The 118,351-nt window shown below is 36.1% G+C and overlaps 2 protein-coding genes across 7 annotated transcripts; both read right to left on the bottom strand.

Annotated features, from left to right (window-relative positions):
* Window positions 1-2,990: 2,990 nt before the first annotated feature.
* Window positions 2,991-91,066, bottom strand: ANKRD12 (ankyrin repeat domain 12). Of its 6 annotated transcripts, none has more exons than XM_084887743.1 (13): window positions 90,739-91,066; window positions 70,067-70,204; window positions 61,020-61,167; window positions 52,732-52,800; window positions 47,913-48,059; window positions 43,290-43,490; window positions 40,174-40,316; window positions 36,894-37,041; window positions 15,865-20,555; window positions 12,065-12,163; window positions 9,009-9,152; window positions 6,593-6,688; window positions 2,991-5,814 (listed from the first exon to the last, which is right to left on the bottom strand). In XM_084887743.1, the coding sequence occupies exons 2-13, from the start codon at window positions 70,151-70,153 to the stop codon at window positions 5,629-5,631; spliced, it is 6,159 nt and encodes a 2,052-aa protein (XP_084743869.1). In that variant the 5' UTR covers window positions 70,154-70,204; window positions 90,739-91,066; the 3' UTR covers window positions 2,991-5,628. The 6 variants fall into 6 exon arrangements, with proteins under 6 accessions (XP_084743869.1, XP_084743870.1, XP_084743872.1 ...); XM_084887744.1 differs by lacking the exon at window positions 90,739-91,066 and adding an exon at window positions 89,858-90,281; XM_084887746.1 differs by lacking the exon at window positions 70,067-70,204.
* Window positions 91,067-92,316: 1,250 nt separating this feature from the next.
* On the bottom strand, window positions 92,317-114,753 carry NDUFV2 (NADH:ubiquinone oxidoreductase core subunit V2). Its single transcript, XM_084887770.1, has 8 exons — window positions 114,561-114,753; window positions 106,763-106,828; window positions 105,234-105,296; window positions 105,030-105,146; window positions 103,113-103,281; window positions 101,107-101,216; window positions 98,294-98,370; window positions 92,317-95,340 (listed from the first exon to the last, which is right to left on the bottom strand). The coding sequence occupies exons 1-8, from the start codon at window positions 114,612-114,614 to the stop codon at window positions 95,247-95,249; spliced, it is 750 nt and encodes a 249-aa protein (XP_084743896.1). The 5' UTR covers window positions 114,615-114,753; the 3' UTR covers window positions 92,317-95,246.
* Window positions 114,754-118,351: the final 3,598 nt, after the last annotated feature.

Raw genomic sequence — 118,351 nt, 5'->3', positions numbered from 1 at the left:
GCAGGTGTGGCTCAGGGGTTGAGGGTGGACCTATGAACCAGAAGGTCATGGTTTGATTCCCAGTCAGGGCACATGCCCAGTTGCAGGCTCGATCCCCAGTAGAGGGGGTACAGGAGGCAAGCCTATCAATGATTCTCATCATTGATGTTTCTCTCTCTCCCTTTCACTCTAAAATCATTTAAAAAATATTTTTAAAAAAGATTCCGGAAATAGCCGAAACCGGTTTGGCTCAGTGGTAGAGCGTCGGTCTGTGGACTGAAAGGTCCCGGGTTCGATTCCGGTCAAGGGCATGTACCTTGGTTGCGGGCACATCCCTGGTAGGGGGTTTGCAAGAAGCAAATGGTCGATGTTTCTCTCTCATCGACGTTTCTAGCTCTCTATCTCTCTCCCTTCCTCTCCATAAAAAATCAATAAAATATATATTAAAAAAAAAAAGATTCCGGAAATATTAAGTTGGAGCCTTTTGAGCTATGATCCACAAGGTATTTCTCCTTGGAAATACTGACCTAGTGCTAAAGTCTTAAACTAGAAACAGTCTTAAATGCCTTATATATGGAATCCTGTTAACAAAATTAATCGGCGAACAAAATAGAAAAAGAGGCATGGATACATGGGACAGACTGGCAGCTGTCAGAGGGGTGGGAGAGGAGTTACTGGATGAAGTAAGGTGAAGGGATTAGCCAAAGAACATATATGCATGACACCCAGACACAGAGAGCAGTGGTGATGGCCAGAGGGAAGGTGAGGCAGGGGCTGTGTTGAAGTGGGGAAATGGGGAGAAAATGGGGACATCTGTAATAGTATCAACAATAAAGTTTAAAAAAAGTACTTGGTAATTGTAAATTAAACAAAAGATTCTTAATATGAAGTTATCCATTCTTTTGGGTAAATGGTTAGGAGTGAGATTGATAGTATTTTTTTTTTTTTTTTTTTTTTTTGTAGTAAGTGTATTTTTTACATTGTAAACTACTAAATGGATATCCAAAATGGTGGTTCACATTTTGCGTTTTTGCCAGCAATTGAAGAGTTCTAGTTGCTCAACAGTTTCCTGGTATTTTAAGTATTAATTTTAGCCATTCTAGTTGGTATATACTAGTATAGCCTTCTGGTTTTAATTTGATTTCCCTAATGACTAATGATGTTGAGCATCTTGCTATGTGTTTTTTTCCCCTTGCCATTCATATATCTTTAGTAAAATATTAAAATTTTGTTTTCTTGAGTTGAAAATTTTTACATTTCCCGATTATTTATCAGGGCCTAACCAGTTTGGCTCAGTGGATAGTGTCAACCTGTGGACTGAAGGGTCCCAGGCTTGATTCCAGTCAAGGGCATGTACTTTGGTTGCGGGCACCTCCCCAGTGGGGGCTGTGCAGGAGGCAGCTGATAAATGTTTCTCTCTCATCGATGTTTCTAACTCTCTATTCCTCTTCCTTCCTCTCTGTAATAAATCAATTAAAATATTTTATCATATTTAAAAATATTTTTTATTGATTTCAGGGAGTGATAGAAACATCAATTATCAGAATTACTGATTGGCTGCCTCCTGCACGCCCCCTTACTGAGGACCAAGGCCGAAATCAGAGCAGGTGCCCTTGACTGGAATAGAACCTGGGACCCTTCAGTCCCCAGGAGGATACTCTATCCACTGACCCAAACCAGTTAGGGACATATATGTTTTTAATCAATTTTTTGAAAGTATAAGTGTGGCTTACATTTTCATTTTAAGTGTTTTTTTGAAGGAAAAAGTTGTAAACTTTAATGTCCTATTTATCAAATTTTTTCTTTTATGGGTTATACTTTTTCTATTCTAATTAAGGAATTGTTGCCTAACTGAATGTGAATATGTTCAAGAGGAATGTTAGTTTGTAGTTTTTCTATGTTTACTTTCTGAGATTTTTGTTTTTTTGGATAACTACTTCTGTGGAGGTTTTGTATCACCATTTTAGGTACAAAGGAAACTATGGTCCCAAGAAGCCACTAAGAAATGAATTACAAGGTATTTTAACAAATTAAACTTCACACAAACTTTTCCAAAGATTAGTATCTCTTTTTGCCATGAATGTTTGAAAGAATGTTTTTTTTTTTTTTTTTAACAGAGAGGAAGGGAGAGAGATAGAGAGCTAGAAACGTCGGAGAGAGAAACATCGACCAGCTGCCTCTTGCACACCCCTTACTGGGGATGTGCCCGCAACCAAGGTACATGCCCTTGACCAGAATTGAACCCGGGACCTTTCAGTCCGCAGACCGACGCTCCACCGCTGAGCCAAACTGGTTTCGGCTTGAAAGAATTTTCTTTAAATATGAAAATGCTTTCTTTAAAATACAAGAAGAGCCGAAACCAGTTTGGCTCAATGGATAGAGCGTAGGCTTGGGGACTGAAGGACCTGGGTTCAATTCCGGTCAAGAGCATGTACCTTTGTTGCGGGCATATCCCCAGTAGGGGGTGTGCAAGAGGCAGCTGATCGATGACTCTTTCTCATCGATGTTTCTAACTCTCTATCTCTCTCTCCCTTCCTCTCTGTACAAAATCAATAAAATATATTTTTAAAAAATAAATAAAAAATAAAATACAAGAAGATAAAACTGTATCATGAGTTTCAAATGAGTAAGTTCTCTGTATCAAGTTTTGGGGTTTTATGCCAGGATACCAGAGAATAAAAAATACTGTTCACATGTTGGATAACTAAGGAAAATATTTAGTACAGTACCCAATTTCTAGAATAAGTGTATAATTATTAAGTCCACTAAAATGAGCTTCATGGGGTCTTTGCATAAGGTTTTTGCAGTTATGAAGTTTGCACATGTGTAACATTTAAAATTCATTTTTGAAACCTCATTACTAACTAGACTTGAAAGACCAATTCTTCAGATGCTGTTTGTTTCCCCAAAGTGATTATTTCTGCCATTTTGCTAGCTGACCAAGTAAATATCAGTGTTTGGCGTACAGTCATATGGGAGTGGAAAATTAAAAAAAAAAGCACACATTTCACTTTTTTTTTCTATAAAAATATAACTCTTTATTAAATAACATGCACAAATATCAACTAGTCATTTATTAAACAGATATGATGTAGAACAAGATTTAAAGAAATACAAATCCTCAGGTACAGTTTAGTATCTTGTTCATGATATTTGAGTAGTTAAAAAAAATCACTGATTAAATGAACCATCCTTTGTTCCTCTTTCAGATCCTAAATCTTTAGGCATATACTCCATTCCAAGTTTTTTTTCTAGCATTTCAGAGCTTCAGAATATTTTTAATATCAAAAGCCCTTAGCTACTTACTTAAGTATAAATTTCCAGGAAAGGCATTCACTGTTCTTTTAAGCTATCCGGATTAGCTTTGAGTCATTTTACAAAGGAAATCTGCACAAGCAGAATCATGGCAGAGATGCTCCAGCAACTTGAGGTACCATTGTAGAGGGTGAGAACTGTGGTTAATGCTAAAAAGCTGGGATAGCTAAGACATGCCAGATTCCTGCGTGCTTGCTTTTTCTCTTCTGCAGCTTGTTCTGTTTGGCCAACATGTTCTCCCACACCCCTTCTCAGGTTGGACCATCAGCACAAAACGCTTACAAGCTTATCCCTCTCATATGGTCTATGACTCCATTGCTCAAAAATCTGTTTTTTGTGTAGGCAAAAGTATACACAAAATTTGCATTAATTTTTTCATATTAAAAAGTATTGCTTTTATAAATTAGATTTTAATGTTCCCAGCCTTAATAAACTTAACTTCAACAAAACCAGTGCTTCAAAATCTACCCTGCCTTTCTTGGCCCAATTTATCCAATAAAAAAGGCCAAAATCTCTCATCTAAGTTTCTAAACACTACTACATCCAACCTCTATATTAAAGTCCTTGCACTGTGTATTTTTTACACGTGCTTCTTTATTGCGCATGCCAAATACAATATGAATTTAAATATAAATTGATGTAAAAATTAAAAAATCCCTAAGCTTAATATGTACCTTTGCACTCAACAACTTCAATTATTCTTTTTTCTCCCATCATCCGGAATTTCCAACTTTTAAGCTGAATTTTAAACACTTTATTTCTCATATATTCTTTTAACTTTGTTCTATCAGAATAAAAAACATCCAGTATTATTTTATAATTCAACAAAGTATTGTGGAAAGTTCTATAAATTTTAATCTCATACACTTATAATCAATTTTACATATAACCTAACTTTCCCTTCAAAAATGTTTAATAATTTTAGCAGCAGGTTTCAGATCAGAAAAATTCCTGAATATTTAATCTGTATTGTGGTATAGGAGGAACTGGACTTTTTCAAAGTATATTGCTAATTATTTTATTAAAAACAGCATACCAAATGTTAATTATAAAATTCTGAAAATTAGGCTTTATATCTTGATACAAGGAAAAAAATACAGCAGATTAATGAATTTTTCATAAACATTGTAGAGATCAATTGGAATATGCCTGTTGCCTTTACTTATTATGACTATCAAATATCTCTTTTTTCATTGGAGTACTATTTTTATTTTAAAAGTGCAAAGGTTATTAAGCTTAAAACATTATGTTTTAGCAATGTAAAAAAGTTTTACAATGATTTAACATGACCGATAAAATTTATTAAACATATTTTACATATATTCACAGATTCATCATACTTGAGTATTAAAATAGATATTTACAATTTCAGAATTTTCATTCAAAGGCGTTTGGGGGTGGGAGGAGAGAAGAAGAGCTGAGGTGAAAGAAGAGCTGTTCCTTTGTATGACTATTCTAAATAATACATCCAACATAGTAAGCCATAGGTACTATGCCAGGAGATTAGTATGAAACACCTTACACTACTTTAGTCTCACTTATGGAGTTAAATTATAGGAAGAAGCATGCAATACAACTAAGTCACAACTTTACAGTTATGGTGATAAGAACAAGCTAACTCAAACACATGCATGCCTTATTTAAAAGTTTTGCTACCTGACCACCCTACTGCTACACTCCATACAAACTACAACTTTGGTCCAATAAAACATCAGACAAAACAGGTTTACAATTATTTTTTTGTACATGTTTTGACTACCAATCCCTTTGTTTACATTTTGAGCATTAATTACAAGATTTACATCTGCACAATATGTATAAAATAAGTTATTAAAAAGAAAGACAATATCAAACTTTTGAAAAGAAAACTGTACAATTTACAAATATAATAAACTGAAGAAAATTTGTGCCAAGTTTTGCTTCCACATTAGAAACTATTTGGTAGGAATTGAACCTTTTAGTTTACTGATATATTTTAATAAAACTTAAAAAAGATTTGCATACTAGTGGTTATCTTATTACTTAGAGTGCTAACAACTTCCAGCGCCATTAGCAGATTCTCAACTTTTTAAATATCTACCACAGCCTGCCAAATGTAATCATGACCTTTGACCGATATAGTTTTCAATTAGAAATTGTTTGGATTCAAGATCCAAAATATTTCTTTTCATTTTTTATAAAATGACAGTGTTTGCTACATAACCAATTATAGTTCAACTTTACCAACAATTGTAAAGGCAGAATATCAGTATTTTTGTCAAAAAACAATTTTCCACAGTACAACACTCTGGAGTCTCCATCAGTTTAAGATGACACACGAGGAAGTAACGGCTGCTATATAGGAGTCAATTCAAAATCATCATTAACCTCAACAAGGGGAACATAAAACTCCTGGATTTCATAAATGCTAATAGATTTATATGTGGCAGGATCAAGTTCCTGGAGTTTGAGCTGCCATTCTAATCTCTGAACGGCGTTTAAAGCTGCAGCTTCATGTTGCTGCCTCATTAAAAGACAGGTCTATTAAAAAGAAAAAAGTTAATGAATTATTCTATTAAATATGCTTTGTTTAATTTAGGGATATAGCAGAGGTATAAAAAGTTTTTGAGTTAAACAGGGTAGGTGTTAAACCTTGTCTGTATCCATATGCCTACTATTTCTGGGTCTTCAATTTCACACACGTTTTAATATTTAAAACTATTGTTTCAAATGAGATTTCGAATTAACAAAAGAATCAAGAAAATCTAAGGAGAAATGATTTGTACTGAAGATCTAAAACCAAATACTTTTCTTTATAGAGTTTCAAAATATATTTCTTATTATTATTTCCCATTCTTTCATATGTTAGAACTATAACTAGACTTGTATATTGGACAATAAACATAAAGATCCCCATTAGAAACTCATTTTTCTACATTGATCCTGAAGAGTAATATGGCTTTTATTTTCCAAGTGTGACCTAGTGTGAGGATTTGTGATCAGCATTTCCTTCCCTAATAATTTCTCTCTAAAATATAGCTGCAGTATTTGTTTTGAAAGGGGAAGCAGCCCTGGCCAGGTACCTCAGTTGGTTAGCATGTCGACCCAAAACATCAAGATTGTGGGTTTGATCCCTGCTCAGGGCACATACAAGAATCAACCAATAAATGCATAAATAAGTGGAACAACAAATTGATGTTTCTCTCTCTCTCTACCCCCCCTTTCTAAAAATCAATTAAAAAAAAATTTAAAATGAAAAAAAAATAAATAAAGAGAAGGGGAAAGCATCCATTTAAACTGAACTTCTCAATATACATACCTTTAATTTGTCAAATTTATCATCCACATCTTGTAACCAAGACATGAACTGTCTTGCATTAAAGCGATCCCTCACAGAAGTTTTACTGTCATCAGACTGAAAGAGAACATTAAATATAGTTGAATATAATAAAACACAATAAAATCCACTTTAAAATCTCTATGTCATTATATCTTTTCATGTTATATTCCATTTTTTAAGGAATGATGGAAATATATTTTGAAAAAGGATAAAATATTATCTGAATATAAAAATGTTCTTTCCTAAGATCGATCCAATAATTCATTTTAATAACAGTTTCTGTTACCTCTGAATGCTCTCGTTTGAATAAAATAGTTGGTGGCTTAAGAAAGTTTGAAATCTACTTATCTTGTTTAATCTTCTTTTTAGCACATGAGAAAAATTAAAAATAAAATACAACCAGAGAGAAGACAGTAACTTTCTCTATAATATACTTTATATCCCTTGTATTTCTAGCTTGCCCAACTTACAACAGCATTTCCTAGTCTTTTTTTATGATATTTTATTGTCCACGTTTACACTTTTTATTTTAATCATTATATTCTCTTATGACGGCGGTGGGGCACTGAGGGAGAAAGGGAAAGAGGAGGCAGGGAACCTCCTCCTTTCATTCTAGTTTATGAAATAAAAAAATTTTATTTCTAGTTTATTCTAGTTTATGAAATTTCATTCTAGTTTATGAAATAAAAAAATCCTGACAACTGATATGTCTAATTCAGGTAATTTATATGCAGCAGTAAACTTTGTTCAAGATACAACTACAGTTTTTCAATTGCAGTAGGCCCTTGAATAATATTTTGTTCTGTGCTGTGTTTCATTATAACGCTAATGAGGTGCTATATAAACTTAACCCTTGTTTGTATCAATGAGCCTATGGTAATACTAGTTTCATTATATGTTGTTTTGCTTAAAGTTGCAGAACCTGTTGACTATGTTAAGTGAAGACTTACTGAATATTAATTTATTAAAAAAATATCCAAGATCAAAACAAAACATGGCCCTATTGTAGCACCGTCACAACTTAGAGGTTCGGTCTGCCTGTACTATTTTCCAGCTTACAGTAGCTTTCCAGCTGCTTGAAGGCCAGACTGAATGTATAAGTATCCATTTTAGAACCAAATTATAAATTACCTATAGGGACACTATCCTAAACACATATTTGTTTTGCAATTATCTACTTTTATGATATAAAAGTTAATTATTTTATTACATTTTGCCATATGAACAACTGTAAATCCTCTTTTGTCCGCCCCAATATCTAGACCAATAAAAGGGTAATATGCTAATTAGACCGGGAGACCTTCCAGGAGACCTTCTGGACATCTTTCTGGACAAAGCCATGGTGGTGGGGCTGAGGGAGAGGGTGATCAGGCCAGGGGGGAGGGCAGTTGGGGGCAATCAGGCCAGTGGGAGGGCATTTGGGGTGAGCAGGCCAGCAAGTGGGGGCAGTTGGGGGCGATCAAGCTAGCAAGGGGGGGCAGTTGGGGGCAAGAAGGCTTGGGGGGGCAGTTGGGGGTGAGCAGGCTGGCATGCAGAATGGTTAGGGGCGATCAGGCAGGCAGGCAGGTGAGTGGTTAGGAACCAGTGGTCCTGAATTGCGCCTGCTCCCCCTGGGGACATTTTCTGAGGGCTCCCAGACTACAATAGGGTGCAGGCTAGGCTGAGGGACCCCCACCTCGCCCGCTACATTGAGAGCACGAATTTTATGCACTGGGCCTCTAGTATAGTATAATACTATAATATAAATTTTATGCACTGGGCCTCTAGTATAGTATAATACTAGAGGCCCAGTGCACGAAATTCATACACGGGTAGGGTCCCTAGGCCTGCCTGGCAATCAGAGCCGATCAGGTTCCCTGCCTCCTCTTTCCCTTTCTCCCTCAGTGCCCCACCGCCGCTGCCGCTGGTTGCCCACCATGTTTCGTGCCACCCCCTGGTGACCAGGGCACATCATAGCAAGCGATCGAATTCCTGGTCTCTTCATCGAACTCCCAAGGGGACAATTTCTATATTAGCCTTTTATTACATAGGATAAACTTTTATGCTATAAACATTATTAGACATGGTATTATATTAAGCAGTGGTTGCCAACCGGTAGTCCATGGACCACTGGTGGTCCATGAGGTCCGAAAGGTTGGTGACTGCTGTTTTAAGGAAACCTTTGGAGCAGTGGTCGCCAACCAGTGGTCTGTGAGGCCTGAAAGGTTGGTGACTGCTGTACTAGAGGACTTTAGAAAATGGAGGATCAGGTGACTTGGGAATACTTTGGTCTGGAAGACTTGTTTTTCTCATTTGAGTTTTACTAATTGTTGAATTCAAGTTTTTTCAACGGGAATTACAAAAAAAAACCCAAGTTGTATTAAGAACATTCTAACTGTATCAGCGAGCACTGTACCTGAGCATCCAGTGGCACACTGTAGACTTCTGCGTCCAGTAAAACAGTGCATGCACTAAATGGCAGTGTTTGATTTGCTAGTGTTCTTGCAGCTCTGTAATGAACTCGTAGAACTTCCTGTTCATTGGATACAATGAGTTTTTCCTAGTTGAACAAAGAATTAAAAAATATATAATTCTTTAACTACTTGTTTTTAAATAAAATATAAAACTTTTAAAATAAAATATGCTAAACTTTAATCTCAGAGTCATTTTTTCTTCATAGTAAGCTTGAGAATTTGAGAACTAGTGTTTGAAAAGTATAAGTAGACTTTCTTTTTAAAACTGGCATTTTCTTTTTAAAAATGATCTTGTACAGGGTACAATCGTGACTTTTAGTATATTCACAAGATGTTTAATCATCACCACTTATTCCAGACTATTTTCATCACTTCAAAAAGAAGCCCCATACCCATCAACAAAACTATTCCCTATTTACCCTCTTTCCTGGAAACTAACTCTATTTTTTGTTTTTATAAATTTTACCTATTCTGAACACTTTATAAAAATAATATGTAATCTTTTGTAACTGGCTTCTTTCATGTCACATGATTTCAAGGTTCATCTATGTTGTACCATGTATTAATATATTGTTCCTTTTTATGGCTGAATAATATTCCATTGTATGAATATACCACATTTTATTCATTCATTTATCAGTTGTCAATTTTCTGGGTAGTTTCCAATATTGGGCTATCCATGAATAATGCTACTATGAATATTTCATGTTTAAGTTTTTGTTTCAATGTGTGTTTTTATTTCTCTTGGGTAAATAAGAGAACTGCTAGGTCACATGGTAATTCTATGTTTAACTTGTTGAGGAACTATCACACTGTCTTAAATAGCAGTTGTACCATGTTATATTCCCACCAGCCATTTATAAAGGTTCCAATTTTTTCACATCCTTGCCAATGCTCACTGTCTGTCTTTTTAGATTACAGCCATTCTAGCCCTATGCAGTGGTTAGAACATCGGCCTGCATACCAAAGGGTTGTGGGTCCAATACCCAGTCAAGGGCACATACCTGGGTTGCAGGTTTGGTCCCTGGTTAGGATGTATGACAGAGACAACCAATTGATGTTTCTCTCTCTCCCTCTCCCCTCCACTTTCTAAAAAAATCTAAGGAAAAAATATCCCTGGGTGAGGATTAACTAAAAACAAAAACAAAACCCAAAATAAAAATCACAAATATTTTCTTTAAAAAACAATAATATATTTTATTGACTTTTTACCGAGAGGAAGAAGAGAGGGATAGAGAGTTAGAAATATCGATGAGAGAGAATCATTGACCAGCTGCCTCTTGGTTGCGGGCACAACAGGGGGTGTGACCGCAACCAAGGTACATGCCCTTGACTGGAATTGAACCCGGGACCTTTCAGTCCGCAGGCCGACACTCTATCCACTGAGCCAAACCGGTTTCGGCAAATCACAAATATTTTCAAGTCATATTATAGTTGTTGCAGATACTGCCCTCATATTTTTATACTCACTTCTTTGCAATTCTTATAGTTATTAGACCTGCTACTTCATGACACATGACAGCAGCTTTTAGTGTAAATTGTGCAACACAGCTGGCCAACTATCAAGCAATTCTGTTGCTAGTAGTTTATTCAGTCAACAAATGATAAAGCTGTTTGTCTTCATATTGGTCAGACATTTAAATTGCTTTGTAGTATTATGCAATTCTAAATTCTGTGATGGTCAATATGGAGGAGGATGAGTCATTTTTGCTATCTATTAAGGTTCTGCAAGTTTCACAGTTCAAATGACAATTCTTAACTGTCTGTAGAAAGTATGGCTTCTGTAGATGATTGATAGTTAAAACAACTATTGATATATTTGTTATATGATCTAACTTATTGCTCTATGATATGGGTCATGAATTGTAAGTTCTGTATCAGTGCTTTCTTCTTTTATTTGTTCTCACAGTAACACTATCAATTTAAAAACATTATTCGGAAAAAAATAATCCCACCAAAACATTATTCTGAGAAAAGGTCTTATATTTATCAGACTGTTATAGGGGTCCATGGCACAAAAAAGATTAATCTCTGTCATAAGAAATTAATCATGTCTGAATCAAATAAATTGTAGACAAGGTTTCGTTTGTAAATAACTATGTTACATCACATTTGCAGAATTCCCTGACCATCCCAAAAGATTAAGAAGGTGTTTTTTGATTTTAGAAAGGAAGGCTGTGAGAGAGTGAAAGAGAGAAACAGCGATGTGAAACAGACACATCAACTGACTGCACCTCTGCAACCCCAGCCCAGCACTCTCCCCCTGACGGGAAATTGAACCTGTGACCTTCCGGTACAAGGGATGATGCTCCAACCAACTGAACTACACTGACCAGGGCCTTTTATGATTTTTATAAATAATTAGATAGATTTTTCCCCCTGTCATTTCATGCCAAGACTAACCACTAGAAACTGAAATACTAAAGTAAGGATCAGTAAGCACAGCATCTGTAAGTATTTTACACTAACATAATTGGTAACAAGCAACAATTCTAAAATGTGGAAATCCAAATGTCCAACTAGAATTCACTGTTATAGTTCTGCAAATTCAATAAGAAAATTAGCCTGGCTGGTGTGGTTCAGTGATTGAGCATCACCCTATGAAACAGGAGGTCATGGTTCAATTCCCAATCTGGGCACATGCCTGGGTTGTGGGCTCAATCCCAGGTGTGGGGCTTGCAGGAGGCAGCCAATCAATGATTCTCACCATTGATGTTTCTATCTCTCTCTCCCTCTCCAAAATCAGTAAAAGTATTTTTTTTAAAAGAGAAAATCATTAGAAGTTTTTATAAATTGAAAATATACTGAACATAAATTGTAACATGGGAGCAGCTATCCTAAAACAGGCTTACAAATTCTCCATCTAAGATACGCACAAGGTAACAAATCATCTTTCAAAATGGATCTAAATAAGAAAAATTCACTAATGAAAAACTGTAGGTCACTGTAATATATTAAGTTATTTTTTAGCATAAATGTAAATGTAAACAACTCTTACCCTTTCAATGCTGTGTTGCAAACGTAGTTTCATCCTTACCACTTCCTGTTGCCGAAACAGCTCTTTGAGTGGATCTGACAGTGAAGGGGGTGGTGTAATCTAATTTTAAAAATGTAATAGTTAAAAGTATTAGGTTTTATTTATAATAATGGGCTACACTTATAAAATTAAAACCTTTTAGTAGATAACTTAAAATGAAGATATAAATTCAGATGTTCTCTGAATTAAATAATATAGTAACAATTATACAATTACTTTTTAATTTCAACTGTTTGATACCCTAAATATTCTTCCACTAACTACCTTAGAGCAGTGGTCGCCAATCTTTCGGACCTCCGGTCGGTCGGCGACTGCTGCCTTAGAGTATCTATATTTCCCCCTCTCTCATCCCAGTTTATAATTCTTTTCAGCATTATTAGAACAAAGTAAGATAGCTCAGTATATCTGGCACAGTATAGAACTTAGTTAACTCTTGATTTTTCTGAAGGTAAGATAAATAGATACAGTGTGTTTCATGATGTACAACAGGAATTATACAATACCACATATGAAAAGCTCTTGCCAAAGAATCAAACCTGGATCTAATCAAGACTCTATAATCAGTAAACGGTTTACAGGAATTATGAATGACTGAAAAACATGTTAAATATCATAAGCATTTAATTAGTCAAATCAATGTGGAAAATACAAGACATAACTTTTTGGGGCTAATCATTTTTCAATGAGCTGGCCTCTAATTGCAATGATACATTTGCTTGATTTCTGTGTCCTGTAAACTTTAAATTTACAACAAAAAGAGTTAAGTGGTGAGTTTGGTGCTATTGTTGTAGTTTTGTAATCATGCAGGCCTCTTTCAAGCAACACAGAGGAAGAGTATCTATTCCTTTGAGGCTGGAGTGTCAGAGAAAGTTTCTTTCAGAGCCTTAACCAAAAGGAAGAGTTAAGAGAAATGAGTTGTGGGAAAAAGGAAAGAGAAAGAAGAGAAGAAGGTAATTCCCAGAAGAGAGAATGGTATAATCAAATGCATGAAACAAACAGTATAGAGTTTGGAGGCAATTATAAGCAGGCTTGAATCCCTGGAACATAACAGGAGGGAAAGAATGATGGGACATGAGGACAGAGATAAGCAGTGGCAAAGTAATAAAGGTTGTGGTCTAGTTAAACCAGCTTTTCTTTTCTTTTCTTTTTTTTAATTTATATTTTATTGATTTTTTACAGAGAGGAAGAGAGAAGGATAGAGAGTTAGAAACATCGATGAGAGAGAATCATCGATCAGCTGCTTCTTGCACACCCCCTACTGGGGATGTGCCCGCAACCAAGGTACATGCCCTTGACCGGAATCGAACCTGGGACCTTTCAGTCTGCAGGCCGATGCTCTATCCACTGAGCCAAACCAGTTCCGGCAAAATATTTTTTGATAAAATATTTAAGATATGTAGAATGAAAATACAAATGAAATTGTAAAAAATAAAATATGTATGTAGATCTATGGAAGATGTCTGCTAGCACTGGTGTCATATAGCGTAGTAGAGGCCTAGTACATTAAATTCTGCACTGTACAGGTCCTTAGAGGCTGCCAGCTGCTAGCCTCTAAGGCTGCCAGCTGCTAGCCTCCCTTCTCCCCGGCCTGCCCTGGCCCCAGTCAAACTCCCTGGCAAAGTCCAGGTCGAGGGCACAGTTAAACCAGCTTTTCTTAAAATATGTTCCACTGAGCACTTTTGAGATAAGACAAGTAAGTTTGGTATTAGATATGATTTATTTTTTTAATAATTTCAAGGATATTTTTTTCATTGATATTTTTGTTTTAGAGAGAGAGGAAGAAAGGAGTGTGGGGAGAGAAAGTGAGAGAAATATCAATGTGAGAGAAACACTCCGATTGGTTGCCTTTTGCATACCCCTTGATCAGGGCTAGGGATCCATTATGCAACTCAAGTATGTACCATTGACTGGGAATCGTACCCATGACCCTTTGATGTGTGAGCTGATGCTCTAACCACTGAGAAACTCTGGACAGGGCTAGACATACTGATTTTAAGGATAGTGTGGGGCATTCAGCTGTCTAGAAGCAGCTAGAAACATGGTTATAGAAATCAGTAGTGTATTCATGGCTAAAGATAAACTTGGAACTGTTCTACAAGAGATAGTGTCCTAGCCCTTAATTAGATTACCACTGACAGAGACAGACACCTTAACTTAAACAGTTTACGACAATATTATAGGGGAAGAATAAGGAAGACACAAGCAATTCTGCCTTGACTAAATTTTGTACAGGGGTGACATCACAGCTTAGAAAAAGGCATGGAAGAGGATTAAAAAAGGTTTCCTGAAGAGAACAACATTTCAGGCAGGGAGAACTACCAAAAGTATGAACAAGAGATTTCCATAGAAGAGTTCAGTTTGGCTGATGTTCTCTGATGTAGCGGGTGAGTTTGGAAGTAGCAGTAAGAAAATAAAGCCAGATGGGTAGATTGGGGTCAGAATATGAAATGATGGTTATGCTATACTTAGATATGGATTTTAAGCTGTAGAAGATGGGAAGCCAGCTAATCACAGCTGAGATCTTTAAATAAGGAAATAGCTCTCTATTGCTTCCCTCATACTTATTATAGGTATTGTTCCTGATATGATAGCCCTTACTAATAAATCTCTTGCACACAATTCTATAGGTAGCTTCTTATATGTAAGTTAGCTTCCCATGACAGGTATTGGAAAGTCATTTAGGTAAGGATGCCTGGAGGCACCTATATTTGATTCTGGTGGTCAACAAAAAAGATATATAACTAGATAAGAATTTTTTGGGACTAAATGGCACTTGAAAAATTACTGAAAACATAGCAGTAGTTAAGACCACACGGGCAAAAATAATTGATTCCTAGAGAACTCTGATGTATAAAGGGTGGGTAGGTGAGTCATTAAAAGAGAGAAAGGATTCATCAATGAGGCAAGGGAATTAGAAAAGAGCGTCACCAGAGACCAAGGTGGGAGTGGGGAGAGGGAAAATTTGATTTAGACTAAGATGGTCACAATGTCAATAATTGAGGTCAAGTAGAAAGAAAAACAGGCCAATGAATCTGGCAGTTGCACACTCACTGGTGACCTCTGCCAATGCGTAACAGTCAGGGATGAATAGGACGTGATACAGAGGACACATGAGGCACAGACTACTCTCCAAGAGTGCAGCAATGAAGGAAAGAGAGGTGAGCTTGACAAACTGGCATAGTCAAAGGGTAACTTTTTTTCCATGGAATGAAGGAGATCCAAATATGTTTGAAATGGGGGATATAGGCCAATGTAGAAGGAAAATTTAAAAATATACTAGTGAGAAGTATTGTAATAGAGGATGGTTCCAGAGAAGACTGGACTGAGTGGGATCAAAAACACATGTAAAGGAATTACCCTTAAAAGAAATAAAAACATACCTTCTTTGAGACAGAAGGAAAAGCAGGTAATAAAAAACCAAATACTGTATAGCTCAGTGTTGTTCAATAAGGCAGCCACTAACCACATATGGCTACTGACCACTTACTAAAATGTAACTAGTTTAAATTGAGAAGTACTGTAGACACACCAGCACACCAGATTTCAAATACTTATTATAACAAAAAAGAATATAGATGGTCTCAAAGATAACTTTTCTATATTGATTATATTTTGAAATATATCTGGTTAAAATATTAAAATTAATTTACCAATTTCTTTTTATTTTTTAAAATGAGGCTACCAGAAAATTTAAAACTCCATGTGACTTGATTATTTCTATTGAACAGCATTTCGGATGTATATCAAGTAATCTTACTTACTGTGGGAATGCAAATCTTGCTTAAGGGATTTCCATCCAAGAGATATGATCCATTAAATGTCACGTATTCATCATAATACTGAGGTGCTTGAGGAATAACACTACATAACAATTTGCGCTTTTCTTCAATTTTTTTTCTTATGTGCAAATACTCAAAATATGGATTTGCTCTCTCTGAACTGTATGGCTGAATCTCATCTAGTTTCAGAGAATCTACAATGGCTGCCAGAGACTGCTGAGTTTTCTCTTTTGCTTGTAGTAAAGAGGGACTCACTTGCACAGGCTGAGGTACACGTGACACTTTCCTTTTCCGTGGGTGGTGAATTTGAGGATCATCTTCTTCAGTTAATCTTATTCTTCCTCTAGGAGATGAAGACTCACTGTCTTTTTCTGGTAATAATGTACAACTAGCAAGAATCTGTTTGCTTTGATTTGCCACTGCATTTGCTCTGTTTCTAGTCATCCTCTGAGAAATTTGGTTTTCAGTTTTATCATCTTCCACATTTTCTTCTAATTCTGCTTTAATTAATTGCCCGTATTTATGCATTTCTGGTTGAGTTGGTTGTTGTGAATGGCTTTCCAGACATGATAAAGTGCTTTGTTGTGATTCTTCCTCTTCAATGGAAAGCAAACACTTTTCACTTTCAAGACAAAGCTTTGGATTATCCTGTTCATTTAGGTTTCCTTTTGGCATTCCTGCATTCATTTCATATAAATCAGAATCACACTTATCATTCAAATGAGTTAAAACCAAACTTTCCAGATTGCTTTCTTTTTCGTGTGAAATAACCTGAATATCAGAAGTGTTATTTTCAACTTCATGGCTATTGGAAGACTTATATATATGTTTGCTAAATGCATAATGTATATTTTGCTGGGAAGAGGAATCACTTCCATTAAAATCCTTCTCTAATGGTAATACAGGCAAAGTATTAGCCTTCTCAAAATTTGGTGATGCTTCTTGAACAGAGTTTTCAGAGTACAAGGGAACAAAGGTATCTGTCCTTTGGACATCTGTTAGGGCAAAAGTCTTTTCCGTATCTTTTGTAGACTCATTATCAGTATCTAAAACAGTACTGATAACCTGAACTGCATTTTTATGTTGTAAAATATCTGTATCTTGATTGGCAACATATGATGAAGACATATGTTTATCAGTATCTGAAAGTGATTGGCTTTGGAAAGAGCCTGGTTGCTGTGAAGGTAGAAAGGATGGTGCATCCTGAGCACAAGAGTTTGCTGGCAGTTCAGTCTGGTGCAGGCATAAAAAGTCAGTATTCTGTTCTTTTAATATTTTGTTTCCGGAATTACAAAAAACCTGGACAGAAGGATCTTGATCAGATGTACTAGAATTTGGGCCAATGACATCACTGGTGCTTAATGATTCCAATCTATCTACATGTATCTCCCATGATTTATTTTGGATCACACCAACCTGATTAGATGGCTCTAAATGAACAGGACTGTCCATTAAAGTGCCCACTGAAGCAGAACTCTTGATAATGTTTATATCAGCTGAAATATATTTGCTGTTTATAGATCTAGTTGGAGAGGTGGCAAAACTGGAATGTATGTTCGATACATTTGAAAGTTCTCTTTCAGGCACATTAGAGGATACCACAGATTTGGGAGAAGGGCAAATATCTCTTGGCACAGCTAAGCCAACTTGATTGCTTTCTTCTGATGTTGTTTGGAATTGTTTTGTATGTTCACAAATGACAGATGGCATGCTACATCTTCGAACTTCTACAGCTGCTCTCCCCTCATTTATAAGTTTAACATCTTCTACAGAAGATGATCGGACATGGGATGTTGGAAGTCTGCTTGTATATGGTGGTTTAATCCGCTCTGGCAGTTCAGTTATACTATCGAAGTCCTTTTCATGAAATGCAGGAGATTTGGCAATTGGCAGAAAAGGTGACTGGGAAAAGGACATTTGGGAATCTGAACCCTCTAACAAAAAGTCAGAGTCATACTCAACTGGAGGTCTTGGGGTGGTTACTGTAGTATGACAGGAATCTTCTGAACTAGCAACAGAAATCATGGATACAGATCTGGAGCTGAGACCTGGCTTTTCATTCTCTGATCTAGGAGATCTGTTTAAGCTATTATCTGAGACAAAAGATGACTTCCCTAAATTCATTATATTTTTGTTGTCAACAGATTGTGATCTGTTACTTACAGCATCTTTAGATTGTTTCTCCTTGGTATAAGGATCAGTCAACTCTGAACTCTTTGACCTACTAAGTGCTTTATTTTTGGACTCAGCTAGTGTATGCTTTGTTTTTTCTTTATCTTTTACTTTAAGTTCTAAACAGTTACGATTTCTCAACCGTTCCTTTTCTTTTTGCTTTATTTTTTCCTTATGTTTTTTGTGCCACTGCTCTATTTCTAGGTCTTTAAGGCTTAGCATTCGTTCAAAACTTGTCTGCATTAAATCATCATTCACCAACCTCTTTTCCTTAGGTCGAGTATCTTTTGAAGCTGATGATAACTTAGGTTTGGGCTTATCGACTTCAGATTTTAGTCTGAATAAACTATTCAGTTGAATTTTATCCTTATGTTTGTCTCGTTCTTTGTATCTGTCTATGTCTTTATCTTTTTTATCTTTTTCTTTTCCATCAGTTTTCAAAGATTCATCTTTTGTTTTTTCTTTAAGGGATAGTGTTTTTTCCTGTTGTGCTTTACTGCTGTCTGCTATATTTGACCTCTTCTCTTCCTGAAAGTGTTTGGAGTTACTTGTATTTACACTTTCTTTATCTCTAGATTTTTCCTTTTTATCTATCTCCCTGTCTTTATTTTTGCTTTTTTCTGATTTAGTGTAGTCACTATTATCTGACTGTTTGATTTTTTTCTCCATCAGGTGCTTTTCTTTGCTTTCTGCTAGATGCCTCTCTTTTTCAGGTTTGTCTTTGTCATGTCTTCTGTCTGTCTTTTCTCTACTTTTCTCTCTGTCATCAGGTTTTTTAATAGTAATATTTTTTATCTTCTCACCTTCTTTATGACATTTCTCTGTATGATGTGAATATAGTTTGTCTTTTTCTTTTATTCTGTCAACACATTCACTAAGATCTAATTTGTCTTTCTCTGACTTATGCTCATGTTTTATTTTCTTCTCTTTTTCAGAATTTCTTCTTTCAGCTTTCTCAATGTCCTTTTCTTTACTTTGAAATCGTTTATCAGATTTTTCCTTACTGTCTTTTATGTGCTTTTCTTGTTTTTCAATTTCTATTTCCTTTTCCATTGAATGTAACCCTATAGATTCCTCACTGGCACTTATACCTAAAGAACTAAATTCTGTTTCTTTACTGATTGGTATATTCTCTCTTTCTTCTTTTAAATCTTTTATTTTTTCCTCCCTAAATGATTTCTCACTTTCCTTTTTAATCTTTTCTCGTTCTTCTTTAAAGTTCCTCTCTTTTGAGACATGTTTTTCCTTGGTTGATTTATCATCTTTCATGTTTTTTTCCAACTTTGATTTTTTTTCTGTTAGGGAGTCATGTTCCATACTAAAAAATATATCTTCAGTTTCATCACTTTTAAAAAAATTCTCTTTCCAAAATTCTCTATCAAATTCAACACTCCGCTGTTGCTCTTTAACCCCATCCCTATTTTTGTATTTTTCCTTTTCACTTTCAATTTCCTTTTTATGCTTTTCTTTTTCCCTATCTTTATGTTTCAATTTATGCTTTTTTAATGTTTTACCTTCTTTATCCATTTTTTTCAATGTACAATCTGAGTTTTCAAATGTTGAACTATGGTCTTCATCCTTTATTTTAGCATTTGACTTTTCACCAAATTCTAAGTGGAAATCTTTCTGATGTTTGTTTTTTTCCTTATGCTTACAAGATTTTACACTTGAACTTTCTGGCAAGAATTCTGGTTCTGTATTATCATATCGAACAAGATCAGGCTGTAATGACATTTCAGAACTTCCTGGTGATAAACATGTTTTGGTGTGTTCTTGTTTTAGTGGTGTTGATTGTTTTTCACTTAGTCCACAAGAATGTTTGGGAGATTTACCACTGGAAATATGAAATAAATGTAACGAAGTATCATCTTTAGGGCTAAAAGATTTCCTAAAATTCCCCTCCTCTCTTGTCTTTTCTGAACAATCTACTGTAGTAATTGTCAGGTTTGTTACTCTGGTATTTTCTTTCCCCTCTTTTTCTTGCTTCAGTTCTTGGTTCTCTTTATTTTTGTTCTGGTTCTTTAATTTTCTTTTAACTTTACCTTTCTGTTTGTGCTCATTTGAAACTCCATATTCCTTTTTGGTTTGTGTGTCGGAATTTGATGTTTCAGGTACAGAGCATGAAGCAGAAACCTTTTTGTTCTGAAGAATTTCTTCATCTGAACTTTCAGAACTTGAATACAAAACCCTAGATGGCTTTTGTTTTTTACTTTTAAATGATTTAGGGTAGAAAGCTTTATCCTGTTTTGCAAATAAACTATTTTTTTCTACTTCAGATTCATTCTCTTTTCTGAGCTCTTTCCTAAGAATATGCCTATCATCAATCATTTTATTTATTTCTTCATCATCATCATCTTTGAACTCATACTCATCAAGGGCAGTTGAAAGAGGTGCTTTGGGAATTATTTGTTTACTTTCACAGGTGATAGAGTCTTTCTCTGTCTCAGAGTCAATATTTTCATCAACACTGGAAGGATTTACAGACTGAACCTCTTCAGAATCTAGAATAAGAAGAAAAAAAAAATCTATTGTTGGTTGAAAGACAAATGAAAGAAAAATAAGACTGAGAAAAAACATAGCATATACAATAAATATTTCAAACAATTAAAAAAATATTTCAGAATTATATGTGAATAATGCAATAAAAACATGTAAGAACTCTGCTACAGTGTCATGGAAAAGCTTTATAGAGAATCTACTTTAGAAGAGGATTCCTTGATACATCTAAAAGTACATGATATACTGAATTTACAACACATATATCAGAAATATATAAAGGGACTGGATTTCAGGAAAAATATTGACTACTAATGTTATATAAAAATTTTACATATATTTATTGTTTTTCTGGAAAGGATATTTAACTTAATATTCTTTGATGCAAAACAAACAAACAAAAAAAGATTAAGAACCACTGATTTAAAGGGTTTAATTATATAAATATCACAGATTGTTTTATGTTTCAGAATTTTTATTAATAAAACCATAAGGTATATCAAGTGATTCCCACAGAGGACAGTAACTTAAGTAAGAGTGAATAGTTTTGACTATATAAGGAATGACTACCTAGTTTAAAAAAAATTAGAAAAATCAAAAGAACTATATCCCCTAATTATATAATCAAGAATATAACAACAAATAGGTATACCTGAAGAAGACTACTCTATTTCTTAATTGAACCTACAACCCAGGTACATGACCGATCCTTCCTTGTGTGGGCTGACACTCTAACCACTGAATCACATCAGCTGGGGAGGGCACCTTTTCTTAGTTGAAATGTATTTTGCATACATGGGCCTCTGAAAACAAAACCCAGGCTTCTAACTAAAAAAAAATAACAACTGAGGCCTCTGATCAAGAAAAGGAGATACAAAAAATCATCTCAAATATGTTATAAATTTATTTTAATATAGTAAGGTTCCTCTAAAGTGATCTAGCTCTCAAATATTCACTTCACATGAAAATTCAAATTCCAGAAGTATTTCAGAGTGTCTATAACATTACTGGGCACTACTATAGAGGATCTCTAGAGAAATTACAACCTTGTTTTTGGAGATGTGGTAATGTTCTAAGACAATAATATTATAAAATGACAATGAGTGATATAGTTATACTGACACATTATATAAAAAAAGAAGATTTTTGGGTTTATAATTGCTTGTACATATGTAAAAAAAAATTTCATTCCCAATTACCAATATTGTAATACATAATACCAAACTCTAAAACTTTATGTTGCAAAAAGGAACAACTATTTTCGGAGTATTTATTTTGGTCCTTGATTAAATGAATTAAAAAAAAAAGTACTTATACAGCAGGTGTTATTTTTTTCTGTTAACATCTTATTTATAATTTGTTCCTAAGGACTTCCCTACTTGCAGTCTTCAAGGATTTAATTCTTATGTTTATATATAACTATTCTATTTATATTCTGTTTCTCATCAACTGAATAGTTTTACTGGAAATTGAGAATAATTTTTTCCTTTTTATATCCCATAAAATATCAGTTCTACACTGAGCATAAGTCTAAATATTAATTATGCTCTGCCAGGCACACAGTGCTAGGAGATAGGGGTGAAAATATGAAAAAAGACCCACACAAAACCCAGTCCTGCCCCTTAACAGTTATATAATCTGCCAATTGCTAAAATCACAGTAGATACTAGGTCCAAAGGGTGTATTTGGGAAAGTCTGCTTGGGAGAACTGGAGAAGGAAATCAGGCTTTTCTAAAAACACAGCATTGAAACTAAGGTATAAAGGATATATAAAATTTTCAGGTAGAATTTAGGTTATAAACAAGTATCTCAAATTACAGCATGTATACCATTTCATATATTTTTCTTTTCATTTAACAGATCATAGAAATTTTCTTTTAAAGTTACATTTCTTCATTATGTACTATTTTTAAAGGCTGTGTATTACCTTGAATTAATATGTAATCATTTAAACTGATTTTTCTACTGATGGGACATTCAGCTTGCCTCAAATTATTTGATATCATAGATATTTAATAATATAGAAAAATATATAGACTCATGAGGGGCAAAACAAGATTGAACATACAGTGATAATTATTAAAACTGAGTAATATATATGGGCTTGTAATACTACTATTTCTACTTTTGCATATATTAGAAGGTTTCTATAATAAAAGTAAAAACATTTGTACAAAATAAAACAAAAACCCTTAAATACATATACTATAGTTTTAGATATAATTTTTCTGAACAAAATCAGGTAAGACGCAAAATATTTTCAGGAATACATTATATGTGAGCATGTATCATTTCATCAAAGATTTTAAATCAGTTAATGGTAAGCTCCATAGCAAAAACAAAAACAAAAAAGCCCCCACCAGCTAGTTTCTTTCATTTACAGAACCTTTTTGCCCAAGAGAAGTTGCTACACTCAAATATAATGAAGACTCTAGTCTCAGCATACATCAAAACAGGTATCATTAAGTCAAACAAACATACACTAAATTCATACTGCAGTTATATGCTGACATTAGGGTCATCTGACTCTGAATGTATACAGGTTCTGCCATTAACTCTAGGTTCAAATCTTTGCTCTGTCACTTAATAGGTCAGTAACCTGTTAGGAGGAATTAACTTATAGGGCTATTGTGAGGATTAAATGAACTTACTAATGTAATGTGCCTAGCATATCCTGACACATACCATAAATGTGATAAATATTAACTCACTGCCTAGAAAAAAAGATAAAAAGTTATCATTAAATTAAAATATTTAAATAAAATGTTTAACATCAAAATATTGCCATATTCAATAAAGTACACATTAATTTAAAAAGGCCAAAGCTGAATTCCAGAATTTTTCATATTTGCTTAAGTTTGTACCAAAAGATTAAAGACATAAATATTCAAGCTAACTCCAGGCATGTCACTTATTATAAGGTTACAATGAAAGTTGGTGGTCCTTTAGACTGAGGGTAGTGGAAAACATCAGTCTTTCAAGTAAACAAAAAGCATATATACAAATATGGACTTTTCATGGAGGGGAAGAGGGAGAGTAATGAGGGGAGAGAAGAAATAGAATGAGCTAAGAAATAATCCTATATAATAAAGAACTAATATGTAAGTGGTCATCATGCCCTCAGGCCCTCACGCCGGGGCCGGAGGACCTGAGGCCACAACCCCCCTTCCTGGCACTGGGGCTGGAAGGGGCCCAGAGGTTGGGCCAGGGGACCTGAGGCTGCATCCCCTGCCCTGGCGCTGGGGGACCTGAGGCTGAGCCGAGGAATCTGAGGCCGCGCTGCCACCCCCAGCAGGGTTTGACAGAGGACCTGAGGCTGCGTCCTCCGCCCTGCAGTCCCTCCGCCCTGCAGCGTTAGACAAGGGTCCGGCAGGCCGGGTTGGGGACTTGTCTCTGGGTCCCGCGGCACACCCCAGACTCTGACAGGAGGGAGATTTTCATATACATCTTATTTTCTTTAATCTCTGACACTTCTATTATAGAGAAAGGGCAAATAACAATATTCAAATATTTCCTCTAATTAATTCCCTTTTAATGTGCATGATTTCATGTACAGGACCACTATTTTTCTTATGTTAATGTCTGGTGGAATTTATATTTTTATAAATAAAAGCATTAGTTTTAATTGATGACCACTTGCATAAATTATTTTTTTAGTATTCCTCAAAGAAGGGAGAAGGGAAGGAGGAGGAGGATCCAAGATGGCTGCACCCAGGTGACCACCTAGCCGCAGCTGCACACAATTTCAATAAAATACAACTAAAATATAAAACGGACATTGCCCAGAACTACAGAAAGGTTGACTGACTGGAAGTTCTACAGCGAGAAGTAAGGAGAAAACCAGAAGGAGGCGTGGAGGAGCTGGAAAAGCCCAAGGTACGGAGACGCATCGCGCGCAGAGAGGACGGAGCCGGAGAGGAGGGAGGCCTGGCGGGCGTTCCCTAGCGGAAAGGAGATAAAACTCCGACTGTGCTGGGCTCCCGACTGCTCTGAACCCCAGTTCTGGGCCAGACCCCGGGGACTCAGGCTCAGCCATAGGGAGCTGGGCTGTAAGGCGGAACCCCAGGGTAGCGGAGAAAGGAGGTCCCAGAGGCGCGCACACTGCCCCCAGAGAAGGGACGGTCGGCTGTGCCGCGGGATTGCCCTGACGGGAAGGAGACTGGGGCTCCAGACTGCTGTGAACGCCACCTCCAACTCCACTTCCAACTGAACTGAACCCCAATACCGGGCTCATTGTGGGAGAGCATAGACTGTTTGGCAGCAGGCGAAAATCGAGGGCACCTTTCTCTCAGAGGCGCCGTCAGCGAGCACTGAAGGACCCGCATAGGGTGGGGCTGACGGAAGCCAAAGCTGCAGGCTTCACCCTGAAACCCTGTCCCATCTGTAACTGCGAAATGCGACAACAAAATAGATCACAAACGAAAGAAATGGAGGACAAAAAGCGTCTGGATATAGAGTTCAAATCTACGCTTATAAGGTTTTTCAAGAATTTCCTAGAAAAGATGGATAAGGCCTATGAGGATATGAAAAGAGATCAACTAGAATTAATAAGGAGTCAACAAGAAATGATAAGGGATCAACAAGAAATAAAGAATACATTGTCTGAAATAAAAAATACTTTACAGAATCCTAAAAACAGAAGGGAAGATCGCAAGAATCAAGTCAAAGATTTGGAACATAAAGAGCCAGAAGACACTTCTCCACAGAAGCTAGAAGGCAAGAGAATCCAGAAAATTGAAGATAATGTAAGAAACCTCTGGGACAACTTCAAGCGAACCAACATCAGAATTATGGGGGTCCCAGAAGATGAGAGAGAGCAAGATATCGAAAACATACTGAAAGAAATAGTGACAGAAAACTTCCCCCACCTGGTGAAAGAATTAGACTTACAAGTCCAGGAAGCGCACAGAACTCCAAACAAAAGGAATCCAAAGAGGACCACACCGAGACACATCATTATTAAAATTCCAAGAGCAAAAGATAAAGAGAGAATATTAAAAGAAGCAAGAGCAAAGAAGGTAGTAACTTATAAAGGAGCACCTATACGACTGTCAGCTGACTTCTCAACAGAAACCATGCAGGCCAGAAGGGAATGGCAAGAAATATTCAAGGTGATGAATAGCAAGAACCTACAGCCAAAAATAAGCTACCCAGCAAAGCTATCACTCAGAATCGAAGGCCAGATAAAGAGCTTCACTAATAAAAAAAGGCTAAAGGAGTTCATCACCACCAAACCAGAATTATATGAATTGCTGAAGGGGGTTCTTTCAGAAGAGAAAGTAAACAAAGATAAAAATTATGAACAACAAATACGTAATTATCAACAAGTGAATCTAAAAACCAAGGAAATTAAAAAAATCTGATGAACAATATTAACTGTTGAATATAATAGAATCAGAGGTATGGAAGGGGAGTGAACTGACGATTCTTGGGGAAAAGGGGAGAGGGGGGCGTGGGAAGAGACTGAACATAAACTGTGCACCTATGGATGAGGACAATGGGGAGAGGGGAAAGGGCAGAGGGTGGGGTGGGAACCTGGTGGAGGAGAGCAATGGTGTGTGTGTGGGGGAGGAACATTTGTAATAATATGAAAAATAAAAACTTATTAAAAAAAAAAAAGAAGGGAGAAGGAAAATGGGAGTGGAGATAGTGAAGAGGGAACACAATTACATAAACTCTACTTCATATGCTAACTGCAATATAATGCCATTATGTAATGATTTAAAGAGTTTCTACAACTTATGTGGAAGAAAATTATCCTTGGCAAAAGCTTAAAATAAACACATTTATGCAAGTCTATAAGTTGTCTTATTTGTCTTTGTATCTAACTTATAGGCCCAAAATATGACTATGTAAAAATGTTATAAAAAATTTCCCTGACCAGTTAGTATGTAGCAGAGCAAGGTCTTCAAATCCATTTTTTTTTTTTTACTCCAAAATTAGTACTCACAACCATTATACCATATTACTTCTGAGTACATAAAATACACTGAATATAGTTAAGATGAACTATACAAATACCCAGGAAAATGAAGCCATAATTCGTGATCATTCATAAGCCCTCAATAAAAAGCTTTCACTTCTATGTTTATTTCATGATTAAGAAAACAACTCTGTCACAAAATCTAGGATCTAAAATAAAGCATGGTATTAAATGAGGTTTACTGTTAGGTTACATATAAAAAAAAAAAAAAAGCAGTAACATAATGCTTTAAACATACCCACCTGAGGTTATAGTTGAAATTCAAATATAAACGTGCTATTTGTCTATTCTTTGCTTGATCTTGAAATACTCATACCTTAGGTACATAATACCTTGATTTATATATTCCATATGTACATGAAATAACATAGAATAAAAACACCTCATTCATAACTATAAAGCAGTGCAATATATAGAAAATAAAAAAGTCCAGGAAGGGGAAAATAGGTAGTGGTCAAAGGGTACAAATTTCCAGTGATGAAAAAGCTCTGAAGAGATAATGTACAGCATGATGACTATAATTAATAATATTGTATTGTCTATTTGAAAGTTGCAACAGATTTTAACTTGAAGTTACTGAGAAGGGGGGGCCTGTGCACATCCTGTGCCTCAGTTCTCAGAGCTGCTATTACGTTGCTACGTGGTTGCTAAGGCTGAGCCATGGAACAAATGTTATATGGACAAATAGGAACTTTACTTCCTTCCTTGTATTTTTAACCACCCTCAATTGCATACTTGGAACTAACCAATCCTTGTAAAACTAGCCATCAATATTTCATTTGTATGAAAGAATTACTTTTAAGTAACTCCTTTAGCAATGCTTATTCTATTTCCTCCACTAGAGATTCATTGCACGAATAGGACTTCCTTCACCTGGCTTCACTCCCGGCCACCCGGGAACCTGCAAGTCCTCACTCCCAGCCAGAGCACTGCTCCTGTAGCTCTCTCCCACTCCGCATCTGCATCTGCAAATTAACCCACCATATTTATCAAGTTAATTTACATACTCACTCCTGATTGGCTGTGGGTATAGCAGAGGTATGATCAATTTACATGTCTATTATTAGGTAAGATTGTTAAATATCCAAGTTTCCCTCATCCCAACCAGCTGACTATGCAATTGCTTATCTTTTTAAATTTCCTTTGCATATCTTAACTTTCCAACAAATGTCTTTTCATTTGCTTTTTAGTCATTTAATAAACCCTCTTCTTTTAATTGACCTGTTCATATTTATATTCATTTGTCTATCAATTGTTCGCCTATGATTGGTTGATGTTTAATAATTATTTATGTGTTCTGTATACAAATCCTTGTTATATATGTATGCATTAAAAATATTTCATGTAAAAAAAAATCCTCACCCAAGGATATGTTTATTGATTTTTAGAGAGAGAGAAAAAGGGAAACATCGATGTGAGAAACATCAGTCAGTTGCCTCCATATGTGCCCCAATGGGAGGTGGAACCTGAAACCAAAGTATGTGCCCTGGCCAGGAATTGAACCTGCAAACTTTTTGGTGTATGGGATCATACTCCAGCCAACCAAACCACTCAGCCAGGGCACTAATAGTTTTTACTTTAAATACTAGAAGCCCAGTGCACAAAATTTGGGAAAATAGGCCTAAGTCATCAGTCAGACATAACTAGTGCTGCCACAGAAGCTGGAGAGGTTCCCACCACTGCCATTGCGCCTGCCAGGTGTGACCCTGGCTTCTGGCTGAGCGGTACTCCCCCCGGGGAATGCCATTGACCAGCAGGGGGAAGCTTCTGCATTGAGCATCTGCCCCCTGGTGGTCAGTGCACATCATAGCAACTGGTCAACCCATATATGCATGTATATGTCCCTGCGCATGAATCCGTGTGCCAGTAGCTCTCTGACACCCTCCTGTAGCTCCCCCCGTCCCTACCCCCATTCATCATAGCTTGCTGCCCTGCCCCCTCCTGTAGCTTTTCACTGCCCACTTGTAGTTCGCTGCCCCACTCTCCTGTAGATGCATGATCTGGTCGTTACACTGTTGGTCATTAAGCTTCAAAGTGTAACAGATAACTAGCACATTCCTCTCTTATTATATAGGATAGACTAGAGGCCTGATGCATGAAATTCATGCAAGAGTAGGCCTTCCTTCCCCTGGATGCTGATACCAGTTTCCCTCTGGACCTGGGACCCAGGCTTCCCTCGCAGCTCTGGCTTGGTCCGGAAGGACATCCAGTCTAATCAGCATATTACACTTTTGTTATTATAGATGAAAAATCTGATGTCAATCTCTTTCCTTTGTAGGTAACATGTTTCCTTCTTATTCTGGAAGCTTGTAGGATTTAAAACACTTTTTATCCTTGAAGTTGTGATTTATCAAGATGTGATGTTTCCTATCCCTGAACCCCCCTCCTTTTTTTGACTATTCCTCTTTGATCTATAAACACAAATCTTTCTTCAGTTAAAGATTTTTATTTAATTTAAAAATATTTTCTATTTACTGATATTTGTAAGATGAATACTATATATCTTGGGTATGGTTTTATGGTTTTTAAAAATCATTTTTCTTATTATTTCCAATGTCTTTTAAAAAGTGTTTTATATTTTGCTCTTCTCTTAGACCTCTCAGATCTTCAGCAATGCCCAGTGTATACTTTAGTCCAATATAGAATATTTACTTTCAGCAGTGATAATTATTAATTCTAAGGATTTTGCTAGTGTAATTTTTCACAGTAGCCTTTTGTTATCATGGTTAGTGGATCAATTCCTACCAAGAATCTCCAGAAATACTGAGAATAACTTACCCTTCTGCCTCCTATATTATTTAGATTCTCCAGGATCAATGGTTCTATTTGTTCATCTTGGCCCTTCTTGTCTTTCATTCAGTTGGTTTTCCTAAAATATCTAGATTTCTTTTCATATTAATATAGAGAAACTAGTTTCTTCAGCATTTTGTGGAAAATCTTTACAATAGGCTTCACTCTTGAGTTAGAGGCCTGTTCTTAGTGATCTGTGGTTCTCTCTAATCTCAGCCTTTTGCTAACACCGTTCGTTCCCTGAACAGGCTGAGCCTTACTTTCAGAGAATTTCTGGGGTTTCATTGGGATGAATATTTCACAATGGTTGCAGACCTCTCATATGTCTATTTTGGGTTGTTCCTCTGCTCTGCAATAATTCACTAATACAACTAATATATTTAAGAATTATACAAATATAACTTATTTATGTTACCTAGGCAAATAAGTAACATTAGAAAAAGACTTGCATTTTCAGAAACAAAACTCCACAGGTTTCATATTCCTAAACTGATTGAGAGATATAGCTCACAGATAAGGAAATACAATATTAGGTAATTTTATACTGTCTCATCTAAATTTTCATTTCTTTACCTCAATTTTCCTAAGTAAAGATTAGGTATTTTAATTCTATTTTGTAAGACGAGAGAAGTTATACATCTAGTTGGAAATAAGTATGCCATATAAGGACGTATTTTCACTTTATTTCTACAATACTAGATATAGGTAGATCATTAAGTTAATTTAGCGGTAAGCTGGGGAGAGAAGAGAATATATAAGTTGAAAATACTAAGTCTAAAAGAAAATCTACATAAGAATTAAAATAAAGTACAATAGCACTCTGTATACTCCCTCAATTAGTTATTACACTGTCTTTCTACTAAAATACCAGTAACACAGAAACTGATTCTAAAAATATAAATTAATCAAGATATTCAATCCCCCTCTGAAAATAGTGGTATCACTACAAAAATTTTGATGTCACTAAAGGAAACTGACAAAAATCACCCAGTCTTAGCTATTCCATCATAAATATAGATATTACATGAAGGTCCTTTCAGCCATGACTAGATAAAACATTTTTTTTCTGCAGGCAAGATGATATAGCTAAGGCCGAACTCATTTAAATGTATGCATATATAATTAATATTTTTAATTCAAAGCTCTTTGTATTTAAGGGTTCTGCCCAAATGTACCCTTTATAGAGTTTTAGTTTTAAATATTCAGCAATATCTCAACTATTATAATTATGTGACAGACTCACTTTAAGTTGCTAGGCACCAGTAGAAATTCAATTTTTAAGGAAAACCATCAAGCTAACATACTTAAACAAAAAACCCATTAGTTTTGGTATCTGCAATAAACAGTTTTACAAATTTTGTGCAAATACACTTGAAATTTCTTGACTACTATATTTACATTAATTTCAAAGAGAGATATTTGGCAGACTACTATTTTATAAAACATACAAAATGTAAAGACATTTATTAATTTGCAAACATTCCAAAGAACATCTTAGATGCAACCACAATTTCCCATATATTTTTCTGGTATATAAGCAAATAAAAAAAATAGAGAGCTATGTAATTTTTATAGATAATGATAAAGGGTGAATGTTTACAATATATGGTAGTTTAGGTATTCATTAACTTCTTTCCCTTTTTCTCCACTTAGCAAAATTTCACATAGATATTTTTCTTTAAAAAACACTCTACCTAGAATTAAAAATTCTTAAGCTCTGGAACTAGGTTTCTATAATTAATACACATAATACATGTGATACAATCTGATTTAAAAGTATTGACTTTCAAAAAAGTTAAATGAAGAGGTTTTGTTAAAGATTTACATTTAAGATATTTAAAGTGCACCATATGTCACAAAGCAGAGGATAAAAAGTAGAGCATGCAAAACACTATAATGGAATTTCTTTTAATTGGTCATTAAATAAAAGAATATCTCATTGTCTATCCATGCTATATGCCACCTCTCTGCACATAATAGATACCTAACTCCTTTTTCCTTTCTTCTAAGTACTGATTCCACAAGGATATGTGAAAATAAGAGTGCTAAGTACCAAACATAGTGCTTGTTGCTACTCAACAAGTTGAGAAATAGATTTAATCAAATATGTTGTTTATAGCACTGGTTAAATCAAATAAGTTTCTTGGGTTATAAATGGATTATAATTTTTCATACTAGGCCTAATCTTTTATCTAACATAGACTCTGGAATTGATTTTAAAATGCCATTTGGAAAGTAAGAAGATAAAATATTTTTACATGTTAAATGGAGTAATCTTAATTTTAGGTATACACTAGTACTCAAACTCCTTTTTCATTAAAATGCTCTATCAAGTTTAAATTTCTAATGATCAATTATGATATAGATAATAGATATTAATGCTCTAAAAACACCCTATGCAACTTCTTCCTGTAGTTTTTATACTTCTAAGGTTAAATAGTTTGCTCTAAAACTTATTAAGGTGATGATTCTTTTTCCTCATCGTTAAATTGTTAACATCACATAATCCATTTAGTAAAAATGTATGGTATATTTTGGTTTAAATAATTGGTTTTTGGAGCTCTTGAATTATTAACTGTCATAGTTCTATATATGCATGCATCAACACTTGTATTTCATAATTCCTGAAATATAAAACTGAGGAAGTGAATTTGTAAATATGACAATATATTTAAATAGTTACAACTTACTGTTTTAATATTAAGAAAATAAGGCTTCAAAATACTGGTCATTTTGTGTATTTTTTGACACACAGATGCTCTCAGCAAGCACCAGTTTCCTAATCTATTTTATGGTAGACTCTAAAAGTAGCTTGTCTGTTTATTATGATGGAGCATTTGAGCATTTTCTAGGTTAAGTCTAAGTATGCAAGTAAGGTAAGTTTATATCAACTACTTAATAAACAAGGCCAGACTATTAGCAGTCAAAGTAAGATAAGAAAAAGGTTAATAATTATGACAATGACTGGCATTTTCAAAACTGTCCACCAAGAACTCTGTTTAAGTAATAAAATCAGTGTCTGCAAACTTGTTAACAGAATCTCTACTCTGCCAATTAATGAATGTCTGAAAGTATGGGCAAGGACACTGCGTGACACAGTTACCCTCATCTCTACTATCATAATTATGCTTTATGAGCATGATCTCTGAATAACTGAATTCTCAGCATAATAGCAAGAAGCAGTTGTTTGTAGCAAATACTATTATTACATGGAATTCCTGTATAGGAATGCAATATTAAATGAAACGAAAAAGGGCAGAAGTTAAAGGGGAAAAGACTTAAGAATTATGCAAATTTAAAAGTGTCTTACATTTGTACACAAATAAGCTATATTAACCAGGACATGTATTCTTGCAACAACAGCGTAAATGTCTGATATGCACGACATAAAACTGCTATGCAGTGTGGTTCATGAACTGAGGCCAGTCTGCAAATTGTTTACTACAAATTAATGATGAAATAAGGATCTTGTACCAGAGATGGGAATTATGTCACTAGCACACTGAGTTCAGCTGACATGTTTTTTTTTGTTTTTTTTTTTTTTAGTATTCTTTTTGATGAAAGCAGTACATTTATATTCTGGCAAAAGTTCTTTATCCTGAGAATCAGCAATAGTTTGTGGAAAAGCTACTGAGTAGCACTGTCATAAAAGCATAGCACAGTGCCTAATGGAATAAACCACACTTAAATACTACATATATAACACCCTTTTATTTACTTCAAATGTATTAACTTCTTTGAAATTTATAGTCTTGACCTTATTCTCCTAACTTTTCAACACTTAAAGTGTATCTGTCACATGGATGACATGATATATCAGATAGGTAACAATACTATCAGACTTTATATACAAACATCTGTGGGCAGTTAATTCTCTATTAAATATTCTGAATTTAGATTGGATGGTGTTTGATAAAGTTAAGTCTAACAAGGACCTCATGTAAATTAAGCAATAAATTTGGGTATTTTCATCAGTCTTTTTTAGTAACTCCAAAATCTTTGTAAGATACTTACTGATGATTTTTGCATCATTCCTTGAAGGACTTTTGATCAAGCAATAATTCAGGCACTTTCACCATGTAGAAAATAAATATTCTGAAAAATCAACATATAGCTAATGAGCACATGAAACAATCTAAATAAATGGAAAAAAAATAAAAAGGTTCTAGAAGATGGTGTTCCACTCTAATTAAATATGTAAGTTCAAATAAAACACCTTTCTTCTTCCATGGGAAAAATCTGTTGCAGACCTTCTTTTTAAAAGAAAGTTTTATAACAAGACTCCTTTCCACAGCTACTGCTTTTTAAAGAGACCAGAGTTAGAGTTTGTAGCCACAAAACATGTAAAAATTAACATACCACATAAAATTTCTATTTTTTAAATCTTATTTTCTTGCTTTTTTATGGAAGCCAATGTAATTTCAGCTATCATAATCCTTATTTTACACAACACAAAGATGTTCAAATGACCTTCAGATTGTCACTGCTAGATGGATTTATAAATTATTTCAAAGTAGGAATGACAGTAGATTATGTTATTATCTACATTTTCTTAATAGGCTGTATCCTCAGTGCATAAACAATTCCCAACACAATGGGTGCTCAAAAATAGTTGCTAATAGAGCTGAACGAAAAGGAGAAAGAGGAGTATAGGATGACTATGAAGTATCCTATATAATAAAAAGGTAATATGCAAATTGACTGAACTGTGGAATGACTGGTCGCTGTGACATGCACTGACCACCAGGGGGCAGATGCTCAGAAGCCGGGCTCATTGCTGGCAAGTGCAGTGGCAGTGGCCAGACGCACATGTGTCAAACACAAGGCCCGCGGGCCAAATCCAGCCAGCCAGGCCTTGCAATGTGGCCCGCACCGCGCTGTCATCACTGCACTCCGCTGTCAGTTTATGACATTGTCAGTTTATGACTGTTCAGTAAACCATTCGGCCCGCGATTTAGGCTGGATTTTAGATTTTGGCCCCTTCTCTGATTGAGTTCGACACCCCTAGGCCAGAGCCTCTCCTGCCTCCAAGGCAGAGCTAAGGATGTCTGACTGCCGGGAAGCGGGCCTAAGCCATCAGTCAGACATTTCCCAAGGGCTCCTGACTGCAAGAGCGTGCAGGCTGGGTTTAGGGAACCCCCTGAGTTCACTAATCTCATACACCAGGCCTTTAGTATAACATAAGTATAGCTGATTTATGTTACCACTGAGAGAAAAAACAACAACAACAACAACAAAAAACAACACACACACACACACACACACACAGAGAGAGAGAGAGAGAGAGAGAGAGAGAGAGGAGTGTAAATAGAGAATCAAGTTCCATTCAGGTACTCTTATTTCTGTGGAAATCTTAAATGGTAATAGCCAGAGGGGCAGCTAAATATATAGGTTTGAAAGCTTAAGAAAAATGTATGGAATAAAGAGATATCTGGAAGGCTTCACCATATAGATGGCAGTTATAAGTGTGGGTGGTAAGAGAAGAGGGTCCAGAAAGTAAAATTTTTAGAAAAATCAACACAGGGGAGTATGTGAAGGGAGTAAGGGGAAAAATGAAGATGAGATTCTAGAAGGAAACTAAGAAGAAACAGTCTGGAAAGCTACACGAAAGCCAGAGAATTATGCCTCAGAAACCAAGACAGAAGAATTTTAGGAAGAATATGGTCAACACTGTCAAATTCTATAGAGACTGAGAAGACAGTTAAGGGATCTGGCAGTTAGAACATCTATACTAATAAAAGGGTAATATGCTAATTAGACCGAATAGACCAGATGTCTTCTGGACATCCTTTCAGACAAAGCTGCAGCGGCTACAAGGGCCGAGGGGGGCCTGCAGCTCCAGCGGCCGGCAGTGGCAGCAGCAGCAGCGGGGTGATGGGGCGGCGCCTTCCCCTGATCAGCCCTGTTGCCTCCTGCAGAGGAGGAATGGACCCAAGCTGTTAGTAGGACAGCCCCTGAGGGCTCCTGGACTGTGTAAGGAGGCAGGCTAGACTGAGCAACCCCCCCAACCCCTGCAGTGCACGAATTTTTCATGCACTGAGCCTCTAATGTTAATAATAATGATGTTAGTAAACACAGATTCAATAGAGTGTAATACAATGCACTTTAAGAAGGTTCACTGTAAAGGGAAGGGCATAAGGTGCTAAATAAACAGGGATGCAGGGTAAGGGAAGATTCTGAGTTGTATATTTATGTATACAAAAATATTATCACATGATTGTGTTCAGCTCCCTTCCTTCCACCCAAATCACCCCCTTTCTCTGCCAGCCACCACCCCCACACCTAACACATGCCTTATTAGTAGCCTGACATACATTCTTTTGGATTTTCTCCATGCTTATAAAATTTTGTACAAATATATGAACTCAAATGAACATACATATTGCTTTTTAAAACATTGTTCATATTACAAAATTAGGTATTATAATTCTTTATCTTAATTTTTAAGTCAATATCTTATGAAAATCCTTCCAAGTAATTGGTATAGCATTAAGATATATTTTTTCATAGTTATACAATAGCCTATCATGTGGCTTTATTCATCAATTTATATAACCAATGCTCTATCTGACTATCTATTTATGCTTTTTCTAGTCAAAACAGTGCTATAATAAACACTGGATATTCCCAGAAGTGACTGATAGATCAAGGTGCATAAGTATCTTTAAAAATGTTTTTATAATAAACTTTGAACTTAACATAGTAGACAGAATATTATATTATATTGAACCCCCATGTACCCATTACTCAGCTCCAATAGCCATCAATCTTTGGCCAATCTATATCCTCTATTCATCCTGCTACTATATCATTGTGAAGCATATCCCCATTCAAGTTATTTTATCTAGAAATATTTCAATATGTATCTTTAAAAGATAAAAGCTCTTGTATTTCACCAGCTGTTGTCAGACTGTTTTTCAAGACTGTAACAATTCACACATACCTCCCTTTACCCTTTCTCCTATTAGTTAACTAAGTTTATAAGTTGTTGGTTTATTCTTCCATTATTTTTTAAAATTTTTTAATTAAAAAATTACAATTTACATTCAATATCCTATATAATGAAGAGGTAATATGCAAATTAACCCTCACAAGATGGCTGCCTACAACCAAGCTAGCAGAGGGGTTAGTGAGGGAGAACCAAACGACTGAACAAGCAGGCTGCGTGGGGTGACCAGGCCAGCAGGGGAGGCAATTGGGGGCGACCAGGCTGGCAGGGGGGGATATTAGGGATGACTAGGCTGGTGGTGGTTGGGGGAAGGACAGTTAGGGGCAACCAGGCTGGCAGGGGGTGCGGTGGGGTGGGTGGATTAGGGGCGACCCACCCTTTAGTGGGCATGAATATCAGCAATTTATGGGGGGTAAATCATGAAAATAGGGCAATGGCATCGTGACTCCATTTACAAAGAGGACATGTAGCAAATAATAGGTTATTAATTCACCAGTCTTACTAACTAGCTAGCATTATTCTAAGGTATTTAAGCATTTTAAGTACTATAAAGTAGAAGTAAAATGTTCTACTAAACATTATGTCAAACAAACAGTTGAATATAGATTATCTAAAACAAACCTGTGTAACTTTCATCATCATCAGATAAAGGCACCTCTCTTTTTAGTAGCAGTTCCAACTCCTCTGTTTCTGCGACATCCACTGGACGTTCTCCATGTTTATTAGCTTGAAATGGATTTGCACCATGACGAAGTAACAGTTTCACTATCTGAATTAAATAGTAGGAAGATTTAGTTACTTCATACTTGTGTCATTTCAACCATTCCTTGATAACATTCATAACATCATTCTGCTTCCATTCCTTACAGTGTGTCTCTTCTAAATCATGATTACTCTCTTCAAGTTCCATTTTCATTGCCTTCCCCCATCTGATGATCTTACTTATAAAAAGAAATTTCTTCCTTAAAATTTAAACTGGGCAATTTTAGCAGTGAATCTCATCAGTTTCTTCCCTTTTCATCATATATTCAGCAAATTATTTATTAAGAACCTATTAATAAGCACTGCTCCAAGTTCTGAAGATAAATCTATAAACAAGAATGACAAGTTCCCTGGCTTCATGTAATACGTACAGTTGACCACTGAACAGTCCAGGGATTAGGGATGCCAACCCCCTACACAGCTGACAATCCACGTATAACTTTTGAACCCCGCAAATCCTGACTACTAATAGTGTACTGCTGATCAGAAGCCTTACCAATAATGATCAATTAACACATATTTTATATATTACATACTGTATTCTTATCATAGAATAAGCCAGAAAAAAAGAAAAATTTATTAAGAAAATCTTAAGAATTGGTCAAGATTGGCAGCAAAGGAAAATATGGTACTCATATCCTCCCACAACATTATCAAAATTACTACTAAATTACTCAATAAGCAAGAACTACAAGTGTTCCCCTTTCAATCGGGAATAAGACAGGGATGGGTGTCTGCTTTCATCACTCTTAACATAGCACTAGAAGTCCTAATTACAATAAACAGATAAGGAGAAACAAAGACATCCAAACTGGAAAGGAAGAAGTAAAACTGTCATTATTTGCAGATGACATGATACTATAAATAGAGAACTATAAAGATTCCACCAAAAAAGTACTAGAACTGACATATAGATCAACATAACAGAACAGAGAGCCCAGATATAAACCAACGCCTTTATATTCAATTAATATTTCACAAAGGAGGCAAAAACATACAATGGGCTAAAGATTTCAATAAATGGTGCTGCGAAAATGGGACAGATATGTGCAAAAAAAAAAATAAAACTAGATCACTTTCTTACAACACACACAAGAATAAACTCAAAATGGATTAAAACTTAAATGTTTGACCTGAAACCATAAAAATCCAACAAAACATAGGCAGGCAGTAAAATTTCAGATATTTCTTGGACAATATTTTTTTTTCCTGACATATCTCCTCTGGCAAGAGAAACAAAAGAAAAAAAATAAACAGAAGTAAATCAAACAAAAAGTTTTTGCATAAAAAAAGAAAGCCATCAACAAAATGAAAATACAGCCCACTAAATGGGAGCACATTACTTGCCAATACAACTGATAAGGGCTTAATATCCAAAATATAAAGAACTTATACAACTCAACATCAAAAAAAAAAAAAAAAAAAAAAAAAAAAAAAAAAAAAAAAAAAAGAAAGAAAGAAAGAAAGAAAGAAAGAAAGAAAACACTCCAAAAACAATCCAATTAAAAAATGGGCAGAGGACCTCAATACACACTTCTTCAAAGAGGAGATATGGATGACCAATAAACATATGAAAAGATGCTCAATGTTATGAAATGCAAAATAAAACCACAATGAGATATCACTTCACACCTATCAGAATAGCTATCATCAATAAATCAACAAACAACAAGTGTTGTCCAGGATGTGCAGAAAAGGGAACTCTCATGCACTGTTGGTGGGAATGTAGACTGATGCAACCACTATAGAAAGCTGTACGAAGTTACGGCAAAAAATTAAAAAAAGAACTGCTTTATGACCCAGCAAGTCCACTTCTGAGAATTCATCTAAAGAAACCCGAATCAAACTCACACTAATTTGAAAGAACATATGCACCCCTATATTCACTGCAGTTATTTACCATAGATAAGATTTGGAAGCAGTCCAAGTGTCCATCAGTAGATGATGGGATAAAACAGCTATGGTACATTTACACAATGGAATACTACTCGGCCATAAAAAATAAGAAAATTTTACCTTTTACCATAAAATTTCACTCATATGTGGGATCTAATGAACAAACTGAACTGACAAAGCAAAACAGAGACAGTCTCATAAACATAGAACTGATAGCTCTGGGGTGAGTAGGCTTGGGGAGTAAAGGGACTGAGCAAAACAGGAGAAAAAAAGGAGAAAGAACTGACCTGCCAGTGTGGCTATGTGGTTAAGTGTCAACCCATAAATCAGGAGGACAGGGTTTGATTCGTGGTCAGGCCACATACCTAGGTTGTGGCCTCAATCCTCAGTGTGGGTGTGCAGGAGGCAGCCAATCAATGATTCTCTTTTATCATTGATGTTTCTATCTCTCTCTCTTCCTTCTTTTCTAAAATCAATAAAAATATATATTTTTAAAAGAAAACCTATTTGGAAAAATAGTGATGGAAAACTTCCCTAACCTGGTGAGGAAAATAAACACAGAAATCCAAGAAGCACAAACAGTCCCAAACAAAGGTCCCAAACAAAATGAACCCAAAGTGGTCCACACCAAGAATGGTTTAGCTCTGATATTAACATGCCAAAGGTTGAAAATGCAAATAAAACTTAAAACCCAGTATGGTCCATAATATTACAGCAAAACTAATAAACATGATGTTTAGAGATACCATTAATTTGTGAGCACATATAATCATGTTTGAGTATAATACCATGTTTTTATTATTATACAAATAAACCATCTGAATATATTAAATAAGTAATGTCAGCTAAAATGTTGGCATAAATGTTATATATATAGGAATCATTAAATATTAACAACTAAAAAAAGATAGGCAGTATGACACTGTACAATTTTTATTGTAAGTAAAATCCACTTTAACCACTGTATCTAGTTGTGTGACAAATGGCCTGGAAATAAAATTTTGCCAACCTATATAATTAATTATCAAATTAAATAAATTTTATGTAAATATAATACTAAACCTGACTATGATAGGAATTAACAGGTCAAAGGCAGATAAAAAGAAAAATAAAATACAGATGAGCTGATCAGGCAATGAGTGAAATATGATAAGAGAGTGTATGAGTAAGAAGCAAACAAAATTACTCTGGGTTGAATTTATATTTTGAAAATGAGTATTATTGATTTTTCTATCATACTTACATCTCTATGCCCACTACTAGCAGAATCATGGAGTGGAGTGTCATCATCTAATCCTTGTGTGTTAACATCTGCTCCAGCTGCTATAAGTATCTTAGCAACATCATAATACCCAGCATTGCAGGCTTCATGCAGTGGTGTCCAACCTAAAGTTAGGATATTAATTTAAGCATATGGTTCACTAAAATGCAGTAATAAATGTTATATATAGAGGGATCATTAAATATTAACAAGTCTAAAAAAAGTTAGAGAGCATGTCACTACAATTTTTATTGTAAGTAACATCCACTTTAACCACTACATCTAGCTATTTTACGAATTGGCCTTATAATAAATATAATTACATATATGTATGTATATATATTTCCATGTATATAAGCATGTATTACATATTGATTCTCAATGCACATAGTACAGAAAGAAAAAGGAGTGACAAACAAGAAATAAATACCTGGGAACATCACTAATCTTACAGAAAGTTCATTCATGATATTTCCATTAAATCTAAATTATTTGACAAAATATTAAACATTTACACTTATCCAATAAATATAAACTTGCTAAAATTTATAATCATCTGACTATAGAAAAAATAGAAAAATGAGGCAAAAGTTAACCTTGTAAGGGTCTTTCATTCAGCAAACAAAAACCCCTTTGTTTTAATGGCTTTCATCTATTAAGTCAATACAATATTTTCTGAAATTAATATTTATTTAAACTGGAGTAACTTTATCATTTTCATTACTTTTATATTAGAAGAAAGTTATATGTTCATGAAAGAAAAATTAGAAAACATAGAAACTACAAAGCATAACCCTAGCTGGTTTGGTTCAGTAGATAGAGCGTCAGCCTGCAGACTGAAGGGTCTCGGGTTTGATTCTGGTCAAGAGCAACATGCCTCAGTTACAGGCTCCTTCCTGGCCCAGGCCTGTTTGGGGCTCATGCAGGAGGCAACCAATCGATGTGTTTCTCTCACATCGATGTTTCTGTCATTCCCTCTGTCTAAAAATCAATGGAAAAATATCCTAGGGTGAGGATTTAAAAGCAACAAAAATCTACAAAGCACAAAATAAGCATTACCCACAATTCCAACACCTAGATACAATAATTTAAATAATTTCACATAAATCCTACTAGCTCTATCCCTCTCATATCTATAATTTTAAAACAAAACTTGGAAGGTTGTTTAACCCGCTTCTTTTACTTACTACAATGAAAATAACCCGCATGTCACTTTTCTACAATATAGTATTATACTGATTGAACATGCCATAATTTGTTTAAACAAGCTCCTATTGCTGGACATTTAAATTATTTCTAATTTTTAAAAATTACAAACAAATATCCATATTACTAAATCTTTATGCACATTCATAATTATACAATTAAGATAAATGCTAGAAAGTGAATTGTTAGACCAAAGAAAAAATACAAATTTTTTATTTCCGATAGATGATAATATCAAGTTTAAGTTCATTCTTTAAAGTTGATATTGTATATCACCCTTCCCCTAATTCACACCCAATAGAGAAATAAATTCCAGATGTATTTAAGTAGGGATATGTGTAAAAGCAAAACACAAACAAAATTTGGAAAAAAAGAAAACATAGGGATATGGTTTTATGATTTAGGAGCAGAAAATACCAAAGAACCCAAAAATGGAAATAATAACTTATATGATTATATTAAAAACTTTAGTACAATAACACTAAATTTGTTACAAATTAGTACAATTTCACAGTAATGAAAATTCAAATGTGGTCACAGAAAGTAAAAATCTTTACATATTCAATAATTAAAATCCACATTAATATGAGGGCTCTTACATATTAATACTACCAAACATAACAAAAATGGGCAAAGAACTGGATCTCACAATTCACAGAATACAAGAAATATTCACTGTTATTACTAAGAAAGTCCAAATTAAAGATCTTTTTTTTCAATTGCTAGAGTGCTAATAATTATATCTATAATATCTACTTTTAGTGAATATGTGGGGAGGGAAAAAAGCTCTTTGTATAGTACTCTTGACGGTAGGGTAAACTGATAAAAAGATTTTTCTGGAGGGTTATGTGCCTGTATTTCAAATATTTTAGGATATATATTCCCTATGATTCAGCAGTTTTTCTTCTAACTGGAATACTGACAATCCTTCCACCATAACTATACACAAAGATATTTCTACAAGTGTTCACTAAAGTATTGTCCATATAATGCATACAGTTGTTGAAATGATTGAAGTAGAACTATTTGTATGTACTGATAAACACATTGAGTAAAAAAAGGCAGGTTGTAGAACTAAAGGCTGACACAAATATTTGAGTAATTAAAATAAAATGCCACTGCCCTAATCAGTATAGCTCAGTTGGCTGGAGCATCAACCCAATCAACGAAAGGTCTTGGGTTTGATTCCCAGGCAAGGTACATATCCAGATTGTAGGTTCGATTCCTGGTCAGGGTTCTATTGTTCGTTCGTGTTCTCTCATATTCTCTCTCTCTCTCTCTCTCTCTCTCTCTCTCTCTCTCTCCCCCCCCCCTCCCTCCCTTCCTCCTTCCCCCTCTCCAAAATATAACCCTAAAGATTAAAAAAAAAACACCACATCTCTTTACAGTCCTTTATGTTCAAGTTAATATCTTGAAAGACTTATAAATTAACTACTATGAAAACATTATATAACTCTAATTCACCAAGAATAAACCTAAATAAGATTTTAAGAAATTTTTATAATTTGTCAACTAAAAAATAAATTTAATATTAAAAAAAAATAAATTTAATTATTGACATGGAATTATAGTGAAGATCAGGGTTTTATGTACACAATCCAAAAAACAGTTCTGTAATAAAGTGTGGTTTTAGAATTCTCTGTCTTTTTTTTAATAAAATATATTTTATTGATTTTTTACAGAGAGGAATAGAGAGGGAGAGAGAGAGTTAGAAACATCGATGAGAGAGAATCATCGATCAGCTGCCTCCTGCACACTCCCCACTGGGGATGTGCCCACAACCAATGTACATGCCCCTGACCGGATTCGAACCCAGGACCCTTCAGTCCGCAGGCCGACGCTCTATTCTAAATTTTAGTTCCTGATAATTAGTATTTAATTATAGGTCTTACCTGCAAAATCTTTCACATTCACATTTGCTCCTAAACTTATTAATTCTTTGACTTGTTTCACATCTCCTCGAATAGCTGCCATGTGTAAAGGAGTTTCACCACGTTCATTTCGTTTATTAACTTTATCTTTTTGTCGAGATGAGGAACTGGGAGTTTTCTTTTGGGCTGGTGTTGTTTGTGATGGATGATTTGGTGTGGAATCTATAAGAAAGGAGAAAGTAAAAAATTCTAGGCTAAATATTTTGTACATTCATTTAAAGGCTTTTATAGAAAATGTGCTAATTTCTGGAACAGGAAGAATATCTTCTCACCCTCACAATCTAAAACTTGACTTGGATTTTACCCAAATACATGAAGTAGATTTTCCTTTAGGATTACCAAATATTGCATGAGCCAATTTAGAAAAAATATTTTATTCTATCTATTCATAAAATTGGTCTAAAATGAATAATAAAGAATCAGGCATGCATACTAAAAGTGTCTGCTCAATGAATACTTTGAAAAAACTGCTACTATTCTAAGACCCAAATGAAATGACATTAAGACTAGAGACTCAGACAAAATATTGGAGTTGTACTCTGATATTAAGTACAAACTAAGGTCTTGAATGATTTTACTATGAAAATGAAATTTAACAACTATAAGAAATAGGAAAGGTTGGGGAAAGGCCTTTAAAAAAAAAAAGTGCTTTGCTATGATTCTCATCTTCTGATTTGTTTCAGTTTCTCTATCAAAAACAAGAATGGTAAAGTAGATGATGTTCAATGTCCTCTCCTCCACATTTCATAAATACTGGGGGTAAAAGAAAACAAAAACTAGTTTCTTAATCAGTTAAGGATTTAAGACATATGTATAACATTAATAATTAATTCTAAAATTTACAACTATTTAAAAGATACAACTGCTCTAAGATAAGAGTCCATGGAAAATAATTTTCTAGTGTAGTTAGAGCACTAATGTAACATCATTCTTTCCTCAATAAGAAAAAAAGATTAAAGTTTACCTTTTGACTTTTAAGGTACATTTTGTTATTATAAATTTCCCATCTATATCTATAACATACTCTCCATAAGAGGAAGGACCTTATCTATCTTATTTATCACTACACCTTGAGGCCTTAGACTCGGCACATGGTACTCACACAATATTTGTTGAATGAATAAATGAGTTTTATTGCAATTTTTATAGTCAAGTTGTTTATTAAGAAAACTAATTGTTGAACTTCTTAAAAATAAAAGGACAGCCTTTTTAATTCACACAACTTGCAAGGAATTTATTAAAATATTGTTAGCCATGCAAAAACAGTAATCACACATACAAGTAGTACTATCCATAATGGCAAGCAGATAAAACATAACAAAAACATGGAAAATTAATTATGAAACAGATAAAACAATGAACCCCAAACTCCAAGTATATCAATATGCTGATGGCAAATAGTTTGATATTCCTAAAGCTTTCCACTCTAATTCTATATTCTCTATATATAAAAGCCAAAGCAACCATTATGATCAAATGATCAGAACGACCAATCAACCAGTCGCTATGATGCACATTGACCACCAGGAGGCAGACATTCAATGCAGGAGCTGCCCCCTGGTGGTCAGTGTGCTCCTACAGCCAACCTCCTGTGGTCCCTCCCCCCCCAGCTGACTGGCCAATCCCCCATGGCCCTTTCCCCCTACTCCTCCTACTGGCCAACCTCCTATGGCCCCTCCTCCCAGCCGGCCCCCCTGGGGTACTTCCCCCCTGGCTGGCTGGCCCCCCAATAGGTCTCAATCACTGGCCAGGCTGAGGGACCCCACCTGTGCACGAATTCATGCACCAGGCCTCTAATATATTAATAATGTTGACTAAGATATTTCCTTGAATAAAAACAACCTATAACAGACCAATATTTAAAAAATGACCTTATTTATAGTTAAAAACAATCTATAACAAAAGATAATAATATATTTACAAGCTTATGGCTAGTACATTTCTAGAAGAAATTGTTAATAGTTATTGTCTCTCAAGATAGCAGGTTATTAAGGAAGAACTTTAATTTAATGTCTTATTGTATTTGCTCTTTAATTTATTCTAAGGATAGAAGTTCATGATATAAAAAATAAGTTTTAAAAATTAAAAGTCTTTCCATCTATTATATCTGATTCAAAGTCAATATTTTACAAAAACATTTCAAGTTTTAACACTGTAAAAAATCTTTAACTTGACTACATTCTTTACCAAGGTAGGGTTTGAAAGGTGGGACAATAACCAAAACCTATTCTACTTTAAAACAGCAAAAAGCCCTAACATTTTTATTAGTGAAAGATATTAGGTATACTCATGCTTTGATACACAAACTCTAGAAATTTTAGCATGCTAAGTTTTTTTTTAAAAGAGCCAACACAGGAAAAGTTCGCTGGAAAAATTGTGTCTTTTTTAATGTACTTCAACAAGGTCTGGTGCTAACCAAAGTCTTATGCAAAGATGCCTTGAATTTAGAGCTAAAATAATTTTTTTCTATACACAAAAGTGATGTACTTTCTTGTATCACTCAATGAGAATTATACAACTCAAAACTTTTCTTTTGTGTTGTTAGCTGTCAGAATGCACAGCAAAATTCAATGCTTAAAGTAATAATTATATCAGTCCACCTATCTGAGTTCCTTTTAATAAATTAGCAGGTTGTTTGGTTTGTTCCATTTTGTTTTGGTCCTGATGGTAAGGCATTTTCAATTATTTCTGGGGGCACAGTACTTGAATAAAACAAAACAAAATACACACTTCCTTAACTGGAAGTGTGAAATGAAATAATGAGATAAATTTACATAACATACTGCAGATATTTTTTCTTTTATAATAACCTAGATCTTAAATAATAAAATAACAATAAAACATGTATTAAACTCTTATTTCTAAAAGTAATAATATGATAAGATCATTAGTTTATCACCAGGATGCTAGTGAACTGAAAAGTAAATTATAAACCTAGAAGCAACTTTATAGAAACGGGGGTAAAAAATTTTTCAGTGAGATAAAAGTACATAGTTCAGCAACAGATTTCTCAAGTTGACTAACCAATTTCTAAATTGCTCATTTTAATTGACAAGTATTTACTGAATGTCCACTAATGCAAAGATCCCTTCTCTTGGGTAGTTTCTCATCTAGTGGAGGATACAGACAATAAACAATTGTCACACAAATAAATGTATTGGGTCGGCAGCTAAGTAATTGCGGGTTTCACACATATATGGCTTCAGTTGAATTTTTGGTTTGCAGACGTAGTACAAATGTAAAACACATTTTGTAATTTGATAGTTGGACATTCAGCTGTTAATCAGTAAAAAAAGTTTTTTGATCTGTTTTGTAGTTTTCGTTTGGCGTTCGTTGAAAAATGGAAAATCAAAAGGAACATTTTCGTCATATTTTGCTTTTTTATTTCTGCAAAGGGAAAACGCATCGCAAGCTCATAAAAAGTTATGTGCTGTTTATGGTGATGAAGCCTTAAAAGAACGGCAGTGTCAAAATTGGTTTGCCAAATTTCGTTCTGGTGATTTTTCACTCAAAGATGAAAAACGCTCTGGTCGTCCAGTTGAAGTTGATGACGCCCTAATCAAAGCAATAATCAATTCAGACTGTCACAGTACAACACGTGAGATTGCAGAGAAGCTTCATGTATCACATACATGCATTGAAAATCACTTAAAACAACTTGGCTATGTTCAAAAACTCGATACATGGGTTCCTCACGAACTGAAAGAATCACAGTTAACGCAACGCATTAGCAGCTGCGATTTGCTAAAGAAACGTAATGAAAATGATCCATTTTTAAAACGACTGATAACTGGCGATGAAAAATGGGTTGTTTACAACAATATCAAGCGGAAAAGATCGTGGAGCAGGCCAGGTGAACCAACTCAAACAACATCAAAAGCTGATATTCATCAAAAGAAGGTTTTGTTATCAGTTTGGTGGGATTACAAAGGAATTGTCTACTTTGAACTCTTACCACCCAACCGAACGATCAATTCTGATGTCTACATTGAACAACTAACGAAATTAAACAATGCAGTTGAAGAAAAGCGGCCCGAATTGACAAATCGAAAAGGTGTTGTATTCCATCATGACAATGCAAGGCCACACACATCTTTGGTCACTCGGCAAAAATTAATGGAGCTTGGTTGGGATGTTTTGCCACATCCACCATATAGTCCTGACCTTGCACCATCTGATTACTTTTTGTTTCGATCTTTACAAAACTCCTTGAATGGTAAAAATTTCAATAATGATGATGATGTCAAATCGTACCTGATTCAGTTTTTTGCTAATAAAAACCAGAAGTTTTTTGAACGTGGGATTATGATGCTGCCTGAAAGATGGCAAAAGGTCATTGATCAAAATGGGCAATACATTACAGAATAAAGTTATTTAGTTCCATGAAAAAATTGTCTTTGATTTTCTTTTAAAAATCCGCAATTACTTAGTTGCCGACCCAATAGTTACAAACTTATGCTACAAGAAATTCTGACTAAATCTAGGAATAATAAAAATTTAAAGTAGCTAAAAATAACTGCTACGACAGGCTGGAGTTGGAGGACAACTAAGAGTAAACATGAACTCAGTGATGGTAAATTTCACCTGGACTGTTGTCTCTTGCTGTCATCTGCATAAGAAGTGCCATCTGCTTTCGCTCTGAGAGTGGATAACCAAAAAGAATGCTAACTGGTGCGGACTTCTTATTTCCAGCTTCCTTTTTAGTTTTCTTCTTTTCTGGACCTTCTTTCTCTGGAATTATTAATAAGTATATAAGAATTTGAAACAAATGTAAGCACTCAAAAGCAAAACTCTAGGGGGAAATTGGGGGACATCTATAATACTTTCAACAATAAAGATTAAAAGAAAAGCAAAACATAAGATGACTTTTTAAAAATAGATGTTATACATGTATATGGAAACGTGTGTATGAACCAACAATAGGGAGATGAAAGAGTACCACACTTTTATTACATTACACAATTTTCTTCCTAAATGCTTTTAAAAAAGTTATTAATTCTATTGTTTTCAGAGAACTAATAACATCTGGAAATTTACTCTAAGTAAAATTTGTATTTTAATGATTTGTTCTATTAAAAGTTAACTTCAATAACATTTCAAACATTCCTTAGTGTTACATCTTTGAAACTTGTCTTTCACTATAATTTTACACTTTTTAATTATTGGTAAGTCAACATAGCAATGCTCCTTCAAATTACTTCCCTAGTTTCACTAATGATTTATACAATCTTCTAAAAAGATAAGTATATGAGACAAGTCTCATCACACAGAGCTATTACTGATTTAAAAAACACTACTGAATCACTTTATTCCAGTCATAGGAAAGTTGAACAAGAAATGTTAAAGTTAAAAATGAACAAATTAAAGAGTCTGTGTGTGTGTGTGTGGGGGGGGGGGGGGAAGGGGGCGGTTAACAGAGATCTGGCAAAAATTCAAAAATGTCTAAAGATTTTTCAAAGCGATTTGATCTGTCTTAAGGTAGTTCTAAAGTTTGCTATTTGGGAAATTCTTTGGCAATACAAACAGTATTCCCCAATAATTAAGATATGAGAAAATTAAGATGGAACTGGATTCTACAGGTCAGAGATACAGATGTCTGTTCTTTTTTGTTGGACTTTTCTGAGAGTTAATTCAGAAGGTCCTATAAGAGCTAATGCAGCCCAGCCAGTGTGGCTCAGTGGTTGACCATTGACCTATGAATCAGGAGGTCACAGTTTGATTCCAGGTCAAAGCACATGCCTCTATTGTGGGCTTGATCCCCACTGTGGGGCATGCAGGAGGCAGCCAATCAATGATCTCTTATCAGTGATGTTTCTGCCTCTCTCTCCCACTTCCTTCCTCTCTGATTTTATATATATATATAAATTTCATTTTTTAGGAAATAATGCAGATGGTCAGCCTATTAACTACTGAGGCATCTATTTCTTGGGAAAACCTATACAAATTATCTGGGATTTATTGATCCAGATTTTAGGATCTTGAAGAGGTGCTACAAAAATAAATAAATAAAAATTAAAAACAAACTTAAAAGCAGCAAAAATGAGTGGAAGAAGAAAAGGCTTATTCATAAGTAGTGTGGCCAGCAGCTAAACTACTCTAGGAGATAGCATTTATTAATCTAGCAAGTCTCAAGAAACCAATAAAAGTTTGATACTAAACATTAAATATTACTTATAGCATAGAACTTAAAAGTAATGCTTCTTGCAGTGTGCCACTTAATTAAAATATACTGGCATCGTAATGATCTAGAAATTTGAGTTCCTAATATTTAAACTCCTCTGTCCACAAACCACTCAAAATTCAATAGCTCCTACGTTGGCTCTTTTGTTGATATTTGATTTTTTATAATAAAAATTTCAAGCCCAGCCGGTGTGGTTCAGTGGGTGAGCGCCAACCTATGAACCAGGAGGTCACAGTTTGAATCCTGGTCAGGGCCCAGGCCCAGGCCCAGGTTGTGGGCTTGAGCCCTGTTAGTGTGGGAGGCAACTGATCAATGACTATCTCTCATCACTGATATTTTTCTCGCTCTCCCTTTCCCTTCCTCTCTCTAAAATCAATAAAAAACAACATATATTTAAATTTTTTTCAAGATTTAAGTCTTTATTGAATTCTTAATATATTATCTTAATTTTCCTCATTTCATTATCATTAATGATCTAATTTAGTATAAATCCAGTTTCAGCAAGGTTTCATCTAACTTTTTACTAATAATAGTACAATAATTAATTTTAAATGTGACAGAAACTACTGGCTAAATATTAAATATTTTATAAAGCACTTAACAGGTGTTTTAGAGAAGCCTATATGTTTCTGAAAGATATACTTTCTCCTAATAATGTTCTGCTCATTTTGGTTCTCTTTTATTATTTCTCTTAATATATCTTCCCTACTTTCCTTAACATTTTCACACTGTAAAATATTTTATTTTTAAAATACTTTATTTTCACCTAAAAATAAAATATTTTGCAGTGTGAAAATTTTCTAGAAAGTAGAAAAGATATATTAAGGGTAGTAAGTAAAATCTAGTGATTGGAGGAAACAAAATAAAGAACACATAATATCTGGTCTTAAAATAATTTCTAAAAATTTTGGGGAAACTTTTTTATTTTCTCATTTGCAAAACAATTGATTATTTTTTATTTTTATTGCATTTTAATACAATGTTTTAAAAATTACATTTTGAAAAAGAATACACAAATTGAATATACTCCAAATATTCAAGCAAATCTTTGAATTAGATACTAGCATCCAATCTGAATTCTATTTTTTTCTTTGAGAGTCTTTAGTCATTTTTCTGAGTTTATGTTTAACATGAGTTAGAAGAAGAAGGTAAGTAAAGAGTAGCAGGTGTACAAAGTTAGGTTAGAGATAACTATATACCAGTCTTCAAAATTATAAAAGTGTTACATTAACATATCCCTAAGTATGTTTTTTCAAGTTTAAAGCATTGAACAAAACATTGGCTATTTTGGATCTATCTTGTGAAGAACTTGTTTCCTTTGACCTGTCTTCTCAAGTTTCAGTATCTAAAGTATGTGTTTATATGTATGAATAACCAGACGGCAATTTTAAAATTTAAACACAGGAATATTGACACGTGTACTCATTTAAGGTACAGTCTACTAGACTTGAAATTGCAGTCAGCCACCCTATATTTATATATTTTAATTCAAGTGATTTACTTATGACTAAAGAAAAACAGAGAAATAAACTTTTCAGCAATTCCAACATTCTTGATTTCAAAGTTCAGAGATGATCTTTAGAAATATGAAGATGTTTCAGTCTTATTATCTCAAAAATAATGTTTTTCAGGTCTTGTCAGAATTAACAGAAAGTTCAACACTGTCACATCCAAATTAAGTATAGAGTATATTAAGGAAAAGAGACAGAACTGTTTTCCTTGGGTCTTGCCTGGGTGGCTTAGTTAGGTGAAGTGTTGTCCATACATCAAAAAGGTTGCATGTTTGATTCTTGGTGGGAGTGCGTACAGGAGGCAACTAATTGATGTTTCTCTTTTACATCAATGTTTCTCTCTTTCTCCTCCTTCCTCTTTCTCTTAACACATATCCTATGGTGAGGATTTTTTTTTTAAGTGTTTTTCTTTGAAAATTGGTTGATAAAATTTACCAGCATCTCAAAAACTAGAGAATATGGCATTTTTCCACTAAGCAGCCACTGTGTAAGGCAACAATTCAAATACAGATGAACATAAGTACATGAGTCATGTCTGGAATGTGTATATTTAAAAGCTGAGGGAAAAAATGTTGCCATTACTCTTTGGTTCTAACCTATCTATACAAATCTCTAACAGCTGGGTGCGTATATACTAGTATTTGGATTTCCATCAAAGGTACTCAGGTCATGAATGGCTTCATCCCATACAGCTCTTTCAGATGCACCTGGTACTTAGGAGTCTCATTTTAGAAAAGTACACCTAATTCCACAGTAAGTGAAGGTCTTTTAAATGTAATGCTGATTATAAACATGACCTCACCCCCAAATTTGGATAATCAAATAAAACTGACTTATCAGCTCAATTAACAGTTTTCAGTATAATTTTAAAAATAATTAGTTGGTTCTATACCACCCCTATAAATTTATTAAATAAAGTATATCAGAAACAGAAGGTTTATTTTATATTTTATAGCTAAATGTCAAATGCTGAAAAGTAGACACTTAAAGACCTAGGGACTAAGTAACATTTTATATTAAATAACATTCAACTATTAGAATGTGAGTCCATTAAAAAGAGACAACACAGTTAACTAAGTGTGTTGTATATATTCTCTTGTAATCTTCTATCTGGAGCAATTATGAAGCATAATACCAGGTGCCATAACTGAATAGAGAAGTTCCAACACAGCTAATAATAATAACATTTTCCCAGGAAATCTGGTGTTTTAACCCATTTTTAAATTTCAACATAGGCAGCAAAGTCTATAGATTCAAGAGTTCAACTTGAAAATTCTCTAAAACATCTGTTTTTAAAAAAATACTGCTTAACTGAAGGGTCACATGACATTGTCTATAAAAAAATACTTGGTACACTTTATGAAGGGTATATAGCAAAAGAGACTAAGCATCTTGGGTATCTTCCCATAGGGGGGTTGTTACAAGAGGTTGCCTTTCACATTATTTTCTACGTGAATGGTGCCCCATGCTGTACTGCACAACAGTGGCAGTTAAACAGTAATCCTACTCATAATGTTCATACATAGCATGAGTTGGATGTGATGTACTGATACCTCAAACAAAAGGTGGGAAATCTGGTGTCATGATGTAGTTCACTTATTCAAAGATATTTATATAGTGGTTTGAAAATAAGTTATTTATAGTACAATAATTAATTTTAAATGTGATAGAAACCACTGGCTAAAGAGGAGCCCCTAAATAATCTAATTACCTGAGTATGTCCTGTAAGAAGATATAAGTCTCTCCCCCCAATTTTCACTTGTATGTCCTGGATCTGAATCTACAGAATGAGAAGAGACAGGAGAAAAGAAAAAAAGCACACGAAGGGAAATGCAGAATTCAACAAGCCAACATTTGTCAAAAGACCACTAGTTAGTCAATGATAATGCATTGCTTTTCCAAAAGTTCATTTTTAGGTAAAGCCAAAATTACACGTAAGTAACACACACATTTGGCCCATACCTAAGACTTCAGTTTCTTCAATTAGAATATTAAAGTTAGGAAAATCAACCATGCAGTTTTCAGTAGATATTACTGATGCTGTTTATTAAAACATATCATGGCCTTTAAAGTTATATACACTTTAAAATTTGTGAATAATGATAAAAGATGCAGTACTCTATCACTGTTTTTCAGTTTATAATTTGTCTTTAGAAAGCTTGAATAATGGACTTTAATCAGCATTTTTGTTTTAAAAGGGCCAGACATATTCAGAAAACAATGGAATACTTTGGACTATCATATCATTCTAGACCAGAGAACTTTCTATAAATTATACACATTCCCAATGGTTTGCAATACTACACTAAACCACTACTAAAGACCTCTTACAAAGAGTAACCTCAATCAAAGTACACTTATCAGTAAGAATATGGAATTCTGCCTAACAATTCAAGATATATATTGGGTCGGCAACTAAGTAATTGCGGGTTTCACACATATATGGCTTCAGTTGAATTTTTAGGTTTGCAGACGTAGTACAAATGTAAAACACATTTTGTTATTGATAGTTGGCTATTCAGCTGTTAATCAGTAAAAAAAGTTTTTTGATCTGTTTTGTAGTTTTCGTTTGGCGTTCATTGAAAAATGGAAAATCAAAAGGAACATTTTCATCATATTTTGCTTTTTTATTTCCGCAAAGGGAAAAACGCATCACAAGCTCATAAAAAGTTATGTGCTGTTTATGGTGACGAAGCCTTAAAAGAACGGCAGTGTCAAAATTGGTTTGCCAAATTTCGTTCTGGTGATTTTTCACTCAAAGATGAAAAACGCTCTGGTCGTCCAGTTGAAGTTGATGACGCCCTAATCAAAGCAATAATCAATTCGGACTGTCACAGTACAACACGTGAGATTGCAGAGAAGCTTCATGTATCACATACATGCATTGAAAATCACTTAAAACAACTTGGCTATGTTCAAAAACTCGATACATGGGTTCCTCACGAACTGAAAGAATCACAGTTAACGCAACGCATTAGCAGCTGCGATTTGCTAAAGAAACGTAATGAAAATGATCCATTTTTAAAACGACTGATAACTGGCGATGAAAAATGGGTTGTTTACAACAATATCAAGCGGAAAAGATCGTGGAGCAGGCCAGGTGAACCAACTCAAACAACATCAAAAGCTGATATTCATCAAAAGAAGGTTTTGTTATCAGTTTGGTGGGATTACAAAGGAATTGTCTACTTTGAACTCTTACCACCCAACCGAACGATCAATTCTGATGTCTACATTGAACAACTAATAAAATTAAACAATGCAGTTGAAGAAAAGCGGCCCGAATTGACAAATCGAAAAGGTGTTGTATTCCATCATGACAATGCAAGGCCACACACATCTTTGGTCACTCGGCAAAAATTAATGGAGCTTGGTTGGGATGTTTTGCCACATCCACCATATAGTCCTGACCTTGCACCATCTGATTACTTTTTGTTTCGATCTTTACAAAACTCCTTGAATGGTAAAAATTTCAATAATGATGATGATGTCAAATCGTACCTGATTCAGTTTTTTGCTAATAAAAACCAGAAGTTTTTTGAACGTGGGATTATGATGCTGCCTGAAAGATGGCAAAAGGTCATTGATCAAAATGGGCAATACAACTAGACAGTTGCCAAAAAAAACAAAAAAAAACAAAAAAACAAAAACAAAAACAAAATGGGCAATACATTACAGAATAAAGTTATTTAGTTCCATGAAAAAATGGTCTTTGATTTTTTTTAAATCCGCAATTACTTAGTTGCCGACCCAATACAATATGAAGAATTAACTTTTGATAATATGGCCAGAGCAGATATGCCATTTTAACTCACAATAATATTATTCTAATACTCATATTCTCAACTTATTGAGACACACTTTTCTTTCCAGTATCATTATTATGGACATTATATCATTATGAGCTCAGAGAGGCATAAGAGAACAGAAGAATTTAAAAAACCATTTAGAGACCAAGCAACTCCAAAATGCAGCATTTGAAAAATTTAAAGATAAGTCTGAAAGTTTAGTAATGAGAAGGCTCACTCAACTGAAAGTGAAATGTAATAAAATAACATCTAGACAAATTCTAAAGCAAGTGGGTAAATGGACTAAATGATAAGCCTTTCAATGGACACGTATATTTTAAAACAGAACACATAAAGTTAACAACTAGAAGAATTCCATTAAGAATATTTAAAATTTCATTTAAGGACAGGAAAAATTCAAAATGGTCTCCACAGATAATATAGCAAAGAAAAAGTGACAAACAATAAGTTGTGCCAAAAATAGAATTAAAGGGATTAGTAAAAGCAGATCATATTATTGTGATAGATTCAAGCATAGTGGATAAACTGAACTTTCAATTACATTCATTAATTTAACGTAGTAGTGTAACAGTTCATCCAGATCTTCCTTTGGAAGTAATCAACACACCCGCACTACACACACCTCTTGGATTTTATTCAAAAAGAAAAAGTATGTTCATATTTGGGGTATCTCAATGTGTATTCTATGAAGATTTAATTGAGGAATGGAAAATTATAAGCTTCCATATCCTGTTCCTTCTATGATATACTGCATCTAAACGGTAATGAGACTATTGCTACCTACTGAGGTTTTTGTAAAACTCTTTAAGTGTTAAACAGAGCTACTATCTCTCCCTTATATGTTATGCATAGCAAGGCAAGACAAGCAATACTTGTATTTTAAAAGCAATCTTTAAAGCTAATATGCTGTTTTGGGTTGTAGGAGAATAAGAAAAGATACCAAGCATGATTTAAAAGGTTTGCACTGTATGTTTGAAGATTTTATAATAAAGGGATGGGAGTAAGTCTGTAGTAAATAACCTCCATGAAAATCATCAAAAGGTGATAAGTATTGATTTTATTTGCTATTTTAACAGCAGAAAAATTGTTTTATTTTTTAAAAAACATTTTTATTATTTTTTGTTACCATATTACTTTAGAGAGAAAGGGGGAAGAGGGAGAGTGGGAGGGAGAGAAACTTCAATTTGTTGTTTCACTTATTTATGCATTCAGTGCCCTGACCAGGAATTGAACTAGCAATCTTGGTATATCAGGACAATGCTCCAACCAACTGCGCTATCTGGCTAGTGCCTTGCTTGCTTGCTTTCTCTTTCTTTCTGTCCACTTCTTTTTTTAAAAATACTCACCTGAGGATATTTTCCCACTGATTTTTAGAGAGTGAACATGAGGGAAGGAGAGAGGGAGAAACATCAGTGTGACAAACATCAAATGGCTGCCTCTCACACATGTTCAACAAGGCTTGGGATGAAACCTGCAACCCAGGAAGATGCCTGGACTGAGAATTGAATCAGTAACCCTTTGGTGCATGGTCTGATGCTCTAACAACTGAACAACACTGGCCAGGGCAGGCTTTGTTTTCTTATTTTAACCAGTTAACTGCCACAATATTTTGAATTTAATTTAAAAAGGTCTGATGCTTATGGTGTACAAATGGTTAAACAATTCCTCTTTCCAAATTTGCTTAAGTCATATTAAATAGAGTAAATTCTTTGATGGCATCTAACACTTAAGGAAAGTAAAACTTCTAAGGCTATCTGGCAGAGAAGATTTAGTGCAAAACACTTGAACATGCTTTACAACTGTCACCATGGACTTTGGGAACAGATAATACTGTGCACCTTTTGGGATTTTCTCAGACCACATTATCTATATATGCCAAAAGAAAAAAATAGTAAGCAAATAATGCCTTCTAAGATAAAACAAAAATTTAAAAGTGAAGAATAACTTTCCACTTATACAAGCATATAAAAGGATAAATTACTACTCATTTACCTCTATAGATCAAAGATCTATTAAACCTAAAGAAAAACATGTGTCCCAATGTTATTTGGGATTAATGAATATTCATATGCTGTTGGAGGCTTAGTAACTAAATATAGTAATTATTTTGGAGAAACATCATAGAAATGGTTAATCCTTTAAGCCTGTAACCCTTCTCCTAGGAATGAAAAGGAAGAAAATAGCCCTGGTTGGTGGCTCAATTGTTTGGAGCATCATCCATATACCAAAAAGGCTGTGGGTTTGATTCCTGTCAGGGCATATACTTAGGTTTTGGGTTCAATCCTTGGGGGGGGGGGGGGTATATGTGGGAGGCAGCCTACTGATGTTTCTCTCTCTCCTTTCCTCTATCTCTAAAATAAAAAATTAAAACACACACACATATCCTTGGGTGAGGATTTTTTTTTAAAAAAGAAAAGAATTCACAGTATAATAAAAATACAATGTGAAAAATGCTTTTTATGGCATTACTCATAATAAAATAATTGAAAACTTAGTTTGAAGGTCAAGAAGAGATTTTCTCATGTATAGACTCAAGATAGCTGTTCAGTACTTGATGTCAAGGGATTAAGACTTTCTCTTGGATGCCATTACACTAGGAAAAGAAAATAACTGATTTTATGACTGACTGTGTAGGAATAAAACTTGTTTAGGGAGAAACACCAGTTACTAATTACTGTGCTAAAAACTTTATACTATACAGTGGCAGTATTGTAAGGCACCTATCCAATATTCATTTTCTCCTTCTTACCAGAAATACTCCAATTTTGATTAGGGTGACAATCTGCCCAGTTAAAAATATTAGACTTTTCCAGACTCCCCAGCAACTATGGTAGCCTAACCAGTGAGATGCAGGCAGAAGTTCCTAAGAAAGTTGTTTCATTAGTAAAAAAGGCAAACTCTCACTGGTAGAAAGATACCTCTGCCCTTGGTCATTCCTTTCTATTTTCTGCCGAGGAAGAAGCAGGCAATTTTTTGTGACTATAAGGCAAAATACTAAAGATAAAGCCCATATATGAGCTAACGGTGGCAGAACAGAAAAATAAAAAGAGCCCAGTCCCTAATGGCATTACTAAACTGCTATAGCATAGGCACAGCAGTTCATACTAGGGTATCTCCAAATGAAAACTGAGAACGACTCATTCTGCTGAGGGCATTATTGCTGATTTTGGGACCACTGAACCTTCCTTGGACAATATAAATATCTGTTTAAAAAACAATAATGACTGTGTTTCATTCAAATATGTTCATTATTTTAAAAATTCAAGCCATAAAAATTATACAAAGAAAGTAACAGAATACCCCAAATCCTGGATATAAAGGAGACAGAGAGAGAGAAATTTATATAAGATTTAGAAAATATCATCTACATGTACTATTTAAAATAAAAAGATGTAAGATTAATTTATTTTAATCCAATATAAAAAGAAAAAAACTAAAGAAATTACTTCTCTATAACATATACTAAATATAAACACACTCATAAAAATTTCTAAATATGGAAAAATTTAAAATTTTAAGCAATCATTTAAAAAATATATATTTCAGTTTTAGACAGTATCAGTGAATCTTCTTTCCATATGTATGTTAATATCTGTCCTGTACGCACATATAAATACACAGAATGTGAACTTTAATGTAACCAAACAGTACATATTATTTCATAACTTATTTTTAAGTTTACATACTGTGAACATCTTTACACACTGCACATTCTTCTGCAATATTGTTTTTAAGGATAAAATAATATTTCTTTTTTGGATTTACTGTAATTTAACAAATCCTGTATTACTTAACAGTATTTTCCTGATTTTTGTTTTTGCTATTATAACAATGCTGAGATAAACGTAAAGATAATTTTCTCTCTCATAATTATTTATAGACTAACTGCCAAAGAATAAGTCAAGTATTAAAACATTTTTAGTTTTTTATATATGCTGTCATATATATCTCCAACAATGTACTACTATAATTTAAACCTATTAAATAAAGCAAGTTCCTATTTCCATACAGGGACCACTTCATATGATTTAGGCCAACATATCGATCATTATACATTTTTTTCATATATTTATTTGCCAATTGTAATTTTGTTGTTCTAAACTACTTCCTTGTCCATTTTTCCATTTTTGTGTTTTTCTTTTCACATTTAAGAGATTTTAAATATTAAATATATTAAGGGTTGTTATATATACAAAAAAAATCTTTCCCTGGCTAGTATGGCTCAGTGGGTTGGGAATAATCTAATGCACAGAAAGGTTGCCTGTTTGATTCCCAGTCAGGGCTCATGCCTAGGTTGATGGCTCAATCCCTGGTAGAGGGTGTGCACAAGATAGCTAATTAATGTGTCTCTCTGTTTCCCTCTCCCTTCCTCTCTCTCTGAAAAAATTTTTTAAAAATCTTAAAATAAAAATCTTCCTTCTGTATTTCTTCCTTTACTATTTTAGCTAATTTAAAATATAGTACACTGTTTAAAAAAGATCAATATCAAATGTGAGGTTTGATGCTATAATTATTTTTTATATGAAAAGTATCACTGAATAGTACTTTACATTCTATTTTTTAAAAATATTTTTATTGATTTTTAGAGAGAGAGAGGAAGGGAGACTGAGAGAGATAAAAAAAAAAAAAAATGATGTGAAAAAACACCACCACTGATGTGAAAATGCAACATCAATTGGCTGGCTGCCTCCTGCATACCCACAATTGGGGATCGAGCAACCTGGATAAGTATCCTGACTGGGAATCAATACAGCAACCTTTTGGTGCATGGGATGACTCTCAACCAAGTGAGCCACACCAGCCAGGGCTATTTTATTTTTTTAAATAATAAAAATAAGACAGCTGGATTGTAAAAAAGATATTTTACTTTAGACCAGGGGAAAGGGAGTGGGGGGAGGGAGGGCTGGGGAGAGAGAAGGAGGGAGGGAGATGAGAGAAATAGAGATAGAGATAGAAATAGAGATAGAGAGATAGAGAGAGATAGAAAGAGAGTGAGTCTGTGTGTGGCAAGAGGACCTCTAGAGAGAAAATATAGGTAAGTTAAATCTTATTAATCTAAAAGTACATAAGCACCTTCTTCTGAGCTGAGATACTTAGTAATAGCTTGGAAACACTGCTTAAGGATTAGGAGAATCACATATCAGAAAGAAAAAAAAAGATTTAAATCTCTAGAAAAAGTCACTGTAACTTACAATGAACAAAGCACACAAGTTCTTAATTACTTCAAAAAAAGAGTAATTTTCAAGATTTAAAAATACCATGAGTGTTTAAGAACAATTTTTAGTTCAAGCTAAGAGACCTACCTACTACCTATGTATTCTTAAAAGTGTATACTAAAAATTAAATATTTTCTAATGCTGTGTTAACAAAAGACATTTCAAAAGTCTTTAGGGTATTTTCTTAGATTTCAGAATTAAGATCATTTCCATATTGCAGATTAAGATGGCTCCAAAGATAGAAATAGCACATAACTTATGTACATAAACTCAGAATGGAACACTAACTTTCTGTGAGTGAAGCTAAAACAGTCTTTAAAATAGTTTATTAATATAATACTTAATGCAAGGTATAAAAGGATTATATGAATATATAAACATCAAGTTTAAATTAGTTTCAAGAAATGGTTAGTTAGGGCTAAAACAAAGTCTAGTAATGTATCAGTGGTAATAAGGTTCTAATCTATTATGAATAACTGAAATTAATTGATGTCAAGTATTATTTCTGATATATAAGAGTTTTCAGAAAAAAAAGTACTATGAGTTAGGAAGTTAGCCTCAATAATTTTCCCTTTGTTTTTTAGTGGAGGGTGACTTATTTCTGAATCTAAAATGCCTAAAAACTTTTTTTCTTAGTGGGTTCAACAATGTTCACAAAAACTCAACTTTTTCTCACATATACCATATCCTATGCTCCCTATCATTGAGTATATTTCACTATTAAATGCTCCCCCAAAACATTAAGTCTGAAAGTGATGAAATTTGTAATAAACATTGAGAGAGTAAGGAAAAAAGGTAAAAAAACATTTTTAACTTGGATTAGAAATCATGTTTGGTGAGAACTATGTGAATTTCTGCCCCAAAATGGTAAAACTGAAATACAAAAATTTTTCTATTAGGGTGAAAGAAATGATATGAGCAAAACCAGAATAAAAGATAATTAACGTTTTACAGAAAACAACAAATTATTCTACCTGTGTCTGAATCTCGTTCTTCATTTCTTGATGGACTAATGGTAAAAGGAAGTTTACGTTTCATGGACGATTTCTCTTTCACCTCCTTGCCCACATCACTTCGATCAATTTTCGGAGTTCTGCTATAGGATGCAATCTTATCTTTACTCTATTAAAAATAAAATATAAATTATAACAATATTAGCTAAGCAATATAGTATTAAAAACCACTTTATGAAGGAACTTTTCAAACATACACAAAAGTAGAGAGTGTATTATAAACCATCATTGTCCTCAATGCATTTAAGACTAATTTCAACAATTATAACTTTTTCTAATTTGTTTCATACTCCCATACTTTTACTTAATATATTAATACCAACAAATAAATATAAATTTGAAAAACTGATTCTGTATTTAATTAAACATGTGCTCAACCACTTAGGTGAAGTGTCCTACCCTCACGGTCTACAGTTATTACTAAGATGTCTACTCTTATAAGCTAACACCCAAATTGGTGCAGCACAGCTAAACTGGGCTATGGTGATGACTCTTTTGTGAAAAATATGCTAGATACTAAAAACTAAGTGACATCACCTTAGCAGGAGAGTTTAAAAGAATAGTCATCAAATAGGAATAAATAGACATTATAATTGCAGAGAATCTCAGAATTAAAGTAGAAGTAGACTCAGATTGCAGAAAATACTAGCTTTCAACCCAAAACATAAAATAAACTGAAGGAAGGTCAAGGTGGGGGAAAAGGAACATAAAAATAAAAATACTAACTTTTTTTAAAATATAGAATTTATCAATATCAAAAATGGTTCTAAAAAAGCAATAGAATATAACTCTGTGAGTTTAATAGTAAAAATGAGAGAGAAGAGGAAAATAAAACTTGAGAGGCCCAAATACAATTCCAGATGAGTTGTTAAAAAGATATAGAAAAATACTGTATTCATTTTTCAACAACTTAAAATTTAAGACCTGAAAAATGGATTATTTTCTAAACGTGCATTTCTAAAATTAGTTTATGAAAGAAAAATCCAAAGAACAGATATTTTCCATTTTATATAACTAATGGTATATAACATAAAAGATAAGAAGGTACCCAATTCATTAAGTTTAAAATAAAACTGATACTGAAGAGTCCAAAACAGAAATTATAGACTAAATTGCTTATAAAATAAATCCAAACATATATTATACTAAACAAATTGTGAAATAAAATTAGTATCTTAGCAAGATAATATAGTAAAACCTTGATATATTGGACTAATTTGGGAGTTGGGGTATCTGTTAAAGCCAAAAGTCTGTTATATAATAAAGTATGTTTTCAGAACACATATGTTAAAAATTGACAAATTAGTTTACCTGTTTTTTACTTACGTAGACACACTTGTGTAATTAAAATTAAGTATGTATGAAAAGTTTAATTTCACATAGTTTTCTATATGTATTATCATAATTTTAAATTTATACTGAATAGTTCTAGTATCTGTGTACATTCACCAGTCACTGCAAGTAAAAATGCACACAGTTGGGGAATGGCTTAGTGCATGCATTAAAACTTCTGTAGAATGTCACGCCACGAGAAAACAGAACCAATTACATTGTGCACAGTGTGTTGTGATCACATGCTAATTATTCATCAACTATTGTTTAGGAGTGGTGACTTTTAGATTAAAATATGTAGACTATAATTGTAGATATGTAATATTTATTTACATAGGGGAAATCACCACAGTTCCCCCCCACCCCCAACATATGGCCTATTTGCTAAAATTTGTTAAAAATAATAATGAATAACAAAAAATAATCTGTTAATTATAAGTAAATTGTGATTAAAATTATTTTAAAATTAACAGGGTGTTAATTTTCACATATGACATATACACTGAATATTTGGTTGGTTAAATCTGAGATCTGTAAAATTGAGGGTCACAAAATTGAAGGTTTATTGTACTAGTAAATCATAGTCAAGCAGGATTCATCCAAAGAATGTAAGAATAGTTCATTATTAGAAAATCTTATAGAGATTCATTGTATCAAAATATTAAAGAAAGCCCTGGCAGGTGTGGTTCAGTTAGTTGGATGTCATCCCATGTACTGAAAGGGTTTGATTCCAGGGTCAGGGCACATGCCCAGGTTGCAGTGCTCGATCTCAGGTAGAAGATGGCCTACTGATGTTTCACTCTCCCGTCAATGTTTCTCTCCCTTGCCCCCACTTCCTCTCTCTCTAAAAATCAATAAAATAGTATTTTTAAAATATCAAAGAAAAACCAGTGACAGCTGATATCATCTAAATAGACTACATTAATTCTTAATAAATCAATTAGCAAATTAGGAAGAGAATGTAACTACCTTATATCTTAAGTGGTAAAGATTGCTTAAAAATAAAAGCCTCTTATTTATTTCCCAGTTATAAAGTAAAATCCTCTTGTTTTTTTTTCCTCTTTCACTTCTGCCAATGAAATGGAGCTTCACAGGCATGCATTTTGTTCATAAAGATTCTTTAAAATGTAGGTTTAATTATTATTCAGGTACAAGAGGCTCAGTGCTCAGATTCGTGCATGGAATCACCATCTCCCAATCTGGGACCCCTTGGGGAATGTTGGACTGCTGATTTCAGTCTGATCCCCACAGGCCACCCTGAGGGACCCTACCGATGCGACCCCACCAATGTGTGGATCCATGCACTGGGCCTCTAGTATGCATATAAGATCTTTGGTTAATCTCTTCCCGCCCTTCCCCCTCCCCCCTCCCCTCTGAGATTCATCAGTCTGTTCCATGTTTCCATGCCTGTGCGTTGAGCATCTGCCCCCTGGTGGTCATTGCACGTTATAGCTACCAGTCAAACAGTGGAACGGTTGAATGATTGAACGGTCACTTAGGCTTTTATTATATATAGAGTATATACCAGATGCTCAGTGCATAAAATTCACACACGGGGGGGGGGGTCCCCCTCAGTCCGACCTGTGCCCTCTCACAATCCGGGACCCCTTGGGGGATGTCTAACTGCCAGATTGGGCCTAAACTGTCAGTCGGACATCCTTCTCACAATCCAGGACCATTTGCCCCTATCCATTTGCCTTCCTGACAGCTCACCCCTAACCGCTCGCCTGCCTGCCTGCTCAGTATTGGGACAGTGGCACAAAAGGTACTAGGGACATAGAGGGAGAAACTGAATTGTCCAGCATTAGGGTGAGAACTGGAGGGGCAGTTTTCTAACAGACAGAAGTGCTGGCAGAGGTCATTGCTCCTTTTCTGAAACTCCCCCTACAGAGCCAGTAAGCACTCACCATATCTGTATCTCCATCATGATGGCTAACAATGTTTGCCTAGACCTGATGATTATCTGAGAGCCCACCCCACCAACTTGAGAGCCCACTCAAATTGTTTCCAGAGGCTTTTTCATACAAATAGTCATGGTTCATGCTTTAAGCCTTCCTAAAATCTCTCAAACAAGTAGAATCAAACAAGTTCCATCTGGCCTCCATGTACCCCATATCTCTTGCTAAGTGGCCCCAGGCCTGGCACTAGCAGCAGCTGGAGTTGGTTTGTAGCTTTGCCTTGCCTTGCACCTCCAACCCCAGTACAAGTAGCAGTCTTCTGCAAATCATTTTGTAGTTCATACTGGGTGGCAAAACACAGGTGGCAGCTGACCTTGACTTGCACCTCTGGGGAGATCCGAGCCAGTGCACCTGGTGGACAGCTTCAGAGCACACTGATGCACCACCCAACCACCTCCACAAGAGACACACTCAAGGGATCGACTCAGGAGGCACCAGAGCCCTGCTGAAGTAAATCCTGCTCTATGGTGTGTGCTCTTGCACAGCTAGTCCTTCTTGGTGGGCCCAGCCAGTCTTTATTGCTTATAGGTGTGGAGATAAATCCCTTCCATTGACATGCCAACAGCAATCAAGGTTCAACTACAACAGGAAAGTGTATATAGTGGGGAATACCTGAAAAGCTCAGTTCAGGAGTGGGAATGCTGTGCCACTATACCCTCTAGGACAGCTACTACATTAGGCCACTCTACCAAGCATGGGAGATGTAGCAGCTCTACCCAATACATAAAAACAAACACAGGAAGGCTGCCAAAATGAGGATATAAAAAATCATGTCCCAAATGAAAGAACTCCAGAAAAAAACCCACAAAAACTAAACACAACAAAGACAGCAATCGACTAGATGCAAAATTCAAAACACTAGTTATATGGATGCTCAATGAACTTAAGGAAAGAGTAGGTGAACTTAGAACTTCAACAGCATAAAAAAGGACATGGAAACCATAAAAAAGAACCAGTTAGAAATAAAGTATATACTGACATGAAGAATAACTTACAAATAATTAACAGTTAAGTAGTTCAAATAAAGAATCAAATCAGATGTTTGGAATATAAGGAAGCAAAAAATACCCAATCAGAACAGCAAAAATAAAAAAGAATTAAAAAAAAAATGAGAATGTTGTAAGGAGCCTCCTGGGACGACTTCAAGTATACCAACATTCATACCATCAGCATACCAGAAGGGGAAGAGAGAAAGCAAGAAATGGAAACCCTATTTGAAAAAATAATGAGGGAAAACTTCCCTGACCTGAGGGAAATAAACATTCAAGTCTAGGAAGTGTAAACAGTTCCAAACAAAATGAACCCAAAGAGATCCACAATCAAGATACATCATAATTAAAATGCCAAAGGTTAAAGACAAAGAGAGAATCTTAAAAGTACAATAGAAAGAGAAAAGCAGTTAGTTACCTACAAGAGAGCTCCCATAAGACTGTAAGCTGACTTCTCAACAGAAACTTTGCAGGCCAGAGGGACTGGTAAGAAATATTCAAAGTGATGCAAATCAAGGAAGAACAACCAAGGTAACTCTACCTAGCAAAGCTATCATTTAGAATTAAAGGACAGATAAAGAGCTTCCCAGATAAGAAAAAGCTAAAGGAGTTCATTGCCACCAAACCATGACATGAAATATTAAAGGGTCTTCTTTAAGAAGATAAAATATATGAACAGTAAAATGGCAATAAATACATATCTATCAACTACTGAATCTATAATACAAAATAAACAAACAAGCAGAGAAGAAACAAGTGGGGTGGGCTCTCAGATAATCATCAGGTCTAGGCAAACATTGTTAGCCATCATAGATACAAAAAGTTTTGATGGCTACCAGAGAGGAGGGGGATTGAGGGTAAGTAAAAATAGTAAAGGGATTAAGAAGTACAAATTGGTTGTTACAACACAATCATGGGGATGTAAAGTATATCACAGGGAATATAGTAATAATACTCTAATAACTATGGTGTCAGATGGTATGAGATTTATTGGGATGATCAATTTGCAAATTATATAATGTCTAATCACTGGAGTGTACACCTGAAACTAATATAATTTTGTATGTCAACTTTAACTTTTTAAAAATGACTTAAATTAAAAAAAAATGAAGGTAAAAGAAAGTCTTACTGGCTCATGATGTCTGAGTATAATCTTTGACCAATCAATGGCTGCTGGCTTATCTATGCAGACACAGGGGCAATCCCTAGGAAGCAAGACTAAAGAAAAGAGAGAGAGAGGGGGGGGGGAGAGAAAGAGAGAAATGGACACCAGTATCATGACAAATACCACAGGTAAGCTCCTGACAGTTTACTAAAAACAAATCAAAACAATAACCTATCAACAATGACAATGTCCTTGGGAAGTAATGAGAATGAATCTAGGGCTGCTATGACCTAAATTGTCCAGTTTTTAATAAAAATTAAGATATATAAAAAGGCAAGGAATACATATTCAATAGAATCCTCTCTGAGTGAGCCCAGATATTAGATGTGGCAAGACTAGAAAGCAATACAACTCTTTTTAATGAAATAAAATATGACAACAATGACATCAAATAGAAAATATGAATTTTAAAAAGAGCCAAATGGAAATACTGGATTTTAAAATACTAATTGAAAATGTATTAGATATGTTCAACAGAAGATATGAGATAGCCAAAAAGGAAAGAAAAAGATAAATGAAACACCCCAAATTTCATGAAAAACCATTAATTTATACATCCAGGAAACCAAACAATCCCACATAAAATAAGGGAGTGTAAACACAATACAGTTAAACTGTTTAACAGTTTTCTCATCAGAAACAGTTAAAGCAGGAAAGAAGTGGGATGACACATTTAATCTAATTTAAAAAAAAAGACAACTAAAAATTCAAGTATCCAACAAAACTATCCTTCGAAAATAAAGGCAAATTATCATGAAAGACCACCTATTGCATACTTTCATTTATATTAAATATTCAGAATAAGCAAGTCTATCTATATAAAAAGTAGACTGGTGATTGCCTACGGCTATGAAAGTTGAGGCCAGAACAGTGAGGACTGCTAATAGGTGCAGGTGAAAATATTCTAAAATTGATAGTAGTGATGATTGTGCAACTCTGTAAATACAGTAAAAATTCCTGCACTATACACTTTGAATGAGTAAATTGTATGGTATATGATTTATAGCTGAATAAAACTTTGTTTTCTTAATGGCAAAATCAAGATAGTCCTAGATCAATGAAGACAGAGAAATCACGGATGAAGATTTTACAATAAATAGTAAGGAAAATTCTCAGAGAGTGAAAGGAAATGATATTGACAGTAACTTTAATCCATAGAAAGAAAGAAAGAGTGCCAAAATTGGTAAGTATGTAGGTATGTAGGTAAAAACAAAAACCAGTAGAAAGTCATTTTCTTTTCTTCTCTTATTTCTTTAAAAGAAAAGATTGTATAAGATAATTATAACATTCTGTTGTCGCATTAACAAATATAGATATAATCTATTGTATATTGCAGATAACATGAAAAGTAGCAAATGAAGCCATAATGGAGCAACATTGCTATTTTTACTGGAATTAAGTCAATATTAACCTGTAGTAATGCACATTATAATCCCTAGATCAATATTTTAAAGATTATAATTCAAGAAACATTCTTCAAAAGACACAGAAATTTAAATAACACAATGAAAAATATCTTTTAAAAGGCAGCATAGATAAGAAACAAAAACATAAAACATGTACAGTGGTGCCTCGCATAAAGAACGCCTCGCACAGCGAACTTTGGACAGGTTTTTCATGAAACCATCGGCCAAAAAGCAGAAAATGGATGAAGATGTGCAAGATTCGGTAGACTCTACTTAGTCTGTCTTAAAATTTAAAAAATGTGTGTGTTTTTTTAAAAAAATTATGTTTTTAGATGTATCTAAATAAAAATAATAACAAAAAATTTATCTTTTTTATGTCATCTTAGCATATTTTATGCTACAGAACGAATTATTTTTTTTAACATGTATTGTTATGGGAAAACACGTTTCACATAACGAACTTTTCGCATAACAAACTTGCTCCTGGAACGAATTAAGTTCGTTGTGTGAGGCACCACTGTAAGAGCAAAATAGCAGATAAATACCACCTTATCAACAATTACAGTAAATGTGAGATTAAACACTACAGTAAAAAAGCAGAAAGTGCCAGTGCAATCAGCAAGAAATAAAAGTATCCATATTTAATAAGGAGTAAAATTATCTTTATATGCCAATTACATCATCTCATTTGTAGAAAATCTTAAGGAATCCACAAAGTTTTAAAAACAAAAAAAATGAGATCAGTAAAGTCACTGTTGATATAGGATCACTATATAAAAAACAATTACATTTCTACTAGAGGCTGGTGCACGAAATTTGTGCACGGAGCAGGGGGTGTCCCTCAGCCCAGCCTGCACCCTCTCCAATCTGGGACTCCTCAAGGAATGTCCAACTGCCGGTTTAGGACCAATCCTGGTGGGATCAGGCCTAAACGGGCAGTTGGGCATCCCTCTCACAATCCAGGACTGCTGGCTCCCAACTGCTCACCTGCCTGCCAGCCTGATCACCCCCTAACCACTGCCCTGCCAGCCTGATTGATGCCTAACTGCTCCCTTGCCGGCCTGATTGCCCCTAACTGCATACCCCTGCAGGCCTGGTTGCCTCCAACTGCCCTCCCCTGCAGGCCTGCTCACCACTAACTGTCCTCCCCTACAGGCCCTGTCACCCCTAACTTCCCTCTCTTTCTGGCCTTGTTGCACTAACTTCCCTTCCCTGCCAGTCTGATTGCCCTTAACTGCCCTCCCCTGCAGGCCTGGTTCCTCCCCCCGAACTGCCCTCCCCTGCCAACCTGATCCCCCCAACTGCCCTCCCCTGCATGCCTGGTCCCCCGCAACTGCCCTCCTTACAGGCCTGGTTGCCCCCAACTGCCCGCCCCTGCAAGCCTGGGTCCCCCACAACTGTCCTCTCCTGTAGGCCTGATCATCTCCAACTCCCCTCTCTTGGAGGGCTTGTCCCTACCAACTGCCTTTCCCTGCTGGCCTGATGGCCTACAACCGCCCTCCCCTGCCAGCCATCTTGTAGTGGCCGTTTTGTGTCCACATGGGGGCAGTCATCTTTGACCACATGGGGGCGGTAATCTTGTGTGTTGGGAGTGATGGTCAATTTGCATATTGCTCTTTTATTAGATAGGATATCCTAGCCAAGAAAAACCCAAAATGAAATTATCTACAGTAGTGTCCAAAAGAATAAAACAGGATTAACTGAACAACTGAAGCACATGATTTGTACACTGAAGATGACAAACCATCTCTCAGAGAAGCTAAAGATCTAAATAAATAAAGAGATATTCTATGAGGATGGATAGGAAGACATATTGTTAATATGATAATACCATTCAAGTGATCTACAGATTCAATAATATCCTTATTAAAACACCAACAGGCTTTTTTCTAAAAGGAAGTGACAAGCTAATCCTATGAAAATGCAAAGGACTTTGAACAGCCAAAACAATTTTTGAAAAGAAGTTTGAAAACTTACAATTCCTGATTTTAAAAGCAGATTTAGGGTTTATCTGTGGGTTGGGATAGGAACAGACTGATTGTAAATGGATGTGAGGATCTTTTAGCAATGATGGAAATGGTCTGAACTAGTTTGTGATGATGGTTGCACAACTCTTTTTCTCAGTTCCAAGAGTAAACAAATATTTAGTATATCATACCTTTCTTCCATATGGTTTTTCTACCATATTGCTGTCACTGTCAGAATTTTCACTCTGAACTGGTTTTGTGAACCCAGATTTGGGCATTTTATAGCTCTTCAGCTAGCTTCTTCTTTTATCAGTCTTCTCATTCTGGATCTGTAAAGAATGGATATATAAGGGTTATGTATATTCCTCGCAATAAAACCTATTTAAGATTTATGCAGTTTATGCAATTTGGTTTTCTCTATGTCTTCATAAGATAATTTATTTCTTCGGGGAGGCTATCATAACCTAAAATAAGTTTTCATCAAATTGTGCCTCGAAAGCTTTCTTGTTCAAGTCCACTCGACTTGACACTAAAGAGAAAAAAAGGGAACTACATTTATAATTCTTCCCACCTTCTCTAGACTAATTTTACATCTCCAGTATTCTGGGTAACAGAAGCAACTGAGTGGAAGCAGTGACAAAGGTTTTGTCATTTGAGCATGGCTTCAGAAGTAGGAACTCCGAATATATTCTCTGGCAGTTCTGTATTGGTCTGGCAGTTATTTCTGATGGTCCAACTAAGAACCTTATAGGTTTGATTGGTAATTTTACAACACTTAACTCTATTTTAAATTAAATAAAATTAATTAAGCCCTTCTTTTTAAAAATAAATGTTTTTATTGGTTTTTAGAGAGACAGGAAGGGGGGGGAGAAATATCAATGTGAGAGAGATACATTGATCATTGCCCGCCCCCCCCCCCCAACCTGCATCCTGTCATGTTCCCTGACCGGTATGACCTTTCCGTACATGGGACAATGCCCAACCAACTGAGCAACACTGGCCAGCGCTAACCCTTCTTACTTAAAATCCTGAAGTGGTTTATTTTCCTTCACCTAACTTCCAGACATCACCAGGGCATTTAGTCACTTTATCGACCTATTCACTGATTTAATCCTTATCATACTGCACTGTAATTTTCACTATATGTATCATTTCCTTTCCAATTTTTTCAGCCTTCAACTCTGCAAGCTTTAACAGGGCAAGGACCCTTTAATAAGCTTATGCTTATGTCCAAGCTTGAGAGGTTTAGAAAAGTTCCAAGGGGGAAAGCCATGAAGTTGCTGTATGACAATGGTTCTCAACCCATCTAATGCTGTGACCTTTTAATAAAGTTCCTCATGTTGTGGTGATCCCCAACCATAAAATTATTCTGTTGCTACTTCATAACTGTAATTTTACTACTGTTAATGAATCGTAATGTAAATTATCTGTGTTTTCCGATGGTCTTAGGTGACCCTAGTAGCGGTTCTCAACCAGTGGGTCATGATTCACAGGTTGAGAACCCATGCTGTAGAACCTAAGACCATCGGAAAACACAGATATTTACATTACGATTCGTAACAGTATTAAAGGGACGCGGCATTAGAAGGGTTGAGAACCATTACTGTATGATAACCTATTAGCCATATGTGGTTGTTGCAAGTTAAAGTAATTAAAATTAAATTATGGACTACCCAGTGCAGACATAACAATATTTCTATTATCACAGAAAGTACTATTGCTCAACAATGAACTACACTGAGGCTGCTGGCCAATGGGACCATGAATTGGGCCACAACAACAAGCAGAATGACTGACATGCTGTAAATTTCCTAAAAAACGCTACATTCTAGTATCTATGTGAATTATTAATATCAGACATATACTCAGGTGAGGATAAAAAAGAAAAGAAAAAAATAATGTCATATCCTATGAAAGACACATCTTAAAAATGCCGAAATAAAGTTGTAATTTTTTCATGGTGAAGGGACTGGAGTCTGTGTTGATGAAAACACCTTGGCGGCTGCGGTTGCTGGCAGTGGCTGTAGCAGGGGGGTGGTGATGGGTCTGGCACCTTCCCCTGATCAGCCTGGTTGCTTCCCTCAGAGGGAGGCCAGACTGCGGCTTAGGCATGCTCACTATGGGGAGTGGGCCTAAGTCGTCAGTCGGACATCCCCTGAGAGCTCCTGGTCTGCGAGAGGGGGCAGGCTGGGCTGAAGGACCCCCCCCCCCCCCAGTGCATGAATTTCGTGCACTGGGCACCTAGCGTGTGTGTGTGGGTGCGTGTGTGTATTTACTTTTTATTTTTAGTGTGTGTGTGTGTGTGTGTGTGTGTGTATATGTGTAATGTTTTCTTTACTCATCCATCAACAGACAAGTGGGCTTGCTAGGTCATACTGAAATTCTATTTTTAATTTTTTGAAGAACCTCTACACTGTTTTCCATATTGGCTACACCAATTTACATTCCCACCAATAGTGTACATGGAACCATTTTGCCACATCCTCACCAATACTTGCTATCTTTTGGCTTTTGTATAATAGCCACCCTAACAAGTGGAAAGTAATATTTTCTTGTGGTTTTGATTTAAATTTCCCTGATGATTAGTGATGTTGAATACTTTTCATATACTTGGCAAATTGCATACCTTCTTTGGAAAAATATCTGCTTAGGTTCTTTGCCCGTTTTTAAAATCAGGTAATTTTTTGCTATTGAGTTATATAATTTCCTTAATTATTTTGGATGTTAACCCATTGTCAGATACTTTTCCCCATAGGTTGCCTTTTCATTTAGTGTTTCCTTTGCTGCACAGAAGATGTTTAATTTGGTGTAATCCCACTTATTTTTGCTTTTGGTTTCATATCCATGAAAGCACTCCCAAGACCAATGTCAATAAGCTTTCCCCCGATGTTTTCATGTAGGAATTTATGGCTCCAGGTTTTACACAGAAGCCTTTAATCCATTTCATTAATTTTTGTATAAGGGTCCAATTTCATTCTTTTGCACGAGCATATGCAGTTTTCTCAATACCACATACAGAAAAGACTATTCTTGACCCATTTTGTGTTTTGGGCATTCTTATCAGAAGGTTGCTGACCACATATGCATGGGTTCATTTCTGAGCTCTCTAATCTGTTCTACTGATCATTGTGTCTGTTTTTATGTCAGTAACATACTGATTTGATTACCACAGCTTCCTAATATTTTATCTGTGTGATGCCTCCAGCTTTGTTCCCTTTTTCTCAAGATTGCTTTGACTATTCAAGGTCTTTTGTGGTTCTACGTAAATTTTAGGATTGGCTCTTCTAATTCTATGAAAAATGCTATTATAATATTGATAAGAGATTGCACTGAATCTGTAGATCACTTAGGGTAGTATGGGCATTTTAATATTACTGATTATTCCCTATCCACGAACGCAGTATATCTCTGCACTTATTTGTGTCTTCAACTTCTGTCATCAATGTATTATACTTTTCAGTGTAAAAAATTTTCACTTCCTTGGTTAAATTTATTTCTCAAATATTTCTTTTTTATACTCTTTTAAATGAATTTTTTCTTAATTTCTTTATCTGATAGTTCATTGTTAGTGTACAGAAATACAACGGTGCCCTGGCGAAGTGGCTCAGTTGGTTGGAACGTTGTCCAAAAGATTGCGGGTTCGATTCCCAGTCAGGGTGCATATGGGAGGGAGGCAACTGATTAATGTTTCTGTCAGATAGATATCTCTCCTTCCCCAGCTAAAATCAATAAACATATCCTTGGGTGAGGATTTTTTAAAAAGAAAGAAATGCAACTGCTTTTTGTATGCTGAATTTGTATGTGGCAACTACTGAATTCATTTATTAGTTCTAAACAGTTTTTTGTTTGTTTCTTTTTGTGGTCTTCAGAATTTTTTTATATATAAGGTCATGTCATCTGCAAACAATATAACTTCCTCTTTTCTGATTTATATGTCTCTTATTTGCTAACCTAATTGCAATTTTAATATTGTGTCAAGATTATAAAGTGCCCTGTTTGAGGAAAGTGTCCAGGAGGTGGTGTGGAGAAAGGATGTAAGACATGAAATAACCATTCTGCCTCTAGACTTTTGCAATCCAGTGTCTCCCTAGATTGTGAACACAAGCTGCAGCCACCAGCCAGGTTTCCTGCCTGTGATCTACCACGGATTATCAGGAACCAGAGATTTAACAGGTCTTGTTACTTCTCCTGGTGCAGGCTGGTGAAGGACCAGCTGCTGACAGCAACCAAGGACCTCAGTTCAGTCCTGAATGGGCTTTTCCAATAATTGCAACCAGATTATCAGTCTCTGGTTTCCTTGGGCAACCCCTAAATGTGAATTTCTTACTGTATAACCTCACCCTTACAGGGGCTGCCATCCAAAATTCTGGACATAGAGCCCAGCAATATTTAATGGCCATGTAAGAAGTACAATAACATTTGAAATTCTTGCCATGAAAAAAAAGATCATAGAGTGCATTTACACAAACCTAAAATGTATAGCATACTACACATCTAGGCTATATGGTATGGCAGCTTATTGCTCCTAGGCTATGAACCTATACCGCAAATTACTGTATTGAATACTGTAGGTAACTTTATTTGATAAACATAGAAAAGGAACAGTAAAGTCGAAACCGGTTTGGCTCAGCAGATAGAGCGTCGGTCTGCGGACTGGAAGGTTCAATTCCGGTCAAGGGCATGTACATTGGTTGTGGGCACATCCCCGGTAGGGGGTGTGCAATAGACAGCTGGTCGATGTTTCTCTCTCATTGATGTTTCTCTCCCATTGACATTTCTAGCTCTCTAGCCCTCTCCCTTCCTCTCTGTGGAAAATCAATAAAATATATATTAAAATAAGAAAAGGTACAGTAAAAATGTGGTATATATGATAAACAACCATACACTTGTACAGGTATATGACTGGAGCCTGTAGGACTGAAAGCTGCTCTTGGTAAATGATTGTATAATGAATGTGAAGGCTTAGTACATTGCTATTGGGTCGGCAACTAAATAATTGCGGGTTTCACACATATATGGCTTCAGTTGAATTTTTAGGTTTGCAGACGTAGTACAAATGTAAAACACATTTTGTATTTGATAGTTGGCTATTCAGCTGTTAATCAGTAAAAAAAGTTTTTTGATCTGTTTTGTAGTTTTTGTTTGGCGTTCGTTGAAAAATGGAAAATCAAAAGGAACATTTTCGTCATATTTTGCTTTTTTATTTCCGCAAGGGAAAAACGCATCACAAGCTCATAAAAAGTTATGTGCTGTTTATGGTGACGAAGCCTTAAAAGAACGGCAGTGTCAAAATTGGTTTGCCAAATTTCGTTCTGGTGATTTTTCACTCAAAGATGAAAAACGCTCTGGTCGTCCAGTTGAAGTTGATGACGCCCTAATCAAAGCAATAATCAATTCGGACTGTCACAGTACAACACGTGAGATTGCAGAGAAGCTTCATGTATCACATACATGCATTGAAAATCACTTAAAACAACTTGGCTATGTTCAAAAACTCGATACATGGGTTCCTCACGAACTGAAAGAATCACAGTTAACGCAACGCATTAGCAGCTGCGATTTGCTAAAGAAACGTAATGAAAATGATCCATTTTTAAAACGACTGATAACTGGCGATGAAAAATGGGTTGTTTACAACAATATCAAGCGGAAAAGATCGTGGAGCAGGCCAGGTGAACCAACTCAAACAACATCAAAAGCTGATATTCATCAAAAGAAGGTTTTGTTATCAGTTTGGTGGGATTACAAAGGAATTGTCTACTTTGAACTCTTACCACCCAACCGAACGATCAATTCTGATGTCTACATTGAACAACTAATGAAATTAAACAATGCAGTTGAAGAAAAGTGGCCCGAATTGACAAATAGAAAAGGTGTTGTATTCCATCATGACAATGCAAGGCCACACACATCTTTGGTCACTCGGCAAAAATTAATGGAGCTTGGTTGGGATGTTTTGCCACATCCACCATATAGTCCTGACCTTGCACCATCTGATTACTTTTTGTTTCGATCTTTACAAAACTCCTTGAATGGTAAAAATTTCAATAATGATGATGATGTCAAATCGTACCTGATTTAGTTTTTTGCTAATAAAAAACAGAAGTTTTTTGAACGTGGGATTATGATGCTGCCTGAAAGATGGCAAAAGGTCATTGATCAAAATGGGCAATACATTAAAGAATAAAGTTATTTAGTTCCATGAAAAAATTGTCTTTGATTTTTTAAAAATCCGCAATTACTTAGCTGCCGACCCAATACATGCTTGTAGACTTTATAAACACTGTTCCACAAACCTTACCTGCTTACTTTGGAAAAGGTCAGAAACAGAACACCAAAGCTGTCAATGCTATTCCATGAAAAAGAGTGTAGGCTGGACTAATTGGAAATTATGGAGGAAAACACCCCTAAACAATCCAGAACTAAAATTCTACAAAACATTAACATGCCTGTTGGGAAACTTGGGGGTAAGGGGTAGAGTGGAAGAGACTAGAGATGAGTGACAAAGTGATTAAAGTACTTGTCTTCCTTGGAGGAATACACACACACACACACACACACACACGCTAGGTGTCCCAAAAAATGTATACACTGAATAATTATAAAGATGCTATTCATTAAAATACATTTCGTTGTAAAAATGCTATCGAAACTACAGACATTTTATATATATACATACACACACATATATTTGAGATTAAGAAACTGATTGTGGGAAATAAGTAGAAGTATAGTAAATAAAATATAAATAATTTTCAATATATGTTATTTCAATAAATGAAAATGGATTAAGGTTGTTAAAAATATAATTCTGTAAGGTTATATAAAAATAAGATTCAGCAATATACTTTGTAAAAGAGACCACAAAGAGTACTCAAAGGTTAAAAATAAAATAATTGGAAGAAATTTTATCAGGAAATATAAACCCAGGTTGGAAGATTAACTTTTTTTAAAGGCACCATTCATGAATACAATTCAGATTCTTCCTGATCTGGGCTCAGCTCCCTGCTATCCCTGGGCCTGTAGATTCCAGTACTGCATTAAAACTCACACACTAAGAAGTATCTGTCTATTTTCCTTTTAGGACAGGGCTTAAATATCTGTTTTCTATTATGACTTTGAATTCCTCTTTCCTATTTAGGCACCTGCAGATTCATATTTTTTGCTCTGAAGCTGAGCTGTGTATTTTTTTTAAATGTTTTATTTTTATCTAGCATTTCCATATATCTGAAAAAAGGATCTCACTCAGTAGTCCACCTTTTTGTCCTGATTCCTCAAAACATGCACTTTAGATTAAATACAAATGAAAACAAAGTCCAAGTTATTTAATTTATTCATCTGTCATGAATTGATAAAGCTCAACTGTTAAGGCTATAAGAACTAAAATGATGTCTTAGCACAGTACTTGATGTACATAAAAATATTCAAATGCTGCTCTATAAATTTATCAATTTTATATTCTACTTAAAGAAAGTAAAGGCAGAGAACCATAAAAATGAAATGGAAATTCCTAACATTTTTGTTATTCCAGCTTTCACTGAGCTAAAGTTGCTGTGGGGGTAAAAAATGCTTCCTCCAAAATTATTTTTTAAAATATATTTTAATTGATTTTTTACAGAGAGGAAGAGAGAGGGATAAAGAGCTAGAAGTATCGATGAGAGAGAATCATTGATCAGCCGCCTCCTGCACACCCCCCACTGGGGATGTGCCGCAACCAAGGTATGTGCCCCTGACCGAAATCAAACCAGGGACCTTTCAGTCCACAGGCCAACGCTCTATCCACTGAGCCAAACCGGTTTTGGCTCCTCCAAAATTATTGAGAATAAAGGCAACTGGCAAAGGATCAAATCACAGCAACAGAATTCAATGATCCTTTTAACAGTCATTCAGTTAGGAAAATGACCATTGCTTTCTCTGTGATTTGAGCAGGGAACTTGAAGTCCACTATTCTATTCTGAGATCTACCACCGACTTTTTAGTTGACTTTCATCAATACTCAATATTCCTGTTTCTTCTTCTTTTTTAATATATTTTTATCATTGATAGTATTATAGATCCTGTTTCTTCTTAAAAGTTAGGTTAGATGACACTGAAGATCTTCCATCCTTCCAAAATTCCAATTCCAGAGTAAGAGGTTTAGAAAAATTTTACTCCAAATTCTGTATTTCTACAAATGCAAAAATGATAGCTTAAATTATAAAATAATTATTATGTCCCCCAGACAGAAAAGAATAAACATTTAGAATAAAGAATAAACCAAAATAAAAACTAAGTATTTCCTATTAAACAAACACCAAAGAGCTTAATTCCGTTATCATACTTTAAAAAGTGGTTTTAAAAAAATAATGGAAAAGACCTCAAAATAAATGGTGTGCTTCTGGAACATCACCAGATTCCCCTATCTCTTCCTCCCCATCCCCTCCTACCATTACAGTAACTACTTAAACCATGCAAGGGAGAATTTAGACCAGGGGTCTTCAAACTACGGCCCGCGGGCCACATGCGGCCCACAGAGGAGTCTGATCCGGCCCGCCAGGTTTTTTGGGCAGTGAGTGCAGCCGAGGTGTTACAGTAGGAATTAGTAGTTCATATAGTCCAGCCCTCCAGCTCTCTGAGGGACCGTGATCTGGCCCCCACTTTAAAAAGTTTGCGGACCCCTGATTTAGACCTTGAAAAGGAAGAGTGCTTTCTTTATCACATCTTCCCAGGTTGATTTTCACCACAATGTTTTCTGGCAGCTATTCCATACCATTTTCCCATAAGAATATGATGGCTGTGCTGAAACCGGTTTGGCTCAATGGACAGAGCGTCGGCTTGGGGACTGAAGGGTCCCGGGGTTCGATTCTGGTCAAGGGCATGAACCTTGGTTGCAGGCATATCCCCTGTAGGGGGTGTGCAAGAGGCAGCTGATCGATGACTCTCTCTCATCGATGTTTCTAACTCTCTCTCTCCCTTCCTCTCTGTACAAAATCATTAAAAAAAAGAAAAAAGAATATGATGGTTGTAATTTCAGACCAAAAAATTAAATTAGTATAATAAAATCACAAATTTGACCAACAGCATCCCAAAGATGAATACAAACATCCACATCCTTTAAAATAAACTGTTCTCAACAATGTTCTTAAAAGTCCTTAACGAATGTTTATTTCATGCAGTTATATATTAGATTTTATAATGAACATGTACGGTATAATCTTCAAATAAAAATTAAAACTATATACATAATAGGTTGACATACACTTGATTTCCTCTGGATGACTACAATTCTCTGGGTAGAACACAAGGGGAAATAATAATAAGATGGCGAGTGAGAGACTGCTTCAGACAAAGGTAGAGCAAAAGAGATAAAAAGGTGTTTTATGTTTTTTAACGCAGCCACCAGAATATAAAGGACACAAAATATTTAGGATAGAAGCTCAATCCAGTCAAGATAGGCTGCACTTTGGGTTGGTGCTGCTAAATATTATATATTTTAGGAATCTAAGGATGGCAGATAATTCAAGACTTACTATACAAAGTAAATACATTATAAATGGTCAACTTGGTTTGGCTAAATGAGTGTATCACCTTCAAAATTCCACAAAGGTAAACCTGTGATATAAAGGAGTAATATTTAGATAGCCCAAATGCTTGAAATATAAACAACCAATACCAACTAATCTTAGCCAAGTCTAAGGCAAAATATATTAGGAGGAATTGAGCAATACAAAAATGTACTAGAACACCTGGGTTCTTCTAATTTTTTCTAGTGAACGCTTTAGGTTTCAGTTTCTACATTTTAAAATGAGGTCCATTCCAGTCCTAAAATTCTACAATTCATTATCGCCTCCTCTTTTTCTTAAATACAGATATATTATGAAATAAGAAAAAAAAATTTAAAAAAATTAGTGTTAAAATTTTTAAATTATGGTTATTTCCTTTAGCTATCATACTCATTTCTTCATGTAATTATTCAATCATTTAACATTTACTAAACATCTATATGCCAAGCAATAGAACTAAAGATGAGTCACAATTCTAGCCTAAAGGAAATTTAGTTTCTAAGGAACAAAAGATAAGTTAATTACCACATGAAATAATAAATGCTGCAGAAATAATAGTACTAGCACAAAGGGATCACCCAATTTGGGTGCTGTATATAGGGTATGAATGGGAAATTTAGAGAAGTAAATACTGAAATAGAGTCTTACTGATGACTATGAGGAGATAGACACAGATGGAACAGACTAGAAAGGGCTGTAGAGGAAAGAGAAGCACAGGTGTGAACACAGACAACCCACAAGAAAGCAGGCCAGGGATAGTGAAAACTGAAAAACAGTGCAGTAGAAAATGAGGCTAAAAAAAGTAGCAAAGAGCCACATCATGAAGCATCTTGTATTGTTTCAACATTATGACAAAAAGCAAATTAAGCCTGGCCAATGTGGCTCAATGACTGAGCGTCAACCCATGAACTAAGAGGTTGCCAGTTCAATTCCAGGTCAGGATACTCGCCAGGGTTGTGGGCTTGATCCCCAGTAGTGAGTGTGCAGAAGGCAGCCAGTCGATGATGTTTTTCTCATTAATGTTTCTCTCATAAATTTCTCTCTTTCTCTATCCCTCTCCCTTCCTTTCTAATATATATATTTTTTAAAGCAGCAAATTAAAACTTTCAAAAAAGTAGTAACAATTTGAGTAGAAATATGCTTTTGCTGAAACTTTGAAGGTAGACTAAAGAGGAATTAGATGAGAGGAGACCACTTAAAGTACAATGACTATATTGTGTTAGAAAGAAATAGTAAATAAGCAAGTAGGCTAGAATAACACCCACATTTCTGACTCCAGCAATAAGAAGTAAAAATTGCTTTAAAAATAATTTTTAAAAATTGGCATTTATTTGTTATATAATATTTAATTTATAATAGTAATTTATCTTCTTTTTTATTTAAACATATTTTATTGATTTTGTACAGAGAGGAAGGGAGAGAGATAGAGAGCTAGAAACATCGATGAGAGAGAGTCATTGATCAGCTGCCTCTTGCACACCCCGTACTGGGGATATGCTCGCAACCAAGGTACATTCTCTTGACGGGAATCGAACCCGGGACCCTTCAGTCCGCAGGCTAACGCTCTATCCACTGAGCCAAACTGGTTTCGGCTAATTTATCTTCTAATAGTAATAACTAAACAATACCTCATAAATTTTTTAAAAATTCTTATCTGAGAAGTGAGGATATTTTTTCCATTTATTTTTAGAGAGTGGGAAGAGAAAGATCAACGTGAGATAGACACATTGATTGGTTGCCTCCTGCTGGAGCCCTAACAGAGGGCTGGGGATTGAATCTGCAACCGATTTATGTGCCCTGGACTAGGAACCAAACCTGTGACTCTTCAGCCCTATGAACAACCGAGTAAAATTGGCCAAGGCTCAAAATATTTTAAAATAAAATTCTCGCCCTGCTGGGTGGGCTTGTTTGGTTGGAGAGTCATACCCTGCACCAAAAGTTGTGGGGTGGATTCCCAGTCAGGGCACATGCTTAGGTTGCAGATTCCATCCCTGGTTGGGGCATGGACAGGAGGCAACCAATCGATGTGTCTCTCCGTTGTTTTTTTTTTCTTCCCCTCTCCCTTCTCCCTCTCTAAAAGTCAATGGGAAAATATCCTCAGGTGAGGACTAAAAAATAACAAATAAATCAATAAATTCTCACTACTTCATTAGATAATGGTAACAAAAAATAATAGTGGGGAAAATATTTTTTTTTATACTGTCAAACACTGGACCATAAAGGACCACATTCTAACAATACATTTCAAGTTTTAAAAAGAAAGAAATACAGGCAGTTGTGTTTATAATTATCTATTTGTCCTGGGTATTTAATATCTATATCTGTATCGATATTTACTTCCAGAATTAAGGTGAATATATAAAATAATCATTTCCAATTTTGGGACAGTTGACATAAATGTTGTCTAAAATTCTAAAAACAGTTGCTGGATTTACAGACCTCCTTCTAGCTCTATTGGGTTCTACACTGTGCAACTTCGACAGACCAGTAGAGGGCTGCAACAACTCAGAGACATGGTTAGGCAGTTTTACTTGTATCTCTGGCATTTAGAACTGAAAAAAGTCTAAGAGCCATTACATTTCCACTTTGCTGTCAACAGATTCTAAAAGGGGACAGGAATAATCTCCCAAATCTTGAAAATTAGAAACACCAGTAATTCAGAACTTTGCCACCAGCTCCTTTCTCCGTTCAAAAATGGTAAAGTGTTTGGAGGCCAAATAAAATCTCACTATCAGAGTAATTGGGAGAAAAGGTCAGTCAAAATGAGTTAGCAATTCTCTACTTCCTTTCAGACCCACTGTTCCTCACGCTGCTACTACCAGACTAATAATCCTAAAATAATTATTTCATTAGGTTACTTTCACATCTACTTTATCACTTCTGTTCTGTACTATGCAGCATTGAAGTCTAACTTTCCTTTGCGTAGATTTTAAGGCGGATTTCGACTTCATGTATACCACTTATTTTTAACTCCCCTACCAGACCACTGTTATATAAAATATAAAATAGAGCTAAAATGAAAAGGTCATTGAGGTGAAATATGAAGAAAGAAAAATATATACAGATCCACAGAGAAAGGGAAAAGTCACTGTTGGAAAAAAGTTTATGCAAAGAGAGGGAGATAGGAATTCCTCTGTAGGAGTTAGGAACTGGACCAAAGATATATAGAGGCCTTCAGTTGAATTTATAATGTTTAATTCTTAACTGGTGATAGGCACCCAGGTGCTCATTTTGCTATTTTCTCTGCCTTTTAAATTATCTGAAATATTTCAAAATAAAAGTTTTTGATATTGTAAGTTTGCCCCCTCTCCTGCCCTCAAAAGACAAAGCAGCTGATCTTTGCAACATATACCTCAGGTACTCAGGTACCATTCTAAGTACTACTCAAATTTTAATCCCAAATAATGCCTTAACTCACTTTTACTGTTTTTGTTTAAAAAAAAAAAAAAAAGATTGGCACATACTTTAGGCTTATATGAAAGGAAAGGACTTTTAATTGCTTACATAATTGGGTGTGTGCTCAACCACTGAGACATACTGGCCAAGCATTATCACTGCTTTTGAATTATAAGTCTATGATCCTGAAAATCAGCTTTATCGATGCCCAAACTCTTTTTGCAGTTATAGGTAGCTGAAATCAGTCCCCTATATGACAGAGCAATGCTAATATCAGTATTAAGTTATTTATAATCTGCATACCATACTATTCCCACCCAAACCCAACAATAGTGTATGTTATAAACAACAATGCTAAAATTATAGTTTCCATATGACTTCACACCAGGATTGAATTGTTTAAGCCCTGACCTGCCATTTCACTTTTTCTGTATTCTGCTCACTTTCCAACATAAACCTATTTACTATAGTACACACAAGAATTCAGCATATTTGAAGGAGTTTGAAAGAAAACATGCTCTAAACTGACTGAGGGTAGCAGTATGTATTATCAATAGCTCTTCTGACCAGACCAGTTTAGAATTATAAACTGTTTCCCTGCTAAAGTATGCTGAGAAGAATAAAGAAAATATGGTAATGAGGAACCAGTGCAGAGTAATTCACTGTATTCTAATAGCAGTTCAGAAAGTAACAAGAAAAAGGTGGTACTGGGAAAACTCCAACCCTACTGGGAAAGAATACTTGCATTATTTGGTTTTACTTTTAAAATAAAACATGTCCTAATATATAATCACACAAATGTTATGAATTGGAGGGGAAAATAAACAAGCCCCACTGATGGTACCAATATTAAAAAGCTTTATCTATTAAAGGAAGTATACTGTAAAAATAATGCCTAAAACATAAATTTAGGACTATTTACGAATGGTATAGTTCTATATCAATAAACTGAACTTAAGCACTTTCACCAGGGACTCGCCAATATGGGCTGCATTCGCACCAAGTCCGTGAAGAAGGTGCCCTGGTTCTTCGAGAAATACTACACGCGCCTGGGCAAGGCTTCCACACCAACAAGCGCGTGTTCGAGATCACCATTATCCCCAGCAAGAAGCTCCAAAACAAGATCTCAGGCTTGGGGGCCAGTGAGAGGCATCTCTATCAAGCTGCAGGAGGAGGAGAGGGACAGGAGAGACAACTATGTGCCTGAGGTCTCAGCTTTGGATTAAGAGATCATTGAAGTTGATCCTGACACTAAGGAAATGCTGAAGCTCTTGGACTTTAACAGACTGTCCAACCTGCAGGTCACTCAGCCTACAGTTGAGATGAATTTCAAAACACCACGTGGAGCCATTTGAATCTTTTGCTATGCTGTAATATTATCAAAAAAATTGAACTTAAATTTCCAAGTTAGTGATTCTTTTAAAAAATATATATATATTATTGATTTTTTACAGAGAGGAAGGGAGAAGGATAGAGAGTGAGAAACATCGATGAGAGAGAAACATCGATCACCTGCCTCCTACACATCTGCTACTGGGGATGTACATGCCCTTGACTGGAATCAAACCTGGGACCCTTCAGTCTGCAAGCCGACGCTCTATCCAGACTAAGCCAAACCAGTTAGGGCCAAGTTAGTGATTCTTAATCTTTTATGGACAAACCTGTTTCAGAGCTTGAAAGCCATTAGGTTCTTTCTCCTGAACATATATGTAGTAAAGAATTTGCAACATAACTTTACAATGTTTATGGATCCTTTGTTTTAAATAATTATCTTTTTCTGCTAAATTTTAAATTATATACAAGCAGTGTCTTCTGCTTGGACTTAGCAAAACCTAATACCTTAAAGCCTAAAAACCTTTTTAATAATCGCCTTGCCTTCTAACTGAATTCCATACTTCCAGAATTATTTTCTTTTTAAAAATGGTATTATATCATTCCCCATTTTGAAAATTCATTTCTATTAAGTCCCTTATTATAGTAACCATTGCCTTTTCATTTGCTACCTATCTTTTCTCCCTTACTCCCAGTTCTTTCTCTTGATGCCAATCCGATCATTCTCCTGACATTCTTAGTCAATCAATAAATATACACTGACTTTTTACAGTGTGATGGACTTGGAGGTGCAACCGTGGCTCAGTGGTTGGGCTTCGACCTATGAAAAAGGAAGTCACGGTTCGATTGTGAGGCTTGCAGGAGGCAGCCAATCACTGATTCTCTCTCATTATTGATATTTCTATTTCCCTCTCCTTTTCCATTCCTCTCTGAAAGCAATAAAAATAAAATATTTTAAAAAGTCAGAATGTCAACAAAACTCCTATGTATGAGGAAGAACAATATGAAATCTGAAATGCTATAGAACTCTCACCACTCTTTCAAGCAATAAGGTAACTTAAAAATCACTAATATATATATATATATATATATATATATATATATATATATATATATATATATAACATATTTTATTGATTTTTTTACAGAGAGGAAGGAAGAGAGATAGAGAGTAAGAAACATAGATGAGAGAGAAACATCGATCACCTGCCTCCTACACAACCCCCACTGGGGATGTGCTCGCAACCCAGATACAGGCACTTGACCGGAATCGAACCTGTGACCTTTCAGTCTGCAGGCTGACGCTCTATCCACTGAGCCAAACTAGTTTCGGCTTATCACTAATATTTGTGATATTTTCCCCAATTATGGCCCCAATATAATTTAGAAGTTTAGTGAGTTGTCTTTTTCTTTAGTCACTCTGATTAAAATGTTTCTTTAGGGCAATGATATCAATATCAAGGTGATGTTTATTAGAATAGCCGCTTGAAATGTTAACTGTAGTCCCTCTGTAGCTATTGAGAATAATTTGCTTCTGCCAACTCATATAAAAAGAACCAACAACTGCCCTAGCCAGTTTGGCTCAGTGGATAGAATATTAGCCTGAGGACTAAAGAGTCCCAGGTTCGATTCCGGTCAAGGGCACATACCTGGGTTGTGGACTCGATCTCCAGTGGGGGTAGGATGCAAGAGGCAGCCGTCAATGATTCTCTTTCATCATTGATGTTTCTATCGCTCTCTCCCTCTCCTGTCCTCTCTGAAGTCAATAAATATATATATTTAAAAAAACATCAACCAACAACTATATCAGAATCTCATAGGCTTGCTGTCCAATCTTCCATGATTCTATTAAGGTATTTACTTTTCTATTTTATTTTTTGACGCAAAAGTAGAAGGTAGAATAGCAGATCCTTAAACATTTTTCATGAAGTCTGAAATTTAAGAAAATGCCTTTCTCAAAATCAGCTAAGACTCTTAGTTAATGGCAGAGAAATAATTAAGATAAAGACAATAGAAATGTCATATTTTTAGGCCTGTGAATATCTACACCTCACATATATGTTCAAAGCTTCATTCTCCTCAGCTATATGTTAGAATAATAGTGTCTGTTTTACAAGGTTGTTATAAAAATTGAATGTTTCACTTAAAACTTTGAACACATATTCTAAATTAGAGGCCTGTTGCATGGATTCATGCACTGGAGTGGTCCCTCGGCCTGGCCTATGCTCTCTTGCAATCCAGGATCTCTTGGAGGATGTTGGACTGCTGGTTTCAGCCCATCTCTACAGGCCAGGCCAAGGGACTCCATCAGTGCATGAATCCATGCACTGGGCCTCTAGTATGCCTATAAGATCTTTGGTTAATCTCTTCCTGCCCTTCCCCCTTCCCTCTGAGATTAATCAGTCTGTTTCATGTTTTCATGCCTGTGCATTGAGCATCTGCCCCTGATGGTCAGTGTGCATCATAGCTACCAGTCGAATGGTCGCTTAGGCTTTTATATATATAGATACTCAACAACTGTTCACTGTAAACTTTAGCTTCAAATTTACTAATAATCTGTGCAATACTAAAATATGCTATATTTGTTTCTAATATTATCAATTTAAAGCACTAGAAAAAAAGGTCTTTAAACATAACAGCATAAGCCAGTAAACAAAACCTCTGTCTTAACATTTCAATGTATTTTAGTTCTATAAGATAACCTTAACATGAACTATTCAAGGCTAAGTTTACAAAGGAAAATTATCTCCTGTTATTGCTATATCTGGAAACTAGTAACAGCATTGCAACTAAGATACTTTCACTATTAGTTTTTTTTTTTTTTTAAAAAAAAAAACCACTGTAAAACTGATTATGCATGCATGAGTGTATAGGAGAATGTTTTCAAATGCTATATGAAGAAATTTTATATTCTCTCCAGAGGAAGTCAACTACAATTTTTAAAATGTTCAATAAGTGGCTTTACTAAGATTAGAACTAAGTGGGTATCAGAAAACATATCTGCAGGGAGTTATAATCTATAAAGCAGCAGGTGCTGAAAACAAAGCTAAGGCTAAGCAAAAACCAAGGGATCTTGACACCTTCTTACATAGTAAGATCTGTATTTGTTTTAAAGATAGTATCATCAAATCTTAAATATATATAAAAAAGTTTATAATATACAATGAGCTTTCCATATGTAATCACATTTGTTCCTTCCAGCAGCTCTGGAAATTATGTAGAAAAATTATTTTTTATAGATTAAGAAGAAAAGATTCTGAAAGTTAATGTGATTTGTCAAAAACCACAGTTATGAAGCGACAAATCAAGAATTTAAACTCAGGCCTGCTCACTTATATTTCAACTAGAGGCCTGGTGCATGAATTCGTGCACCGTTGGGGTCCCTCAGCCTGGCCTGTGAGGATAGGGCTGAAACCAGCTCCCCGACATCCCCTGAGGGGTCCCGGATTGCAAGAGGGAGGTTCTCAGGTGACGCACCCTGGAATCTGTCTCCCTCCTCTGGTTCTGGGTGCATCACCTGAGAACCGCAGCTGCCAAATGACTGCAGTTTGGCAGCTCCTGCGTTGGGTGTCTGTCCCCAGGTGGTCAGTGCATGTCATAGCTACTGGCCGATCTACCAATCGCTTAGGCCCATGGTTGGCAAACTGCGGCTCCTTAGCCCCTTTAGTGTGGCTCTTCCACAAAATACCACAGCCTGGTGAGTGTAATTTGAAGAAGTGGTGTTAGAAAAAGTTTAAGTTTAAAAAATTTGGCTCTCAAAAAAATTTTCAATCATTGTACTGTTGATATTTAGCTCTGTTGACTAATGAGTTTGCTGACCACTGCCTTAGGCTTTTAGATAGATAGATAGATAGATAGATAGATGGATGGATGGATGGATGGATGGATGGATAGATAGATAGATAGATATAAGATGTTCTTTCCACTACTCCATAAAGCTACTTTTTAAAGAAAGAGGCAAATTAGCATCTTCACAGAAAGAAGCCTCTAGCCCCAAACCAGGCTGTTTTAACTAGTTGAACTGACATTAAGTCATTTCACTTTTCTAGGCCTTTATTTTCTTATCTGTAAAATGAGGAAAACAGATTAGAAAACTTGAGGTCTCTTCCAGTTTCAAGAATAAATCTCCAAGATAGTACTCTTTACACAGTAAGGTATTTTACAAATACATGTTGATATTAGTTTTAACAAGTTCCAAGTCAGAAAGTATTAATAGTATTACTAACTCTTAGGTAACCTATTACAATTACTGTATAAATTTTTCATGTCTATCTGATAGATGTTGCTTCAGTATCACCAAGTTTATATAAAGAAAACAGTCTAGCCCTAGCTGGCTTGGCTCAATGGGTAGAGCATCTGCCTGAGGACCAAAGGGTCCAGGTTCCATTCTGATCAAAGGCATGTACCTTGGTTGTAGGCTCCTCCCCAGGGCTCCTGCAGGAGGCAATCAGTAGATGTGTTTCTCTCACATCAATGTTTCTCTCTCTTTCCCTCTCTCTTCCACTCTCTCTAAAAAAATCAATGGAAAAAAATATCCTCGAGTGAGGATTAACAAAACAAAAAAAGAAAACAGTCATCTCACTAATCATTCTCTTTTTAGACTGAAATAATGTGCTTAAAATATAAAAACAGTTTAAATAAAATGTAACTGCTTGTCAACTAAGAAATTTAAATTTATTATTATTATTTAGAAAAGTCTCTTTTCTAATGTTTTCCAAATATCCTCACTGACTGCCATTTCTCCAATCTACCTCAGAAGAATGTCACATTTCCAAACAATTCTATAGGGGAAAAAAATAACATTAAAAAAAAGAGGAGGGGAGGGGAGTAGAGAGCCCTCCCTTCTTGATATTAAAGAAGGAAAAGCAGAGATCGAACAACATCTATCCACCTAAGTTTTTTCCTTATCTGAATATTTTTGTTCTCTCTACTTTCCTCAATTATTCTTCATGGAGTACACACTAGAGATTCCCACTGTCCCAGCTCCACTTGCTCATAAGCCATTCTAGCAATAACCATGGAAACTATAAAAATTAAGATATTAAGGGCATCCTGGTTTTTTGTTTTGTTTTACTTTTCCTTCCATGAAAACCACTTAACTTGGATTTTACTCCATCTTAACACTGTGCCTGTTCCTAAAAAGAGCACATACTCCGACTTGTTCAACTTAACCTTAGTCAAACCATATGCAGATCCTTAGACATCTAATTAGTGCTTGTGACAAATATAAAAGATCTTTAAGCAGTAAAACACTTCTACCTTTGCCTATCATCTCCTGGGGGAAACATTTCAAATCATTAAATGTTTTTGTGTTTAGCCCAAATTAAAGACTTTCCCCAACACGATTAGTTTAATATAGCGACTGGATCTTATACAGTCCGACACTATCTCATTTGTTTTCAAGCCATTTGGCACCAACAGAACATATGTCCTGCCAGTTCTGAGCTAATCTCCAGGAAAGCCTTTGTATGATTGAAGAAACTGAAGCAGATCGGTGGTGCCCAAGATTTTTAACAGCCTACTTTAACATATGTTTTTAACAGTCCGTTAAAAATAGCTACTTTATTAGTCTTCCTTTATTAATTTACAATAAACCGTCTTAAAAAAAAAAAAGAAACATGATTGAAAACACCCGATTCATTTCCACTTCAGGATTACAGAGAGTAAATTCCAAAACGTTCCAGACCACTGGCTCTGCAACCCATCTCTCACCCACGTCCGCCTTCTGGCCGCGGGTGTGCAGGGGACGGGACAGCCTCGGGGACTGCACCGCTTAAAACGTTTCCTACCATCTCAGCTGGCGCAACAGCGTTCACTTCCCATCCTGATCTGCTTCTGTTATTATTAAAACAGCTGTCAGCTGGGCTTCGGTAACCTCTTTGTACAGCCGTTTACTCAACGCTTTGAGATCGTCCAGGGTCCGTCACACTATAGTGCACCTCAAAATAAGACCTCAGGACCTGACCCGCTCTGAAGGTCTAAGTGCATCATTCGAAGGGGCGGACACTCACGAGACGGTGAAGAGAACCGATGCGGCAAGGATTGCACTTGCATTTCAGACGGCACTGCAGCGCGGCCGCTCTCCCTCCCCTGAGACCATTAAAATGGCAATTCTCTCCTATCGCCACCCTCTCCTCCGACCCCCGGCACCCCCGAGGCTGCCCCCGGCGGGGCCGCGGCGGTCTCCGGGCGGCGGGCGGGCCCGGGCTGGGCGCGCCCCCGCCCCGCCCCGCAGGTCCGGCCGCGGCGAGCCGGCGGCGCCCTCTCGGCCGCGCGCACTCGCACGCACACGCTCCTCCCGACCCCGCCATGTTCCGAGCGGCGGCAGCGGCAGCGGCAGCCCCAGCCCCGGGAACGGGGAGTGGTAGCGGGGGTGCACCCCGCCCGGGCCCCCGCCCCGCATGGCAACCCTCGCCCGGCCGGCAGCTGCCAGCTGCGCCGCGGCTCCCAGACGCGGCTGGAGGGGCGGCGGCGGCTGCGGGCGGGGCGGCCCCGCGCCCGGCCACTAACGGCCTGTCACCGCCAGCCCCGCGGCTCCCCGGGCCGGCCTGGCGCGCCGGAAAGCAACGAGGTGGGCGCGGCACGTCCCCTACCTTGCTCTGGGGACGGGGACGGGAGCAGCGCAGATCTGACGGGTCTCCTCCGGGGCGCCGGGGACGGGGTCGAAACCGCGCCCCTCCTTCCTCCTCCTCGCCTGTCGCCACGCCCCCCTCACACTCACGGACCCCAGGCACCGTCGACACCGGCGGCTTCAGCCCCGGAGCCAGTGCCTAGGGGTTGCCGTCGCTGTCGTTGTCTTCGTCGCCGCTGCAACCGCCACGAACGCCGCCAGCGCCGGGCTTGAAAACATCTCCGGTCTCGGTCTGTCTCTCACCACAGCCTCCTCGCTCCCAGGGCAGCGCCGCCCGGCGATTGGCTGCGGCGCGGGCACGTGACGCCGCGGGCACGGGACAGGCGGCGTGACCGCCCCGCCCTTTCCGCCGGCCCCGCCCCGCGGCCCGCCTCTCTTTCAGCTCGGTGTCAGCGGCGGGGCGCGGCCGCGGGAGCGTACCAAGTGGGGGGTGGAGGCGGGGAGGCGCGGTCCGGAACTCCTCCCGGCGCCCGCGGCCGCCTCCCCACCGCACCCGGCTGTCAACGCTTCCCCCGAGCCGCGCCGGGAGGAGGAATCAGAGGGTGAGAAGGAAGAGGCGCAGGCGCCGCTGACGCCGACGCCGCTGGGCCTGCGGGATCTGCAGTAGCTTGTTTGTTTTTTTGTGGCGACAAGGGCAAGGGAGAGGACTGCCAATTTCAGGAAATGGCGACGGCGGCGATGAAAAATAGACTCTAGATAGCGTATTCACGTTATTTTTGCTTGTGGACAAGTTCGGGGGGAAACGATGCTGCGATCTCGGCTAGAGGCAAAGGAGGTGTAGCTGCCGCTAGGTTGTAAGCTGCGGCCGGCAGGCTCGCCGGCATCGGGGAGGCGGACCGCCCTCGCCGGCGCAGCAGGGCGCCTGCGCGGCGGCACCTGTGCCGGACGCCGCGGGCTCGGACCGCCGCCCGGAGGCCCGCGGAGCCGCCCTCCCACTCACACCTCCCAGTGACCTAAAGAGATTTAAGTGCATTTTTCTACATCGAGTTTGGTATTTAAGAGGGAACTTCTCAGGCACTGGAGAAGAGTGCGTGAGGAAAACTTGCCCTCTCCCAGCAGCGGGTAGACTTCCTTCTGGACGCTTTTTATTTATATTGAGCTTAATCTGCAACTAGTTGTACATGCTTTTAGTTAACCACCAAAGGGGTTACATAATCGGAAGGAAACCATTTTACTCTGACTTCCTTCTGGGCGCTTTATTTACATCAAAGTTAACTCTTGCTCTAGCCGGTTTGGCTAACTGGATAGAGCGTGGGCCTGCGGACTGAAGGGTCCCGGGTTGATTCTGGTCAAGGACAATAAAAAAAAAAAAAAAAGAAAGAAAAAAAAGAAAAGGTTAACTCTCGAAATAGTGTACATGCCTTATTTAACCACCAAAGGGATTATAAATGGAGTGAAACCACTTCTTTTATCACTAATAATGACCTCTAAGCTACAGCACCCACCTGTTACAACCTTGTCACCAATCACAGATGATGTGCCATTTCAGACCTGACAGAGAAAGCTAAATCCCAACAAATTACTACACAAAACATAAAACGTGCATTAAAGATCAGTATTTTTTTTCTTTCCTAGGTTCCTGATTTCTCTACTCTAAAACATAGGGTTAATATTAATATTAAGAGAGCATCTTGTGGCTAGAGATGGAGGATTTTAATTTAATTTGGATATTTTTGGCATGAAATACAAAGAAAAAAAATCCATTAAACATTTAAATAAGTGATATTGCTGAAGTCATTGAATTGGTTCTCATTTAAGTCACGGTCATAGAAGTCAAGTAGTATTGACTGCAATGGGAATAGCTATTTCTGTAACACTAAGTACCTCACTTAAAAATCGAAAGGTAGCTAATCTTGAATTTGCTGAAGTACATTAAACATAATTTATGGCAGTAGCCATATGTACAACCTTATCAAAATCAATGAATACAGGAAGACTCATAGGCAATCATGATCCAAGGTACTATATTGACTATGCTGAATAGGACACTACCTGTAAGTTATTTGTAGAAATCAAGTTGCAGGAATATTTTAATGAAGCTCATTAAAATTATACATGGCAAATTGTAAATCTGTTATTTGAAAGGTCCTAATGAAACTCATGAAGGCAAGAGGACCTTATTTTCCTTTTTGATGTGAAACTATATATATAAATCAAGAAAGTAATTATTATAGATATTATGAATAGGTCTCAAAAGAAGCCTAAAGAAAACTAGTTAACATCCACAAGTTGATTAATAAGCTGCTAATAAGGCTTTTAATTGTATAGCTTGGTTTTTCATTGGTTCAAGTCCTAGAATCCATCTTCAGCAAGTGGGTAAAATATAGTACCAGGAGATCAAGGATCTCAAGCATTAAACATCACTCTTAGTCAAAGAAAAATTTTATCACATTTAGTTAGGATTAGTTGTTAGCAGACACCAAAATGTGTATATTTGATTTATCTGAATTAGAAACCATTCTACAAAATCTACTTTCCAGCTTATTTAGATCTTTACACCTTTAGCATCAATGACTCTTATGTTTTAACTACAATAAAAGTCCAGTTAAATCAGATCATTCAAAAAGCTGCCAGCCCTGGCCAGTACAGCTACGTTGGTTGGACATCTTCCCATGCACTGAAAGGTTGTCATTCAATTCCTAATCAGGGCACATGGCCAGTTTCCCGCTGGGTCCCCGGCAGGGGGTGTGCAGGAGGCAGCCAATTGATTTTCCCCTGATGTTTCCTCTCAAGTCAATGTTTCTCTGTCTCCTCTTCAACCTTTCTCTCTAAAAATCAATTTTAAAATCTTAAAAAAAATTTTTTTTAAAACTGCCATATTTCAGGAAGGTGAATATAATAAACGAAACATAAAATCTCAGGTGATAAATTATCATATGACTTAATCTCTATAGATTTAAGTAAGACCTTTACAGTGAGTACATTAACAATTTTTTAAAATTTAGAGAAAGGAAGAGAGAGAAAGAAAGAACACTTAGGTGCCTCCCCCAGGAGCCACAACCTGTATACCTGCCCTGACTGGGATTCAAACTTGCTGCCTTTTGGTTGGACAACACTCCAACCAACCAAGCCACACTGGCCAGGGCTGCAAAACTATAATCATGTGCTGTAGAATTTTCTGGAACTATGGCCTCTTACAGTTACAGCAAGTAAATCTGAGCTATCAGTAGCTTTTCCCCTAATAACTTTCAGTAGCAGCTCAAAAACCAAAACAGATATTAGATTCTTTGTCAATAGGAAAGATGAAAAGTTGAATTTTTAGTTTATTTTTGCCATTAAATAGCAATAAGTAAATTTCCTCCCCAAATATACCTTTTTAAAACCAGCACAGTTAAGAACTAAGAAGAAATGAGGATTGAGTGGTGGTAAACACATAGGCTAGGATATAGCTGTTACCTCCAGCTCCCGGAAATTGACAAGGAACTTTTAATCACATTTTGGAACCTCTTGGATTATTGTAGCAAAATTTTACCAAGTGTTTTTAAAAGCTATTCAGGACATCATGATTAGGTGTTTTTAAAAACTTTTGTGTTGAATATGATAGATTTTCAAGAAAAATGGGGGGGGGGGGGGAAATTAAGCAATATTCAACTCAAATGACCTAGAACCAACTATCTTATCCTCCTTACACTTACAGCCTGCTTGAAGTATCACCACCAGTTGGGAATACAGTAACAACTGTGTGCTGTAAATATAAAAATATTTCAAGAGTGCAATGACATAAAGTTTATAGAAAGATCATATTAACTTAAGACTTGGCCTTAGCTCAACATGGAAAAGCAAAATGTATTTGAAATTTGAATTTTTATTTCACAATAACCTGTAATCTTGATAAAAATAACCTGGCAGTTGAAAATGGGGGTGGGAGTGGTGTGTTTGGAGTTACTGTTAAGTAGATTATGGAATAATGTCTTCATAGTTAGCCAAAGCTAGCAGAAGACTTTAAAATGGAGCTCTGATGCCCTGGCCTGTGTGGCTCAGTACGTTGGAGTGTTGTCTCAGACACCAAAAGGTGGAGGCAAGCAATCAACATTTCTTTCTCAAATCAATGGAAACATATTCTCAAGTGAGATTTAAAAAAAAAAAAAAAAAAAAAATGGAGCTATAAAGTGTTTTTTTTTTAAAATATATTTTATTGATTTTTTACAGAGAGGAAGGGAGAGAGATAGAGAGCTAGAAACGTCGATGAGAGAGAAACATTGACCAGCTGCCTCTTGCACTACCCCTACCAGGGATGTGCCCGCAACCAATGTACATGCCTTGACCGGAAATGAACCTGGGACCTTTCAGTCCGCAGACCGACGCTCTACCACTGAGCCAAACCGGCTTCGGCATGGAGTGTTACTTATAGAGCTATAAATTGTTAAGTTACCACCAAGGGGTACACAGGTTGAAATAAATATTAAAAATTTATGTAGATAGAAATTCATATTTTATTTCTCCAGTGACATATTTACAGTTGAATATAAATTAAAGGCCTGCTTGTACACCAAAACCAGGTCCTTTGGGTGGTTCAGTCAAAGAGGTAAGTCCCCCAGCTGGCTCACAAGAGAAGCGTCCACTCCTGAAAAAGAAAAGCAAGTTAACATTAAATTGACTATTAATTATTACTATTTATAAATTTTTATTTAAAAAATTGTAACTGTTACCTCACAACAGCCAAGTTAAATATTTTTCATCTAATAACTAGCATAGATTATTTAATCCAAACATTTCAACTGCTGCAAGATTTTTCTCTTTGTAAAGTTAAACATGAAAACTGACATATCAAATATCAAAATTCACTATATAAATATGAAAAATATAAAAATAACCTAATATTAGCTCCCATTTATTGAGCAGTGTATATACATTATTAGTTCCTTTAATCTCAACAATGCCATGACATAAGTGATTACTGGCCTTACTTTATACAGAAACCAAGTATTGGGGAATTCAGCAAGTATCCCAGTATTAGAGCTTAACTACAGGAAAATAACTTAACCCAGAGGACATTTTAAAAAATCATGTTTTAATAAACCAGACACTACATCTTTTATTATTTGGATTTTATTGTGAACAGAGGGAATACACACTTATATATTTACTTTAAACAAAAACTTGATTCCTTGAGGAATTTGAAGATTTGGGAGGGATGTATCTTAGAAGTAGTAAATATAAAATCTATTTGTATTTATGTTTTTAAGCCATATCAGTAATAATTTTTCAAGAAAACAGGACCCAGACCAGGGTTGCTAATAGCCAGAAAGGAAATAAGAACAGGTACTTATATAGGAGTCTGTGAAGAAAAGCCACACAGAGGTAGAAGAACCTGTCTGGTTTTTGTTCACCCACACACATACTTTCCCAGGTACTGGCTCAGCCTCTGCCCTGTCTAGCCTCTGTTGCTAGAGCCCAGCTCAGCACCTACCATTTCACCCCTCCTATTCCCTAGCTTTGTTCATTTACTCTGTTCCTCCCCATAAATTTTAGCTGAAGAATTTCAATTTACATCTTTTTACTCCCTCTGGCTTTGCCCTTCACACCCTGTCATCAATCTTATAAGTCTGTTTTAGAGTCCTAGGAAATAACTTTTTATTGAGAGGACAGAAAAGTGATACCACAATCATTTATAAGATCTGTCTAGGCTGAAACCGGTTTGGCTCAGTGGATTGAATGTCAGCCTGCGGACTGAAAGGTCCTGGGTTCAATTCCGGTCAAGGGCATATACCTTGGTTGCGGGCACATCCCCAGTGGGGGGGGGGGGGGGTGCAAGAGTCAGCTGATTGATGATTCTCTCTCATTGATGTTTCTAACTCTCTATCCCTCTCTCTTCCTCTCTGTAAAATATCCATAAAATATATTAAAAAAAAAAGATGTCTAGTTATTACTAGTACATTACATAATGCAAGTAGCTAAGAAGAGTATTATAATGAGGAATGGCTACAAAGTCAGAAATTGGTATATTTGCATTTTAAGTTACTATGAAAACCAGATCAAAAAGCAGACACTGTACTATCAAAGCCTGAAACTTTCAGGGTAAATGGCAAAATGACATTTAGTTTAATAAAAACAATACTTGGCTTTGTATTTTTTTTATATTAACTAGTCACACAGGTACACCTGCTACTCTTTTACTAAGTTTCCTCTTGTAGTTTAAGCTCTTTATTCAACACTAAGGACCAATTTAAGAAGATTATAAAAATGAAAGTTTCTGGGACAATAAATGGAAGAATTAATTATGTATACTGCCTGAGTTCTTCACAGGATTATAGAATTTTATAAAAGAAGGTTATTTTAAGAATAACCTGGTCCAGATTCCTAAAGTTTGTTCTATGAAATGACAGTCCCATGACATACTTGAGGGGAAAAACAGAGCCCCAAGGGTTCTTATGTCTGCCTACAAATATTCTCCTCCCCCTACCATTCACAAAAAACATATTAAAATGTTATAAAGGCTGTAAGATCTTCTAGAAAAGACTACAAACTTGGTTTAATTTACTAGTCATAACTTTCCTCATTTTATTTGTAAACATTCCTCAGAATACAAATAAAGACAATGATCTAAGCCCTAAGCTCTATCATTCACCTGACAGTTACAATTTACATTAGGATTTTCACTTAATAAAAAACAAAAAATTGTTTTCCTGATAATTTATGATTAAAATCTCATCCACTAATTACCCTGTTCTCTTCATCACAATTCAAAAGGTAAATCTGATTTTTTAGCCATTTCAACACTATTTGTACATTCATCATTTTAACTCATTTGCATTCTAGAAAACTTGATTTTATACATATATATGAGAAAGTTTATTTAGAAAGTCACAGATATAGAAGTGAGCCGTAGAAGAAATGAGCTCAGAAAACAGGTTACTTAGGCATAAAAAGGGCCCTTGGAGCTTAGGAGAAAGGCAAGGAAAATGCACCTGAGGGAAGAGGTTAGGGAAAGGCGAGGGCGGGCATGCTTCATAGGAAGCTCCATACAGATTTTATGGTTTAAAGAAGTACTTTTAAAGAAAATCTACTTAATGAAGTTTAGTGCTTATTTTCAAAAAACATTGTTGAGATATATCCACCACTGTCCCTTTTATTATAAAACACACACACACCCACACACACACCCACACACACACAAATGACTTTACTGTCTAGAGTTATTCATTGGCCACCACGTATATATTTTTATATATATTTTATAGACTACTTATATGTTTTTTACATCTAAAATATTCTGCATCCCGCAGAATTCTGCAAAATTTAAGATGTCTTTATAAAACTAAACATGAAGAATTCAAATTGGATTCAAAATTATTTTTAGCTAATCCATACTGAAAAATAAACTTCTATTTAATAATAACTTAAAAACAAGTTTAGAAGTTATTTCCAATACTTTAACTTAAAATAAGAACAATCTCAGCACACAAATATTTGTTTATAATGTCAAAATAAAGCAAGCATTGTCTTACCATCAGTTTATATGAAAGACTAACTTAGGTTAAACCATTAAAATTTATTATATAAAAATAAAAGCGTACCTTGGCCCAGGTTTTGGCATTTTGCCAGCCTTGAGCTCATCAATAATATCTTCAATATCCTTAGGCGTCAGATCCTCCTATTAAAAAAATATTAAAAATTACTTTCACCCTAGCTGGTTTGGCTAAGTGAATAGAGCATCCGCCTGCTGACTGAAGGGTCCCAGAATCTATTTCAGTCAAGGTCACATGCCTGAGTTGTAGGCTCATTCCCCAGTGGGTGGCAGCCAGTCAATGATTCTCTCTCATTGATATTTCTCTCTCACTCTCTCTTTCCATCCCTTCCTCTCTGAAATCAATAATATATATATATATAAAATTACTTTCTACTTGAAATCTGTGCAAATCTCTAATATTACTTAGTAATAAACTTAGTTTATTGTTTGTCTTTCACAACTTACAAGTTATTTACCAAGATAGCGGCAACAGAATAACTTCTACATATAGTATATACTGCTAAATGCAATATGTATTAAGAGCTGCAGCTAAAGAGACACTAGAGTAGTGCTTTGGAGGAAACAGTTCTGCATTTGAGTCCTCACCCTATCACTTACTAGCTAGTAATCTCAGACAAGTTTCTTAGCCTCCCTAAGTTCGTTTCTTCATTTGTAAACCTACTTGAGAATTAAATGAGAAAATCTATAAAACAGAACAGTGCTATCTATGGCACATGCTAAACAAAAGCTGAGGCAGTACATCTATAATAATAAAAGTGTAATATACAAATCAACCAAACGACTGAACAGCAGAACGACCATCTGGACGACCACTGTATGACACACACTGGCACCAGGCCAGCCAAGGCGGGTATGATGCAATTGGTTGGGGGCCGCCATGGCCCCACAATTGCCCCACTGAGGGAGGCCCAGGCCACCCCTTGTGGGATGATTATCAGGGGGCTCTGCAGAACTAGGGAACTGAGGGTGTGTGGTTACGGATGCAGGCAGCACCAGGCCAAGGCAGGTTTGGGAGGGGGCAGGGCCCTGAGGCAGCCGGGGCTGCAAAGGCCTACCTTTGCCCGAATTTCATGCACCAGGCCTCTAGTAGTAAATAAAACAGCACTAGCAGGCATAGTAACTTAAAAGTAAATGACTAATAACTATCCCTAACCTAAAGATTTAATATCCTAGGGATATCTTCTTTTCCCTATCACTCAAAATTAAAATGAAGAAAATCACTATAGGGAATGAAAGCACCCTAGAAATCTAAAAGGCCAAAAAATATATAATTCCATCTTCATTAAAAAAGTTATACATATCCATTTCAGGCATTATGGCAGAATAACTATCCTGATTGAACTTCCTATTGTAACAACTACAGGTGCTTTTAAATTTCATCAATATACTGACAAAGAAATACCCAGAAACCAAAAATTCCAAGAAAATTCAAGTAGAGAAGTGGAACACCAAGCAAATTTGGCTTCAGGATTTCATAGTCTGGAGCAGCTATTTTCAACTCATGTGCCTCAAGAATTTCTTAAAATACGCAATACCTAACTACTTAGTCGGGGCACTGAGCTCTTTTCCCTTAGGTTGTCAAAAAAAAAAAGACAACAGCCAATACGACAGCCATCCGGTGTGAATGAATCAGCTACATCCTTTTTTTTTTTTTTTTTTGTCAGAATGGCAAGAAAAGATATTTTTGTTATGCTGCAGCATTTTAGTAATAGTGTGCTGTGAGATGAAAAAGGCTGAAAATCACTGGTCTGGAGGGGCAGGGGACAAAGCCCCAGGTCGTAAGACACATCCAAATCAAATGAAGACCCCAAAAGCTATACCCTCAATGTAAGTGTAAACAGAAATTAAACTGTCCCTTAGAAAAATCTGCTAGCTTAGAATCTTACACATTGAGGTCTGAGGGAAGAGTGTAAAGAGGGGGACTCTCTTTTGGGCATTTCCAAGAGCAAGAGAAGTAGCAAAGCAAATCTCTTCTAAAAGAATCCACCTTTAGTACAGGCTTCAAAGAATTTCCTTAAACAAATTTCTAAGAAGTATGAGCTAACAAGATATGAATGAAAACCATGATATAATTAGGATAGTAGGCAATTAAAAAAAGATAACTAGACTCCACCCACTGGATATTAAAAACATGTTTTAGGAAAAAATGCAAATTTAAAAATATTTAGAACTAAATGAAGAAAATATTACTTATCAAAACTTGTGAGATCTGGCTAAAACAGTACTAAAAGAGAGGTATGATACCATCTCTATAAAATTGTTAGAAAAAGCAATATAGTATTACATTATTAGTGTGACTTATACATATATTTAAAAATTTTTATATATGTATAAGTCACACTAATAATATACACTAAATTTATGATAGTGATTACCTCTGAGAATGAATTGAAAGGAATAGGATTTTTGGTGGTAATAAGAATGGTTTACTTACATCTGTAGGTTAATCATACAAATAATAATGACAAAAATAATTTCCTGAAGTATGGGAAGTATTATTATCAGTTAAATCTTGATAGTTATTTTTCTGTATTTGTATGTAAATTATTAAATTTTTCATAATTAAAAGTTTTAAAAATACATCATTACCTCCAAGACTTAAATGCAAAAGATAATTTTTAAAAAATCATCTGATGGGCAATAATGTGGAATCTAAAATTGACATTTTTTTAAAAGATTTTCTATTCCTGACATTTTTATGAGTAGGAAACCAAGAAAGAAAGAAACAAAAAAAAATCTAGATATTTATGCCAACAGTTTCTTCTAAATACATAATTTAGAAACCATTACAGGATGAGAAAACAAGTATTTTAAACATGACATCATACAGTTTTAATTCATAGTAAGTGAAATACTCACATAGTAGTTGTCATTTATTTGAACCATTGGTGCATTTACACAGGCCCCTAAACATTCCACCTCTATAAGAGTGAAAAGTTTGTCAGGTGTAGTCTCTCCAACCTTTATTCCTAAAAATATAAATGATCATTGTAAGGACCAGGTTACATTTTTTCCAGTTTTTTAAAAATTTACAAATAATTTTTTATTGTTCAAAGTATTACATAAGTCCCCCCTTTTCTCCCATTGACCCCCTCCAGCCCTTCCCTGCCCGCCCCCCCCCAGGTTATATTTTAATAACAATATGATTTAAGAAAAAAAAAAAAGAAAACCAATGATATAGAGGTATACAAAAAATATTTAAGAGCACTAAATTTCTTAAATAAAACAAGCCTGCATAATTATACTAGAAAATTCAAGGATTTCTTAAGTGAACACATTCCTTTAAAAATGATCAAATTTCAGGGGACTCATCTCCAGTGTTTGTCGTCAAATAGCAGTGTAACTGACGGTACAATTTTCATTTTGACTGTGATAATTAACCTACTAAAATCATATTAAAAGATTGGCAAAGACTCAGAAAATTGCTAATATCAAACATCATTAAGAATGTAACACCCTGGCTGGTTAGGTTCAGTGGATAGAGCACTGGCCTATGGATTGAAGGGTCCTAGGTTTGATTATGGTCAAGTGCATGTACCTTGGTTGCAAATTCCTCCTTAGCCTGGGCCCTGGTTGGGCTGCGTGCAGGAAGCAACCAATCAATGTGTTTCTCTCAAATCCATATTTCTCTCTGTCTTTCCCTCTCTCTTCCATTCTCTCTAAAAATCAATGGAAAAATGGATCAATATTAAAAAAAAAAAAAAAAACAACAACTTAAAAATAGAATGAGAGGGAAAAAATTACTCATATCTTTAGAGAAGGCATTTTGTCAAAATCTGACATAGCAATTCTACTTTCTGTAAATAATCTCAGTATAAAGCAGGTATACAAAGAGGAATATACATAAAAGTAACTGCAAAATAACTTAAGTAATAATAGAAATATGAGACATACATATTATGCTGTAGTCAAAAAAAGTACAAAAAGCAAACACAGACACATTACATTTATGTATTTAATAATGAAAACAATATAAAACCTAAAACTATTCAACTATTATCAGAATTTGTATCTTGAAGGTGAGGGGTAGGATTATGAATAGAGTTCAGATTTCTGTTTTATATACTTCAATACTGCTCAAATTTTACCACATCTAAGTACTTTATATTCAGTAACTAAAATGGTTAAAAAAACAAAAATCTCTTTTTACTTTACTTGATTATGTATAGTTATATGTGCAGTAATGATAGTTTTGTATGGAAAATGCCCTTTTAATTCTGTAAATACTACTATAATAAAACCCCATATCAAATTTCTCTTCCTGACACATTCTTTTTAAAAAAATATATATTTTATTGATTTTTTACAGAGAGATAGAGAGTTAGAAACATCGATGAGAGAGTCATCGATGAGCTGCCTCTTGCACACCCCCTACTGGGGATATGCCCGCAACCAAGGTACATGCCCTTGACCGGAATCGAACCCGGGACCCTTCAATCCCCAAGCCGACGCTCTATCCATTGAGCCAAACCGGTTTCAGCCTGACACATTCTTACTATTTTATTTGTCCAAAGGCTAATTTGAAAGAACCTAAGGATAAGATACTCACTCTTTAGATACCATATGCTATTATTACACAATGAAACTTATTTTGTAAATAATGAAAACTTTAAAATTCCTAGGTTTTCCAACATACTTACTGACTAGAAAAAGAAAAGATGAAAACTCAACTTTGAGGCTGAGAACTAAGAGTACAAAGTAAGAAATAAATGCAGACAAACAGTAAGACAAAATTTACTCATGAAGTAGCGATCCAATGAGATCCCATAAAATGACAAAAGTTGGAAAAGTTAGGTAGAAATTGATCAACTCTAGAAAGACAATTATAATTTTCATAAAAGTTATAAGTATAATGGATCCCATACCAAGCTTCTTCTGAATGGCCTCCAGGATGCTGTCAGAGTTTCGAAGCATGCAAGGTGTTGTAGTGCAGATCTGAATGAAATACTTCCCAACTGGCTTTCGATTATACATTGTATAAAAAGTTGCTACTTCATATACTCTCATTGGAGGTACTTGTAAAACTTCTGCAACCTAAAAATAGAACATTTTTTTAAAACATAATTATAAGGTTTAATTATTGAGCTTGATTAAAAGCACATTTTGATACTGCTGCAATTTGGTAAAAACAGAAAGTTCTTCAAAAGCAGAAAATATACTTGTATTTGGTATTTGCAAGTTTTGAAAAAACTTCCCTGGGGCGGCTACTGTGCACCATAGTGATGGTTTAAGAAACCAACATGTGAGTTTCTGGATTTTGTTATTGTTGTAAGCTTGGGCTTTTCTTTGGGGTCAGAGAGAAACAATAATATTAAAAGTCTGAACTATAAAGTGGAAAGAATCTTGATCCTATTCTTTATATGCTATTTCCTGCTTTTACACAAACACATCCAATATGAAATAGGATAGGACAGTATTTCTTGAAATGTTCTCACATAAGTTTCTCATTTATTTTATTTTGCTCTACTAAAAAAAAAAAATACATTTTTGCTAAAAGGTATCTATGACTTAAAAACATACTTCAATAATTATTTATAAAGTTGGCTATTATAATATAGAAACCAATGTAAATTATTTATACCCCTCCCCCCCCAAAAAAGAAATACGTGGTTAATTGAAGGAAAAAAACATACATCTGGCTATGTTTACTAAGTATGGTATCAACCAAACTTTCTTTATAAGATTTTTTCATAGTCAAAAAAATAGTAAGGGTCCACAACAGTGTTAGGGTACTATACAAAGCAAGTAAGAGATAAATTAGCTAAATAAAAAATCTGCACTTGGGATTCCATTAGATAAACTGAGGACATTCTTACTCTCCAAGAAAGATGACAATGGTCTAGCCTAACATAGCAAATAAAACTTAAAAAGTGAAATAAAGTAGAGCAGAATCCCTGCAAGTCAAGTAGAAAATGTTAAAAATTAGAAGTAGTTCCTAGCTCATATCATTTAGAAATCATAACACTTAGAAAATATCTACATAGTTCAAAATCTTCATTGCAGTTGAGGAGGTATGTCCAGATAAAAATGACTTCTTAATTTAAAATCAAACATATTTTCTATTACATCACACTTGCTTATTAGTTTTGTGATTCTCATAAGAATCAAATATATGGTTTTGTATAGCACTTTATAAACTATACACTTTAACATAATACCACACAAATGTAGTTAAGTTAATAGAATAGGAATAAACTTGATATTTGGATTAGTACTGAAAATACAATTAGTAAAAAAAAAAATAAAATCTTGAATATGTATGAATAGACTAACTTCATTTAAATGGATTACTCATAACATTTCTATGGGTTGCTGATTCCAAGGTGCCACAATCAAGTATCGTATATCATATATTGTATAGGTTTTTGTTAAAACCTGTCACCAAAGATAAAAATATTATAAAGATTCACCATTAGCTATGAGCAGATCCTTTTTTTTTTTTAAATTCTGGTGTTTAAACAGTACATTAATTTTCAGAATACCTTGACAGCAAATTATACACATTTGGGATCTTTAATCTGTATTACGACCAAAAAGAGGGGGGAAAAAGAAAACCTCATTATAATGCTTTTATTATTTCTTGCAAGGATAAAAAACTCTACTTTTTCAGTTCTCTGTGTTACTAAGGGAATGAACAAAAACATTTAATTTGAGAAAACAAATAATTAAGACTTAAAACTCTTATATTTTGTTATTAATGAATGTCAGAGAATTTCTATACAAGAAAGTTCATACACAATCTCTACCCTTTTTTTGAACTAAGACAAAAATGAATTCAGTACCTTGTTCATAGCAGAGATAGGCAGCCATCCATTCTGTCTTTGGGCCAAATCTAAGACTGGAAGCACAGCTGCGGCTTTATGTCCTTCCGGATAGTTTTTTACAATTGCCTCTATCCTCTGTATCAAAGGAAAAGCACCTGTTTTTATATCTCTGGAAGATACTAAATATTTTGTACCATTAATTATAATATTAATTTATCGTACCTTATAATTTTCTGGTGTGAAATCAAATGGAGTATCTGGGTTATTCTCAGGAGTATCTCTGTGCTATACAAAAGAAAAAATATATTTTCCAAAATGATCAAAACTCCTCAAAAGTGTGAATAATTGTGCACATTACTATTGCTAATTTAATCTCTTCACTTTATTTTCAACACAATATAAATCAATTTATCCTTGCATAAAAAATGGCTAACCTAATTAGTTAATACACATGTGATGAGTATGATTACCCAAGTTAATGTTAGCAGAATTCAAAATTTCAGACAATTTTAGAAATTACCATTTAATGGTTTAAGAGAAGTAGCTATAGGACCAAAAAAAAAAAAAAAAAACCCCAAAGGGTTATCCAACTTGATTAGAGGATAGGATCTTCAAATGTAATTATCAAAACATTACTAATTATTGGAAGCCTTATGAAGGCAGAATTTTCAGTTTGAACATATGTGTATTTTTCCAAAGAGAGTGTATCAAATTGTCAAAGGGATTCACTTACTTTAGGGAAGGTACAAAAGCAACATCTTTTCTCCACATAACAGAAACTAGCCAACAGCTAGTTTTCTGTAACAGAAACTAGCCAACAGCAAGAAGCTATATTTTTTTCTCCATAAAAGAGCAAGCCCTCTTTAAAAACTGACAAGAAATGGCATGTCAACAGGAAATCAAATGAGTCACACTAAGATTAACACTTACAATGATTAATGTTTTGTATGTAAGGTGAACAAGAACTGAATCTCTTAATATATTAACTCTAGTTCTTTTTCAAAGACACACAAGAAAAAAATGAAAACTTTGAATAAAGATCTCAAACACATGGCATATTTGATATGTCTTTAGACAAAGATGATAAAATATAAAGCAGAAATATACTTATCGATAGTAGGCCAACTAACATTAAGATTCAGCCTGGGAATAACTCAGTTTACAAGACTATACCACTAACTCTTGCAGTCAATTGCCTTTCAACACCACCAGATTAATTCCTGAACACTGTACCTTTGCCAGAGAAAAGGGATAAATTATCTTGCATTTTCTGAATTGTGCAACTAAGCTGGGGAGTTCATTGACCTTTACTTGTAGTTAACCCTGGGAACCAAAATTACAAAGGCCAACTACCAATGTATTCACTCTATAACTGAAATCTGTAAATTTCAAACTAGTGCTGTTTTGGGATTTCCCCAAGTTGTTGCAGCCTCAGTATCTTCAGTGAACCAACATGACTGACTGAGTTTTAAGAATTCAAAGTGTGAAATTGGGTTAGGGCTTATTCATAGTAATTTCACCAAATAATAATCTAAATTCTTATTCTCAGATTTGCTCTGGAACCAACTTAAACTTGAGAGAGTCAGCTGGAACCACATATCTTTGAAAAATAGTGAATTCAATTATCTATATTTAAATAATGGCCAGGATATACCAAAGACATGGCTATTTAAAATATTTTGAATTATTATAACAAAGTTACCCAAATTTTCAAGTCTTTTCATTATGAAGAAATCTAAGTAATTACTTACCACAAATAATGCTCCTCCAGCTCCATTTTGCACAGCTGTCTTATGCAAATTCCTTATATGTCTTCCCTAAAATTTTAAGATAATTTTGTAAATCACAAGCCTTAAGAAATTTTTCATATGGATATACTTTATAATCCATAACTAAAAACAATAGAATCAACTTACAGAAGTAAAAGATCTTAAGAGTTATAGTCTACTACACTACACCCTCCCCATTCTATTTTCGGAGACGTATAAAAAAGCAGAAGTCCAAAGGTAAGGTTATTAACTTGCCTAAGGTCATACATAAGATTTAGTGGAAGAGCCAGAATCAAACCCAGTCATGTACCCTTTCTAAAACACTGTTAGCATACATTTGAAGAGTTAATATACCATTAACTTACATCCTTTCACTTTTGTGTGAATAAAGTTGGAGGCTTTCATTCATTTAGTGTGGATATTCATAAACATGTTTTCATTCTGTACAAATGAGTCATATACTCTGTATTAATGAGTCAACTGCATCCTCCGTTTAAATTCTTTACTAAATTAGTTTAGAAACTCCAGCCATAAAAAGTTGCAGAAAGCTGCTTATGACGGATGCTATAAAGACTGACGAACTCAATTGTTTTGGAAGAAACCCATTTGAATCCCCTCTCCTTTGCGTTTCATTTCTCTTTGCTCTGTTGCTTCTATCATTTCTACCTTCTCCACCTCTCCCCCACCCAACACTCACTCTCCCCAAAAGCAATTCAACCATGGTTCAGAAATCCTCCGATTTCTGAGTTCTTCTAAACATAGATGGTAGAACATTGGATTAGCAAGCATGGAACTGGCGAAGAGTTGGACAATTCAAACAAGGAAACATAATAGAAGTAAAGGTAGTGATTTAACTGTCGCTGATAAAATTAAATTTATTAGCCATCATAGCTATGTACTTCTGCAGTTTTATCCCAAATAACTACTTCTCTACAGAAAGGATTCATAGATTTGTCATATACTTCTACAAATGGGTAAGTTCTGCACCTTTTCACCTCTGATATTTTCAAATACGTTTGCCTATTATATCGATCCCCAGGGAAACCTATTAACTTTTTCATGCAGAGAAATGACATATTATGATTATATTTTGTTTCCTATCTTTATGTCAATTTGCTACTCATGACAACTTTTAAAAAATTACGCCTCACCTTACTTAAAAAAGAATGTAACAGAATATTTCCTTTAATCTATGGTATGTCAACTGTAGACAGTCATTATAGACAGTGGCTTAAACTATGATCATGAAAACGTTCCATGAATCCCTTATCTCTCATTTACTCTCTCATTTAGACAGTCACCAAGTCCTACCCATTTTACCTAAACAACTTTTAAATTCTGTTTTTCATACTACTTCATGTTTCTTACAACTATCCCCAGTTCAAACTCTTCTCATTTCCCTCCTACATTACCATAATAGCCTTCTAATTGGTCTTCTGCCTTCCAATCTCAGCCTTCTCCACATCTCCAGAGATTTTTGTCCTAAAATTATGATGGAGTAGAAGGAGGTGGCAGTGGTGGGGATCAATCTAAAATCATTCACTGCCGACAGAATAAAATCTAAACTCTGTGATGTGACATACCAAAGGCCTCTTCTCTGTGACCTATTCCAGTCTCACCTTCCACAGCAGGTTATTCCTTGACCATAGTGTCATGCTCTCTCACATTCACTGCCCTTGTATATGGAGTACCTGCACCTGCAACATTATGTGTAACCCTATACCTCCCTCATGCATCATGACCAAGGTTAACCTCCTCCTCTTATCTAAGGCCCCTGAACCACAGACTCTTTTCCCTAAGCAACATGAAATCACTTTATAGCACCTATTAAATTTAAATCTTCACTATACACACCAACTTTCCTCAGTAAAGTTGAGCGATTTCAGAAAGGTACGTTTAAAAAAAAAATTTTTTTAAAATAAGACTTGCAAACAAACCCAGTTCAGGCTTATTCTATGTCATTTTGGGCACATTTGCCTGGGCATCTTCAGATTCTCACCTACAAAATGGGATAACACCTAGCAAAGTATCCCACTTATGAAGTTGCTTTCCTTCTCCCCCAACAAGGCAAAGCAAAAAGTGTTTGAACATAGTCCTTAATGTTTACTGAAAGAAATTTCCTGATTTATAACATGCTTCCTGACTTGACTCCAAAAGCGGTGAGTCAATGTTTCCCAATGGAAAACCAGACCAACATGGTAAACGAACCTACAATTTATTACCAAATGTACTGAACTGATACTCTTTAGTAAATAGTGCTAAAGAGAAGGAAAGTTCAGCTATTTATATACTTAAAATGGAGACTGCATTCACATATCCAATAGAAAGATCTGAATTTGTAGTACGCCAAAAATGGCCTGAATACTTAAAAATTTGTCATTTTCTCTTTCCCCTAAATTGTTTAAGGCTGAAAAAATAAATAAATGGTTTAAGGCTATGTTAGGCAGAATAATAATGCCTCAAAGATACCCATGACTTAATTCTGGGGAGCTGTGAATATGTTAATATATACAGCAAGAGATGAAATTAAGGTTGCTAAAATAGGGAGATCATTCTGGATCATCATCAGGGCCCTTAAAATTTGGAAGAAGGAGCAATGTCAGAAAAGGATATGTGACAAATGGCAGAAGCAGGGTCAGAATGATGTGACATATGACATGAGAAACTCCTCGGCCTTTGCTGGCTTTGGAGATGGAAGAGGACCATCATCCAACAAATAAGAGCAGCTTCTAGAAGCTGGAAAAGCTAGGAAAACAAATTCTCCCCTGAGTCTCCAGAAAGAAGTATACCTTGATTTTAGACCATGTCATACTTTTAACCTACAGAATTATAAGACAGTAAATTTGTGTTATGTCACCAAGCTTGTGGTAATTTGTTACAGCAGCAATAGAAAACTAACACAGCCCTAACTGGTTTGGCAGCATTGGCCTGTGGATTGAAAGGTCCCAGGTTCGATTCCGGTCAAGGGCATGTACCTTGATTGCAGGCACATCCCAGTAGGAGATGTGCAGGAGGCAGCTGATTGATGTTTCTCTCTCATCTGATGTTTCTAACTATCACTCTTTCTTCCTCTCTGTAAAAAATAAATAAATAAATAAATAAATAAATAAATAAATAAATAAATAAAATATATTTTAAAAAAAGAAAAAAAAATGAAAACTAACAAATATTTTTTTTTTCTTTTTAATTTTAAGAACTTTAGAATCTTTAAGGCAAAATAGAGAAACCTTGGGACATTACAAAAATCAGGTTTAAAAATCAACAAATAGGTCTAGAAACATGGAAGCATGGAACAGATTCACAGATCTCAGAGGGAATCAGGGAAGGCAGTGGTGCTGTGGGGGATTAACTAAAGAACTTACATACATATTTACATATTTGTAGCCCATGGACACAGACAATAGTGCGATAAAGGCCTGGGGTGGGGTGGGGGCCAGATGGAGGGCGGTAAAATGGAGGACATCTGTAATACTTTCAACAATGAAAGTAAATTAAAAAAAGGAATATATAAAAAATAAATCTCTAATGGAATGAGAGCATTTCATTCTATAAAACTTAAAATTTAGAGGGGAAAAAAATGCCACCACCAAAGGTTCTACTTCTAGTATACTTGAATAGATAGCAGGCGAGTGGTTAGGAGCCAGTAGTCCCAGATTGTGAGAGCGATGTCTGACTGCCGGCTTAGGCCTGATCCCTAGGATTGGGCAGTTGGACATCCCCAGAGGGGTCCCGGATTGGAGAGGGTGCAGGCTGGGCTGAAGGACCCCTCCCGCCCCCCCCCACCCCCCCAGCATGAATTTTGTGCACCAGGCCTCTAGTGGTAAGAATAAACAGGTGAGTTTGGGACAATCACAGACATGGGAAAGTGGGAAATTCCTAAAAGGAATAGAGAGGAGAAACCCCAAATTCTGTGGATGACCCCATGCACATGAGGCAGATTCCAAGCAGCTCTGATAAAAGAACTGAACCAATATCTGAGTTGCTGCCCTCAAGGGAGGTGAACTGCAGTTTGGGTTCAATTACATTAACTGCTTACAACAACTCTTTGGAGGAATTAACAAAATCTAAAGCTTCTATGACATACCACCCACAACCAAAAAATCAGTCAACATAATCAATGGATATTACCAAACAATTTCAAAACAGCCACAACTACACTTAAGGATATAAAGAAAAATATAACCAATGACTGAAAAGGCAAAAATAGAAACCATAAAAATGAAACATGAAAATTCTAAAACTAAAAACACAATCCCTGAAAATCCCACAACCCTGTCACCCCTACAAAACTAAGTACTGGCTTGGGTGTGAGGCAGTGATGAGCTGTATACAGTGTGTCATGTGAGGCCACGGCCAGCATGGCCTGGGTTCAAAGACCTGGAGAGAGGGCTGACGTGCAAATTAATACACAAGACAAGAAATAGAAATTTGGAAATTATGAGGGAAACCAGTTGTGAACTTGGTTCGAGGACCAAGTTCCCATCTGCTTTTTATTTACTAGAATACACAATTGCCTTTTAGGGATGCAAACAGACATATCAATGGCAATGTTTAGTAAACAGTAAGATTATCAGGTTGAGGGAGTTTGCTTTCGGCCATTGAGTCAGCAGCACAGATATTCCGCCCTGTGATTATCAAAGGCCCATTCAGCTTTCTGACCGGACTTCTCACATTTATATTACTTTCTGTTGATCTTGCCTTCCTGCAGTATCAACATTACAGAAAACCACAGTAGTTACTAAAGGAAAGAAGAAAATAAGTCCATTCTTGATCCATAATTCATGATTTTCAGGCAATTCTTGACAATCACTTAAGTTATTACTGCATTTTACAGAAGATAAAATGAGGACCAAAGAGATTAAGAAATATGGCTCAAGGTTATTATACAAGTAGTGTCTTCCAAGCAATTCTAGATCCAGTACTAAGTTCTTGATATTTTTTAAGCAATGATGAGCTGAAAAGCCTGTTGCTGAAGAAAAGCAGCTGGCTAATAAAGCAGAAATTATAACAGAATAAGCAATGTAAAAGGTTTGAAAATGTAAATGCTTTCTTTAAAGGTTTCTCTTTTAGGAAAGCAATTTTATTAGGAACCTCTTTATTCATATTGTCCTATTCATTTTTCCTAGGTCATCTGATATCCCACTATTTGTAAAATATTAGCAGATATTAGGGCCTGGTTACATAAATTATAGAACTTACAATGGAATGAATGCTATGCAGCATTACAAACGACCGTATAAAATGTCTGCTGATAAGGAAAGCTGATCAAAACGTATTATGAGAAACAAAACAGGCTACAAAATAGTGTGAACAATATCATCTGATTTTTCAAAAGTTCTATTAAGTTCTATTAATTGCAGACTTCAAAATGTTAAACATTTGGTAATTTCCAAGTGATGAATCTATGGGTGATTTTCATTTTTTGAGCTTATTCTATTTGCCATTCTTAATATTATATTTTTTGGACAATACTTGTGCAATTGAAAAATTAAATTTGTAAATCACACCATCATGCTGTACACCTTAAATTTCTACAGTAACGTTTGTCAATTATTTCTCAATAAAATTGAGGGGGAAATGAACAAAACAATCTTATTCATCAACTCAACAAATATTAGGCACATACTACATACCAGGTAATGATTATTTAATAGAGAGAGAGAGAGAGAGAGAGAAATGCCGAAGTTAACCTAAAAGAGTATCATTTGCCCAGCTGGCGAGGCTCAGTGGTTGAGCATTGACCTATGAACCAGAAGATTACAGTTCGATTCCCGGTCAGGACACATGTCCATGTTGCAGGCTCCATCCCCAGTGTGGGGCATGTAAAAGGCAGCCCATCAATGATTCTCTCTCATTGATGTTTTTATCTCTCTCCCTCTCTCAAATCAATAAAAACATATATTAAAATTTTTTTTTATTTTCTTCCACTACCTTAAGTTTTTTTCAGTTAATTTTTTAAATTTACACCCTCTAACCTCTTCCCTCAAAAACAGAAGAAACTAAAATCTATCTGTATTCTATCTCCTTTCTACTGGTAGACAAGGTCTGATCCTCATTAGTCTCACCTGGGGTTCTGCAAGAGCCTCTCATCTATTTAGTCTCCCAGCCTCTGGCTCCCATCAAACCTATTTCCCTTTCAGTCCCATCCAGTGACCCATCCAACTCAGAAACCTGGCCATGTCCCTTTGCTCCTCGGAAACCTTTCACTGATTCTCCACTGCCTCTACGATAAAGTCAAATTCTTCAGGAGAGCATGCAAGGGGCTAGCTCCAACTCTCTCGTTTCATCTTAAGCACCTTTCCTCCAACAATGGAGTCCAGCAATACAGCTTGTGCTTCTCATACCCACAAGCTTTTTCTTGCCAACTATCAATAGTCATTTCTTGCATTGTCTTTCCTCTTATACAAGACTATTAACTCCACAAGAACAGGGACTGCCTAAACCCGATGATGTGAAATGGGGGGTGGGAGGATAAGAGTACCAACCTCACAAACAGAGACTTAAGAGTGTCAATAACTGCTGAAGCCGGTTTGGCTCAGTGGTAGAGCGTCGGTCTGCGGACTGAAGGGTCCTGGGTTCGATTCCGGTCAAGGGCATGTACCTTGGTTGCAGGCACATCCCCGGTAGGGGGTGTGCAGGAGGCAGCTGGTCGATGTTTCTCTCTCATCGACGTTTCTAGCTATCTCTCTCCCTTTCTCTCTCTGTTAAAAATCAATAAAATATATATATTTTTAAAAAGTGTCAATAACTGAACACAGTGCTTGGCACATAGAAAGTAGTCACCAAGTGCCACCTATCATTATTACTCACATTGTTATCTGGAGTCCATCAGGGCATGACCCACAGTAGGACCACAAACGTTTATTAAAAGACTAAACTCTGCAAATGACAACATTCCCATTTTACAACTGAGGAAACTGAGAAAAAATAACACCCAAAGTCACAAAGCGAAAAACGCAGGGAAGTCACCATCCAAACTCCAAAGCCCCGAACCCATTCTATTCTGCTGCGCCCCATCGACCTCCCTCTCTTCGGCTGAGAACTGACTCAACCCTTCTATTTTACTGCAAAGACAAAAAGGCTTCCTTCTTTCCAGTAAATGCCCTATGGTTACAATTTCCGGAACCTGCATTTTTAATTTGAATGTTTCAACCTTTCTGAGATTCCATCTGTTTGCCTAACACGAGATGCAGTTGGACCTCAAAACCACCACTCAAGTTTTAAAAATCCTGCTGTGCAGTTTGTGCTGCTGTTCCGAACTTTGCCGATATGCAAGGCACAAAGGAAAGCACTGTGGTCACCCTTCTCTTGGCCTAAGGAGACGCTCCTAAACCATGCAAGCCCCATCTACAACCCCAGAGTTCTCTCCAGAACAAAGCAGCCTGCTGGCCAAGGTCACCGGGCTCGCCGTGCAGGCCGCCCCAGCGGGAGCTCGGGCGCTGCACACAGAGCAGGCCCACGCAGGCGCCCGAGTGCAGGACCGAACAGAACACCGACGAGCGGCCCCTCCTCCATCCTCCTCCTCACAACACCAGGCGTGCACTCCCCAGGCCTGCAGAGGCGGCCGCGCACCCGCCTCGGTTAAACGTGCCGACCCTCCCTCGGAGCTCCCCGTTGCAGCACCCTCTCCGGGGGGGAGGGCGAAGGCCGCGGTGCCCTTGCCGCCGCCCGAAGGCTTGTCCGGAGAGCGCAGGGCTCTCGGGCGCTCACGACCAGAGAGAGGCGAGGAGAGAGGGAGAAGGGCGGCGCCAGTGCCCGGGCTCCTTCCGAGCCTCCTTACCCACTGGGCGGCGAGGCCAGCCGCCCGGGCCCGGAACGCCGCGGTGGAGAACATGGCGGACCAAACTGTCAGTCTTTCCCGCAGCTCCCCGGCCCGGCGAGCCAGGGACGCACGGCGTGCGTGCGCGCTCCGGCGTCAGGCCCAGAGCGTCCGGCGCGCCGGGCCGCTCCCTACGCCGGGGCCGCTGGGGCACGCGGGGGCGCGCGGGGGCTGCTGGGACCCAGGGGGCGGGGCCTCCGAGGGGCGGGGCGAGAGCCAGCCAGCGCCCTAAAAGGCCGGGTCTGGCCGGCTGCGCTGGGGTCCCAGCCTTGAAAGGAAGGGCGCTTTAGGCTCTTGGGGGAATGGAGCCGGGACCTGGATTTATGGGGTGAGATGCCCTTCTGGAGAGCCTTATTAGGATGTAATTCACCTCCTTTTTTTTTTTTTTTTTTAACCGTGGTTACTTAAAAAAGAAAAAAAATTCCGTTTCAACCCCTACCTACAAATCACTTTACAAATTATGGAATTGGAAGATGCAGAGGGCTGTCACCGGGTGAGCTAGGCATAGACCCTCCCTCCCCCAAGTGCCTTAGTTCTCATTCTTTTGCTTTGAAGATGCTTGCCGACTTACTTAAGGGTGAAATAATATGATATCTGGAGTTTGCTTCAGATCAAGGGAGCGGGAGATAGAAATGACACAGGACTGTCGGGCATGAGTGATTGTTGAGGCTGCGTGGTAGTTCTCATTACTATTCTCGGTACTTTCGTGGGTGTTAGAATTTTTCCATAATAAAAACTTAAAAAAAAAAATCACTTCCTTCTTGGTGTTTGGTCATCTCTGGAAGTTCCAGTAAGTACTTACTCAGTTACAGCTGTAATATGCACAGACCTTTTTTTCCTGCTGTGGAGCGTTTGCCAGCTGCTCACTGCCTCCTGATTTTTCCCTCCTCTGCTTTCTTGTGTTTCATGCCCTGTTATCCACCCCCTTTATTTTGCCCATTTTGTTTGCTATAACAAAGAGATAATTATGAATAATTTCTGGAACTTTCACAGCATCGCAAGGGTTTTGGAGATTTTTTTCCTCATTAATTTAAACATTCTAAAATATTCCATTGCAACTCCTGATGAATCATATTTTACAAATTATGGAATTCAGGTCACAGAGGGCTGCCAACCAGTGAGCTAGAAATAGAAACCAAACACCCTGGTTCCTTTTCCTTTGTTTTGTCTTTTATATTAGTTTGCTTCTCCAAAATCGCCTGCAGTGTTTCCCTTTAAAAGGGGGAAATATTCTGGTCCTCGGTGCTGATTTAAATTATTTTATTATCATGTTACCTAAATACATATAAACCCAATACAGTTATGCACACAACACTGTACTGACAGTTATTCTACAACTAACACCAAAGTATATCACTGATTAAATACATACACACTAAAAGTGGACGATACTAACTGATATGGCATGGATTCTTTGAATCTGGTGTGTATGCTTTTGTTAGATTCTATTAGGGCCTTCTCTAACTTTCTAGTCTAGATTAGTGCTCACGATAGCTTCCCTAAATATGCCTGCCTCCGCTTTCATTACCACATTTACCACACAATTATAACCTCCATAGGTGCAGACACCTGCCCTTCCCTACCTGTTCAGTTCAACAATTTGCGATGTGCCTGGCATATGAAAGATGTTCGATGTTTGTTGTCTGAATGAAAAGTTTGTACAGTATATCTCTGTAAAACTCAATGGAAAGATTCATTTCGTTCTTGTGGATAGGAGGGAAGTAACGCTGTTTCTAGCTCTATCGAGCTCATGTGTTTTTTGTGTTTATATAGTCAAAGGTCAAAAGCTGACTAAGAACAGATGAGCCCTTTCCATTTGCATCATTTTTCAACTTTTCAAAGGCCTTAAAATAAACTATCATTTTCCATTATTTACTTAAGGGATCTGTTTTGCAGAATTTGTAGCTCTTGGGAACTCCCCTGTAGTTCTTATGAAGTACACAATCTGAGTCTTACTCATCTGTCAACAGCTAAGAAATTCTAGTATTACTATGCATGATTTAAATCACCCAAAACAGAGAAGACGACTGAACTGGCCAGTAATATTTATGATTTTCACAAATATCTGACATGAATATTCTTCCTTGAAATAGAGGAAATGATAGAGCTGCAGATGGAGATGGATAGAGGAAGAAAGGGAGAAAGCGAGGGGGGGGGGCGAGAGGGAGGGAGGAAAGGAGAGAGATGAGAAGATATACTGTATATCTGTTCTGAGACCAATGATTAATTTCTCTGTATATAAAAAACTTTCCTTCCTAACCAGCATTTCACCTGGGAAGATGAGGTCAAATATTTGGTGATAGAAGATGATTTGACTTTGGTTGGTGGACACATGATGCAATATACAGATCATGTATCATAGAAATGTATACCTGAAGTCTATATGATCCTATTAACCAATGCCACCTCCCTTTATTCCTCTCGCCATCTCCATATTTAATTTAAATGCTACCTCAATATTTAATTTAAAAAAAAGAGAATGTGTCATTATTACCTCAGATGAAATGCTGGTTAGGAAAGAAAGTTTTTTTATACATAGAAATTAATCATTGGTTTTAGAACTGATATACATCTTCTCATTTCTCTCTCTCTCTCTCTCTCTCTCTCTCTCTCTCTCTCTCTCTCTCTCTCTGTCTCTCTCTCTCTTTCCCCGTGATAGTCCATACTTTAAAAAAAAAAAATTAAAAAGAAAAACCATGCCATCTTCAGGAACTTGGAAGAGGTTTAAATAAGGGACTCAAGTCTGTGATTCTGGCATTTCAATTCTAGTCTCAAGCTAACTTGATTTCTGTTAACCCTAACCCTAACCCTAATCCTAACCCTAACCCTAACCCTAACCCCACTTTTCTACTTTTTAAGCAACTCATCTTTTAGTTCTTACCCCGTATTCTTCCAACAAAGAAGAATAACAATACATATTGTCATTGCTCAACTAGACTACAAGTTCCTTGAGAGTAGGAAGAGTATTTCATTAGTGCTCTTTAGTGCCCCTAGTTCATCCCTTTCATTGAGGAGAGGACTCACTAAATATGAATGATGAACTATATTCTCACAGTTAGTAAAAGAGCAAAAAAACACAGCAAAGACCTCAAAGTTTCCTGAAAGACATGAGAATTCTGGTGCATGTTCTGAAGATGGGGAGGGGGCTCTAAGCAATCCTAATGGGCTCTGAGGTATAATTCACAACCCAAATATAAGAAACTTTGGAAGACTTCCAGAGGCAATATTCTTTTATATATATATTTCAGAGAGGGAGAGAAAGAGAAAGACAGAAATGTTATTATGTTACATATATATTTATATAAATTTCAGAGAGAGAGAGGGAAAGACAGAAATATCAATGATGGGAGAGAATCATCTGTTGGCTGCCTCCTGCACACCCCCTACTGTGGGGATGGAGCCCACAACCCAGGCATGTGCCCCTGATCAGAATCGAACCCAGGATCCTTCAGTCCTCAGGCTGGCGCTGTATCCACTCAGCTAAACCAGCTAGGGCTAGGCAGTATTCTTTGTGACTGAATACTTCCTCCAGAGGCTTCCCAGAATCACTCAAACAGCAGCTTTAAGTGCTATCGTTACTGACTATATCAGATCCTATCTGTGCTCTGTCTATAACTCCTAGGAATTTGCCATAACAGCTTATGCCAGAGCAACCAACTGTAAACACCTACAACTCTCCACTTGAGGGCTTCAGCCCAAAGTGCAGGGTGCGGCCCTTAGCCAATGACCATGAGAATGGAAGAAAAAAAAAA

The sequence above is a fragment of the Pipistrellus hanaki genome (genome assembly GCF_964339955.1).
Source record: "Pipistrellus hanaki genome assembly, chromosome: 6".
In the NCBI taxonomy this organism is placed as follows: Eukaryota; Metazoa; Chordata; class Mammalia; order Chiroptera; family Vespertilionidae; genus Pipistrellus; species Pipistrellus hanaki.
This window is presented reverse-complemented; position numbering and strand designations above follow the sequence as displayed.

Excerpts from the sequence above, each read along its gene's own strand:
- NDUFV2 (XM_084887770.1), bottom strand. The coding sequence starts at position 114,614 with ATGTTCTCCACCGCGGCGTTCCGGGCCCGGGCGGCTGGCCTCGCCGCC. Across the intron at positions 105,297-106,762 it reads CTGGAGGAGCATTATTTGTG|CACAGAGATACTCCTGAGAA; the intron begins GTAAGTAATTAC and ends TCTTTTGTATAG. Across the intron at positions 105,147-105,233 it reads TCACACCAGAAAATTATAAG|AGGATAGAGGCAATTGTAAA; the intron begins GTACGATAAATT and ends CCTTTGATACAG.
- ANKRD12 (XM_084887743.1), bottom strand. The coding sequence starts at position 70,153 with ATGCCCAAATCTGGGTTCACAAAACCAGTTCAGAGTGAAAATTCTGAC. Across the intron at positions 20,556-36,893 it reads TGATGATGAAAGTTACACAG|ATTCTGAAGAGGTTCAGTCT; the intron begins GTTTGTTTTAGA and ends TTCTTATTCTAG. Across the intron at positions 9,153-12,064 it reads TGCAACACAGCATTGAAAGG|GAAAAACTCATTGTATCCAA; the intron begins GTAAGAGTTGTT and ends TTGTTCAACTAG.